Genomic DNA, 120845 nt, shown 5'->3' with positions numbered 1-120845 from the left:
AGCAGTAGAGTGACTCAGACAACATCTAAAAGATAGCAAGCTAACGCAACCAAGTTCAGTCTGAGTTCGAGTTAGCTCACCCTTCTTAAGTTAGATTTTGAGAGGTTTAAAAGACAGAAAAGGATGTTTAAGATGAAAGGTTTCATATTCTATATTGCTTCCTGTGCAGTGGCGGTTCTTGGGAGGGGCCAACAGGGGCTAGTGCCCCTGTAAAACTGAACCTGGACCCCCCTGTGGCCCCTCCTCCACACCAAACAAATATTATACAATAAAAAAAGCTTCGGTATCGCACCAATGTTACAGGCGGAACAGGTTGGTTCCAGTCCCTTAGAGCACTAAGGGACTCAGTTTGAGTGTAAACAGCCAAACAGCTGCTGTCAGTCTGCATTTTGATATAGTACACAGTAGTATATATGTCTAGTATAAAGGGATGCACTGATGTTTTGCCAGTTTGTTCTCAGCCGGTCCTCGCCCTTCTCAGTCTCTTTTGTTGGGGTTGAATGTATCCCTCTGACAACACACTTGGCCCCAGCCTGCCCCCCCCCCCCCCCCCCCCCCCCAGTAAAACTGGTCTAGAACCGCCACTGTTCCTGTGAAGAACTTTGTGCTGACTTTGGCGCCCCATCTGGACAGAGTAAAGCCTGATTTATGCTACTGTGTTGAAACTTTGCCGTAACATACGTTGTAGGTTCGCATAGCCCTGTATCCACCGAGAACATAGCCTGAGGTACACTTCCTAAAAAGTGTGACAACGCGTCCAAACAACGCAGACCACAAGCCTTGTGATTGCTCCACTAGGTAGCTTTATATCTCTTGCATTTACAACATTTTGTGTAACGCAGTAAATCTATCTCCTCTCTTTGCTTCTTTGCTATAAAATCAGTATGAACAAATGCTACTCAACATTAATCAGGTCCAACTTCAACTTAATATGCTAGACTTCAGTAAGGAACATCTCAGAAGATTTTCTCGGCCACAGACACTCAGAAGAGAAGCGGCCTGAGGAGAGTATTTCGGAGTCGGGGTTAAGAGCGGGTATTATTGCAGCCTGCTGCTTCTGCACAGACACGGCCGGGTGCACAACACAAGATTTCTGCCTCTAATTAAGCCCAAAGTTGCTATCAAAACTCCCGATCAGATGCTTCAGCTTCTTTTAGCTGTTAATCTTATTTCTGTAGAATCATATGGAATGACTCCAAAGCAGACAGACAGATTATTAAGATTTAATCATCTTCAATAGCCTACCTAGAACACTTTCTCTATAAACCTTTGTATGGAATCAGAATTCTACATGATGGTAACACCAGCTCGACAGTCTGATAACATCTTTATTTTACTCAACAAAGCTCCTGATTAACACAGTCTGCTCATGTGCACGACTGCTGGGGCTTTCTAGAGAGTGGCATCATCTCTCCTAACTAATAATTCACTCCTCTCCACACGCAGAAAAAAAAACCCAAACCCCACATTGAGCATGAAGGATGACAGGTGAAAGGTGGTGTTGACTTGCTAAAATGTAATAATCAGTTCACATTTGGGATTTGAATGTTTGTGCTGCTGGCTGATTTTCATTTTTATTTTTGCTTTTTCTGAGCATGCTCAAACATTCATTCTGTTTCAACAGGTAACAGATGCTGAGCACTTCAGGGTCTGTGGCTGGTGGATTCACATCGTTATCTGCGTATGGTGAGAAAAACAACACTGGTGTCAATTTAGACGAATGGCATGCTGGTTTCATCCATGAGAATAACTTGTTTTCAGCTCATGAAAATTGGTTTTAATTGAAGAGGGATGTCTTTTTTAGTATTTCATGTGTTATCTGAGGTTTAGCTTAGCATGTGTGTGAATTCCACTTTAATTAGGGCCCGAGCACCAACAAGGTCGGCGAAGGCCCTATTGGAACCTGAAAGATGTTTCCTTCTTTCTTTCTTTCTTTCTTTCTTTCTTTCTTTCTTTCTTTCTTTCTTTCTTTCTTTCTTTCTTTCTTTCTTTCTTTCTTTCTTTCTTTCTTTCTTTCTTTCTACCTACCCAAGTAAATTGCCTTTTTGGAGCCTTCAACATGCCCCAAAACTCACCAAAAGTTGCACATGCATCAGGATTGGTGAAATTTCCATATTTTGATGGTCCCGTGCAAAAAGTCCCAAAAAAGGCTCAATAGCGCCACCTTCCTTCCAGCACCACATCTACTTAACAAGGTTCAACCTACATGCATGAAAATTGTTTCCCGTATCTATCAGGCCAAGACCTACAAAAAAGATTCCTAATGTCATAGCGAAATCCCAACAGGAAGTTGGACATCTTTTTTTTCTTTCAGTTTTTCGCCTGATTCGCAGGGGTACGTGTTTTAGAGATCTTGCCCTAGGCCTTTTCTCCGATCAAGTCCAAACCACGCACATTCTATAGTAGACACATTGACGATTCAAAATTGTTAGAGCCATACCAATCAGACTAAAATTGTGGGCGTGGCAGACTTTCAGGCAGTTCCTCAAATGCACATATCTCGCCATAAACAGGATATTCATTTTTGGGGGCTTTAAAATGCACAAAACCCCACCAAATCCAACACACTCATCAGGCCTGGTGAAAAAAATTGAGATTTTTGGGTCTCGCATCATCACATCCAACAAACACACAGGTAATATTTCAAGATGTCAACAAGCAGAACAAATGTTTTAATTGTGTGCCCCCCCTGTTCCACATTTAAACCCACTTTGAGATGTCCTGCTATTTGAAAGAGAAGGCTTTGTACTCTGGAGAAAATGGTAAAAAAGGTAAACTGTTCAGTAGTTACCAGTGCTGCTGTTAATTAGTTCAGTTTCACGTTAAACTGAAGAGACCCTGTGCTTCAAATTATGGTGATTGTACTTGCTCACGTTATAGTTGAAAGTGCTACAGAAGTGTGTGTGTGCAGCTCATGGTTTCACACGGTGCAATAATGTCAAGATTATGATTTCTTAATAACCTATCAGGAAATTACACAATTAAAAGAAGTTTCTGGCCAAGTAGAAAACGCTGAAGACATTTACTCATGATCCCAAACTGAGCCTGTGCTGCCACCTACTGGCTAAAGGTCCATATGATCCCTGTAGTTCCACTGTAGTCAGATGACACCAATATCCTTCAGGACCACAACACCTCCTTACCCTTTCTATCAATTACTTTGCAATTTTTTTTAGTAAACATCTGATTTATTTCGAAATATGCTGAGCTGGAATACTGCAGTGAAAATGTAAAGTGCCTCAATGTGGGTTGAGTTAAAGCTATGGTGTAAAACAGGGGTTCCCAAAGACCCCCTGGGGGGTCACGAGACACAAATGGGGGGTCCTGAGATGTCTTCCAGAACGTTTTTTTTAAGTTATCTAAAAATATATATTATTATTAATTATTTTTTGTTTATTTACCTTGTTTTCTTATTTGTATCTTCATTTTTGTTTGTACTGTTTATAATTACTATTTGTTGATTATCATTATTTTTGTATTTCTTTGTATTTCTTTATTTTTTCTTCTCCTTGTTGGTTTTGTATTACTTATATATAATTTGTTAACTTGTGGTGAACAAGGAAATACTGAACAGAATGGAATAAAAAAAAGTCTAAAAATAGTAAATAGTATCCATTTATAGTAAAAAATATTGACAAACATAGTAGCTAAACTTGAAATAAAACCTTGAAAATAGAAAATGTAATGAGTTTTCTGCCTTTCTTTTTGCCAGATGACTCATAAGTTTAGGGTTAGTGAACAGTTAATTATCAAAAGCATCAGTAGCAGAAGGTTAATTCATGACGGCACAGGAAACACAGACACATGCTCATACAGGTAGGGTCATTTTCTACAGACCAGCTAAATTAAACCATGTTAAATCACTCGAGGGACAGTGGGGGTCGCAAGTCTTTGGCACCAATATTTTTGGGGTGGCGGCCTGAAAAGTTTGGGAACCCCTGATGTAAAATACCCTGTTTTTTGGAGTTGTCAATATCAAGCATCAATACATTTTAGGGAAGTTTTCTGGTTCATTATTCCACACAGGTCTATCAAAGGTAATCTTTATTCCCCTTGTGTTAATCTTATTTTAGGAAAACAAGTGTCCAACAAGGCTGCACGGTGGTGCAGTGGGTAGCGTTGTTGCCTCACAGCTAGAAGGTTTCTGGTTCGAATCCAAGCCGCGCAGGTGCCTTTCTGTGTGGAGTTTGCATGTTCTCCCCATACATGCGTGGGTTCTCTGGCTTCCTCCCATGGTCCAAAAACATGCTCACCAGGTTGATTGATCACTCTAAATTGCCCGTAGGTGTGAGTGTGTGCGTGAATGGTTGTCTGTCTCTGTTAGCCCTGTGATTGGCTGGCGACCTGTCCAGGGTGTACCCTGCCTTCCGCCCGAAGTCAGCTGGGATAGGCTCCAGCCCCCCGTGACCCCTAACGGGATAAGCGGTCAAGATAATGGATGAATGGAAGTGTCCAACATATTCTGCAGAATAACTACTAATACAAAAAGTATTAAAGAATTCATCATCAAAAGTGCATTTACACCCTCACATTTATCTCCCCACCCCAACTCCTATTGGCTAATGTCACAATAAAACATGAGGCGACATACTTAGACTGAATCTTTAATTGTTGAAGAAGAAAAGCTCCATAATAAACAGGTCCATGTGAAAAACAGAAGACACATCCTCTCTTAAGCCACCACAGATTTGGTATGTTCCAACGGACTGCTGTATCATTGATAAGTACTGTTTAAGGCGAGGAACTCGTATTGAGTTTAGTATAGTAAACATTGTAGTAAATACAGATTAATCAGGCCTTTAATGTGAGGATCTTATACCTTATTTTAACATAAACATATAGAAATTATTTTTGTAATTGAGTGAAATTAATTTTTTCATGTAAATCAATTTTTCAAATTTGATCCACAAACCAGAGAGCAGTTCCTTTCATATACAAGGTTGAGCAGTCTAAAATATACCTGAACTCATCAAACTGTATCGCTCTTTTGCTTGGATTGTTCTTTCTTAAGTGGAATATGTAATATATAAAATTATCTTCCTTTCAGCTTACATTATAAAAGCAACAACAAGAACCTTGATCCTTCACTCTCTCTCTCACTACTTGGTAGTAATGAGCTTTAATGACAATCATTTCAGCCTATGTGAAAATCTGAATTTTAGGCTCTTTAAAAAAACATCTCATACATATTTCTTTTTAATCATTGTGAATAACTTCCCCTAATACTGACATCCCTTCTTGAAAAAGAAAACAGAAAAAGTCCCAAAGCATTTGCATCCATCGTCCTCTAAAAACACTTGTAAGGGACAGAAAGCGTTAAAGCCCTGCATGTATCGCGGATTAAAAACCTCTTCAGGGCAGGTGGAAGTGATATGCTTTTATTCTGAAGAAGTTTCGTCTCAGTATTTGTAGTTTCCTTTGTAGTCGCTGGAGACGTGTCTGTACGGACCGTAGAGCGTTCTGCCTCCACTTGCGTTCCTCCCAAAGCCGTACTCATACCTGAACAAAAGATTAAAAAGTGACTCAGTTAGACTCCAAGTATCAGTTCAGATAATCATAATAAACTGGTGACTCAGGATGCTTTCAGATCCTGATTGTTTCGTCAAACACATCCAAGTTTAGTAGAACCAAACCAGCAGAGGGGTATACTACGAAGTGAGTTCAACATATCCCAGATATCTTTGCCCAATTCGGCTTCAGTGAACCTCACAAAGGAGATCACGCTAATCTGTCACACCTGGTTATCAACATGATGAGTCAATCTGGAATTACCCTGAGCGCGTTCACGTAAACAGGGCAGAGAAGGCAACATGTGACCAATCACAGACACGGACAATCAACCTGGAATATAAGCTAGGATTTGGTTGAACGCTAACATTAGCTTTTGTGACAAAGCAGTAGAGTTAGCTAGTTAGAATAGCCTTTGATAGCTTACATTAGCATTATGTAGGATTAACACCTTTACTGTAATGACATGTCACAATACCAAAGGTACTAAGGGCTTTTGAGAGGTTGGATGCTAACGTTTTTTTAACGTTTTTTTAAAATGTGTCAACCACTGTCATTTAGTTGCAGATGAATTGTGAAGTAGTGAAATTATGGCAACTTGGCAAATTCTTTACCACTTAATTATCTGCAACCTGGAACACAGCAGTACGATATACAGTATATGTATTTTTTTTTAAAGTTATATTTTTGGACTTTTAGCCTTTTTTAGGGGGAACAGCTGAAGAGAGACAGGAAACATGAGGAGCAAAGAGTGGGGGAAGACATGCAGGAAATGGTCACGGCCGGGAGTCAAAACCGGCGACCTCTGCGATGAAAACTTATGGCTCGTTTCCACCAAGCGGTCTGGTATGGATCAGTAGAGTTTGGTACGAGTCGGATCGGTAACGCCTGATCCTGTTTGCATTTCCACAGCCAACCGTGCCCTACTTGGTGGACGGCGTGTAAGCCCTGCCTATAGCTGCGTCAGCTCCGTAATAGCGTGACATCATGGCAGCGCGACACAGTGTACCCCGCTAATAAATGCAACAAAGAAGAAAAACGTGAGGAAAGGCTGCACCTCCGCGGTCGACCATGGAACGACATGAAACAAAAAAAGTTATCTTCCCGAAGTCCACCGGAGATTTAAACATGGCGGGGTTATGTGTTGTTCTTTATTACCGCTGTCACACAGGAAGTGACGATTCTTTCGACCAATCAACGGACTGCAGTGTTTCTAGGTTCACCTTCTGGGGTCGGATCAGTATGTCTGGCACCCCAACAGAAGGGTACCAAAAATTGGGACAGTGCGGCTCGGTAATTTGGGGACCTGTCCCGGTTTTATTCAATGGAAACGCTACAAAATGCGTGCCGTACCGAGACGAACCGAACTGAACCGCTTGGTGGAAACGGGGCTTACATGTGGGGCGCTTAGACTGCTAGGCCACCAGCGTCCCAGCAGTACGATAGTTTAACTGTAGTGTACATCCGACTGTGAGCGTGAGGTCAGAAAAGTTAAGCATTAATCAATGTCTCAACAAAGCTCTACCTCCCTTGTTTTTCTTTTGTACTTGGTCGTGTGTTTGCATTGTATCCCCTTTGATTGTGTTTGTTTTGAATGTCACTAATCTGTCTTGTGTTCCTTTTTCCATCAATCAAAAAACACAAAAAAAGAGGAAAATTTAAGCATCTTATTAACTGCACAGCAACATTCACTTTTAATGAGCCAGTCTTTTTCTGTTTTTTTAAATCAGTGTGGGTCATTAATGTACGCACCTCATTTCCTCATCCTGCAGGTCGTCAGCTCGGAGAGCAGATCTGGAAATGCCCATACCTTGAGGAATCCTGTCCGGGTATCTCACTGCAATCTTGGCACCATTAAGATCAAAGCCCTGAAGAGGAGAACAAGGAACAACATGTATATATATTTTATACAGGAATAAGTACAAGTGGGATGATCTGCTTTCATTTCTAAAACAATAAATAGAAGCTCCATGTGAGCATTTAGAGGAGATGATTAGTGAAAGCTATTTTCATAGTCACACAGACCTTAAGGATTAAACTGACTTAATGATCACAGAAAGAGAAATGTTCAATCAAACTGAATCCAGTCTTTTCATCACAGAGTTCAGGGCGACCTTACGTGAAAACGATGGATCGCTTCATCACAATACTCTTGCTTTGTATAGTTCACGAAGGCACATCGCTTGAAGGAGAGAAGCTTCACACTATGGACGACCCCGACCCTGCAGGACAAGAATCACGCTAGTTATCACTTCTTAACGATGACTCTGAATCTGAATAAAAAGTTTTAACTGTGTCTCATGTTCACTCACTTGTTAAACAGGCGGGATATGTCGGACTCAGAGACTGGGTTAAACAGGTTTCCCACCCAGACGGGAAACAGCTCCCTGTTGAAAAGGAAATATTGATTCATTGATTATTCAAAAACACTAAAAAGGAAACAGATGAGGCGGTGAAAACCTGGTTGTCATTTCGTAGATCACATAATTCATGACACAAAGTTTGAACTGCATGAAAGCATCCAATGATTTCCTGCTCTCTTAGAATGAAGTGCCTAATCAGAGGAGATGCAATACCAATAACCGTAAGTATACAGTCTGTGCTTAATTAGGTGTCCAACACAAGGAGTGATTGATCGTCATCCAAAACGCCCAGCAGCTCTTTTCTCTCAGAGCTTTTTTTTTTTTTGCCTTTGGACAAGATAGAATTTTAATTTCTGTTTAGACGACCGGTGAATTAGCTGCTGCAGAACGACAATAAAAAAGCAGCAGTATACGGTATTAAAGCATTTCAGCACCGTGGGCTGTGTCAAAGCAAAATAAGAATTTCTTCTATCTACAATCAAAACACTCAGCTGTTAGCTTTGTGAAAGAGTCGTACACTTCTTTATCTCCTGCTGCTTTTCACACTGTAGCAGAAGGTCTGCAGAAATAGACTAGCTGCCATTAGCATGGTAGAGATTAGGGATCTCAATTTAAGCTTGTTCTGTGATTGGTCTTTGGATATGTTGACGATTAATGATCGATTTAACATTAAAAAAAAAGTATGTTTTCCATGCCATAAACAATGCCAAATGCGTTTTCCCCTCTAAATCAAATTTTCCTTCACGACACAATGTATATAACTGACAGTATTGAGTAGCTACGGATCATATTGAGGCGTACAAAATGTTAATCTCGCTGAATATCAACATGTGGAGCAGGCTCATAATCTCTGCAGGTGCGTTGATACAAAGTGAAGGATCAGGCTACAACATGTGGAATTACTGCAACAAGGGAACTTTACAGAAACATATTTCAGACTCAAGGTGTCAAAATTTTTGTCTACTCGTTCTTGCTGAGAAAAATGAGCATGTGAACGTGGTCAGGTGTCAGTCGGGAGCGCAACCGGTTCATAATCTGACAGAGAGCTGACAGAGATATTGAGACTTTTAAACGTAAACTAAAAACCGATTTATTCAGTCTGGCTTTTAAGTAGGCTTTAACAATTTTATTACTTACCTTTTACCGTAATATTGATTTAAATGTTGCTTTATTATTTTAGTAATTTTAACTGTTATCTTATTCTATTTTTATTAATTAATTTATTTCTTAAACTGTAACTTTTTATTCTTGACAATCTAATATGATTTTTAATGATTTTTTTAATTTCATTTAAATGTCTTTTAATGTTCAACTGATTTTTAACTGTATTGATCATTTTATGTAAAGCACTTTGAATTGCCTTGTTGCTGAAATGCGCTTTATAAATAAATTTGCCCTGTCTTTCCTATTCATTAATTCTCTCTCTTATCCTTACCCTTTTTAAATCTATTTATTTTAACTATTTGTATTCTTAATTTTGATGCTTTGACTTATTTTAATTACACAGTTTGTTGGTGTGCATTGGTCTCTTTTATTTTATGTTATTTTAATTTTTATTATACATTTTTTAATTAATATTATTATCATTATTTTCCCCTAATATATATCTTGCCATTGTTTTATTTCTGCTTCTTTCTTGTTTTTCAATCGCTGTAAAGCACTTTGGGTTGCATTTGATTTGGTGCTATATAAATAAAGATTGATTGATTGAAAATCAGTCTGGCTGCATAGAATAAAAGCGTTCGCGCACAGCCGGGAAAAAAAAAAACGTGTTCCAGTGCGTTCTTAACAATCAATTAATTGATACTCGCTTAATTGTTAACATCCCTAGTAGAGATGGACTCTTAGAAACTGAAGCCACATCTCATCACATGTTCAATGTGCGCTCTTCTTTTTACTTTGTCATGCAGCCTTTCAATTCCCTAAGAGTTTGAAAGAGCCTCTGTGCCAACAGGAGTCACAGCTATGCTACAAACTGTTGCATTCAACATAGTGAAGATATTGAAGTCCAAAGAGAGTCACTCACTGTGGTTGGTTTTGGTCTTTAATGTTGGTCCTTGCAGCCTGATTAAGAACTGGATTTGGTCGACTCTGGACAAATGACATATTCTGGACTGGTATGTCTTTAAGTGGGGTTTTTGGTACAATCTGGGACTGAAGGGGAAGAGGAGGAGGTGCAGGGTTTGTGGCTGAAAGTACTGGGGAGACTCCGCTGACGTTCACTACTCGAGCTGGTGGGAGGGCGCCATTCTGAATGGGTCCTAAAGAGGAGACAAAGGTTTTACCAGGGAGTGTGGGAATGTACTGGAGAAAGGTCAGATAGAACAGAACAAGGAGGCATGAGTTTAACTTTTAAAAACATACCCATTGACATTTAATTAACACTCACCTGGTGCTTTGTTTAATTTGGACAGAACCTCTAGTGCTTTTTCTACCGTCCCGTGAATAATTAAAGCATTTGAGCTCTGCTCCCGAGTGAAACCGTACCCCTGAAACAAAGCACACATGATCATCAGTTAGCCTGAAATACTCTGCAAGAAATCCCTCAAACTTCTTGAGTAATTTCTAACTTTATTGTATGAATTCAAAAGAAAGAGAGAGAGCAGCATTTTTGTTGACTACGCACCATCAGTTGTGTCATCTGCACCCGCATTAGCTCCTGAGCAGCTTCAGCATACGAGCCGTCCAGTTTCAGAACCTCCCTGAAAGCCTGAGACGCCTCGTTGTACCTCTGCAGGAAGAAGAAAAAAACAAAAACATTGAACCTTCCATGAGCTGCTGCCTCAGTCGGCACTAGATCAAAGTTGAGGCTCGATGACCGTCATGCTGCTAGATTAATCAGCCCTGTTATGAATGTTTACAGTAACAGCTAGCCAAAACAAGTCTGAGTAAATAACAGGAGCTGGAGCAGCTCAATGACACTTGAAATTGAATCAATCTGATGCAACAAGGACAGAGTGATCACAAAGACACGCTGACATGAACCACAGTGTCACCGTGTTCGAAATGACTCTTTGAAGTTAGTCACGAAACACTGAGAGTTCATGTTGAAGAATGCAGTTCACACTTTTCCATTTCATCAACATGCAAATAAAACAAGCGTGGTTACATCAGGTTGTTAAATAAAATCTGTCACATTGTATTGTAGTTTCAGTCACCCAATCCCCTCATCCAACCCAGAGCCCAAGTTCTGAACCCTCACAGACTTTAACGGTGTGAGGTGTGCAGAATGTGAGAGCGTGAGTCTGTGAGGGAGCATGAATTTTTTGTCTTACAGTACAGGATTACAAAAAGTCTTAAGGACATGTAAATCCTGAGAATATTTAACTGGATATCATAAAAACTCCACAAATGTGGAATAAATGACAATAAAAAAGGGACAGAACTACACATAGAAACTTAAAAGTGTACTTATTTCATGCTTGGTTTTGTAGCTTTATTTAAAAAGTGCAGTGTGTAAAAATAAGCAGCATTTAGCAGAATAGATTTGGTGGAAATTTTAAAATGAGTGTATAAAAACATATAAATAACTATTATATTTTATTTTTAAGTTATAATAGTTATTTATATGTTTTGGGGAATTTTTGCCTTTATTCAATAAGACGGCTGAAGAGACAAGAAATGTGGGGAGTAGAGAGAGGGGGGGACCATAGACTGTATAAAATATGGACGTAGTATCCGTGACGTCACCCATCTGTTCCTGAGCGCTGTTTTGAAGCCAATCGACGGCGGCAGCCATATTGGAAATGCTGAACTCAACCAGGCATAGTGTGACATAAAGGGGCGGAGTTTGAGCCTAGTAGCCAACAGCTATGTGTTCCCATCAGGGAGTCAAGTCAGTCATGTCCTTATTTGGGCAAAAACTTGTAATCTTAATATCTTCTGAGCCGGCTCGTTAGAAAAAAATTCACCCCCGTACAGCATGTGCCGATAGAGAAAGTAGCCAAGTAGAGCCAAGCTGTTCTTTGAACCAGGCTGTAAACATGTTTATTAATGCTGCTGTGGAATCTTGCTTAATTTCCTTATTATGCTCATGTATTTTTCTTGTTATATTCATGTATTCTCTCTTAATAGTTATATTCATATATTTTCTTTTTTATATGACTTATCAAGTAACAAGCTAATAGTAGGGTATAAGGCCAGCAATCTGTGCAGTTCCTAGAAAACATGTTTGACCGAGGTCAGACCTATCCGCCTCTGTATCACAAGGTCAGTCAGCCAGGATGTGGTAGTTGATCTTTGCGGGGTTGCTTTGCAAACACAGGAAATGTCAGCTCATGCTTTTAACTGCAGTTGTACGAAAGCTTAGGGGATTTCTGGCTACCAATGCCACGCGCTTTATGCTAAATGAATAACCACATGTGCTGATGTGTGCACATTTAGAGTCTTCTATACGTTGTGGCTTATAGGTCATTAGACTGATGTCTGTCTCTCTTGTTTCTGTGTGCTATTGCTCTAATCAACCCCTTTTACCCTTAACTGCAAACCACACACTTCCCTCCTCCCCAGTGCACGAAGAGATGTATAAATAACTGAATGTTTCTCTAATCAGACAGAGAACTTCGGATGCTCCTTGAGTACGCTGTAACTTCTCTCTCATGCTGCATGAATAAACTTTGTCACTTAGTTCGAAGCCTCATTTCTGGTTACTGCTCCTGCTGGACGATCTCCTCACGCCGGGCCACGCCACCACACTGCAAAGATCGTCTTTTTTGAATGGGTGTGTATGTGGTTTCTGGTGTTTCTGCAGCCAGCCTCAAGCGGATTCTCAATTAATTGCCTTGTTTATAACACTTCAGCATGGGCTTCATAGTTTGAGACTGGAGATTGCTGCTTGGGGAGGACATTCATCAAATGATCAAGGCTGGAATCGGACCTGTGACCTCTGCGACGAGGGCTATGGCCTCTGTACAAGGGGTGCGCGCTTAGACGCTAGGCCGACGACACCCAAGTTTATTCTTTTAAAATTAGAATAAGTATGCATGTTTACGTAAGGAGCAGGTCTCCTAATGGAGGCTGCCATTATGAATCACCATCATGCTTCTACAGCAGTTCAGAACGGACATGCAGTATGTATTTGTTTGAAATTGTTATCGTAAAGAAATGTAGTTTCAGTTCATGCCGCAGAGTAGACGGTTAAATGGCTTATGACATTTAATAAAGTCTTTTTGTCTGACGGCAACACAACACATCGTCTGATAACTAATTGCCATTTTCAGGAGAGCTTCTGTTCCACCAAGGCTACCATCGCTTAGGTGATGTGAGGGGTTAGGAACAGAGGGGTTCATTCTAGAATCTGACCGCTAGATGTCGCTAATATTCCCATTTCTACATACTGCACCTTTAACACTGCTTTAATATACAAACATGTGTTTACATGTTGTCAAGGGCTTGATGTTCACATCCTTCACATAATCAAGTTTGTACTGATCTCAGGATTAGTCCCACAGTGAAGGCAGCAGAAGTGAGTACTCATAGAAAGGGTATTAATGCTTAAAATACAAATCAGCTGTTAGCTAAAATTTTGTTTTTTTTGTGTTACTTCTTTGGAATTTTATTTTTTTGGATGTGTTCACATTGTAGCAAAGAGACCCTTTTTAGTTCCCTCTAAAAAAAACATCACTGGAACATGCCTTAAAAACTGCACGCCACTGATCTGTCTCATATGTGGCGCAACACTTCCACAAAACCAACATTTTCTTTGATGTGTTTTCGTGGTTGAACATCAGTTTCTCCAACAGGCGTCTTCCTCTGCCCAATAAAAACCCTCTTCTCTGAATCAGCAAGTAGGTACAGTACCTCACGTGTATCATCTTTATATAATGAGAGTTAAACATTGGTCCTACACTAAACACGTCACACTTATCTGTAAGGCGGTTTTAAAGCCTATAAGGGGACAGTTTGGGATCTGATAATTCAGACACTTAAGGTAGTGTCTATTATCTTCTTTCACTGACATGTGATACACATGAAACTACTTTTGGTTCACAGAATGATGACACATTTAAAGTTAGGATTAGGGCTCCAACGCCAACCAAAGCAGACTTTAACAGCTACTTTCAACATAACTAAAGCCTGGTTAAGATGCTCAAAGGTACCCTGTGTGTCTGTATTACATGCTGTGGACTGACAAAGTATTAAACTAACTGGGATTGAAATGGGTTTCATGTTATCAGTGTTACACTGCCTTGGTTGCACAAATATTTGCGTATGAAGGAACATGGTGTTAGGATCAGGCACTCTGATGTAACCAGAGCGTGCCTCATACTTCTGTAGCAGAGTGAAACTGTGCTTCTATCGTATTTGGTTGGCGATGAATATCAGTTTCTGTTCCCTGCTAAAAAGCCCACACCTGTTTTATAACTACATGATATCAGAAAAGCTCCCGTGGCGGGGCATGGTGGGTGGTTCAGATGTAATTCGAGAGACTACTGACCTTTAGACCTGCCAGAGCTCTGCCCTTCCTAAACAGACCTTTAACCCAGCCTGGACGCATGCTGAGAGACAACTCTGCATCAGCCAGCGCCTTCTCATACTCCTGCATCTTCTCGAAACAGAAGGAACGATTGCCAAACAGCCTGGGAGAGAGAGAAAACAGATTAAATATTGCATAGAATCACATGGTTTGATAATCAGTGAATCATAAAGCTGGTCCTCACTTAAACTCTGTCGGGTTGAATTTAATCGCATCGGTGAAATACTTCACGGCTGTTTTAAAGTCTCCACTGCTAGCAGACCTATTCCCTGCATCTGTAGGACAAAAAAAAACATGACAGGTATTTATCCACGAACAATCAGTGTCCAAACATGCACAAGAGGTGGTAAACACTTACTTGCAAGCTCGGTACTTCTTCTAACATTATCTTCAACAGTAAGGCTGCTAGCAGTGACAGGGTCCTGTTTGAAAAGAGAAAGGTGATGAGGGTGTCACTTTATTACGGTCAATCAGGAGTAAGTGGATTCTAATAGTCATCAGACGGACCTTCTTTTCGGTCACTGCTTTGTCACACGCTTTGTCCGGGCTGGTTTTAGCTTCTTCTTTAACCGGGCTTCTCTTCTTCTCAGGTTTGGGCTTCTGCTCCAGTTTACGTCTGGCTATATCGGCAGCTTTGCTCACAAATGTACTCGTCATATCCAGCTCCTAAAGACAGAAACACACATCCTTTCAGCGCACTCAAGGCTAACAAATAGAACAGAGGAGTAAAGAGAAAGCAAATCAACATTTCACTTTCAAATGAGCGCTCAAGTTTTGTGCTTCAAGACTAAGACATCACAAGGGAAGACTTAGTACCTCAAAGTCACCAGAGTCATCCTCAGTGCCCCCTTCTTCCTCACAGGAGTCATCCTCGTCACTACAGTCACTGCTGTCTGTATCTTTGCCACACGCCCATTGTTTGTAAATGGCCAAATCTTTGTTTTTAAACACGTTGTTATCTGCTTTACCCTTCTCTGTTTTACATTCCTTGGTATGATCTTCTCCCTATCAACGAGAGGACACAAAAGAGAAGAGTGCAAGTTGATTCACTCATGTTGAAGGCTGTTCAGTTAGAAACTTTGAGGTATTTGCACACAACAGATTTTTACATCTTCATTTTTTCCAGAGGTCTGTTTTTCCTTCTCCAGCTCATCGAGGCGTTTTTTCTCCTTCTGTCTCTGTCGGGTAGAAACACAAACAAGGACGTTTAATCATGATTTGTCACCGGGTCATTGACATGACGTGCATATTTTTGTGTCCGAATCCATTATTTTCTTTTGAAATAATTAGTTATTTTTAAGACATACATCAATTGATTATATAAAATCTGCTTATTTTAAATACAATTTCAGTTCATTCAAATATTGAGATTTATTTATTTTTAAGTATCTCAAACCCTGAAAATATCAGATGGCGCGACCGTCCGAGCAAGCGAACTGACATAAAACACTATAAAAAATTTATTTTAAGAATAATAAATTCAAATGAAAACACCATGGCATGATTTTACATATACGAGCTTTGAAATAAACAACATTTCATAAATATCAGTAGTTTAAGGGCACCTAAGGTTATTTAAAAACTTTTGTCTGGCAATTTGCATGTTCTCAAATGTCAGGGTGGCACCACCGTACTCATGGACCTTTTATTTTGAAAGTAAGTAGTTATAATGGACTTCAATATATGAAATCATTCAGAGGACCCTACTAATTGTCATGGCTGAGTTAAAAGGTTTGTAGATGTCTCTTAAATAATAATAGAATAGCTTTTATCAACTTGTAGGTGGATGGTAACACTTTCCATGTCAGGTGGTACAACCAACCTAAAACTGTAAAAAATATATTTTAAACCTGGCCAATAGAATGCAAAAATCCTACATAGTCCTAAATAGAAATGTGTAAAGCACTGTAACCACTCTAAGGGATACTTACTAAAAGTTTCAGTTAGAATAAATGATAGGAAAGTACATATATCTTGACAAATATCTGGTTGCGCCACCTGACATTTTTCGGGTGTTCAAGTTAAGAAAAGGGTGTAAAAAAAAAATATTGAAACACTTAAAAAATCTGTTTAACATACAAGCCTTGTTAGAACACATTATTCAAGACACATAAACATGCATTGTGACCATTCTGGAAATACTTAAAAAAAAAGTTTTTGAGGCTTATTTGTCAGCGACCCCACCACACACACACACACGCACACACAAAAACGTCTCATGCAACTGCAGAACGTACCTGCTTTTTCAGCCGCTTCCTCTCCGCCTTTCCTTTGTATTTTTTGGTTTCTTGTAATACTCCGCCCCTTTTTTCGGAATCCTACAAGATACAAGAGCAAAACATGTCAGATTGTAAACCATGACTCAGATTGTAAACCATGTGACGGGACACATGCAGCATAAGTGAACTCACCGTCTCCTTGGCCTGCTTGTTTTCCGATGCTGTGACGTGAAGGCTTGCGAATGCATTGAGGTTAGTTACTGGAACAGAGTTGGCTGGCCTTGTGTAGTTCCCTAGAAATCTACCATCACTGGTCCAGTTGGACGCCTTTAGGTACTCAGTTGGCTCAATTGGTAACTTTGAACAGTCGCGTATTTGGTAAATCTCCTCATTTGCCCCATCTAGCTCAGCTGCGTTGTCGAAGAAGAAGAGAGGGATTGCTTAGAGGTTTGGCAAACGTGCAAGAATCCATCAATACTTATTATCTGAATGCCTACATCAGTCCCTCCAGGTAGTAACATGAAATGTTTTTGGGTAATTACTGTGACTTTTCTGCAGAATTGACCAATCACCCTACTTTCCTTGTGTGCGGTCCTTCAAGTTACCAAAAACTCACTTCTTTGCTAAAGCCTTGAGGGGGACTTGAAACAGAATATTTCTTCTCATGATTATTCATCCATGTTCCCCTGTTGACGACTGTAAGCTATCCACTTAGCCTCTTTCTGACAGCTTGTATTGACTATTGACCAATCACAAGTTGTGTTCCTAAATCAATTTGACACTGCTAAAAACAGGACCAGAGAGTCTGCAGGTCAACAGTGCCAAATTGGTTAGCTGAGTGTGGCTACCATTAGAAGAGCTAGCACCACCAGCCTTCAGGTTAACGTCCACATGCCTGTGCTGGTGACACATTGCTATGGTAGACAAGACACAGCCAACATACAACTATACCTCAATTGCTCCTCTCAAAGTGCTGCCAAAAATACCAATATGTTTAACTGGCTGGTAATTCTTACGCCAACAAGTGAGGGCAGCACATTTCATCATTAAGTCAACTAAATGCCCATATCTCTACTATTTACCTATCCAAGGTTCATCCTTGGATAGTTTGGCTGTGACAAATAGCAACAGCTGGATTGTGATAACATGTAGAGTCTTCTTTGTGCACATGAACAGCTGGGAGATAAACATTATGAGAGAGAAAGGAGCAATTCATGCTATGTGCTTAAGTCTCACTTTTATACTTTTTTTCTTTTTGGCATCTTGAAACTAGGGTTGCAAAGGAGTGGAAAGTTTCCAGTACATTTCCATTGGAAGTTAAGCTGGGGAATTTTGGGAATATTCGGAATTGGAATTTATGGGAATTAACTGTGAATTGAGGGTAATTTAACGGAAAGGAATCATATCCAAGCATAAATATTTGCTTGGTTATAAGCAGACATCCATCCAAAATAATACAATTAAAACAGATTAATTTGTAAGTAGAACTTTATCAAGTGTTAAATATTTTAATGAACATTCAATTATTTCATTGAAGAACAAAAACATGAATGTTGAGTTAAAAATTACTCATCCCTCGACCCAAAAAAATAAAAAATGAACAAAAATGCAATCCCAACAAAGTCCCATTGAAATTGTTAAATGAAAAGAGCATGTAGGGGGCGTGGTCTCAATAGCCATGAGTAAGCAGTGTGCTATGTGCATGTGATTGAGGACTAGCATAGATATTCAACTGTACTTACATGTAATCTGGTTGTTTTAGTCAGGATCATGCTAAAATATATTTTCCCCAACTATATTTAAGTTCCCTATTAACAGCCAACCTTCAATTTAGTAAATTCCTGGTTTATTCCTGTTTATTCCCATAAATTCCCATGGAGAGTTTCCAACTTCGAAAATTCCCGGAATTTTGCAACCCTACTTGAAACAAATGAAGTGACGACAGTACACAGGGAACTCCCTCTGCTAAAACATCCCTCTATTGTAGTTTTGTTCAGTAGAACACCATGAAATTAGGTAGTTTGGCCCAAAAAAGGCATAGGAAATCCTGGAGGGACTGCTGAATCAGTGTTTGAAGCTTCTATGTTGAAACCGAAACAGACTTTGAGCATGCAGTAAATGTGCAGCAAGGTGTTCACTTACCTTGAAGACCAAGTCTTAATATTCGTTGAAAACCTGGGTTTCCATCAAACATACCCAAAACCCTTGACTAGACAGGAGAAAAGAAAAGTAAATGACAGTTCCACTAGTGCCTTAAATTCATATTATTTTTCATATTTTACATAAAAGTTGAGTTGTGATAAGTTGACAGTCTCATTGGGGGAAGCAACTTTTAAAGTGGTACAAAGTTTGGGTTGCAGCAACACAATATCAACTTTAAAGTTAATTCTTAAAATGGCGAGCAATCTGACTCAAATTCTACTTTTTTTTTGATGATTTCAGTAAGACTTAGGTGGAATTGTTTGAATTATTGTTTGTGTTTTAACAGCATGCATGCCACAACCTCTCGGGAGAATGTGCAGGTGGGAGCTGTGTGAGGTTTCCAGTAACAGAAAAGATGTCACCTTCTATAAAGAAAAAACATGTGACACCAGCATTGATCTGGTGAAATATCCAGTATGTTTTGTCCTGTTCTATTTGTGAAACTTTGTATGCTGCTGTCTTCGCCAGGACTCCCTTGAAAAAGAGACTTTGTATCTCAATGGGACTATTCCTGGTAAAATTAAAAATAAAAAAATTTAAAAAATGACATGCTAATACCTCAAAATAACTTCTAAAGCAATTATAGCTTACAACTCGTCTCTAATGCTGCCATGCTAGCTAACAAACATTGTTAGACGTGTGAAAACAACGTTTGGCACAAAGTTTAACACTGATATTTACTGAACACACGACCAATGATTTCACATTACAGGGTTAACAGAAAATGGGTTCATCTGTTGAAGTGTCTCCAACATATGAAAGTATTGTTAGATATATATACACAATAGAGTTAATACTCCATGGAGGACATTACAGCAAAACATCCTAGTTAGCCACATGTGGGCTCAAACCTCATGTCGTCGACGTGAGGAAGAGGAGTTCAAATGTTGTACTTACGAAAACGTGATGGTCTGGGAACTCTGTAAAAGACACAAACATTGAGTCACATTATGCTGTATACTAGTGACAAACCCCTATGAGGCAGTGGTTAGCTGAACAATTCAAGTAACTAAGTGGGAGCAAGCTTAGCTGGTTAGCTAAATTAGCCTTAAACTTTGTATAAGGGTAAAAACAAGCAGGTAGCCTACCTCTCTCATCGTCATCCTTATCCATGTTTAGTAATAGCTACCCTCCCAACAAAGCATACACTCGTACATTAAACGAGTTAAACATACAAGCGAGCATTGACTTCTGGCTTATATCGACGGCCTATGACTTCCTCATGTTGTGTTGCGCGCTCACAGCTGGTTTCAGGATCGCGGGAACAGGGACCTTTGGTGATACGCATGCGCACTGTAACCTGTAACCAGTAGAGGAGCTACTCTCAGGAGGTCCTCTGCTATGGAAAGCCGTTTGAGCATTTATTCCATATCCTTGATATCAAGCGTCAGTTCCCTGCACTAGTGAGGTCTTTTACAGCACTAGTTAACTAGTTGAATGTTGAAACTCTTACTAGTTAACTAGTTGACAGCAAAAACTCCTACATGTTGACTAGTAAAGGCCAAAATCTTTACTAGTGTTACTAGTTAGAGGGATTTTAACATTACTAGTTAACTAGTAAGCCCACAAAAAGTTTACTAGTTTACTAGTAACGACAAAAATGTCCACTAGTAACACTAGGTAAAGTATTTTTTGCAGTACTAGTTTACATGTAAGGCTCAAAATTGTACCTAGTAAACTAGTCAGCAAAAATGTGTCAACTAGTAACACTAGGGATGGAACAAGGAACCCTACTAGTTAATTTATGAGGTCTCAAATGTTCACTAGTCAACTAGCAAAAGCCAAAATATCCACTTGCTGCACTAGTGACGTTTTATAAATCTTGCTAGTGAACTTGTTGGCTTAAATGCATTCACTAGTAAAGCTATTGGGGAAAAAAGGCTCACTAGTCACACTAGTTGTACAAATTGGTAATGAAGAGGCGGGAAATATTTTTTCATTATGGCATTCTATTTTGCCATACTAGTGAGCTAGTGAATACATTTGAGCCCAACTAGTTAACTAGTAGTGTTCTAAAGACCTTAACTAGTATTCCTAGTGGACATTTGGTCCTTACTAGTTGACATGTTAAGTGTAACATGCTGGACTAGTGTCACTAGTGGATGGCATTCAAATGAAGCAGGCGGGACAATGATTGTGATTGGTCAATGTCTGCTCTGTGTTCTTAAAAGTCTTAAAGGGCCTGTTTAGAATTGTAACTTGAGTTAAGGCAGCAGTTTGAGGGGTTGCCTTTTTCTTTTTTGTACTATCATGAATTGCAATTCACTGATTATGCTTTAACAGAATACATTTTTGACTCATGTACACATAAAAAACCATGAGACATTTAAAATTACATTTTCATGTGTGATGCACAGGAATGTGTGTTCACATTATGTAATTGATGTTGTGTTATTTTTGCTTATGTATAGAGTGGTAAGATGGTGAGATCCGGGGCTTGTAACGTGTGTAAAAACATTTGTATGAACACAAAAGTTTTCTTGTAAGTTTCTAAAAAATTTCCTTTTTGTTTAACTAATAGCACAGATAATCCTAGAGACAGGTTTTAAGGACAATAGTTGAATGCAGCTTTACATGGATTTAAAAAAAATAAGGTTTTGCATTTCCCTTTGTCTTTGTTGCCTCATTTTCTGTTCAGATGAGAATGCTTTTATTTTGAAAGCACACAGGAAACATCTGTGTTACTAGTACTACTAGTAGAATTTTTGCACTTTGATATCCCTGATATCTGTGATATCAAAGTGCAAACATCTACTAGTACTACTAGTAACACAGATGTTTCCTGTGTGCTTTCAAAATAAAAGCATTCTCATCTGAACAGAGAATGAGGCAACACAGACAAAGGGCAATGACAACCCTTTTGATTTTTCATCTAATTCAAGGTTGCACTCAACTATTATTATTATTATTATTATTATTATTATTATTGTTATTAATAATAATATAATAATAAGAAGATACATATGATCTACATAGATTAATATATGGCTGTTCAAAAGCCAACGGAAAGAAATCAGAAATAAAGTACAGGCTTTTATATACTGAATAGAAAATCATGCCAAGGTGAAAAAGATTGTGTGATTAGCATCAGGGAAATATCATCAGGCTTCAAGAGGTTAATTTTCTTATGGGTGTTATTCTCTCTGGAGAGCCAATGGAACGTTTCAGTTTATGAATCTCTCCGCCTACTCATTAGCATCCTCTGTAACTAGTATAAGTAGAGTGCAGTTTGATTTTAACTAGTAGTACTAGTCAATATTTTCAGCCCTACTAGTTAACTAGTCAGTTCCAAAAGACTCAAACTAGGATTTCTAGTGACATTTTTGCTCTAGCTAGTTAACTAGTGTCCCCTTTGGCACCTCACTAGTTTACAAGTAAGGTGTGAAAGAAACTCACTAGTCAACTGAGTATTCTATTTGTGGTTACTGGTTAACTAGTGAATCGTTTTGCCTTACTAGTTAGCTAGTAAAAGCCAAACTCAATCACTAGTGTTACTACTGGACTTTTGGCTGTCACTAGTTCACTAGTTACAATTTTGAACCTTACTTGTAAACTAGTCCTGCAGAAAATACTTTACCTAGTGTTACTAGTGGACATTTTTGTCATTACTAGTAAACTAGTAAACTTTTTATAGGCTTACTAGTTAACTAGTAATGTTAAAATCCCTCTGACTAGTAACACTAGTAAAGATTTTGGCCTTTACTAGTCGACATGTAGGAGTTTTTGCTGTCGACTAGTTAACTAGTAAGGGTTTCAACATTCAACTAGTTAACTAGTGCTGTAAAAGACCTCACTAGTGCAGGGAACTGAGGCTTGATATCAAGGATATGGAATAAATGCTCAAACGGCTTTCCATACTCTGCTGCCTCCTGGATGGAAGCACGCTCACAACTACCACTCTCCACTACTATATTACAACCATAGACTGTAAAAAATACAACGTAGCCTGTATGAAGTTACATTTATACAAGTAATCAGTGGTGGACAGTACGACTATTTTATCCTCAGTGTTTCATTAGTTTAGCAGTAAATGATCTGTATGCATCATTTCAGTTTCCAAATTAGTAAATTTACTTGAGTACTGTACTTAAAGCTCCTGTGAGGAGTTTTTAAGTGGTCATGAAATGGACTGAAATTAACAGTGATGCCTATTTATGAGCTAGAAAAAGAAACCAGAGAAGCTGTGTACTTTGTCCACCACTGTATATTACAAGGTAGCCTGTATGAAGTTAAATTTATACAATTAATTAATTAATTAATAGATATATCGATATGTAAGCTTTTGGATTTTAGGTAATGTCATAGATGACCTTTTTTAGATTTTTTTTAAAATAGGACTACAGAAGATCACAAGATTTCTTTCACTCAGCAATTTATTTTCATCCACACATTCACACAGTACCTTTTGAATGATTTCATGTAGAAGACAACCTTTTTCATTTATGCCATGATGTTTGCTTCTTTTTAAGAGTTACCTTTCCATCAACTTTACAGTAAAAGTACAAATTATAAAGAGTTAAATCAGTGCATTCAGGAACATGGAATACTAACTTCAATGAATCAAACAGTAGTCAGCACCGTTTATGTTAATAAAACTTAATAGTAATATATCTTAGCATATGTTGACAAGTGCCCTTTATTTGGTCACTGTTGCTCCTATACATCCAACATGTGCAACATCATGTAAGGCTTTGCTTGAATAGTCTGTGTATTTAAAATTGTTATGATAAAAATATCTTTGACACCATTTACACATTTACATTATGCTTGCGCTTTCAGTAACCCATGTAAAGTAACTTGTAGAATTAAAGCTATGACTGGTTTAATATGATGGACCCATGTTAATAATGCAGTGCTTCGATTCTTTCACAACAAGTGAGCTAGCTAGCTCCCTTTAAACTCAAGAGGCCACCATCTTTGATCAAGTCTGGGTAAAAACGTGACCTTATCTCTCCACCTTAGAGTTCAAAGGTAAACCCTGAGACACAAACTCTTGCAGCTCATCAGTTACCATCAGTTAAAAGTAACTACAACAAAGAGCCTTCATTGGAGCCTGGATTTCGGCTTGAGAACATAAGTAGGAAATTACAATCAGTCTCTGCAGAGGGACGCTCCACTTGTTAAGTCACAGTCCTTCCGTGGCGTACAGAGAAGGCGATGAGTCTGTGGTAAAGAGCAGCGAGAAGGATAATTGACCCCACCATCAGGCCACAGATGAGGCTGAAGGCCCAGCGGGGTCCATACAGGGTGTAGACTTGAGAGACGAAGACTGGGCCCAATGTCCGAGCCCCACTGCCCGAGGCGGTCAACCAGCCCATGTACACACCCTGCAAAAAGCAGTGTGACACATCAGCACCACAGTTAAGGTGTTCGAAACTTGATTCATGACTTCGAAAAGTAAATTCAAGCAACCTTGGACCACAATCAAGAACCTAAATCATATTTCTGGTCTGTGTTCTTCTTACCTGGGGTTTGGGTCCAAGTATTTTGGAATACAGCGTGTATGACATCACGTTGCAGGCAGGGTATCCGATCCCAATGAGGACGTCAGATGAGATGAACTGAGCCAGTTGGATGGCTGGTGTATACTGACACCAGGTCTGTTCAATCGGGCATCCTGTTGGCTCCACAGAGCTGTTGGAGACAACTGTGGCGGCAGACATCTGACTGACCAAAGAGTTGTTTTTGATGTCTGTATTTTGAAAAGAGAACAGGACACAAACTTGAAGTCTGCGGGAGCCAACAGAAGTACAGTGTAGATGGATTCTTGTGGCCTAAATGATACTCATTTAAACTCAACACGGTAACCATACTGTGTAATCAAACCAAACATACCTTCCCACTGGATTTTCGGGTAGTGATTCCCCCATGGAAGCAGAACAAAGAAGCCACAGAATATAATTGCCAAGCCTGCAAGCAAAACAGGACGATCCCCGACTCTGTAAAGACATAAACAATCATCTTACAGAAAGATGGGCACTGAAGCTGGAATACATTCAAAGTTGAATCAAAACAAGCATTAGAGAGCGTACCTTTGAGCGGCCACTTTCACAACTAAAAACACCAATATGGATTCAAATCCAATGCAGCAGATGATGATGCCGTTGTACAACACGGCTTCCTTCCTTGTCCATGCGAACATGTCCATGGACAGAGGGGTGGCAATTCTGAAAAAGTGGAAAAAAAATACACAAATAAAAAGAAGCAGGAGCAAAGTGAGTCTTCATTTTTGGACTCAGTGGTGTTGAATGAAATACATACGTCTCAAAGACAGCAAAGATGAACATGACGCTGAAGAAGAGGATGTTGGAGGTCAGGACTGCAACCTGATCGATTCTCTCCTCCTGTTCTTCACTGAGGTACTCTCCATCTATGGCAAAGGATTGAACATTAACAGAAGCTTAAGGGTCTGTGTCCACTATTTGTATTTTTGCACTGACAGCACTCACAATTACAACTTCGGCATGTTTTAAATCTGTACTTACTTTTGCTACATTATAAACATCGTCTCACAGGACTTTCTATTGTTCTGTACGTTTAATATTTACTTCTATTCAAGGACATTTTACAAAGAAAAGTAAACACAACAGAGAGGAAACGTCCTGGCGTTGGCAGCAGCTCACACCTGAAAATTGTACCTTTAAAAAACAGGTCTGTTTAGTTTCTCCTCCTCCATTGTTGTTGACAAAGTTGATATTATCGGTTCTGCCACTGCTTGATTTTGATTGGCAGTTTTAAGAAGTGACATTGAAAGGGGCAGCTCTGTTTCATAAGTGGATTTTTATTAACTGAGAGTGGGGCAACAAAAAGCAGCTGAGACTAAGGGCATTTTTGCACTTTTTCACAAAGCTGTGGGTGGACACAGGCCCTTAAAGCTTGGGTTGGTAGTCCTGGAAAACTTGCATGAATTTGAATGTAGCATGTCTTCAGGACTCCGTCTAACCCCTCCCCCTTCCCCTCAGAGCTCCTCCAAAACGACGACACCGCTCACATGCACGAGCGCCGCTGATTCATGACCATGTGATGGTGACTGATTCAAAACCGGTCCTCAGCAAAACATTATCATCATGAAAGTTAAAAACACAAACAAACATGGCTGCTGTTAGTACTCACAACTGTCATGCTAGTATTATCCAGTTGTACTGGTGACACAATATCAGGAGAAAAGTTATAATACATGTAATACTGTAACAGCTCTACTGTTTGTTAAACGTGTTCAGTGTAGATGTTCTTAATTCCTACAGTGTTGACAGTTAGTGAATGCATCAGGAGAGGTGTAGAGTGTGTGAGCGGGAGAGAGGAGAGACAAGAGGAGAAGTTTTTCATTCATTCAAACATTGATTGTTGTTTTGTTGGTTGGCATGATCACGGCCGACAGTGACCGGTTATTAAAACTCAACGTGTTCACGAATCGGCTCGTCATCCTTACAGCGTCCGGACGGATGCTACAATACATATGTATTTTCTGTAGGACTTGCTAAATGTCATTTATTTTTTTGCTTGTCAGAGCCCCCGTGGTGAGAGCTTTTTAGACCCTGATCTGGACTACAGTCCTGAGCAAAGCACCTCATCGGGTCAGAGGGGACAGGCCCAAGGTCAAGCAAGAGGGGCAGTCAGTAGAGTTAGGGGAAGCAGAGGCAGGGGACGGTGAGTGAACACAGGGGAAATGTCCGCGCAAGAGGCAGGCAGAACGCCAGGACGTGATTTGATTGGTTTAAAATTTTGGGACCCAAAAACGGTGATTGGTTGGTGTTTTCCCAGGTTTACTCCGGCTGTAGATAGCAGCTTTTTTTCGCTCTTTTTTAGGAACACATTATGTATTGATTGCCATCAGGACATAAAGATCATTTCAACCAGTATGACAAAAAGTGTATCTAAATCTGACTTCCAACCCCAGCTTTAAGGAAGAAAACAAAACCACAAAATAAAATAAAATCCCCACAACTACAAATACTGTTGTTTGAGTTTTGGCAGTAAATACCTTCTGATGTGTAGTTAATGGCTCGCAGATGCCTTCCATGCTCATCAACGCGGTGCTCTCTGTCGACAAAAATCACAACAGACATTTCAGCCGAAAAATAAAAGTGAGGAAATTAATGCTGAACTTAAACTAAAGGCGGAAAAGTTGATTCCAAGGGTCTAAATATTTGTTTTTTTGAAATCAACAAGAGCACTGACATCACATTTCCCTGTGCAAATGTTCAAAATCCTACAGAACAAGAAGGAAAAATTGTCAGATGTGTTTCAGATGTGTTTCAGTAAAGCCTCACCTCAAAAAGAAAACAACCAACAGAATATTGATGAGACCAAAAACCACAGCCAGCAACGCAGGAGCTGTGTACATGTTGAGCTGCAGGTCTATGAGCTTGACAGTGACTCCATGCTCACCAATGAATGACAGGCATGCCTGCAAAGCTAATATGCAAAGATATGCAAATATTAACAGAACCTTTTCATTGTTGATTTTACTGACAACACAAGCCAGATTTACATACTGTGAAGAAAAGGTCACCTGGTCCCAAGATGAAACCCAGGGCCTGACAGGCGCTCATATTTGCCATGGCACCAGTCCTTTCCTTCAGGGAAGTAGCTCCAGCGACGTAGGACCTCACCACAGCAACATTACCTGCAATGAAAATGCCCTGCTTATGTAAGGAATTATGTAACACTGGTCATCTATAAACAAAAAAGTCATATGACATTCGTAGAGAGATTCATCACCTGCTCCAAAACCAACAAAGGCTCTGGATATCAGTATGTGGAACTTGTTGTAATGTGGGGGCAGGTAAGCATAGGCATAGTAGATGTTGGCTGACAGGTTGATGAAGATGGAGCACACCAGTGGCTCCCTCCTTGGCCGGTGGTTGGACCAGAGACCAAAAATGGGTGAGGCCACCATCTGACCAAGACTGTAGGCTGCCACCACCCATCCCAGAAAGCTGGCAGTGGAACTATCATCAATCTGTAAGACACATAACCAAGTAAAGGGGTTAAAATAAAATAAATAAAAGCATGTTCTGTCAAAGAATACAGTATAACATAATGATAGCATTCAACATATAAATATAAGACGTCATCTGCAGTGTTTATGATGCATACAGTCATATTTGACACAAGAGGTTGTACATACCTTTTGCAAATAAGGCCAGAGTGATGTGATGACAATTGTAAAACCTAAAAGAGCACATAAAACAGAGAAGTATGGTTCTGTATGTATCTATAGATAACAGAATAAGAACATTGAAAAAGGTGGGACATGTTATTTTGATCAACTGTTCCCCATAGGTGGACTTTGTGCATTGGTTCGTCTTTCTACAGGTATTTTTTTTATGCAAACACACATCAAACGTCTCCATCCAGAGACAGTGCAGCCAGGGCCGGCCCGTGGCATAGGCAGTATAGGCAAATGCTAGGGGCGCCGGCCGTCCATAGGGGGTGTCACTTTCCCCCTAAATGAGTGAGGAAGAAATTTGAAGATAGTAGGAAAAAATATATTGTTTTATAATATAATTTGGGGTTAAATTACAGAGTGATGCCAGTATACATTTAAAAGCTTGTGATTCACTTTGGGTTTTTAAAAATAATGGTATGCAAATCAGTTTCTGAAGTTTTTAAGTGTTCATGATTCACTTGTTTTGGTTGTTTTTGTTGTTTTCCTTACACTTTGGAAGCTGTTAGTTTAATTAGATAGAAAATGTAGGCTAGTCTTAAATAAGCATTTTGCTTCTGCCTTTTCAGTCACCACTACATACATGACAGTTGCTTGTTGAAAGCTGTACTGTGAAAGTTATTGTGTTATATAATGACTGAAAAATTCTAAAACTACTACTTTATGTGTGAAATTGAAAATTTGAAATTGTATCAATGTTTTCCTGCTAAATATCAGTGTTGTTACCATGTTATTAATGTTCTTCTAGAGGTCGTTTTTATTTTGAAATAAAGAAAACCTGCAAATCATAAAGCTGGATGTCAGATGTCTTTAAGTGTATATGTGATGTGATTGTTGGGGGAGTCGGTTGCAATAAGGGGCACCTCGATTTGATGTGATTAAAAATCCCAGTAACTCTTGGGTGTCCTCACCTACACTGCTGAGAAACATGGTGAAGTACATGACTCGGATGGACCTCCATCGACTTCTGTAATCCTCATCCCGGGAGTCATCACTGGACACAGGCAGGGTGACAAAACAACACAGGTGATTTAGAGCTACTGGCAGTTATAGTGGCTGATTTATTTAAAACTCAATTGCAGTAGAGGGGTTTCGACCTGCAGATGGCAGTCTCTCTCTACACACATTAACTTATGCTAAATACTTTATGCTTAACTGCTGGGATCAAGGCCCTAATTGATTCACAGCACTACTAAATTCCTATATACTATGGGGCGCCGTTTGTAAAGTTGTGCACACCGAAAAAACAGCAACATTTCTCCACATTTAGCTGCAAAACCTCGTAAAAATGTAGAGTGCATTTTTAAAAGTCACTTTTTTAATATTTATATTTAGCATTTAGATTTATATTTAACATTTAGCTTTATATTTAAAATTTAGATTTATATTTAACATTTAGATGTATATTTAGAATTTGGATTTAACATTTATTTTAACTTAATATATTTTTCACAACAAAATTAAATGTGAAGAAGATCCCAGATATTCCTTTAAATGTGATAAAAAAAAGTGACTTTTTCACTCCACATTTTTATGACATTCTGGAGCTAAATGTGGAGAAATGTTGCTGTTATTTTCAGTGCGCACAACTTTACAAACGGCGCCCCATAATATAAATATGTTTTCAGCTAAAAAAAAAGAAAAGTGTTTTGTGGTTTAGTTACACTATAAATAGCTGTTGAACTCTGCACTCACCTGCATGCGTCATCCCCCAGCAGTGGAGTGGTATCATCAGAGTCATCAAATTGAGACATTTTGGAGAGAGTCAGCAGCCCTGCGGAATTAGGACTCTGTGCTGGACTTTGAGCTGTGTTTCTCTGTCGCCATGAAGAAGGAGGTCAGTCAACTCTGCTGCTAAAGATAACTACAACCAGCTAAAGCTAACGTTAGCAAATCAAACTACAGTGGCACATTCTGGAGTTTCAGTCCGTCTAACGAGATTAAACCACACGGTGTAAAGTAAAATAACTTTCTGACAGACGACCAAAAAATAGGCAACCTGGAAAGCCCACAAAACTGGACTATGATACCAGACTGTGAGGGTTTACTACTGTCACAACAAAGGAAGTAAAGACGGTGTGGCTTTGTGGTCAGACTTTTCAAAATAAAATATGTCAGAATTAAATGACACCGAGTTTTCGTTTACATATCGATCTGACTGTTCAAAGCTCTAAACAATACTTAAATGTGCTTTTCTACATTAATATTGAAGAGCATGAAGACAAAGGTATAAATGTATTCGACCCATGAAAACTTCACGCTCTTATTTTGAAGGCATGATTCCTTTATTAACATCCGGGTCGTTGCTGATGTCCACTTTATTAGTTACCATCGCTCTCACGTGAGAATCAACAAACCTCTGAATCAGTCGCTGGCTGTACTAAAATTAAAATACTACTACTATTACAATGAAAAAGAAAATGACATTTGCTTTTTCATTTTCAAAAAATGCCCCTCTAGATTAGTATCATAAAAAATAAGACGCATTCACAGAAATGCTTTTTTATTTTCAGAATGAATACGATTTTTTTACTCAAAAATAAAAATTTTCATTTTAACTCACTTAACCATCGGCGAGCATGGTGTGCTGTTTGTTTAGAAAAGTAAAAAGCGTGTCTGTTAATGCAATTTCATTTTCAAATTTGCTTTTTCATTTTGTTTTGTTACATACATGCTTCCATAATTCAGGAGGGGCATTTTTTGAAAATGAAAAAGCAAATGTCATTTTCTTTTTCATTTTAATTGTGTAACATAATTGGCATTGTTGACGATGAAAATTAAAATGCAAATAGGATTATTGAATATTGATTTTATTTATGAGTCAAATAATGTCAGTCGGGTCCTTGATGTTATCAACATCAAAATAGGTGTCAACGCAAACCCCTCTACCTGGAATATGTGTTACTCCTCACTGCAGTGGCTCACTCTACTCTCACTCTTCAACATGTTTATGAATTTTGTCATACAAGACATGGATTTTTAAAATGTTGTATGTTTTCATTGCCATATTTGACTGCAAACGTTGAAAATTAGAGATAGGCTAGTTAAAGTATTTGACTTACATATCCGTTTATTAAATGTATTAATCAGCAGTTCAGGGTCACATATGGACGGGGTTGCTGGGTATAGGCTGATTTTACGATATTTCAGAAAATCTCCCTATTTTTCACTGTCCAATGTTGGCAGGTATGTATAACATGAAAACTGCCATATGATTTGTCACGTAAACGTAAATGATAAAGATGTTAGTAGCCTATCTAGGATATTTTAAAATGATTTTTTTTCATATTATTAGGTAGGCTGTGTCACAATTGTGGAGATAGGCGTTCACGTGCAATCCCTTCAAAGTTTCATTCTATGAATGAGTATTTACTGTAGATCGAATAAAGCCCCTCTTTCACTCCGCTCCCCCTCCTCTGACGTCACGTTGTCCTTCAATAGTGAAAGTGAAAGTAAAAATCTGGTGCCGTCTTTTCTGCTGAGCCCGTCGCCACATTCGGTTTTACATTAAAATAACACCAATAGAAGTTGTGGATTTAAAAAAAAAAAATCGACCACACATCTACTAAAGCTGCTCTCTTATCTCTGCCTCAAAGGACCCAGTTTGAATAAGTATATCACGCCTAGGATCAACACTACAATGGGTAAGCCGATAACTATTTCAAATGATCACTCAAGTGAGCATTCATCCTATCATTCCACTTTCAAAGCTCTGTTGATTTGAAGGGTTAGAGGGGAAACCAGTTCTGTGTGTCTCTCACGCTCATTGCCTCCGGTCACAACTTCGACTTTTTCCTATTTCATAGGTGCGTTGATTTGGCACGTGTGCGTCATTGCTGCCCTGAGTTCATTGAGTCGTGCTGCACCAGGTAAAGTACATGATTACACCAAGCAAATCATAAAAGTTTCAAAGTCTGTACAAAGACCTTTTCATGGTGAAAAAGAGTACTAACTGACCTTTACCTCCATATGGATCCTAAAACAGGGAAAACAACAAAAGCACAAAGAACACATGAACACACATTACATGGGTCCTGTGTGTTCATATGTGTGCCATATGTGTTCATATGTGTGCCATATGTGTTCATATGTGTGCCATATATGTCCTGTGTGTATATATGTGGGATGATGTGCACCATTGTTGTGGGGCTGGGTGGATGTTTATTGTTTATATGTGTTTTATATATGTATTTTTTGTACAGACGGTGACAACAAATTTCCTTATTAAGGACAAATAAAGATCTATCTATCTATCTATCTATCTATCTATCTATCTATCTATCTATCTATCTATTTATCACAAGCTTAACCAACATTTATTTTCAGTTTCAAATAGCTTTGACGTTGTCGTTGGGTCTCCTGTCTTTGCGCCCCTTGGCCCCAAAACCACCTTACCATGCTGGCTCAACCCATCAGAAAGTGCCGAGGCTATGGATATACGTTGGTTCCGTCAAACTCACTTTGACACCCCAGTCCTGCTTTACCACGCCAAAGCCTTTGATGAAACAACCCAAGATAGCTCATACACAGGCCGAGTGTCATTTGGCTTGAAGGATGCAGAGTCTGGTGGGCTGAAAACGGGCGATGTGAGCCTGGAGCTGGCAACTGTGACGCTTCAGGATTCAGGAAATTACACTTGTTACGTCAGCAGTGACCGGATCTATGACAGTTCAAGTATCAGTCTCATTGTGACCAGTGAGTACCGTGAAATCAAACACAAAAAAGTGATGATTTTGAAATTATTGTCTGTAATACCTATTTCTTTCCTCTTTCATCTGTCATCACAGAAACAGGAACTTCCCCTCTTCTGTCAGCTGTGTGGAAAGAAGATAAGGTGAATGTGAGCTGTGAGTCTGAAGGCTGGCATCCTGAGCCCAGTCTGCACTGGTCGGATGCACAGCAGGCTCTAACCTCGAAAAACACAAAGTACAGCACCGATTCTTCTGGTGTTGTGTCCGTCCACAGTTGGATTCTTGTCTCCAGCTCCTCGCAGGTTTCCTGCTCAATCGTCCTCTCTGGTGCAGAGGCAAAGGAGGCAAGAATGCGTCTGGAAAAGCCTCCTGCAGCTGGTAAACGGAGTCAAGACAAGTTTGCATGTGTGTAAAGGTTCACTTCGCCCTATTTAAATGTATTTTCTTTCATTCAGAGTCTGGATCCTCAGTTGGTGGCTGGGTGGTTTCCGCACTACTCTTAGCTGTAATAGCAGTTGGAGTTGGCTGGTTCTGCTTCAAAAAGAAAGGTGAGAGGTTTAGTTACATGTTTGTTATCAGTGTCTAGTTCTGCAGTCTGCATGGAGTTGAATGGAGCTGACATGATAAACAAAAAAATGGGTCATTTTAAATTCCCAAATAAGCATCACAATTGAGTACAATTTTATTTTTATTTCAGTCTCACATTTAACCTTTATTTGACTGTTAAAAGCAGAAATTACATCCAATTAAATACCCTGAACACTCTTTGTTGCAGGAAAGAAAGCAAGATCAGAAGGTGACAATGCAGAAGGTAAGACCCAAGATTCACACACGTTAATGTAAACTTCATGATAAGTATTAAATAGGTAAATCAGAACTAATATGACCCAGGTACCAAAATTGGTTGATCTTGCATTTTCCAAAATGCAACAGGTCCCTCGTGGAAGCTGATTTTATTCCCAGTAAAAAAAAAGACAGCCATAATAAAACATTTTAAAAAATCATCATTATCATGAGATAAAATGTCATAACTATGAGAAAAGAAGTCAAAATTGTGAGATAAACCTCACAACTGTAAGATTGATATTGGCATGAGAGAAAAAAGACAGTGTATTATCAAAATTCAAAATTATGAGATGAAAAGGAAAAAGTACAACATAATATCATAATCATAATTATTTGATCTCATAATTTTGACTTCATGTCTCACTATTTCGAATAGTTTTTTCACAATTGACATATAAAAAGTAATAGTGTGACTCCATGAACTAACAGATCATGTTTTTATGTTTTCACCACAGAGACTGACAGACTTCTACAAATAGGTGAGAAGCAATACTGGTACTGATGATATGAAAAATGGATTGCTTTTAATAAGAAGAGATAATTGAACATATATATATATATATATATATATATATATCTTGATTCCCTGTTTCAGGAGTGATCCAACCAACAAATCATTCAACAGCCAGCAAGAATTATGGTAACTACTACAGAATGTTTGGTAAAAAATCTTCACTGTATCTGTGAGTTTTTGATTCCGATATATTCTGATTTCATCTTTTTTTTTCATTTTTCAACAGTGAATGTGACTCTTGATGATGTGGATCCTCAAATTCTAACATTCAAGAAAGGTAAATTTAGAGACGCCCCAGGCATTGCTTCTGCTGGCCAAAAGGTCACCTGTCTCACAGCTACAAAAGGAACACCTTGCTTCTCTTCTGGACGACACTACTGGGAGGTTTCTTTGGGAAAGGAAACAGTAGGTATCAAACAGTCCTGGTGGGTAGGGGTCACAAGTTTAACAAAAATCCCCCGAGATATCTCCCCAACTGCAGCTAATGGTTTCTGGTTCCTGTCATCTTCTCCTGACATAGCAGAGAGTTTTCAGTTTAATCATGCACCAAATGTTTTACTTCCTGTCAATACCCAACTTCAGACCATTGGTGTGTATTTGGATTATGATAACGGTGAGCTTTCCTTTTATGATGTGACAAACAAGACTCTTATTGGAACTCTAAGAACTAAGTTCACAAAAGAAGTATTTCCGTTTTTTAATCCTGGTTTAGGGGACGCAGCACCTATGGAGATACTACAGAGGGAAGAAGCTGGTGAGAATAGTAGCATGCAGAATTCCACACCACTGTCCAATGACGGTAGCTAGCACGAAGGCGAGGATAAAGCTGTCCGTCATTCAGTTTGGCTAAATAATCTCAAATTCACAACTGTTCAATGAAAGTTGTCCAAAAGTAAATAAAAAATTAATAAAGAAGAGGCATCAGATCAAATTTTTTATAATGGACGGGCTAGCTATAGCTGCAGGATAAACATAAACTAAATTAAACAGAAGATTGAAAATCATTTGTTTATCAGAGAAGAATCAAATACAAGGTACTCTAAACTTTATATACGTCAGTTATTTCTTAGATATCTAAAATGTATTTGTATAATTATAAGAATACCACTAACGTTCTGTCATGTTTTCATATTTAACAAAGTGTATATAGAATGTTGTTTATTGTTGGCAATTATGGTATCTCAAACTAAATACCAATTCCAACCGGGATCGACCAGATTTCAGAAATACCTCTTGACAAGAATGTTTTAAAATATCGTTTGATAATAAATAACACTTTGGAAAATGCACATATGAATACTAAACAAAATACAATGATTAATACCACTCACATTTGGTAATATATGTTGCTGAATGTTAATACCACTCACATTCGCGACCATATGATCATGACTGATTCAAAACTGGTCCTCAGCACATCGTTTGTGTTTTGCACTACGTCAACTCATGTCTCACTCAGTGGTAAGAAAACACCAAAACCAGGCAGGCTGTAAATAAAAATGGACAGCGTTGCTCCGCCTCTTCCCGTTGTACGGTTCTGAAGCCAAAAAATCCCGCTCCCGGGCGCAGCCATTGTGCAGCCACTGTGGCTGCAACAGTAACGAGCGCCGCCCTACAGCGTAGCGTCACAAGACGCTGTGTCCTTTGAAGTTTCCCTCTACAGCGGCTGTGAATCAAAGCAAACCCGGAAGTAAAACCCTGTTTTTTAAACTCTAATAACTAATGAAAAAGAAACTTTTCAGAAAAAAGAGGCCTTGAACACAAAACAGTCAAATAATAACTACATATCACCACAGCATACGGATGTGAGAAACATTCGTAAGACATGTATTTATTTTTTAAAGTTTGACTGCAGCCCCATTCAAATGAATGGGGGAGACAGATTTTTTTAACCTATACTGCATCCAGCCACCAGGGGGCAGAAAGCTTCACTTCCAGCCGAGCGAGATGCACCCCTGACTTAAACATTATCATAGTGAAAGTTAAAAACACAAACAAACCTGAAATGTACGCGCAGGAAGCGGGCAGAACGGCAGGACGGGATTTGATTGGTTTCATAATTTGGCTCCTGAGGGCAGGGATTGGTTGGTGTTTTCCCAGGTTTACTCCAGCTGTAGATAGCAGCTTTTTTTCGCTCTTTTTTTAAGAACACACTATGTATTTATTGCCATCGGGACATAAAGATCATTTAAAACAGTATAACAAAAAATGTATCTAAATCTCACTACCAACCCCAGCTTTTACTGTGTTTTTTTTCCACAATTGTGATGTATCAAGCTAATCTAGCTAATCTGACAATGCTAGCGGTTTCTGGCGATTGTAAATTGTTAGGCCTAGCTTAGCTATTTACAACACAAAGATGACAGTGGTATGAATCTTCTCCACTTAAAAAAATTGTGTTTTTTTCTTAAAACTGTGTTTTGTGTCCGTGTAACCTTGTCGCTTCATTTGCATTGCCATTTGCTTCTTTGTCTACATGAGCAGTGGTGGACAGTACAAAACTTCCTTACTTGAGTCACAGTTGATACTGTTAGTCAGAAAGTATCTGGAGAATCGTCATCTTTCTCTGCTGTGGCCATCATTACCACAAGCTGCCTGATCTGCCTTTAATTACTGTCCACCTCTGTATATGACCCATCCTGACTGATGAGTGAGTCCAACTGTCTCTGGCCACTTTAAGTCTTTCTCTCTTGTCGCTGAAATAGCTTTACACTTTGTGTCACGTGATCAGCTTTCATCGTAATGTGTGTCTGTGTGTACTGTTGAAGTAGTTTTGTATGTAAAACAGTATAACACAACATTTATGTCTACTTATTCAATACTCAGTTATTATAGGGATTAACTTACTGTTAAGCTAATAAGAAAAGGATGATACCTGTTGGACAACTTCAGGAAATCATCTGTAAAGGTTACAATAACATGACATGGGAGAGATGGTGTGGCCAGTTGTGTACCATTGTGTGCATTACTTGTAGGATCATCATTACTTTGATGCGTCATTTTAACTCATATAGCAAACTTAAAAGTATGAACACCACACCACACATATTAGCTTCCTAAGTACTTGCATGTTTTAAGCTTTTAATTCTGTTTATTTCAAGTATGCTCCTACAGTTTTGTTTTTGCATTGTGACTTATTGCCGAACTGTAACACAGACTTCTGAACTGGTGAAACCCTTAACTCTCCTGTTATGTTGCGGGTCAAATTTAACCCTTTTCAAAAAGTTCAAAAATCTAAAGAAAAAACATTTTTAAAGTATTTTTTTGCTATGAAACTTCTTCTGCTTGTAAAGAACATATACAATGAAAATGACTTATTTCACACATTTGCAACCCCCTTGCATGTTTATATTACATAGATACTGGTTGTGGGTCAATTTGACCCTGCAGTCAAAGTAGAGACTAAAAGGGGTCAGAAGTATCAAATACTAAATGTTTCTTTGCCTTGTAACAGTTAACACATGTAATGTATGAACTTTTTTGTATTAACTTTCAAGGATAATCCACCTTACATTAGCGCAGAACTACTAGTGCATGCCAAACACTTCTTTTTACACTTTAGATGTGCAGCTTCATTTTTAATTAGGAATTTAATTGAAGTGTCTAAATGTCTTAATTGTTGGTGTTTGAGTGTGGATTGATCTAATAAAGTGTGTTTTTTATAAAGTCAACCATTAGAGAATGCTGTATTTCCTTCTCTTCTTTTTCTCAGTGTAAAACTTCATTTACAGCCCATTTTAAGAAAGACACATCAAAATGTCATACACTTTAATAAGTACAGGTAGTATTTACAGTATATACACAATAACACAATACTAACTGTCATCACTACTGTATACTTTTCATAGATTAGGAACTATTTACATTGTGAATAAGACCATATGTAATAAATTTTTTTAAAATTCTGATACACAATAGATTCAAGTAGACGTGCCTTGATACATAATAGTCTGACGATGATCATGGTATGAGGGGTATGAAAAAACGGATTCACAGGTGCATCATGGTCCAAGACTTTTAGGGATACTTCTCAATACACTCATCAGTTGGGAAGGGCACAATGCCAGACTAAATCAAACACAAACTATACAAGTTCATACATGTCTCAATCGTGTAGACTTGAAGTCTACCTGCGAGTTTGAGAGATCACAACTGTTTTTTTTTCTTCCGTCAAAGCTTTACACATTCATGTTTGGTCATTAGCTTTCAGGGGGAGCACGCGCAATGGAAACCAAGGACAATTTGCTGTAGTGTGTCCCGGTGGTTTGATGCGTGTACTGCAACCCCCTACATCTGTTTCACTCCAGCAACTTTTTTTAAAGGTGACATATTATGCTCTTTTCATCAAAATATATTGGTCTAAGAGGTCCCCTAAACATGTCTTTGAAGTTTATGCTAAAAAAAAACACTTTGAAATCAGATTTTGGTCTGCCTGTAAACCCCTCTCTTTCAGCCCTGCCTTTAAATAAGAATGTGCTCTCTGACCACGCCCCCTCCGGAAGTGGATGTGGCCTTGGCTCTCCAGCACGTTGATCTAATGTTTACATGTTGGCTGAATATACACGGCTTGTTGTTTTAGTTGTCAGTATGTCGACGTGTGTCTTGGTGCACAGCTATGAACCTGTAGCTATGTGGCTATGCTAACTGGCGCTAGCACTTTTCCATGAAAAATAAAAATCATCCACTAGATCTTCAAATCTGCAGACGTGGGGAGTAAAACTGACCTTTGTGTTTATTAAGACAGCCTACAACTAGCATGCCTCCCTCCTAAGCTCCTTGTTGGCACACGTGTGCAGGTAATGAATAACGGGGAAGGAGTTGAGTTGTATTTTATACAGTCTATGGGCTGAACAAGCTCCGAGCTCTGACTTCCGGATGGCGTTGTGACGTATGAAAAACACCGAAAACTGAAACGGCTCGTTTCAGCACACATTTACAGAAAGGTGGAGAAATCAGAACAGGGGCAGAATGTTTTTTTTTTTCATTTTCGGGGGGTTTGTAGACATGCCAGGGACACATAAATCAGGTAGAGAACCGTTAAAAAGTCGATTTTGCATATGTCACCTTTAAAATCAAAATTGTTCTCCAGCCAACTTTCTGATAAGATGACATAAAAAAGATGCTCTGATACCTTTTTTTTCTTTCTGATATTAAGTGCCTCTCAGATACCTGTGTGGTTTAAAACACCCATACTGTTGGGGAAAAATCCATTTACATTAGGATAGCTTGGACTAGCACTTTATACTACGTTTGCACAAGACTGTCCTGATAACTTGACTGTAAAAAACTGACTTTTTAAAGGGTAATAAATTATGGTATCACATCTGTGCTATGACGAGTGTACTTGACGTCATCCGATAACGCATTTCTGGCTGTGTCGGAGGCCATAACCATCACTGGTATTGTATCAACAACTCCAATATAAAGTAATCTAAAAAAAAAGCATTCACTGTGTATGAACTCATATTCACACTTAAATACATGTTGTCCAACCCCTTAAAGATACATCCGTAAACAGACACTGGGCATCAACACTGAGAATGAATGATCTTTAACTGGAGCAACTTCTTAGCTTATTTTTAAGGGACAAGAGGAGCTCCACTCCACCGTGACAAAGACCTTTTCTCTTCCTTATGATTGCTGGTGGTCTATACATTATGGTTTGTGTCCGGTGCTACGTCTTCTTTTTATGCCCTAGCAGTTCCCGGCAGCACTCTCCCTCCGCCCCTGCTTCTTCAGCAGCTGGATGCGGTTGTGGACGTAAAACTTGATCGCCCTCCAGTCTCGCTGGTTGCTCACCAGCATGGGGCAGAGTTCAAGGCAGCGCTCGCAGTCCGCCTTCGCGGGAACCCGCAGCTCCATGAGGTTCCTCTTTAGGTGAGTCTCCACTGCTACACGCTCAGCCTCTGACCAGGGGCGCTTCAGCACACCACGCTTTCCTGTCACAAAGGGTGAAAGAATACATATAGAAGCATTAGGCTCCAATTTATAAGTTTGATACTATATCTTAAGAGGTCGAACACATTACTAGTGATGTTAGAGACGTGTCGAAGCTTCGAAGCGTATGTTGAGTAATGGAGGGGGCGTTTCCGCAAAGCGCTAAGGAGGCTTGCTTCATTGAGGGGAGGAGTCGAAAATGATGACGTCCGAAGCCTCGCTGCACGGCTGTACCACGTGACTGCTTTGGGAAGTGGTTCAGATTTTGCCACCAGGTTTGACAGCAATATAACCCCTCAGGCTCCATTCAAAATGTGGGTTTTTGATGGAGAGTCAGTTCAGAGTTTGGATAGAGTTTTGATAGTTTGGATACTAGAGTTTGGATACTAGAGTTTGGATAGTTTGGATACTAGAGTTTGGATACTAGAGTTTGGATACTAGAGTTTGGATAGTTTGGAGATAGTTTGGAGAGTTGAGAGAGAGAGAAAGAGATAGTTTAGAGATTGAGGAGAGTGAGGAGAGGAGGACAGGTAAGATGGGGCCAGCTAGAAACAAGAGCATGTCCCCTGTCTGGGAACATTTTGATTTGATAACTCCTAATAAGGTAAGCTAAATCTAACATTATTTCAGACGCATTAGGTTTGCATATCAAGAACTGTGTTTTTCACTGTTTCTTATTTTATTCAAAGGTGAGATGTTTATTGTGTTCCAAGGGGTTTTAAGTGATTATCAATCACTGTGCTTATTTTACATTTATTGTCCACTTGAGGGCGAAGTAGAGCAAATGGAGCACCATGAAGTTTCGGCCCATGAGTGAAACCATTAGATGGAAAGCCTCTATGCTTCACAAAGCTTCAAGCTCCATCACTACACATTACCTGATTTTGGTGGAATACATCTCCTCTTATGAGCGTTGGCGATCACTGGGCTGACCGGGGGAGGAACAGGTGCCCTCTTCTTCCTCGGCGGTCGTCCTGGTCCTTTCTTCTTCACAGTTACTTCAGCTTTCTCTTTGATTCCCTCCTTCTCCTCCTCTGCCTCGGATTCTTCTGAGAAGGATTCTGCTGAGTTTCCGGACATAACTTAACGATAGGAAGAAAAAAAAAAAAAAGAGAGTAGTTCACAAAACTTAACTTTTAGCGCTCCCCTGCGTGTGCTAAATGTAACTATGGCTGGAAGCGGGTAAGCTTAGCTTGATACTCAAAATGGAAACAGATAGTAAGCACTGTATGTCTTGTTCATCAAAGTTGGGTGATATGCCAGACTTTGTCTTGGGTGGGCACCATTGGTACCCTGGTGAGCATTATAATAACCATTTTTCCAACACTAGTGGCGTCAAGTGATTCATAAAATCAATCTAATTAACTTCAGGCTTTGTGATTCATTAATCAAAATTAATCACATTTATTTTAAGTGTTATAAGCATTGCATTTCAGTTAGACTTTCTGCATTATCCTCAGTTTACGGTTAGACGCCAGAGTGCGATCAGTTTGTGCTTTGTAACGTGACATGTTGTCTGTGATTAGTTCCTCACTGGTTTATCCGGTGTGCACAATCACTTAAATTTGTATCTTTTCAAACAGATGCTGGGGATTCAACTTAAAAGAGGCAGAACATACTTATTGAATTGAGCCCTGCATGCCTGAAATACCTCCTGTTGTAACTCACCATCCAACTCCAGGCAGATGTGCTGCAGGCTCATCCCTCTGAAAAGCACGCCCTCTTTCTCTCCGTAAAGAACGACGCGACCCACGCGGCCCATCAGTGCTGGATCCCTTACTATAGAGGAGCAGTTCTGGGTAACATGGTACTCTCTTTCCAGAAATTCCTCCAGCCGTTTTGTCGCTCCCACCTGGCCCTCGCCCTCCTCTAATAGAAGCAGCTGAGTGAGTATGGCTACCTGCCGTCGCACACGTGTTCCCGTCAGTAGTCCTGGGTTCTTGGCACCGCTGCTACGCGACAGGTTTCTCAGAAGGTCCGTTCCTCGAAGCGGTGTGGCAGGAGAGTGGTAGGGCCGGGAAAAGACGTAAGGGCTCTCTGGATCCACGCCCACATTAGGACTGGTTTGAAGAAGGAGGTCGAGGCAGGACTCACAGTGTGGCGGGAGAATTAGCGGCTGGATGCGACCGCGTTTGCCCAAAACTGCGGCCCGCGGGAGGTGGCCAAGGACCTGGCGCTCGAAGGGGGAGAGGACGGCTTCCGTGCCAGAAGGGGAGGTGTTGTTGGGGGCGGGCTGAGGGACGATGCGGTTGCGGTAGTCCTGGATGGTCAGCTTGGCTACTTCACATTCTCGGTGGCGGTTGTAGAGGATGAGGAGGGAGAGGCTGGAATGGCAGAGCAGGCGCCAGGCCTCAGCGGAGTGAGGGGTGCGGGTTAGAGACAGGAAAGAGGAGTGCTGCTGGCGGCGGAGGTAGAGGACCAAACAGGAAAGGGAGGAGAGCAGGGGTGACATGTGATGCCTGTGGAAACAAAAGAGGAAGGGGTAAATGACTTAAGAATAGAGGTTAAAATCACAAAGAGCCACAAAAAAAAAAGAACCAGAAGTTTTGTCGTGTGTCCTTTAAATTTACACAAAAATATCTGAACCCTCTTATAACGATTACCTGACTCTTCATGTGAAAAAATGTTTGTATCTTTTACAAAAGATCAAAAAAGAACTGTGAACCACACCTTACAATCTCTCCATTTTTCTCTTCTGCTGCATCTTCTTCACCCTCTCCACTCAGCTCCAGATCTTCCTCTGGATCTACATCCGGCTCTGGAGTAGGAGGTGGAGCCAGCTCCTCTTGACTCCTTGTGCTCTCCACCTCCACCTTTTGCTGCTGCTGCTGCTGCTCCTCCTGCTTCTCCTTCTTCATCCTGCGACCCCTCCTGGGTGCCGGTGTGGGAGGTGGTGAGGGGCTTTTTACCCGTGACACCATCGGGGTCGGTGCGGGGCGTTTCGCTGGTGGTGCTGTTAAGCTGGGTGCCTTCTTGGAGGCTGCTTGCTGGGTTGAAGATGGCGGCGAAAGCGAGAGGGAGAAAGAGACGCCACCACCGCCACTGCCACCGCCACCGCCACCGCCACCACCTGTGGTTGAACGCGTGGCCGGTGATTCCCTCTCTCGGGAGAAGAGCGAGGGAGGAGTGGGGTTGGAGGCAGAGGTCTGTGGGACTGCAAAGGAATGACTGTGAGGAGCTGAGGTGGAGGACGTCGACGATGATGGGTGGGGGTGTGTGGTGTTTCCATTTTGGGAGCTGTGCAGGTGTGCAAGCTCCATGGCTGTTCGCACCTCAGGCTGGTTGGCGTGGTGCTTCTCCAAGTGGCGTGCTAGTGAGCGGTAATGGCGTCCACAGTATGGGCAGTGCTGCCGTCGGCTCACTGTAGCGCCGCTGGAGCTACCAATGTTTATGTTGATGTTGTTGTTGATATTAGTCGTAGGGGGTGCCAGGCTGCTGACGGGGGGCTGGGACTGGGATCTGGCCGGGGGCGCGGCAGGTGCCGGCCGGGAGAAGGAAGAGCAGGGACGCCCAGGCCCTCTGGAGGAAGTTGGCGTGCTCTTCTTCTTTGGGCTGACCACCGCGGGCAACTTGCGCTTCTTGCGACGACGAAGCATACGACCCCTTATCTCCTCCATCTCTTCCTCTTCGTCATCATCGTCATCATCATCATCTTCCTCCTCTTCGTCCTCCTCTCGGTCGGAGTCGCTGGGCTCAGAGTGGGTGAGAGGGGAGGATGAGGGTGACAATGACCATGAAGGGGTGAGGTAATCAGACACAGAGAGGGACAGCGGGTGGGGGCCAGCCTCTTCTTCCTGGTTGGACAAATTCAAACAAATCTTGTTAGCTTAAACGATTATGTGTGTGCTATATAGTTTAGATTTCTACATTTGTTTTGAAGTCCTATGTAAGATGGAACATTTCAAAACATTCACAAACATACTGCACCATGTTACAAATTACTATGCAAGTTGCATTTTTGTGAATATTTTAAAAGCTATGTCAACACAATTTCGCCTCGTGAACTGGCCGGCCTGCTCACCTGATCTCAACCCGACTGAGAACTTGTGGTCAATAATAAAGGAGATAATTTACAGTAATGGCAAGAAATACAGCTCAAAAGAGCATCTTTGGAAAGCCATACAAGGTACAGCTCAAAGTGTTAGCAGAGAAGTCATCATAAACTAAACCTGTTTACCAGTGACCTCTGACCCTCACTGAAAGACAAGGAGGTTATATTGGACATTTGAGAAACACTTTAGATTTGAAATGTTTCAAACAGTTTTATTTTGTATACAAATGTAAAGAAAACTGTTGTTTTTGTTGAAGTTTGAAAACAGTTGCAGTAAATAGCAATATTTTCAATCAATAAACGTTATATGCTCTTATCACCAACTTGCATAATAATTTGGCACACTCATTTCTGCATTTATCTTAAAATACAGCCGAAAAGCATCATTTTAACTAGGGATGCACCAAAATGAAAATTCTTGGTCAAAACCGAAAACCGAAAATGAGGAGACCAAGGCCGAAAAACTGAAACACCGAAATAAACTATTATGCCAATTATTATTAGGGAGACCAGGGACAGTTGTAACATTTCACTCCTTGGATTTGAGATTAAGCCATGCTTTCTCTGTTTGTGTTGCACAGGCATTTTCTAAGCTCTTTATCTTCAAATGTTACTTTGAAAAATCATCTTTTGTAAGTCCTTAAAGAATTAAGCTTAGAAGATTTATGCCAATTTGTCATGTTTTTTTTTTAAAGTAAAAGGGAATATAACAACTGTTTAATACTTTAATGAAAGTAGGTTGTGAAGACAGAAAGGGTAAATGTTATTTATTTGTAAATGCACTGGCCACCCCTGCCTATGTGAGAGCCTCAGTTGGGCCACCCTGTTCAAAAAGCTCTGGACACGCCCCTGCCCCTCGGCCGCTCTGTTCTCCGCATCCATAGCGGCCTGGATCATTTCTCGTACGCGCTGCTTTATTCCCACATCCAAGTAATGATCTTTATAACGTGGATCAAGTACAGTCCCGATGAAGTGCAGAGGATCCGAATAGATCTCAGTGAAACCTGTGCTGACAGACTCTAAGAGTGTCCTTTTCATTGTTTTCACTCTGTGGTCCGTCTCAACCTCTTTGCTTAGAAGACGCTTTAGTGCTGCAATTAAAGGAGTAACGTCTGCTACAGATGCATCAGAGGAGCAGATCTCTTTAGTTAGCTGCTCAAAGGGGGCAAGAAGAGAGGGAATGTTTTCTATTAAGACCCACTGGTGTGAAGTTGATGTAGCGGGGAACTAGTGCAGGACTCACTTTTGCACAAAGCAATCCAGACACGGTTTTTGCCTGCGTCATCACAACATTCTGTTTCGGCCATGTTGTTTAGGTGAAAAAAGTGTTTCGGTGGCCCAATTTTCAGTGCATCCCTAATTTTAACCACACAGTTGAAGAAATATATTCACTATCTGACTTCCTTCCAAATTTGAAAACGACTGTTGACATAGTTTTTAAAATATTCACAAAAATGCAACTTGCATAACAATTTGGAACACGGTGTAAAGGTGTCCTCATGTCTTAACTCTTCCAGAGACTTTTTCTCTCTCTCTCTCTCTCTCCCTCTCTCCCTCTCTCTCTCTCTGTCTGATTTTCATCATTGCTCAAAATTATCAGATGTCCCGACAATTAAGATTTCGCCTGAATGTGAGTTTGAATGGCTGCAGGAAGTTATGAATGTGGACTGAATTCAGAAACGTCTCGCATGGTGCAATATTAAAATGTAGCGACAATAAGAAAAACACTGACCCCTTGTACTCCTTTTAACTGAAGATACTACCAAGCAGATAGCTCACCATTGCATTCTCTCCCCAGTCCGTGAGGCTGTAGTCCACTGTAATCTCCTCCCCTTTTGCGATGTCTCGAATTGCTATGACAACCAGCCGCACCTGGGTCCCGCAGTGGACTTCTCGAATCCGACAGTTCGGCGGCGGATGGAAGAGCACGGGTCCCCTCACTCCGCTCGCTCCCTCCTCCCCCAACTCTGGCACGCTGAAAAACATTTGATTTGTTTTAAAATGGATCTCCAACTCGATGCAAAACGCACAGAAGTTGCAGCGAGGGTCTTCCTCACCAGAGTTGAGTGGGATCCGGCAGGTAGTAGGGACTGCCAGGTGGAGGGAGGCGATCTTCAGCACCCTCTGGATACTGGCTATCACCTGGAGAAGAGAGGTGAGTTAAAATGAAGCACATCTTCACTGTTTCATTACCAATCACAGGGCCCCCCTCTTGCTACAACACACTGCTAATTTCACCATGATGCACTTGTTTTCCTTTAGCAGATATATCAGAGTGGATAATAACACAAACAGCAGGTGGCGAAAAAGGTGTGTGTGTTTGTGTTTCTATATATACCGGGACTGTAGCTGTGTTCTGACATGCTCTCCTCCTCCTCATCTTCTGTTACATACGCTCGGTCACACACCTTCACAGGTGTTCCTTTCCTCTTCCTCCCACACACCCGGCTGTAAAAGATGAGACATTAAGACAAGGCAGTGCTCAAGAATCTCTACGTGCAAATATTTCACCGGAGGACAGAAGGAATAAGTAGAGCATGTTCTACATTTGGCGAAGCCTCCCTTGAACCTGTTCACGTGACATTTCTTTAAGGTGAGTGACTCATCCACTATACCATTAAGCATTCAATGAGCTTACACAATGTGGCAGTGATGTGATATTATGGTATTTGTTGGCCAGCATTCAAAAAATGTATAATTGCCCTTTACAAATAACACGTTTGAGCCTCTATGTGTTTATTAGAGCCTGGCCAATATTTGAGCATTAATAATACTGATTAGAGATGGAGAAATTGATGACCTTTGGGGCTCAAATGAACTCTGAGCTTTGCTAAAAATGACACACTCACACCAGCCAAGGATTGCTTGTGTTTAAATATCTTCAGTCCACAGATGTGCCATCACCAAATATGTGAAATGATGGAAGCTAAACCTCGTCTTGGAACGATTTTAAACATAGCAAAAACTGATTCACTGTCAGCCGTCTGCTCGTGAACGAACATATTTATGCTGATATCTTTCTGTTCTTTTCTGGTCGGATTCCCTCTGCATCAAAACATGCTCCATAAATGTATTTTCGTGGTAGTAGCAGCATAACAATGTGTCATCTATTCAATGAACCTGGTGACAGTCAACTGTTTGTTTTTCCATGACATATTTTATTATTATATTCATCTACTACATTTGCACTCTAGCTTAGGCTAATTTACTTATGTCATGTCTTTAAAATTACTTCTTTACCTTTCTTTGTAGTAATTTTATTTTTATTTAAAAATTTGGGATTTGTGTTTAGGTTTATATATTTATTGTCTTTACTGTATTGTTGTGTCCTTACTATCTTGCTCTGTCCTTAATATCCTTACTATCTTGCTCTGTCTTTACTGTCCTTAATATCTTGTTGTGTCCTTGCTGTCTTGCTCTGTCCTTAATATCCTTACCATCTTGTTCTGTCTTTACTGTCCTTACTGTCTTGTTGTGTCCTTACTGTCTTGCTCTGTCCTTAATATCCTTACCATCTTGTTCTGTCTTTACTGTCCTTACTGTCTTGTTGTGTCCTTACTATCTTGTTGTGTCCTAACTGTCTTGTTGTGTCCTTACCGTCCTTACTATCTTGTTGTGTCTTTACTGTCCTTACTGTCTTGCTCTGTCCTTACTGTCTTTTTGTGTCCTTACTGTCCTTACTATCTTGTTGTGTCTTTACTGTCCTTACTATCTTGTTGTGTCTTTACTGTACTTACCATCTTGTTGTGTCTTTACTGTCCTTACTATCTTGTTGTGTCCTTACTGTCTTGTTCTGTCCTTACTGTCTTGTTGTGTCCTTAATGTCTTATGTCCTTACTGTCTTGTTGTGTCCTTACTATCTAGTTGTGTCTTTACTGTCCTTACTGTCTTGTTTTGTCCTTACTGTCTTGTTCTGTCCTTACTGTCTTGTTGTGTCCTTACTGTCTTGTCCTTACTGTCTTGTTGTGTCCTTACTATCTTGTTGTGTCCTTCCTGTCTTGTTGTGTCCTTACTGTCCTTACTATCTTGTTGTGTCCTTACTGTCTTGCTCTGTCCTTACAGTCTTGTTGTGTCCTTACTATCTTGTTGTGTCCTTCCTGTCTTGTTGTGTCCTTACTGTCCTTACTATCTTGTTGTGTCCTTACTGTCTTGCTCTGTCCTTACAGTCTTGTTGTGTCCTTACTATCTAGTTGTGTCTTTACTGTCCTTACTATCTTGTTTTGTCCTTACTGTCTTGTTCTGTCCTTACTGTCTTGTTGTGTCCTTAATGTCTTATGTCCTTACTGTCTTGTTGTGTCCTTACTGTCTTGTTATGTCCTTACTGTCTTGTTGTGTCCTTACTATCTTGTTGTGTCCTTCCTGTCTTGTTGTGTCCTTACTCTCCTTACTATCTTGTTGTGTCTTTACTGTCCTTACTGTTTTGTTGCGTCCTTACTATCTTGTTGTGTTCTTACGGTCTTGTTGTGTCCTTACTATCCTTACCATATTGGTGTGACCTTACTATCTTGTTGTGTCTTTACTGCCCATACTGTATTGTTGTATCCTTACTATCTTGTTGTGTCCTTACTGACCTTACTATCTTGTTGTGTCTTTACTGTCCATACTGTCTTGTTGTGTCCTAACTATCCATACTATCTTCTGTATCTTTACTGTCCTTACTATCTTGTTGTGTCCTTACTGTCTTGTTGTGTCCTTACTATCTTGCTGTATCCTTACTGTCCTTACTTTGTTGTTGTGTCTTTACTGTCCTTGCTGTCTTGTTGAGTCCTTGCTGTCTTGTTGTCAAGAACCAGTGTTCCATTCACCACATCAAAGTCCTTGTGTGTGCGAGCTCACTTGGCAATAAAGATCTCTTGAATCTTGAATTTTTAGGGATGCACTTAGTCAATTGTCAGCAACTTTTGTTTACTCAAAGCCAAAACAAGCCACGAGTCATGATCCGCACCAACCAGATCTAAAAGCATATTAGTACAATAGTAGTTACGTTTACAAAAATCCAGTATGAGTGAAAATGTGTCCTGATTGTGATTAATGAAGGGGGCAGAAGATGAGCCTGCTGGTTCCATGGCTGCTGGTTCCTGCTGGGTCTGTGTGCTAACATGAATGCTAACTAGCCTGTTAGCTCCCAGCAGCTAACGTTGAGACTTCAAAATGTAAAGAATGATGATAGTGTGCGACCTAAGGTGGGTTGAGGAGGACGTGGTCTGACATGACATACAAACTGCAGTCAAAAGCCACACATAAGTCACGTTTTCTTCTTCGTTTTCTGTAATATAACGCTGGATTCACACACGCGAATAAAGGCTCCTAACGTTAACTAAACACACGCGCACGCTCCTCTGCGCGTGCGTCTCGAGCTCTTGCCTTTTGCTCACAAATGCCCCGCAGGAAACAAAACCCCGCGCGGCGACAAAACCAGCGGCTTGTTGTGCTCACTCACCCCCGTGGCGGCGGCGGTTTGCTCCCATCCCCGTCGCTGTCGAGGGTCGGTGGTTCCCGGTAGTCAAAAGGCGACCGTACAGTCTCCGCCATTAGGACTCCCTTCCCTACCTCTCGCGCTCCGGTAGATTGCACAACGCGCATGTGCACAACATCCTTTGGGGTTCCAATGGTAAAATGGGGTGCACTCACCTCTGAGGAGGGATAGACCTGCGACCTCAGCATATGTATGTCGTGGATGCAGTCATTGAAATACAGTACGCCTGTTGTAGCTTCTCAGTAGGGCGCGTGATCTTTCATGCATTCACGTGGAAGTGGAACCTAATTTCAGATTTTAATTTTAGTTCTTTTCCCAGCCAATGAGGCCACAACGCTACCAGCTCGGGAGAAGCTCTCATCTCCTCCACTAATTAAGAACCCATCTAAATCTTACACAACTAAAACTAGTATCTGTACTGTGTACCTTGTAACAGGCAGAGCCGGCCCTAACCGACTTGGTGCCCTAGGCAAGATTTTAACTGGTGCCCCTTATATTGTAACCAATTCCAACAATCACATCACATATGAAAGATAGCTGACATCCAGCTTTATGTTTTACACGTTTGCTTTGTTTTCAAATAAAATAACCTCTAAAAGAACATTAATGAAATGGTAATAACACTGATATTTAGCAGGAAAATAACTATACAATTTCAAAATGCATAATGTAGTAGCAGTAGAATTTATTCAGTCATTATATAACACAATAATTTTCACAGTGCAGACACTTTGAATAAAGCAACAGTAATGTATTAAGTGATGACTGAAAAGACAGAAGCAAAATGTTTATTTAAGCCTCGCCTACATTTTCTATCTAATTAGGCTAACAGCTTCCAAAGTGTAAAGAAAACAACAACAAAACAAACACTTATAGACTTCAAAAACTGATTTACATGCCATTATTTTCAAAACCAAAAGTGAAACACAAGCTTTTGAATGTTTACTGGCATCATTCCGTAATTTAATCCAAAATTAAATTAGTTAAAACAATATACCTTGTAACAGGTACATTGTACGTCACGTGTATGTAACATAAGAGAGTCAATACATCAATTAGTACTATGGCTATGTGGGTGCTATCATGGCTGGTCTTAAATGAATTGCACCATCTCACATCAGTGTGTGCTGTTAACACAATGACAGTGGTGTTGATGAGAATTTGCACCCCATGAATATACATATTTGTCATTCAATTTTAATGACAGGTTACTTCTAACTGACCTGTATATTCCTGAACAGTTGCTCAGTTCAAATGAATAAAATATTTAGAGGTTTTCTCGAATAAGAAACAGTACTCTCCATTTATGTGTATGTTTTTAATGTTTTCAGAACAGACTTGGTAGAAATTGAACACAACAATAAGGTGCCATTTTGGACAGCCATGTTTTTACAGCAACTCAGAACAACTAGCAACATACATGTTTTTGTATTTAGTGAGTCGCCGTATGGAATGCACTGTTGGAAGAAGAAGAAGAAGAGCAAGAAGAAGAAGAAGAAGAAGAAGAAGAAGAAGAAGAAGAAGAAGAAGAAGAAGAAGAAGAAGAAGAAGAAGAAGAAGAAGAAGAAGAAGAAGAGCAGTTGTGCGCAAAATTAATGAATAGATTTTTTCATGTTAAAAACCGGACAAATGGAGGCTCATACTTCTCATGCATCACAAGGGCTTTCAGCCTTGAAGGCCACCCTTGCATCACAGACCGGAGGGGTTAGCAAGGGAGCGCTTCAGGCTAAAATATGACAACTAAACCTTCCCATTTCTACACACTGTACTTTTAAAGGGATACTTAAAGCTACTGTGAGGATTTTTTTTAACTGGTTAAGAAACAGCCTGAAATTAAATACCTAGGTATGACCTCAAAGAGAAAACATCATGTGCATAAAGTTTGATTAATTCTAGTTATTTTTAGTATCTGAAACCATCGGCATGGTATAGGTGTGTGTCGATGTAGTTAATATCAATTAGCCAAAACAGCTTTTCTGCTACATTTACATTCTTTAAAGTGTTAAGTCAGCAGGATATGGTTTTTTGGTGAAAAATATGACTTGTGAGTGTACAAGAGACAACCAGCAAAGATATGACTTTTCACTGTCTACATGGGCTGTCAAAATCAGCACAATCTGATAGTTCCTAACAGTAGCTTTAAGGCTACTAAAGCATTGATGTAATTGGAAATAACTGGAAGTCTATCTTCTCTATTTTCATGTACGTGTCAAATTATATAGACTTATGTATGTTTTCAGCGTAATTCGAATTCAAGTGTAAAGCAACAGCAAAATAAAGCTAATCATTTTTCATCAACAACAAAAAACAAGGGTTGAGACTGGTTTTAATCTTAAATGCACATCCAGTTATTTATCAGAGACAAAATAAAACCATGGCATTAAGAAATTCACTACACCAGAAATTCTGAAAGTCACAGCTAATTTACTCTATTTCTAAGGAATATAACATTATAATGAAATTGTTTAGGTGCAGGGTGTTAGCTACTTTTGGCTAAAGACACTACAATCATTTTGTGAATTATCTAAAAGCATGGTCATCAAGTTTTTTTACTGCTTCCAAAAGAGAAAACAACAGGAAAAAAAGGTTTGAGAACCACTGGGGTTAAAGTTCATACATGTGAACAGTGTAGCAGCACATTCAAGTATAACATCAGGACAGAACTTCGTGACCAGAGCAGCAAACATGACACTTGGATCCTCAAAGACTGTGCCAAACCATAAACATACAAGCATTCAGTCTACACTTAAAAAAAAAAAAAGAAAGTGACTTGGAATTATTTGGATTATACATGTTAATAAGGGGTTACATTTATTATGAACTGTCCTATTAAAATAGCTAATGGTTATGTATTCAGCTGCACATCAATCACAGTTTATCAGTCATGTTCGTTTTGGCTACATTCTAGCAGTTAGTAGATTTTTGGAGTGTTACAAACAGCAGATATTAGTCAACAAAGGTACTTAAATAAAATAAATATACACATTCCATACAAAAAAAGACATTATCAAACAGTCTAACTCTGCAACTTCACAAAGCAAACAAACCATAATACAGTTAGAAGTCTGCACTCACTTCTTTGTCAAAGGAAAATGCAACTGTGGCATATTGGAGGTCATTTTAGCACTTGCTGTGGAAATACCAGCGTCTGGGAAAAGCTGTCTGCAGGCCTTTTGTTAAGAGGAGCTTAGTTGTGATTTTAGTTAAGCAGAACATTTCTTACCCTCTAGTGCACACAGAGTATACTCCCCACTGTTTCATATTTAATTTGGGGAACACACAAGGGATAGCTGGCTGTTAGTGTTGAGTGAGTTCATTCATAGACATTGAATTAAAACAAAGATAAATCAGATTTCATCCGTTCCTCCCCTCTCTGTGTGGAATACATGAAGGGTCTGCGCTGCATGGTCGGCCCAGTGGACAAGCTCCAGCAGCACTCGATAGGTCCACAATTTGAGCCCGAAAACTCCAGCAGCCCCATCCGTTTCCTACGGAGAAATCAAGACTTTTACGCCATCTGTCATACAGTTTAAAAACTCTACAGTTTATGTATACTAGGTTAGGAGGATAAAAAGATGAAAGAGAAAAGAAAGACGCTTGGTGTTCAGAGCCAGAAGAAAAAGAACTTTAAAGTGAAAAGTATCAAATCAAAGAAAGGGCCTTGTTGTCAATTTCTAAACACTTACAAGTGGTGCCTAAGATGAAATTGCACATAGGATAAGGGATTCCCCAAATTTGGAGCAGTATAAACTAGTTGTCTTTATTTAATAACAAACAGAAATATTGTAAAGTGTGCCCACTTTATGAACTTAAATCCAGTATAACTTTCATTTAGCTCTGTTTTTGGTCTCCATCGCCTATGACATTCATTGGCTGCTGCAGTGCCCTTCTTTTTCTCCAGCTGGTTGCTAACTTTGATCTCAGATAGGTGTGTGGTAACTTTACCACAGCTTTTCTTATAACAAATAGCTGCCTGCTATGGCAAAAGCAACACGTTATACCAACCTGAAACAATAACAATAAATCTTCAAGTTGGAAACCCGGAACAATGAATTGAAAGATGCAAAACAGCTCCTCAAACCAAACTTTAAGCTACTCATGTAATCCATTGTTCATATACAAATATTTATAAAGCTTTTACCTCAATGAAAAGGTTGTTCTGGATATCCCGGTGATCAAGTAAATGTTTTGAATCATCTTTCCTCGCATTAGTCATGTTATTCATATAATACAGGGTTTAGTCGTACCTTTATTGAAGCTTCAGCTTCCTATGTAATTATATTATTTAGAAATATTTTGTGTCTGGCAGCTTTGAAACACTCAATTTTGTGGAGACTTTTATTCCAGGCACATGTAAAAAAAAACAAAAAAACACAGTGAATTTCATAATCACCTATATGAGGGGAAACAGGGAGGATTACATTAACCAGCTACTGGAAGAAAGCCCAATGGAATAAAGGAAGGGGCTATTTATTTATAAGGCTATCTATTTTGTTTCTTTTCTTACTTTTGGGATATCAAAACATTGTTTTTCTGGTATAAGTACTGTATGGTTCTGACCATGACTTACCAGATGATCCACGTCATAAATATACTTTGTGGTTTTTTGGTCAATAGCATCACATGCACCTCACAAGGCAAGTGAGGCCGAACGATGTAGAAATAAAAGCTTATGATGTCAATACTCTCATACCTCATTACACTGGTGGTCTGGAGTGACTTCCAGGGTCATGTCTTCAGTTTCAGCCAAACCTTTGGTGGTGTGGAGTAGGTACTCCAGTCGAGACCGGACGTTTTTCCTCAAGGTCTCATAGTCGCCCTCAAGCTCGCCCCATTCCTCCACTTCCTTCAGGATGACACAGTGGAGAAGTCCCAGGCACTGCCGCAGAGCCTTATGCAGCATCTGCACCTGCTGCTGGGTGCTAACCTCCTCCGACGCGAGGGACAGGGACACGATGCGGACGCCATCTGGGGCGTGGTCTGCCAGGAAAATCTCCTTCTCTTTCTGAAACAGCAGGAAGAAGAGTTAGAAATCAGCAGAAATATAGGCCCCACAAGGTGTCGACTTTAATTTGATTTTAAATCCATTACTGTGGGCGGACAGGATACAGGAGAGCAAGACTGAACACACTGGGGAAGAAGGCCAGCTCAGTCCTGGACCCTGTGGAGGTGGTGGCTGACAGGAGAATTATGGCCAAGCTGTCGTCTTTGATGAACATTTTTTTTCTAATAATATTCTTGTTGAAATTCTTCTTTTTGTTTGCTGCTGTAACTCAATGAATTTCCCCATTTTGGGACGAATAAAGGAGTATCTTATTATCTTATCTTACAAAAAAAATACTAAGTGACTGCCATATAGATTTTATTGATCAAATAAAAGGTATTCTAAAAAGGAAGACACGACCCAGAGGAACAGCAGAGAAAAAAAAATCCAATACTCTTCATCCATTAGGCACTCTAGGGAAAATGGAGGTAGGGGAGGGAGGGGGTCTTTTAGTGTGATTACTCTGCACCACATCATCTCTTTATAGAACACAAGTGTAAAATAATGATAATGTGAAGCAGTGTAAATCAACATGTAATCCTAACAGGTTGCTAGCTGCCTCAGTAACAAAAAACATGCTGGCACTGAAGCAAGCCACAAGTAACAGGGGGGGAAAGGGGAGTGTGTGTGGAGAGAGCCGTGTAAGCAGATAACTCACGTAAAGCTGGAGCAGGCGACTACATTCGTGGTGCAGTAGCCGGGCTAGAGCCACCGCGTTCCCCGTCCCAGACACACCAGGCACCGGCGTGTCCTGCTTCTGCTCCTCCTGTTCTGCCATTTGCACTCCAGCCCTGTTTATATAGGTGTGTTAGGTTAGCAGCGAGCTGGATGGACACCGAGCAGAGAAACGATCCCCCCTACCCGCCCACCCACCAGCCCCCTTCCTCCTCCTCCTCTCCCCCACTCAATGTCGTAAATTTTGGAACAGATAAATGTTATTCACGCGGAGACTTTCTGGTTCTTTTCGCTGTTTGAACAGGAGCAGGAGATCCTCACAGAGGGTGTCAGTGGAGCGTGTTTCTGTCGGTGCTCATGTTGGCAGGAACGCAATGGCAGGGGATTTAATTGGTTCCGCTAGCCACGGGCGTTTTTACGGGGGACACACAGGAGGGCATTTTTTCTCTCTCCCAAATAAACGTCACACATGTGGCCCACCCATCCGTCCCATACATAACAAAAACTCTATTTATTGGAGGGACTTTTCATCTACTGTGAGATAATTTGGAAATGATGCATACAGATAATTTACTGCTAGACTAATGAACACTGAGGATAAAATAGACTCTGGTTTTGAAACATCTTTGGAAAATGTGCAAATTTGCTTGTTTGCTATTAACATGTTTATTGACATTTGCGAGAAAAGAAAAGGTTAAAAAAAAAAAATTAATCTTAGCAGAAAAATAAGAAATCGTTCATCTTTTTCAGTCCAGTACTTGTGGTGGTGTGCAGTGGTGGACAAAGTACACAGCTTCATTACTTAAGTCAAAGTATAGACTCCTGGTCAAATATTACTCCAATACAAGTGAAAGTTGCTCTGTCAGTTTATTACTTGAGTTAAAGTACTGAAGTACTTCCTTTTAAAAATACTTAAAGCTCCTGTGAGGAGTTTTTAAGTGGTCATGAAATGGACTGAAATTAACAGTGATGCCTCTTTATAACCTAGAAAAGCAAACAAGATTCTTAGAAAAGGAATTGATCATTTCTGTTTTGTTATTTTTAAGCCTGAAATCGCTGAGGGGGTAGGTTTCAGATGTGGTGATTGACAGTGCATCAAAGAAAAACCCTTTTTCTGCAATAAATATTCTTAATGAGTGAAATAGTTGACTGTTAGTTGAAAGCGGGAGGAGATAATATAATTTACACATGTACAGGACAAAATAAGCAAGATCACTTAGTCCACAGGGGGGCGCCAAATTCAACACAAACAGAAAGTTCCTCACAGGAGCTTTAAGTATTCAAAGTACTTTTTAAAATATCTCAAAACGTTGTATTTTCACAATACATATGGTTACGTTATGTTTATCTAGAAACCATTACTTGAAATATCTGAAAACTATACCATGGAATAAAAACAGACACTAAGTTACTCCAAGCACAGACAACTTAGTTTGAAATGTTCATCTGGAATGAAACAAATGTTACGTAGCTCAACTTGTTTCTCAGGTTGGAAACAGGGAGAACATTTCAAACAATACGTATCATTCTTCATTTCAAAAACCTCTTGTCTGCATATATATTTCTGGTTTGTGTCATGTTTGTCACAAACTGTCAAATATTAATGCAATTTATTCTTGCAGAAAAAGAAAAGAAAGAAAACATTTTTCTTCTGTGCTTGTGACTGTGTGCATGCGACCATCACCATCCCTCTTAGAACTCTGGCCCATCTTTTATTGAAAGCTAATATCATGTTCTGTAAAAGGGGGCGTGCACACCTAGGTGGACCAAAAATAAATAAAAGAAAGTAAAAGAAAGATTACACAAAGATATACAAAGGGACAGGGAAAGAGAAGGAGAGAGAGACCTAAGACACTTAGATGGAGAGGGACCATCTCACCATGACGCCAAAAAACACCGTGCGGTCATTACCATCTCTATTAGGGATGCTCTGTGTTTTCTCCACATTCAACCTTGGAGACTCATGATATACAGGTACGACTAAACCACTGAGACACACAGAACTACACAAACACATTTTACTGTCTTAGGGATCAGATTTCAGAAAAGAGAAGGAAATTCATGAGATGACTTCAAAGCAAAAGTAGTGAGTAACTAGAGCATTGATAGAAATTTAGTGGAGTTAAAAAAGGACACTAATTGTCTTCTGAATGTAGTGAAGTAAAAGTAATAAGAATCCCCAGAAAATAATACTCAAGTAAAGTACAGATATTCAAAAAATGTACTTAAGTGTAGTACTCAAGTAAATTTTCTCTGCTACTGTCTACCACTGTCCACTGTGAGTTAATTTGGAAACTGAAATGATGCATACAGATAATTTACTGCTAGGGTAATGAAACACTGAGGATAAAATGGTCTTTGGTTTTGAAACATCTTTGGAAAATGTGCAAATTTGCTTGTTTGCTATCTATTTATTCATTTATTATTTAAAAGGACCATGCATATTAATTAACACTTCTGTAAATGTGACAGAGTTAGCCAAAAGGCTAGTTTACATCCGTAGTCCCTTGCCAGATGTTAAAAAGGCTCCCTAAAAAGATCAAGATTAACACGTTTATTGACATTTGCAAGAAAATAAAAAGTTTAAAAAAAACTATCTTAGCAAAAAAATAAAAAAATCGTCCATCCGACTTTTTCAGTCCAGTACTTGTAGTGGTGTGATGCATGAATGACAATGCACCAAGTTCAAATTGTTGGTTTGTATTTTAGTCATGTAATATTTTCTGTAAATTCAACTTCAATTAATGCAAGTACCTCCTCTTTTAGACTCTTCAGTCTAAAATATTTTACTTTAAATAGCTCACCATTGTGTGTGTGATTGGATATTTAAAATTGTAGAATGACCTCGTTCACAAATTACAGAGGAAATGAGGTCATTTCAAAGAATCAGTGTGAGGGCACACTACCAACAAGGGCTAGAATAGTATCACAATATTTCAAAGATACACCAATAACAAACAAAGCATATTGAACACATTTTGTTTATTGAAGTTATATAACACATTTTTCTGATAAATTATACTGTAAAACTATTAGTGCTCCGCTCAGTAGTCATGAAAGTGTGCAGAGGTATGTGTTATTATCAAAGAGTGTAAACATAAAACTACTTTTATTTGAGTTCTGCCGTCTGCAAAGTGATAAAAGATGAAATTAGAAGGTATGAAGTAAAAATATAAAGGGATGTCACACTGCTCAGGGGTTGAAAGTGACTGAAATTAGACACATCTTTGCCTTACCAAACTTAAGAGGTCTGCTGTGAGAGCAGTTCATCTTTCTAGAAACATTTAAGAACTTCTTACATTAGATATCAAATTTCTTTTCTCAGAACCCCTGCTGAAATCAAAGTGATTTCTTTAAAACTACATTTTCCTACAATTTAATTCCCCTATAATAGAATATTACAAGAACGTTTTTTCATCACATTTGGTTGTGGTTGTACGTTTTTTTTTCTGCTACTTTTGGCTTAACTATTGTTAAGGCAATAAAGTCTCTGTTATTTTTTTTTTTTAACTTTGCATAAACATTGTAGTCGCATAATGTGGAGAAAATTAATGTAATCTGACTCACTTATAGAACATGTGCAATCATGTTTCAGTCTTTTTAACATCAAAAAAAACCAACATACACACAAACAAACAAAACATCTGTTCAGTAATGAAATACGTAAACTGAATCCACATTATTTTATCAGTAAATGTACATATTCCCTGATTTAAAGAGTTTCTCTAGAGCTATGCACTCTAAGACTACTGATATACACTTTGTGGAGCCTGTTTTTTTATGTTTAAAAATGCCAGCTTATCAACTTTTCAAGATCCTTCAGCCTCTTCTTCATTTCTTAAATTAAAACATCTTGTTTTCTTCTCTTCAGGTATTTTTTGTCGTCCAGTCTAGAGTAACCCCTCTCCATGAACCTCAGCACACTGCAACAGAATCTGCCTCTCTCCTTCTCTGTCCCAAACAATCCCTTCATCCTCCTTCCTCCTCTCCTCGCTATCCTCCCACATCATTTCCCTGCCACCCACCACTACCCTGTCCCACAGCTCCCCCTCCCCAGGCACCTCTACTTCCTCCTGAGCCTCTCTCTCCCACTGCATGGTCTGCTGGGGAGGCGCCAGGGAGGCTGCGGAGGCCAGTGTGGTGACGGAGCTCAGGGTGATGAGAGTGCTGTGGTGGTCCGTGACGGGCATGGGTGTGACAGTGCTGATGGGGAGGGTGGAAAGCTGGATAAGGTGGGCACCGGAGAGGTGAGTGGGAGTAGCAGTGGTGAGGTGGAGTAAGGTGGGAGGTTGCTGCTGATGTGTCACAACCTGGTGGGAGGGCAGTTTGAGGAACTGGGCTTGAGGGACATCAACCTGCGTCTGTGGAGCGAGTGGGAGCACCACCTGCTCAAGGGGCGTCAGCGCACCACTCTCCTCCTCCTCCTGGCCGACAGAGGGAGTGTCAGGCTGGGTGAGCACCGGGACAGTCTCTGGAACAGAGGTGGTTGTGCTTATGACAGAGCCTCCATTAGCTGCCATGGCTTCAGCAATGAGTACCTCAGGGTGGCTTTTGGCCTTGTGTGCAACAACGGAGTCCTTTTTCTCAAACTTTTTGTTACAAATAGAGCAAGGGAACTGGTAGGAGGCTTCTGCATCATGCTTCTTCATGTGCCAGTTTAAGGAGGCCTTTTGACGGCAGGTGAAGCCACAGATCTCACACCTGCCAGAGGGGGGAGACATTGCAGAGGGAGAGGGCAGAGCTGAATTGAAACTTAAGCTGTATTTGTCACACTGACTTCTCAGTGTGCAGTTACATATATACAGGTGCAGTTCAAAAAATTAGAATATCGTGAAGAAGTTCAATATTTTTTGTCACTCAAGTCAGAAAGTGAAACTCATATATTACATTGATTCATTACACATTAGAGTGACATATTTAAGCCTTTATTCCTTGTTATTTTGATGATTATGGCTTACAGATAATGAAAACCAAAATTTAGTGTCTCAGAAAATTAGAATATTACATAAGATCATTAAAAAAAGGGCATTTTAAACAGAAAAGTCAGGCTTCTGAGAAGTATTTTCATTTCTATGCACTCAATGCTTGGTTGGTCTTCCTTTTGCATGAATTACTGCATCAATGTGGCGTAGCATGGAGGCAATCAGCCTGGGGCACTGATTCAGGTGTGACAAAAAATATTGAACTTTTTCACGATATTCTAATTTTTTGAGCTGCAACTGTAGATACAGATTTTCATTTTCAATATTTTTTAATTAAGAGCAGTAAAAATACTACATCAGAATTTTACTAATATACCTTGGGTGTGTTTGAAAATAGAAAAAAAGAAGAGAATGGGAACAATGAGTAAAAAAAATAATTAAATGAGGTAAGCCGTATTCTGTAGATAAAGTGTGCAAGTACATCTGTGAAAATCCTGTGTTGCAGGCAGGAGTATGTATTCATGTTATGTTATCTTGTGTTTGAGAGAGTTATCTTACTACATCAACACATTACGGCAAACCTCATTTTTTTGTATTATTTTTGTATTTTGTATCTCTCTTTGTTCTTTTTGATGATTTTTCTTTGAGTCTTGGATGTCACCACATTTTTATTTTTTATTTTACATTACTTTAAAAAAAAACACCCAAAAAGCTGCTTGAAATCACGCACAGGTGTAAAACAACTGGAAAAAAAGTTTTTAATGACTTTAAGAGACAAGAAGAATGTTCCTCATCCAGTCAGACATAAAGTGAGGTTTACACGCCGGCAAGTTTCGCCCTCATTATGTCTTCACCATAGCAGAACAGGTTGTCCCTCCTGGTTCCCCTGAGTCATAAGATCACTAAAGTAAACTTAATTAAAACTCATTATGAGCTGCCCTACAAATATTGAGAAAATTACTTGATGCTGACCTGTAAATGGAAACAATGGGATGGTAGTTTAGATGTATGTATTACCTAACTGAGAACTAGATTAATCATGGTTTAAACTGTGTCTATTGTTCTTTTATTTCTATACAGAACAATGGCTCAAGTAAAAGAGCTCCACTTGGATGAGGTGACAAGCGCAATGGCAGGAAAGGCTTCAGTGGCTAACAAGTTTAAAGATGTTTGTTATTTTGAATGATCTGAAACTGAGTTTTTTACAGGCCTAAAAACCTGGATTGTGTTCTGCTGTAAACTCTAAAATGTAAGACTGTAGTCAGCATTAAGGGATGATTAAGAATGCTCCAAGGATTGCTTTGAATGCAGAATGTCTGAATAAATAGGTTTGATTTGAGATGTCAATGAAGTCACGTGTGGTTCACGCGTGATTCTATTTTTAACTTCCTCCTAGTCCAAAGTGCATGTTGGGACATTACGCTGCAAAGTCTCAAACCTACTCACTGTATTGGCTTCTCTCCTGTGTGGATCATCCTGTGCACAGCCAGGTTATGGGAACTCTTAAAGGCTCGAGCACAAAACTCACAGATGTAGTCCCTTTGATCTGGGAGACACACAGCAGGAAAAGAACAAACAAATGACACATTAGGAAAGAAAAGAAAACGAAAAGTCTTGATGGCCATCTTGTGACTATGTGTTATCTACTGGCAGACATTTCAAGCAGCTGTGAAATGGTGTTGTTTCACAGTCAAATGGAAATGCACAAAGCATGGAGCCAGTCTAAACACTCAAATTAGATAAATATGCCCCCATCCTCACCTGTGTGGTGTTTTGCATGGCGCAAAAGCTGCTTCTGCAGACGGAACAAGCGTCCACAGGCGGGGTGATCACACACGTACTTCTTTTTTAGCATGTGCTGGTATTTTATATGGTGCTGAAATAAAGAGATGGGAGAGAGAGAGATAGAGAGATAGAGAGAGAGAGAGAGAGAGAGAGAGAGAGAGAGAGAGAGAGAGAGAAAGCTGGTGTCACTGTGTTAAATATCCAAACATTAAAATCTCCTCTCTCTGAATGCTGCTGTCAACACAATCATTCACTTTGTGTCTGATATTAGTGTTTAAGCTAGTACTGCTTTTACTGTATCTGTGCCAAATTCAAAATTGTATAGTTGGGGTCCTTGTGTTTACAGGATGGCAAACCTGTAAGTAGCGCGGGTGTGCCAAGACGGTGCCACAGCCTTCTATTTCACAGCGGACATACTGCACAGGGGGCTTTTTCCTATAAGGGCAGCACAAACAAATTGAGTCGTTAGTCATCCAATCAGTGCTTTTCCTGTGGAGTAAGAACAATGCAATCAAGACTGTTACCTCCGCTTTGGTGGCCGAGTTGCTTTGTCATCTTTTTGTTGTTTCGCCCTCCTATAATGAAAACAAATGTTGAATTGAAACCATGCTTAGAATGAGAAACTTCCATCCATCCATTATCTTGACCGCTTATCCCGTTAGGGGTCACGGGGGGCTGGAGCCTATCCCAGCTGGCTTCTGGCGGAAGGCAGGGTACACCCTGGACAGGTCGCCAACCTATCACGGGGCTAACACAGAGAGACAGGCAACCATTCACACACACACTCATACCTAAGGGCAATTTAGAGTGATCAATCAACCTGGTGGGCATGTTTTTGGACTGTGGGAGGAAGCCGGAGTACCCAGGGGGAACATGCAAACTCCACACAGAATGGCACCTGCCTGGCCAGGGATTGGAACCAGGAACCTTCTAGCTGTCAGGCAACAGCGCTATCCACTGCACCACTGTGCAGCCCCATGAGAAACTTCTTTACACTAAATATCCATGTGTCATTTACCATCAGGAGTTTTAATCCCTTCGTATGGAACAGTTTCTACTCAATAAGCGTTGGTTGCTATGATTTATGGCTCAAAATGTTTTTACAACAGAGGTATACACAGACAATCATGTAATCACAATAAAATAATTGAGATCCGATGACTCAGCCTGAGGTTATGCCTGTTGGCAGTGAAGCGCATTTTTGGCAGTGAAGCGCATTTTAGGCATTGTTTTTGGTCAGTATACGTCATGTATGTCACTGTAAAGTTTGTTTGGGAGTATACTTTGGCACCACAACAATAAATTCTTAGAATCATGGCCCTGGGTGGTGACAGTTCACACATCACTATAGCTGAATACATGTTGTTTTTACATGACAAGATTTGATCCTGAGCAAGTTTTGCCTGGCTTTGTTTTCTCCTTTTGACATAAAATCTGTAAAGGGTTCAAATCATTGAAAATAACTTTGTTTGCGATGAGCTTATTCTTTAAAAAGTTTAGACATTTTCTCAAAGTAAGAAAAGGGTGTTGGGGTTCGAGTTTGAGGCTCATGAATGTGTGGTTGAGAATAAAATAATTAAAATATGTTAAATAAGATAAGTGTTTGTTTTTTTTCCACAAACAGAACCGGGGTTATATCTATGGTGGCAGCTTGCTTCATGGTGCGCTTAAAAAACCCTTTGTCATGCTCCCTGTGTTATAGCCAAACAGGTGTGTGTGGCTTCGGGCACCAACAAAAAACGCCCAATGTCAGCGTCATCGGCGCTCGCTCCTTTTGTGCATTCCTGTTATTATCAATTCATATTTTTCTTACTTCCTTGGTGGCGTGGTGTTATCCTTGGCTTCATCAACACTCTTGGTTGATTCTTCCTTCTTTATATCTTCCTCCTCTATCTCTGACTCCTCTTTCTTGACCTCCTTTTGTGACGTTGCACGGCACCTTGATTTTTCCCTGAAGCAATAAAACATTATTTATGAAGCTGACATTATAACATCCAGTTTTCATATTAAGTGAGACTTCTTCTGATAGTGAAAAGGCAAGTGTACACAACACTTTTCCTACATGTGTGTCTCTTGGGTGTAGATGACATCATTTAAGTCATCCCTAAATGGAGGGTCCTCATCAAGTGGATCATCTGGATCTGAGACACTGACACAGACATCGACAACATAGAGTATACCCCACTGTTAAATTCACAAAATAAACAAAACATTTGTGCAATTTTTTCCCCCATGATCACAAGTTGAGAATACTACTCACTTGTTAATGCTTCCTTTCAAAGCTTCTGTTTTCTCTTCTGAAAGGCAGACATAATGACATTGTCATTTCAGTTTGAAATGACCTCTGTTGTTGCTCTTATTTTCATGATATCTGCAAAATAGCTGTGTTTGTACAAAGAACAAATGAGTTTCTCTTTGATTTACCACACGACGAGGCTTCAAACTTTGCTTCTGGCTTGCATAATGTTGCAGGTGAGACGCAAGAGGCTCCACTTTGTGGTCTCTTGTTGCCTTTTTCAGATTTGGACAGCTTTGTTCCAAGATTGTTTTTGGATGCTGTAAAAGATAGGTTGTGCATATTTTAATGACAGCTGTCTTCCATTACTGGGAAGGAAAACCATTATCATAGATGAATAAAACACGTGTGTGTCTTGTTACCTTTTTTGGCTCTCAGCTTCCTTACCATGACTCTGTCGGAAGGAAATTATACAATTAATGACAGCAAAGTGCATGCAGTTATAAAAGCTGAAGTACACCTCAGAGAGTGCATTATATGTTCCAACTGCACTGCCCTTCAACAATGAATTGATCTGGGAAACCTATAGCTTTAAGAAACCACTGAGATATAACACTTCCGATAATTACAGGCACAAGAACCCTTGCAGTTCAGTCTCACTGGTGCATCAAACAAGCTTCTTGCAAGTGATGTTACTGATGCTCTTGCAACAGAAGAAAACAGCTAAGTAGTTGACCTCCTCTGACCACGTTACTTACTTGATGACAGGTGAATTTTTGCAGCCTGATCCAGCAGGTCTCCTACGTTTATCCTGCAGACTCTGAGAGTTTTTCTTGCGAGATGTATTCCTGGACTCGTTAGTCTTGCAAGATACAGCTCCCCTGGCTCGCAAAACACGCACAGCACCAGAGCAAGAGCCAACAGCATCCGGGGAGGTTACTCCGGTTTTGACCCGCCGTTGACTTCCTCCTCTCCGGCTGGACGGTTTAGTCGAGTCCGGGGATGTTTTGACGGCCTCCATCGAGTCTCGGTTTGTTTCACTCCCTGCACGAAACGTGGTCCTCCTGGGAGTTCATACACGCTCTTATTCACCCGTAGCAGCCTTCAGATACTTCTGTTATCCGTTAGTTAATAACATATGGAGCATTTAAGGCCAACGAAACGTCGAAGGCCCCAGTGGTACCAAGTTTTGTTGGCTTAGTATATTTTTAGTCCTCCATGCAATTATTTTATGGTCTTACTTATGAGTAAAAACGTGACAGAATATAATAAATATATCTACGAACATTTACCATTATTTACTTCTTAAAGCTATAGCAAACCTCGTATTTCCTTTACTAAATATATCCCTGTTAAGGATGCGTCTCCTTTAAGAGCGGCAGCAGCAACTTGGGAGATTAGGCGAATTCTGGAAGTTTGAGCCCACCGGGTTACCATACTTTTTTTGGATGGTTGTGGGATACGTAGTTCAATACAGAAAACCCCGATATTTTGTTGAAATAATGAATTACATTTAAAGAGACAAGATGAAAGAAATATTTAACATCGTTAAGTTGAAATTAAAATTATTTGAATTCAACAATCACAACTGTGTGTGTTTACATAATGTGTATTTTTCTTATGTTCTCTATATTTAATAGGGTATGAAACGCATAAAAAGACATGTAAATTTAGCCTGTGCATTTATCCTATACAATGAATTGCACTGGAAAAAATAGATGAATACAATTCAAATTAAAAAGTATAGTAAAGTATATAAAAAAAACTAGAAATGCATTCATTAACTGATAAGTAAAGTCAAGTCAAGTCAAGTCAAATTTATTTATAAAGCACATTTAAATACACAGCAGAAGCTGACCAAAGTGCTGTACAATACATAAAAAAAACAAAAACACAATGTGAGACCAGACAAGCAATCATTTAAAAAGAGACAAACAAACAAGGAACGCACAGCATTGGAAATGAGAACCTATTCAGTGCTAGAGGACTCAAATGCTAAAATATAAAATTGTGTTTTGAGGCGGGACTTAAAAGAGTCGACAGAGGGGGCGGCCCTGATTGAGGAGGGGAGGTTGTTCCAAAGACGCGGGGCCTTTACACTAAAAGCACGGTCGCCCTTCAGTTTATATATTGACCGGGGAACTGCCAGGAGACCCATGTCAGAAGACCTTAGAGGCCTGGAGGTTTTGTAAGGGCTCAGGAGGTCAGTTATATAGGGAGGGGCCAGACCATTCAGAGCTTTAAAAACAAAAAGCAAAATCTTAAAATCAATTCTAAAGCGAATTGGAAGCCAGTGATAAGATACAATGAAGATCAATACTTATAATGGGACACATGAACTATGTTAGTAGTCGGACACTGTTCTTTTGCTCTGTTCTTTTGCTGCAGGCTTAAGGAGGGTAAACCCAGCTAATAGATCAAGAGAAATTAAAAGTACATTTCAAGTAGTAGAACACCTCTTAGAGAATTCAGCCAAGTATAAATTACATCCAACCATAATTAGATTTCATTTTCATACAGGCCTTTGTTTCACTATCATGAAATGTAGCATGGGACTATTAATAAACGCAATCGTCCAAGGTGTGGCTATGCCCCCACAAAACGACATGGAAAGGACACTCCTAACATGATGGACATTGCATGTGTTGGGTGTGACTTCTGAGATGCCAAGATTGTGTCCTGAGAAAATGCTGATAGTTCCTCGTTCTTGGGCGCTCCATCAAGTCATGAAACCACACAATACATGACCAGCAGCCAAAAATATTCAACAGTACTGGATTTTCAGGTTTAGACACTCCTTTAAGATAGTTGGTCATTGTAACTCAGTGAGACTTTGCAGCAAAGTAAATTTATTAGTCCTGATGGCATCAAACAATTGATTCTCAATTAATTGGAATATCGGGGGGAAAAAAACAAATTTTCCATGATTTATTTCAGCAAATGAATGTTTAATGTGTTCTGGACTCATTCTAGGAAACCTAAATTTTTCACATATTTTTCAGTTTTAATTTTTCAATTACAGCCTAAAGTTCAAAATATAAAAAGAAAAACATTTGTCAAGAAGTTGATGACAAACACCTGACCTTAAACAAAATGGATTTCTGATTTTCATGCCCAATAACCCATAATCATCACAATCAAAACAAAACAGGCTTGGAACAGTTCTCTTGACCTCCCATGGATATCAATATTCACAACATTACAATATGTTGAGATGCACTTGTACATCCTGGACATACAGCCTATCTTGTGCTCCCTGATCCCTAACCCATGTGCCTCCAAACACACCTGAAAGAAGCCTGAAGCCTGATGAATCATAATGTGGAGAATCCCAGTGAATGGACACAATTTTTTATTGTGCAGTCAGTTTAAATGAATGGTTTTTCAACTTGGAGTGTACTTCATACATACATTACAAAAGCAAAAAACAGATTTACGTTTTTTGTGACTATTTTACACAACATTACTGCACTGTGTTTTTCTGGGGCGTCATTAATATCTATAAAACTAGCTGAACTAGTTAATCAATCCGTTAAACTGATCTTTATGTCAGCCTTGAGTGATCTTTAGTAAGCAACTTTATTTAAAGCTATGATTATGAGGGCTGATTTGAAAGGTTATTTAACATATGGACTCAATGTCAACATAATGTAACATTGATTTTTTTTCTGTGTGGAGGGTTTGTGGCTTCATGCAGGAGTGATGAATTTTTCTTTTAAAAAGGTAATACTCCTACTCAGGTGAATTCCTTGTAACAACTCCTTCATTTCCTGTTTAATGGTTTCTGTTTCCAAGGAAGAACAACTGAAAGTAATGGTTTAGATAATAATGATTAAAATAAAAAAAATAATAATAATGCAGTCCAGGGCTAAAATAAACTACTCCAAATTAAAAGCTAAAAAAGTAAGTCTTAAGTTTACTTTTGAACAACACCCAGAGAGTACGCTGTTCTGATGTCCAGAGGCAGAGAGTTCTACAGCCTAGGGGCATAAAAACAGAAAGCTCTCTGGCCGGTGTTTGTGTGAGACACTCGAGGAACATTTAAAAGGGAAGCATTCGAGGACCTCAGTGATCTGGCTGGAACATACAATGACAGGAGATCAGTAATGTATGGAAGAGCAAGGCTGTTAAGAGCTTTAAAAAAAAAAAACAGTAAAAGGACTTTAAAATCAATTCTAAAAGAAACAGGGAGCCAGTGCAGAGTTCTTAAAAGAGGGGTGATGTGATCGGTTTTCTTTCTCCTCGTTAAAACTCTGGCAGCAGCGTTCTGAACAAGCTGCAGTTTCTTGAGAGACTTTTTGGGCAGGCCTGTAAAAGGGAGTTGCAATAATCAATGCGGCTTGTAATAAAAGCATAAATTAAAATTTCGGCATCTTTCTGCGATAAAAAAAGCTGACTTTTGCTATGTTTCTAAGATGATAAAATTAAGTACTTACGACCTTGTTAAAATGAGCAGTAAAATTAAAATCTGAATCTAAAACCACTCCCAGGTTTGTGACCTTTGATTTAATTTGCCTGTTAAAATCTCTCAGAGTGGTCTGGAAGTCCCTTGACTTGATTTGAAATATGGCAGAGCCATCTGCCCCAATTGGAGAAAATAAAATACAACAGCCAAAAATATAACAATCAACATTTTTTTCAGAAACATTAACTTTATTATTATTTTTTTAATGGGAATGGGGAAGATGGAAATGCAACATTAGCACTTAACATCTCTCAAGCTTAACAGCTCTGAATCAAGACAATAGAGTCTGAGAACGGTTCACATAAGGAGAGATCATGTGTTCTCTCTCATGGTAACAAACTATCAAAATAAACTTTGAGAACGGATTGTTGCTAAACAGGATGGTTGTTGACTCATTTTGCTCACCGCTGTTGGTGACGTGTCAAACAGTGAAAAAATCTCAGCCTCCTGGTTTTCTGCTTGTTTACCTTTGCTCATTTTAGGTGGAACAGTGGCAGCATCCATCACTACCTATTGTTGTATAATTTTAACAGAGGAAGATTAATTCCTGTGTATTCAAATCTAACTAACATGGGAACACATAAGCTGTTACTGTTCAAGGTCAAAATTATACTTCACAGTAGGCACATTTCAACCAAAAGTACCAGGAACCTTTTCTAAACAGTTCCTGTGGCCTAAAGTCCCATCAACAAATATGCAAATTAGGCCAATGGTATATGGAAAAGCAATAAAAGATATCAGACTGAACCATCATTTCAGTGGGTGGTGGTAAGAAAAAGATGAGGGCCTTATAATAAAAATGACACCATATGAGGCAACAGACAGGCCGGCGTCATCATTTGTGCAACACTGCAGTTAGCTTGTTAGCATGGAGGAAATTCAACTTGTGCGGTTTTTGATTGTACTTGAATGCTTTGCAAATTAATTTGTTAAATCACAACTGTCCCCTTCCACGTAAATTCTCAGCAAAGGCATGCACCTCGTTGTCGATCCATCTGTTAAAGAATTTAATCTCTGACACCATCTCAAAAGCACAATGGAAAAGCAGGATGAAAAACAGAGTTTTCAGATAAACCTTTTAAACTTACAGGTTGAAATAAAACAACAAATCAGAAAATGAAAAGCATTGCATGCCCTGCTCTCAAACAGGGGCTTTTCAAAAGGTGTAGATCAACTGCCCTGGAACAAAGTTTAGACCCTGGTTCCTGCTATTCAAACACACAGAGTTTCTAAAAAGGTTCCTTGTTCCTGCAGCTGAAAAGCACCTATTGTTCGTCACAGCTATGAGGTGGACTGACAGGTGTTAATCCAGCAGGTAAGACTGGTTTTACTACAACTAAAGATGGCTCCTCTTTTTTCCGATTAGTCTCCGCTTATCAATGTAAGGAACATTTGCAAAAGATAGAGCTTTTTAAAGGTGAGTGTGACTTTTAGATTTTACGTCTCACATTCTTTAGATTCTTCTCTCTTTTCAACTGTCATGGTCGGTCAAGGACTTTCAAAAGAAGCTCAGCCAACAGGTTATTCATGTTTGTTCGGAGTGAGCGTTCAAAACTCACATTCACCTTCGAATAGATCGTTTAAAAAAGTGTTTTGTGGGTGTAATATCTGGATGGGAAGAAGTGGACAAAAGGGAGGACAACTGTGTGTGTGTGTGTGTGTGTGTGTGTGTGTGTGTGTGTGTGTGTGTGTGTGTGTGTGTGTGTGTGTGTGTGTGTGTGTGTGTGTGTGTGTGTGTGTGTGTGTGTGTGTGTGTGTGTGTGTGTGTGTGTTGAGAGAGAGAGTGAGTGAGAGAGAGCGGGCGTGTGAGCGAGGGATAGAAAAAAAGACCAACCATTTTTTTTTGGGTCAGTGTTGATGTGAGACAAGACAATATAAATTCCCTTCCACCTTAACCTAGGTAAGGGCAACATTAACGGTTTGTCTTTCAACTCTTTGATCACAAAACTCAAGGAGAAACATGGACTTTTTGAAAAAAAAATGTCAGTATAAAAAAATATTTTCTTTGCAGTTTGTTGAAGATGGATGGTTATTGTGTTTATCTCATAAAAGTTGAGTGAAGACAGATTTTATTATGCAAGTATGAGACTCAAATGTCTCTTAGAAATTTACTTGGGGTTTTTGTTAAGTTTTTATTTTAATGCCTAATTTTAGGTTAGTTTGTATTAGATTTAGTGTTATTTATTAATTTTATTGATGATGAGATACTTTTCAGGGGCAAGAGGAAAAAAGGACCTGAAAATATATGGGTCATTGACATGACGTGCATATTTTTGTGTCCGAATCCATTATTTTCTTTTGAAATAACTAGTTATTTTTAAGACATACATCAATTGATTCTATAAAATCTGCTTATTTTAAATACAATTTCAGTACATTGAAATATTGAGATTTATTTAATTTTTAAGTATCTCAAACCCTGAAAATGTCAGATGGCGCAAACGTCCAAGCAAGTGAACTGACTTAAAAACACAATAAAAAATGTATTTTAAGAATAATAAATTCAAATTAAAACACCATGGCATGATTTTACATATACGAGCTTTGAAATAAACAACATTTCATAAATATCAATAGTTTAAGGGCACCTAAGGTTGTTTAAAAACTTTTGTCTAGCAATTTGCATGTTCTCAAATGTCAGGGTGGCACCACCGTACTCATGGACCTTTTATTTTGAAAGTAAGTAGTTATAATGGACTTCAATATATGAAATCATTCAGAGGACCCCAACTAATTGTCATGGCTGAGTTAAAAGGTTTGTAGATGTCTCTTAAGTAAAGTGGTACTGGGTGGGTAAATGTGTCAATTAACAGGGTGCATAAAGAATTCAAGTACAACGGGAGATAAATATGTAAACAGCATGTAAAAAAAACCTAATATTGAATAAATAAAGTGGTCAGAGTGCAGGTAGAACAAAAGTATTAATAAAAATGTAAAAGCTGTATGAAGTATGTTATATTGAATGGATAAGATGGTTTACAATGGTCAGTAAATTAGCTGGTAATTTTACAACCCAAATATCAAAAGGTAACAGGTAGGTAAACATTAGTGGTGGGCGTATCAATTCTGTGGTATCGATATATCGACACTCGCACACTACTCATTTGAGGATCGATTACTCTAATAAAATATCGATACTAACTAAAAAATGCAAAATAAAAGCGCATGCATCACTTCTGATTCTTTTAGGGTCACTTACTCCAAAGTTTAGTACCGGCACCCCCCCAACAGCATGAAATTGAACTAGTCCATCCATGTCATGTGACCCGAAGTGCCACCATATCAGTCTGCAGCTGCACGCGTCTGAGGTGAAGCATGGCTGAGAGAAAGAGGAAAGAGGAGTGTGGTGTGGGCATATTTTTCAAGTTTAAATTAATCTATGGTAAGGTGTAGTTTGGGCTGTAAAAATGTACAACACTGCAGCAACACAAGCAACCTTTTACAACACTTAAATACAATGCATCCCGAGGCTTACCTCGAAGCTAGAAAAAGACAAAAAGAGGAAACAGAGAAGGCTGCATCACCTGCACCCCTGACACCATCTACCACACAGAGGATGGTGTTAAATTGTTAAATGAACAGTATTTGTCATGGGAGTTGTCTTTCAAGGGTTTCATTTTATTCATTTTTTAAAATCACTGAAAGTATCTGTATCGGGTATCCAATAAATTGCCAAAAAAGTAATGGATATTGAATCGAACAATAAAGTGTGGTATCGCCCAGCACTACAAAACACTATTCTAAAGAACATGTCAGGATGCAGAGGAAAATCTCTTCCTTCAGAAAAATCCAGGTTAAAATTCCTGAGGGTAGGTTATTTTGATAAAGATAATATTTAATTGTGTCATGTTTTAGGAAAATACAAAACAGAGGTCCCAAATGCAGACTTCAAAATAGTATTCAATTAACAAAAGCATAAAAGGTCCAACAAAACTTACTCTATCAAAGTCCAAAAATATCCATCCATAGAACAGCCAAGTCCAACTGAGTGAGGAAACATAAGAGTCACAAGGAAAATCTTCGGGGACCACTGGGAAGTAAGTACAGAAATGCAAGGAACATGGGAGAAGACAAAAAAACCAACAAAGGAAACAGAGAAACTATATACACACAAGGTAATCAAACACAGGTGTGATAGAGGACACAGGTGAAACTAATTAGAGTAATCAAAGCAGGGGGAAGCACAGGATGGTCAGGATATTAAACTAAACCAGACGCACAGGGGGCAAAAAGTTCAAACAGGAGTGAGTGAAAATACACACACAAGGAGTACAAGAACACAAAGGGAAGGGGACAAGTGAACGCATGAAATACACAACAAGGAAAATACAAAACCTAACCAGAGTAACTGAAGGAACAAGGCAAGAAACCCTAAGCGCTATCTACCAAAATAAAACAGGAAATGACTATGGAACCCAAAACTAGGAAAATACCTAAATAAACAAAAGCAATTCATGATGAGTTGTAGGAGATTTCAGTGAACATGTTGAATTGCAAAGTGGTGAGAAAGGACCCAGATAATTTATATAAGAACTATAATGACATTACATCACATAATTATATGTAACCTTCTATTGTATTATAATAGCTGATGCATTGAAGTGTCAATCACTTTGTAGTGCAATTTGTATTCTCCCCATCCTCTTACCTATAATAGTAATAATCTTAGCTGTATGAACTATAATAGTACTTGTAAATACGAAATATCATGGAAACCTTTGAAAACATCATATTTCTGATTTCATCCTCATAAACGTGTGTGGTCTAAGACTCAGGTTAGTCTATTTAGTGTTGCTGCTGTGAATTTTAATTTCATGTTGGAAGGTATTTCTTGTTGTTCTGTGGAGTTAGGGAGTTAGTGATAGGACTGAACACTATAGGACCTCTCCTTCTCACAGGCTGAGCCCCCCCTCAAACTGAAGGGAATAAATATTCATCAGAGTGATCAAATGATGGATAAAAGGTAGATTCTTAATATTCTTCTTATTTAATATCACTATATAATATTTGGTTTGTGAGGTCTGCAGTTTCTCCAGTGCTCTCCTCTCTTCAGTGGTTGCCAGTTCATGCCAGAGCAGATTTGAAGGTGCTGCTGTTGACTTATGAATTAATAAATGACACTGCACCCTCATATCTCACTGACCTGGTGGGCTGTGGTGCATGATTCCTGAGATTGTCTGTACATTTCTGTTCTTATTATCATAAGCATTTTAGGCTCTGAAATTCTGTAAAGCACTTTGATTTAAAGCACTCTATAAATACATGTATTATTATTATTATTATTATTATTATTATTATTATTATTATTATTATTATTATTATTAATAATAACCATTAAGAGGTAAACAAAATCAAAGGAAAAGTATCATAACTCTGAGTCTATACTTAGACTTACCTAACCTCGGTGGCTTGAGGATACCTGAGCTGCTACAAGTGCAACATTAATTATTCTCTGTCTGTATCGCAGAGTGTATTACATTGTATGGTCCTCTCTTTTATTTTTAGATTAATTCCATTCACAACAGTACACATTACACAACTTTTGAAATTCATATGCCATTTGGCAGCCAACATGGTCTTAATTAAACCAGCCACCAATGGATGCAGCAAAATTATACATGCATGCAATGATATTTTCCCATCTGTCGTACTGTGTCACAAGCTGGTCACAAGCTGGGAAAACAACACTTGCTCCCATCAAATCACTGTACAAGCAAACATTAAAGGTACTGGACAAGAAGCCAAAAAGTTATCACTACTTCAATATCATACAGAAGTACAACCTTTTAACTTTTGAACATTTTGTGGGTTTTGCTGATGCTTGTTTAGTGTTTAAAGTGATAAATGGTCTGGCTGCTCCCCCATTATAAGAGTTTATATCACTGTGTAAAGATAATGGAAGAACAACTAGGACAGCAAATGGAGGTGACTGTGTCATACACCGCAGATCTTCTAAATTTGGTAAATCAGCCCTCTCTATTAGAGCAACAACTGCATGGAACTCATTATCAAGTAAAATCAGAGAGTGCTGCAGCTTTGCTGAATTTAAGTCCAGGATGAAATCATGGCTAAAATCCACCCAATCATGTACTCATAACACTTAAATATAACAACCTTCATGGTGTAGTGCTTTTAGCTATTAATATTTTATTATTGTGTTGGTAGTTTTGATGTAAATGTATCCCTGTTGTTTTATAGTAGTTATGTATTATTGTGTAGCTCTTTAAATTATGTACTATTTGTTTTTAACAGAGGCATCGCCTCTGTCTCCTGCCCAGGGACTACAGATGTAAATTAGCTGCTAGCTAACTCTGGTACTACTAAATGGCTGTACACTGTCCCTGTTGTAATAAACAAATAAATAAATAAATAAATACATTTGAATTGATACACTATAATTAAGGAGATTACTTCGCCTCAGTCTTGCATTATCATCTTCACACTTTCACACGGGAGTTATGTACGAGTGGGTGGAAGAATGTTATCCATAACAAATCAACTCATAGATTTTTTTACGCTGTGTAAAAAAGCACAGCACATGCAGATGAAACGGTATGGAAGATAGAATGCAAGACATGTAAGAATGCTATTACGCATAAGGTTTGTTTGACAAGACACAAGATCATTGGAAACAAAAATGCCTTGAATTTGTTGCTTTTTGTCTGTTGTTTGTTATCAGATATTCTGTCTGCTCTTGAATAGAACTCACTTACCACCATGGATTGTGGAGTCTTCTTAAGCCTCCTAGCAGGTGAGTAAGATTACACTGCATGACTATTCTATGATGTAACATACGTATAGCCTCACCCACGTCAGACATGTCGACTGATTCTGTTCCAAAACAACCAGATAATAATCTAGAAATGATTGCAACTCTCCATATAAATAGTCTTTTAACTTGCAACCCATTGTCAAACAGAATGTGAACTTTTTGTGAATATAAAAAGGTCAAATGTGACGTTACTGTAGGTATTGTGAACAAAGAGGAAAACTGTTATGAGGTATTTTTGGAAACAGTTTCAGACCTCTGGGAAAGTGGTTTGGATGAGAGGCTGAGATGCCAGGACAGTAGGCTCACTTGCTATCATTATGTAAGTGGGCCTCATGTTTGCCAAAGTCATTGCAAGAAGCTGCCTACTAATCAGGTGTCTGCTATATGATTAATATCACCAAGGTAATACATATCCAGTGTATGACACACAAAGACTTTCCCTGGGTGCCAAACTCAGGTCGACTGTGTATATTTGGAATTTCTGAATTAAACATAGGCCCCATGGATTGTCTGATCGAATAATTGATTGATTTTCAGAGACATGACAGTCCACAATTGATAAGTTAATGCATGCTGTCTCCTGCAAATGTTCGCTTTGACAAACACACACACTGTGGCACAGACACACAGTGCAGGAGAGCTCAGTGTGTCAACATAAAACCTTTGTTAGTGTACATGCTACTGTGTGGTCTGTACTGGATGTAATTCAGTAACCTTGTCACATTGGTTTTGATTGTTTTGATACGATATGTAATCGCCATCAAGCTTCCTCCTCAGACACAGTGTTTGCTTTAATATTAATTAATCCAAGACAAAGTGAAATAAAAGTCACAATTTACAAATAAAAGTTGCTCAATTTAAATGACACTTTGTGATGCATTGATTTTGTGGGGGCACTGTAAATTTAGTGGGTCTGGTGAGCCAGTGCAGAGGGCCTCAAATCAAATTCTGCTTAGGGCCCCACTTTGGCGAGGGCCGCCCTGGTGAATTACAAGCAGCAGTCACACAATCTGCTTTTTCCTATGATGTATAGCATGTTGTGCAAGAGTAATTCATGTGAAAAGTATTTCTGCTTTTTTGCTTTTGGACAGCTTTAGCATCAGTGCATGCAACTCCCACATCAACAACACTGGAAAGTACATTCACTTCAGACTCAGCCACAAACATATCTGCAACAGGCGCTGCAACCACACCTAAGGCCTCAAACATCGCAGATCACAGCACACCAACCAACGCCCTTAATAAAGTACAAGCTGATGCTTTGCCTGTGGGCACACCTGCACTCATATCCCAAGACGTAACACAGACAGACGAACCAAATTCTGCCTCAAACAAATCTGACAGCACAGCTTTGAACTTAAACTCTTCAATGTCTGAAATTTCATCTGACATGAGTTCATTGAGCACACCAACTGAAGGAGGGACTGGTATGACCACTACTCCAATGGAAGCCACAAATACAGCCACGCTTCAAACAAAATCCACTTTGAATCCCAGAACCGCACTAAAAAATAGTTCAGATTTCACCCAAACCACTGTGAAGCAAACAATACAAACTCTTACAACTAAACTTTCATCAATTGTGACTTCAGATTCACCAACAACAGCAGCTGCTAACACAACAGCAGCTGCTCCAACAACTACTACAGCTCAAAAAACCAAGGGTTCTCTCACAACTACAGCTACTCCAATGACTACAGCCTTACCAATAACAACAGCTGCTCAACCAATCATTGGAACTCAAACAAATAACAATGTTCAAACAGCCATTACTCCAATAACTGCAGCTGCTCAAAAAACTTCTACCGCATCATCAATCTCAGGTTCTTCTACCATTACCGCAGCAGCAACAACTACAGCTGTTCTTACATCAACAGCTGCACAAAAAGCTACAGCCACACCAACAACAGCAGCTGATCAAACAAGTGCAGCGGCGCCAACAACCAGTGGTGCTAGTACTCCAACAGCTGCGTCATCAAATACAGCTGCATCAATAACTACACCTGCTCAAACAGTCATGGTTACCCTTACAACTACAGCTGCTCAAAAAAACACAGCCACAACAACTGCAAAAACAACTATTGTTACTTTAACAACAACAACAACAACTATTCCAACTACTACACCAACTCCAATGACTAGAGCTCCTGCAACAACTACAGCTGCTCCCAGTACTTCAGCTGCCCCTACTACCACAGATACTCCATCAACTAAGCTGGCTAAAAAAACAACAAAAACAACAACAAAAACAACAACAAAAAACACAACAACAACAACCGCTGCTCAACTACTCATGACTACAAAAAACCAAGCTTCTCCAAAAACAACAGCTGCCCCAACAACAGTTGCTCAAACAAACATTGGTGCTAGTACTCTAACAACTACAGCTGCACCAATAACTACTCATGCACTAACTACTACAGTTCCTGCAACAGCTGTTCAAACAACCACACCAGCTCCAACTACTACAGTTCCTGCAACCATGACTACAACAAACCAAGCTGCTTCTTCAACAACATCTCCTCAAACAAAATCAGCTGCTCAAGCATCTACAGCCACACCCATAACAATAGCAGCTCAAACAACAGCAGTTGGTCTAACAAGTACAGCTGCTCCCGAAACAGCAGCTGATCCAACCACTACACCAGCTCAAACAACCATGGGTACTGGAACAACTAAAGCTGCTACAACAACTACAACTGCTCAACTAGTCATGGGTACTCAAACAACCACAACTGCTCAAACAACTGCAAATGCTGCCAAAACAGTAGCTACTTCAATAACCATGAATATTACAAAATCTTCAGCTGCAGCATTAACTTCATATGCATCAACCACTACACCCGCTTCAACAACTTCAGATGCTTCAACCACTACAGCTGCTTCAACCACTACAGCTGCAGCTTCAACTCCAGCAGGTCATATGACTGCACCTGCCTTAGCTTCTACACAATTTCCAACAACACCTGCTTCAAGTTTAGCAGCTCCTCCAACAACTGTAGCTGCTCTAACAGCCAAGGGTTCTCTAACAACAACAACAACAACAACAACAACAACAACAACAACAACAACAGGTACTCAAACAACTACGGCTGCACCAATAACTTCAACGGCATTAGCAACAATAGCAACTCTTACAACTTTGGCTTTACCAACAAAGCTGGCACCAACAACTCAAGCTCCTGAGACAACATCAGCTGCCCTAACAACTAACCCAACTCCAACAACTACAGCTGCACCAATAACAACAGCTGCTCAACCAATCATGGGTACTCAAACCACTAAGGCTGCTCAAACAACCACATCTCCAACAATCCAAGCTCTTCCAAAAACTACAGCTGCTTCACCAACTTCAGGTGCTTCAACCACTACAACTTCAGCTACAACTATAGCGGGTCAAACAGCTGGACCGGTTTCAGCTATTACAACATCTCCATCAGCACCTGCTCCAACAACTATAGCTACACTCATTACTTCAAAAGCATTAACAACTGCAGAAGCTCTGAAAACTTCAGCTTTACCAAAAACTACAGCGTCACAAACCTCAAATGCTCCGCAAACTGCACCTGCTTCAACCACTACAGCAGCTTCAACAACTTCAACTCCTAATACACCCACATCAACTCCAACGAACATGGAAACTCTAACAACAGCTGCTCCATCAACTACACCAGCTCCAACAACTATCAGTACTCAAACAACTACAGATGCACCAACAACTTCCACTGAAGCAACATCTACAGCTGCACAAATAACACCTGAACCATTACCTACAGCAGGTCAAACAACTACAGTTGCTCCAACACCTACAGCAGCAGCAACAAATACAGTTGCCAAAACAACACCAGCTCTTCCAACCACTTTAACTGCACCATTAACTATACCAGCTCCAACAACAATGGGTACACAAACAACTACAGCTGCCCCAATAACAACAGCTGCTCAACCAATCGTGGGAACTCAAACAAATAACGCTGCTCAAACAACCATGACTCCAACAACTGCAGCTGTAACATTAACTACAGCTGGTCAAACTACAGCAGCTGTTCCAACAACTTCAGCTGCTTTAACCACTTCAGCTGCAGAAACAACTACATCTGCTAGAACAACAAAAACAACAGCTGTTCCAACAACTACAACTGCACCAATAACTACAGATGGTGAAATAACTACAGCTGCTCCATCAACAACACCAGCTCCAACAACTACAGCTGCTTCCAGAGCTGTTGCTCCTCCAACAACTAAAGCTGCTCCATTAACAACACCTGCTTCAACACCTGCTCCAACAACTACAGCTGCTTCCACAGCTGTTGCTCCTCCAACAACTACAGCTGCTCTATCCACACCAGCTTCAACACCTGCTCCAACAACTACAGCTGCTTCCACAGCTGTTGCTCCTCAAACAACTACAGCTGCTGCATCAACAACACCAGGTTCAACACCTGCTCCAGCAACTACAGCTGCTCCATCAACAACACCAAGTTCAACACCTGCACCAACAACTACAGCTGCTGCATCAACAACACCTGATTCAACACCTGCTCCAACAACTACAGCTGCTCCATCAACAACACCAAGTTCAACACCTGCACCAACAACTACAGCTGCTTCCACAGCTGTTGCTCCTCCAACAACTACAGCTGCTCAATCAACAACACCAGCTCCAGCAACTACAACTGCTTCCACAGCTGTTGCTCCTCCAACAACTACAGCTGCTCCATCAACAACACCTGATTCAACACCTGCTCCAACAACTACAGCTGCCTCCACAGCTGTTGCTCCTCCAACAACTACAGCTGCTCCATCAACAAAACCTGATTCAACACCTGCTCCAACAACTACAGCTGCCTCCACAGCTGTTGCTCCTCCAACAACTACAGCTGCTCCATCAACAACACCAGGTTCAACACCTGCTCCAACAACTACAGCTGCTTCCACAGCTGTTGCTCCTCCAACAACTACAGCTGCTGCATCAACAACACCTGATTCAACACCTGCTCCAACAACTACAGCTGCCTCCACAGCTGTTGCTCCTCCAACAACTACAGCTGCTCCATCAACAACACCAGGTTCAACACCTGCTCCAACAACTACAGCTGCTTCCACAGCTGTTGCTCCTCCAACAACTACGGCTGCTCCATTAACAACACCAGGTTCAACACCTGCTCCAACAACTACAGCTGCTTCCAAAGCTGTTGCTCCTCCAACAACTACAGCTGCTCCATCAACAGCACCAGCTCCAGCAACTACAACTGCTTCCACAGCTGTTGCTCCTCCAACAACTACAGCTGCTGCATCAACAACACCTGCCTCAACACCTGCTCAAACAACTACAGCTGCCTCCACAGCTGTTGCTCCTCCAACAACTACAGCTGCTCCATCAACAGCACCAGCTCCAGCAACTACAACTGCTTCCACAGCTGTTGCTCCTCCAACAACTACAGCTGCTGCATCAACAACACCTGCCTCAACACCTGCTCAAACAACTACAGCTGCCTCCACAGCTGTTGCTCCTCCAACAACTACAGCTGCTCCATCAACAACACCAGCTTCAACACCAGCTCCAACAACTACAGCTGCCTCCACAGCTGTTGCTCCTCCAACAACTACAGCTGTTCCATCAACAACACCAAGTTCCACACCTGCTCCAACAACTAGAGCTGCTTCCACAGCTGTTGCTCCTCCAACAACTACAGCTGCTCCATCAACAACACCAGCTTCAACACCAGCTCCAACAACTACAGCTGCCTCCACAGCTGTTGCTCCTCCAACAACTACAGCTGTTCCATCAACAACACCAAGTTCCACACCTGCTCCAACAACTAGAGCTGCTTCCACAGCTGTTGCTCCTCCAACAACTACAGCTGCTCAATTAACAACACCTTCTTCAACACCTGCTCCAACAACTACAGCTGCTTCCACAGCTGTTGCTCCTCCAACAACTACAGCTGCTCCATCAACAACACCTGCTTCAACACCTGCTCCAACAACTACAGCTGCTTCCACAGCTGTTGCTCCTCCAACAACTACAGCTGCTCCATCAACAACACCTGCTTCAACACCTGCTCCAACAACTACAGCTGCTTCCACAGCTGTTGCTCCTCCAACAACTACAGCTGCTCAATCAACAACACCTGCTCCAGCAACTACAACTGCTTCCACAGCTGTTGCTCCTCCAACAACTACAGCTGCTGCATCAACAACACCTGCTTCAACACCAGCTCCAACAACTACAGCTACTTCCATTGCTGTTGCTCCTCCAACAACTACAGCTGCTCCATCAAAAACACCAGGTTCAACACCTGCTCCAACAACTATAGATGCTTCCACAGCTCTTGCTCCTCCAACAACTACAGCAGCTCCATCAACAACACCAGGTTCAACACCTGCTCCAACAACTACAGCTGCTTCCAAAGCTGTTGCTCCTTCAACAACTGCAGCTGTAACATTAACTACGGCTGCTCAAACTACAGAAGCTGCTGCCACAGCTGCTGCTCCTCCAACAACCACAGCTGCTCCATCAACAACACCAGCTTCAACAACTACAGCTGCTGCCACAACTGCTGCCGCTCCTCCAACAACTACAGCTACTCAATCAACAACACCATCTCCAGCAACTACAGCTGCTGCTCCTCCAACAACTATAGCTGCTCCATCAACAACACCAGCTTCCACACCTGCTCCAACAACTACAGCTGCTGCTCCTCTAACAACTATAGCTGCTCCATCAACAATACCAGCTCCAACAACTACAGCTGCTGCCACAGCTGCTGCCGCTCCTCCAACAACTACAGCTACTCAATCAACAAGACCAGCTTCAACAACTACTGCTGCTGCTGCTCCTCCAACAACTACAGCTGCTCCATCAACAACACCAGCTTCAACAACTACAGCTGCTGCCACAGCTGCTGCTCCTCCAACAACCACAGCTGCTCCATCAACAACACCAGCTTCAACAACTACAGCTGCTGCCACAGCTGCTGCCGCTCCTCCAACAACTACAGCTACTCAATCAACAACACCAGCTCCAGCAACTACAGCTGCTGCTCCTCCAACAACTATAGCTGCTCCATCAACAACACCAGCTTCCACACCTGCTCCAACAACTACAGCTGCTGCTCCTCTAACAACTATAGCTGCTCCATCAACAACACCAGCTTCCACACCTGCTCCAACAACTACAGCTGCTGCTCCTCTAACAACTATAGCTGCTCCATCAACAACACCAGCTTCCACACCTGCTCCAACAACTACAGCTGCTGCTCCTCTAACAACTATAGCTGCTCCATCAACAACACCAGCTTCCACACCTGCTCCAAAAACTACAGCTGCTGCTCCTCTAACAACTATAGCTGCTCCATCAACAATACCAGCTCCAACAACTACAGCTGCTGCCACAGCTGCTGCCGCTCCTCCAACAACTACAGCTACTCAATCAACAACACCAGCTTCAACAACTACCGCTGCTGTTGCTCCTCCAACAACTACAGCTGCTCCATCAACAACACCAGCTCCAACAACTACAGCTGCTGCCACAGCTGCTGCTCCTCCAACAACCACAGCTGCTCCATCAACAACACCAGCTCCAACAACTACAGCTGCTGCCACAGCTGCTGCTCCTCCGACAACCACAGCTGCTCCATCAACAACACCAGCTTCCACACCTGCTCCAACAACTACAGCTGCTGCTCCTCTAACAACTATAGCTGCTCCATCAACAATACCAGCTCCAACAACTACAGCTGCTGCCACAGCTGCTGCCGCTCCTCCAACAACTACAGCTACTCAATCAACAACACCAGCTTCAACAACTACCGCTGCTGTTGCTCCTCCAACAACTACAGCTGCTCCATCAACAACACCAGCTCCAACAACTACAGCTGCTGCCACAGCTGCTGCTCCTCCAACAACCACAGCTGCTCCATCAACAACACCAGCTTCAACAACTACAGCTGCTGCCACAGCTGCTGCCGCTCCTCCAACAACTACAGCTACTCAATCAACAACACCAGCTTCCACACCTGCTCCAACAACTACAGCTGCTGCTCCTCCAACAACTACAGCTACTCCATCAACAACACCAGCTCCAACAACTACAGCTGCTGCTCCTCCAACAACCACAGTTGCTCCATCAACAACACCAGCTTCCACAACTACAGCTGCTTCCACAGCTGCTGCTCCTCCAACAACTACAGCTACTCCATCAACAACACCAGCTTCAACAACTACCGCTGCTGTTGCTCCTCCAACAACTACAGCTGCTCCATCAACAACACCAGCTCCAACAACTACAGCTGCTGGCACAGCTGCTGCTCCTCCAACAACAACAGCTGCTCCATCAACAACACCAGCTTCAACAACTACAGCTGCTGCCACAGCTGCTGCCGCTCCTCCAACAACTACAGCTACTCAATCAACAACACCAGCTTCCACACCTGCTCCAACAACTACAGCAGCTGCTCCTCCAACAACTACAGCTACTCCATCAACAACACCAGCTTCAACAACTACCGCTGCTGTTGCTCCTCCAACAACTACAGCTGCTCCATCAACAACACCAGCTTCAACAACTACAGCTGCTGCCACAGCTGCTGCTCCTCCAACAACCACAGCTGCTCCATCAACAACACCAGCTTCAACAACTACAGCTGCTGCCACAGCTGCTGCTGTTCCTCCAACAACTACAGCTACTCAATCAGCAACACCAGCTCCAGCAACTACAGCTGCTGCTCCTCCAACAACCACAGCTGCTCCATCAACAACACCAGCTTCAACAACTACAGCTGCTGCCACAGCTGCTGCTGTTCCTCCAACAACTACAGCTACTCAATCAGCAACACCAGCTCCAGCAACTACAGCTGCTGCTCCATCAACAACACCAGCTTCGACATCTGCTCCAACAACTACAGCTGCTGCTCCTCTAACAACTATAGCTGCTCCATCAACAACACCAGCTTCCACACCTGCTCCAACAACTACAGCTGCTGCTCCTCTAACAACTATAGCTGCTCCATCAACAATACCAGCTCCAACAACTACAGCTGCTGCCACAGCTGCTGCCGCTCCTCCAACAACTACAGCTACTCAATCAACAACACCAGCTTCAACAACTACCGCTGCTGTTGCTCCTCCAACAACTACAGCTGCTCCATCAACAACACCAGCTCCAACAACTACAGCTGCTGCCACAGCTCCTGCTCCTCCAACAACCACAGCTGCTCCATCAACAACACCAGCTCCAACAACTACAGCTGCTGCCACAGCTGCTGCTCCTCCGACAACCACAGCTGCTCCATCAACAACACCAGCTTCAACAACTAGAGCAGCACCAACAACTGAACCTGCTCAAACAACCATGACTCCAACAACTGCAGCTGCTGCCACAGCTGCTGCTCCTCCAACAACACCAGCTTCAACAACTACAGCTGCTGCTCCTCCAACAACTACAGCTACTCCATCAACAACACCAGCTCCAACAACTACCGCCGCTCCTCCTCCAACAACTACAGCTGCTCCATCAACAACACCAGCTTCAACAACTACCGCTGCTGTTGCTCCTCCAACAACCACAGTTGCTCCATCAACAACACCAGCTTCCACAACTACGGCTGCTTCCACAGCTGCTGCTCCTCCAACAACTACAGCTACTCCATCAACAACACCAGCTTCAACAACTACAGCTGCTGCCACAGCTGCTGCCGCTCCTCCAACAACTACAGCTACTCAATCAACAACACCAGCTTCCACACCTGCTCCAACAACTACAGCTGCTGCTCCTCCAACAACTACAGCTACTCCATCAACAACACCAGCTTCAACAACTACCGCTGCTGTTGCTCCTCCAACAACTACAGCTGCTCCATCAACAACACCAGCTTCAACAACTACAGCTGCTGCCACAGCTGCTGCTCCTCCAACAACCACAGCTGCTCCATCAACAACACCAGCTTCAACAACTACAGCTGCTGCCACAGCTGCTGCTGTTCCTCCAACAACTACAGCTACTCAATCAGCAACACCAGCTCCAGCAACTACAGTTGCTGCTCCATCAACAACACCAGCTTCCACATCTGCTCCAACAACTACAGCTGCTGCTCCTCTAACAACTATAGCTGCTCCATCAACAACACCAGCTTCCACACCTTCTCCAACAACTACAGCTGCTGCTCCTCTAACAACTATAGCTGCTCCATCAACAATACCAGCTCCAACAACTACAGCTGCTTCCACAGCTGCTGCTCCTCCAACAACTACAGCTGCTCCATCAACAACACCAGCTCCAACAACTACAGCTGCTGCCACAGCTGCTGCTCCTCCAGCAACCACAGCTGCTCCATCAACAACACCAGCTTCAACAACTACAGCTGCTTCCACAGCTGCTGCTCCTCCAACAGCTACAGCTACTCCATCCACAACACCAGCTTCAACAACTACCCCTGCTGTTGCTCCTCCAACAACTACAGCTGCTCCATCAACAACACCAGCTCCAACAACTACAGCTGCTGGCACAGCTGCTGCTCCTCCAACAACCACAGCTGCTCCATCAACAACACCAGCTTCAACAACTACCGCTGCTATTGCTCCTCCAACAACTACAGCTGCTCCATCAACAACACCAGCTTCAACAACTACCGCTGCTGTTGCTCCTCCAACAACCACAGCTGCTCCATCAACAACACCAGCTTCAACAACTACAGCTGCTGCCACAGCTGCTGTTGCTTCTCCAACAACTATAGCTGCTCCATCAACAACACCAGCTTCCACACCTGCTCCAACAACTACAGCTGCTGCTCCTCTAACAACTATAGCTGTTCCATCAACAACACCAGCTCCAACAACTACAGCTGCTTCCACAGCTGCTGCTCCTGCAACCACCACAGCTGCTCCATCAATAACACCAGCTTCAACAACTACCGCTGCTGTTGCTCCTCCAACAACTACAGCTGCTCCATCAACAACACCAGCTTCAACAACTACAGCTGCTGCCACAGCTGCTGCTCCTCCAACAACCACAGCTGCTCCATCAACAACACCAGGTTCAACAACTACAGCTGCTGCTCCTCCAACAACCACAGCTGCTCCATCAACAACACCAGCTTCAACAACTACCGCTGCTGTTGCTCCTCCAACAACCACAGCTCCTCCATCAACATCACCAGCTTCAACAACTACAGCTGCTGTTGCTCCTCCAACAAACACAGCTCCTCCATCAACAACACCAGCTTCAACAACTACCGCTGCTGTTGCTCCTCCAACAACCACAGCTCCTCCATCAACAACACCAGCTTCAACAACTACCGCTGCTGTTGCTCCTCCAACAACCACAGCTCCTCCATCAACAACACCAGCTTCAACAACTACCGCTGCTGTTGCTCCTCCAACAACCACAGCTCCTCCATCAACAACACCAGCTTCAACAACTACAGCTGCTGCCGCTCCTCCAACAACTGTAGCTGCTCCATCAACAACACCAGCTTCCACACCTGCTCCAACAACTACAGCTGCTGCTCCTCCAACAGCTACAGCTGCTCCATCAACAACACCAGCTTCAACAACTACAGCTGCTGCCACAGCTGCTGCCGCTCCTCCAACAACTATAGCTGCTCCATCAACAACACCAGCTTCAACAACTACAGCTGCTGCCACAGCTGCTGCCGCTCCTCTAACAACTATAGCTGCTCCATCAACAATACCAACTCCAACAACTACAGCTGCTTCCACAGCTGCTGCTCCTGCAACAACCACAGCTGCTCCATCAACAACACCAGCTTCAACAACTACAGCTGCTGCCCCTCCAACAACCACAGCTGCTCCATCAACAACACCAGCTTCAACAACTACAGCTGCTGCCACAGCTGCTGCTCCTCCAACAACCACAGCTGCTCCATCAACAACACCAGCTTCAACAACTAGAGCAGCACCAACAACTGAACCTGCTCAAACAACCATGACTCCAACAACTGCAGCTGCTGCCACAGCTGTTGCTCCTCCAACAACCACAGCTGCTCCATCAACAACACCAGCTTCAACAACTACAGCTGCTGCTCTTCCAACAACCTCAGCTGCTCCATCAACAACACCAGCTTCAACAACTACCGCTGCTGCCACAGCTGCTGCCGTTCCTCCAACAACTGCAGCTGCTCCATCAACAACACCAGCTTCAACAACTACCGCTGCTGCCACAGCTGCTGCCGCTCCTCCAACAACTACAGCTGCTCCATCAACAACACCAGCTTCAACAACTACAGCTGCTGCCACAGCTGCTGCCGCTCCTCCAACAACTACAGCTACTCAATCAACAACACCAGCTCCAGCAACTACAGCTGCTGCTCCTCCAACAACTATAGCTGTTCCATCAACAACACCAGCTTCAACAACTACCGCTGCTGTTGCTCCTCCAACAACCACAGCTCCTCCATCAACAACACCAGCTTCAACAACTACAGCTGCTGCCACAGCTGCTGCCGCTCCTCCAACAACTATAGCTGCTCCATCAACAACACCAGCTTCCACACCTGCTCCAACAACTACAGCTGCTGCTCCTCTAACAACTATAGCTGCTCCATCAACAACACCAGCTTCCACACCTGCTCCAACAACTACAGCTGCTGCTCCTCTAACAACTATAGCTGCTCCATCAACAATACCAGCTCCAACAACTACAGCTGCTGCCACAGCTGCTGCCGCTCCTCCAACAACTACAGCTACTCCATCAACAACACCAGCTTCAACAACTACCGCTGCTGCCACAGCTGCTGCCGCTCCTCCAACAACTACAGCTGCTCCATCAACAATACCAGCTCCAACAACTACAGCTGCTGCCACAGCTGCTGCCGCTCCTCCAACAACTACAGCTGCTCCATCAACAACACCAGCTTCAACAACTACAGCTGCTGCCACAGCTGCTGCTCCTCCAACAACCACAGCTGCTCCATCAACAACACCAGCTTCAACAACTACAGCTGCTGCTCCTCCAACAACCACAGCTGCTCCATCAACAACACCAGCTTCAACAACTACCGCTGCTGCCACAGCTGCTGCCGCTCCTCCAACAACTACAGCTGCTCCATCAACAACACCAGCTTCAACAACTACCGCTGCTGTTGCTCCTCCAACAACTACAGCTGCTCCATCAACAACACCAGCTTCAACAACTACAGCTGCTGCCACAGCTGCTGCTCCTCCAACAACCACAGCTGCTCCATCAACAACACCAGCTCCAACAACTACAGCTGCTCCATCAACAACACCAGCTTCAACAACTACAGCTGCTGCCACAGCTGCTGCTCCTCCAACAACCACAGCTGCTCCATCAACAACACCAGCTTCAACAACTACAGCTGCTGCTCCTCCAACAACCACAGCTGCTCCATCAACAACACCAGCTTCAACAACTACCGCTGCTGCCACAGCTGCTGCCGCTCCTCCAACAACTACAGCTGCTCCATCAACAACACCAGCTTCAACAACTACCGCTGCTGCCACAGCTGCTGCCACAGCTGCTGCCGCTCCTCCAACAACTACAGCTGCTCCATCAACAACACCAGCTTCAACAACTACAGCTGCTGCCACAGCTGCTGTTGCTCCTCCAACAACTACAGCTACTCAATCAACAACACCAGCTCCAGCAACTACAGCTGCTGCTCCTCCAACAACTATAGCTGCTCCATCAACAACACCAGCTTCAACAACTACAGCTGCTGCCACAGCTGCTGCTGCTCCTCCAACAACTACAGCTACTCAATCAACAACACCAGCTCCAGCAACTACAGCTGCTGCTCCTCCAACAACTATAGCTGCTCCATCAACAACACCAGCTTCCACACCTGCTCCAACAACTACAGCTGCTGCTCCTCTAACAACTATAGCTGCTCCATCAACAACACCAGCTTCCACACCTGCTCCAACAACTACAGCTGCTGCTCCTCTAACAACTATAGCTGCTCCATCAACAACACCAGCTTCCACACCTGCTCCAACAACTACAGCTGCTGCTCCTCTAACAACTATAGCTGCTCCATCAACAATACCAGCTCCAACAACTACAGCTGCTTCCACAGCTGCTGCTCCTCCAACAACCACAGCTGCTCCATCAACAACACCAGCTCCAACAACTACAGCTGCTGCCACAGCTGCTGCTCCTCCAACAACCACAGCTGCTCCATCAACAACACCATTTTCAACAACTACAGCTGCTGCTCCTCCAACAACTACAGCTGCTCCATCAGCAACACCAGCTTCAACAACACCAGCTTCAACAACTACAGCTGCTGCCACAGCTGCTGCTCCTCCAACAACCACAGCTGCTTCATCAACAACACCAGCTTCAACAACTACAGCTGCTGCTCCTCCAACAACTATAGCTGCTCCATCAACAACACCAGCTTCCACACCTGCTCCAACAACTACAGCTGCTGCTCCTCTAACAACTATAGCTGCTCCATCAACAACACCAGCTTCCACACCTGCTCCAACAACTACAGCTGCTGTTCCTCTAACAACTATAGCTGTTCCATCAACAACACCAGCTTCCACACCTGCTCCAACAACTACAGCTGCTGCTCCTCTAACAACTATAGCTGTTCCATCAAAAACACCAGCTCCAACAACTACAGCTGCTTCCACAGCTGCTGCTCCTCCAACAACCACAGCTGCTCCATCAACAACACCAGCTCCAACAACTACAGCTGCTGCCACAGCTGCTGCTCCTCCAACAACCACAGCTGCTCCATCAACAACACCATTTTCAACAACTACAGCTGCTGCTCCTCCAACAACTACAGCTGCTCCATCAACAACACCAGCTTCAACAACTACAGCTGCTGCCACAGCTGCTGCTCCTCCAACAACCACAGCTGCTTCATCAACAACACCAGCTTCAACAACTACAGCTGCTGCTCCTCCAACAACTATAGCTGCTCCATCAACAACACCAGCTTCCACACCTGCTCCAACAACTACAGCTGCTGCTCCTCTAACAACTATAGCTGCTCCATCAACAACACCAGCTTCCACACCTGCTTCAACAACTACAGCTGCTGTTCCTCTAACAACTATAGCTGTTCCATCAACAACACCAGCTTCCACACCTGCTCCAACAACTACAGCTGCTGCTCCTCTAACAACTATAGCTGTTCCATCAACAACACCAGCTCCAACAACTACAGCTGCTTCCACAGCAGCTGCTGCTCCTCCAACAACTACAGCTGCTCCATCAACAACACCAGCTTCCACACCTGCTCCAACAACTACAGCTGCTGCTCCTCTAACAACTATAGCTGCTCCATCAACAATACCAGCTCCAACAACTACAGCTGCTTCCACAGCTGCTGCTCCTCCAACAACCACAGCTGCTCCATCAACAACACCAGCTCCAACAACTACAGCTGCTGCCACAGCTGCTGCTCCTCCAACAACCACAGCTGCTCCATCAACAACACCATTTTCAACAACTACAGCTGCTGCTCCTCCAACAACTACAGCTGCTCCATCAACAACACCAGCTTCAACAACTACAGCTGCTGCCACAGCTGCTGCTCCTCCAACAACCACAGCTGCTTCATCAACAACACCAGCTTCAACAACTACAGCTGCTGCTCCTCCAGCAACTATAGCTGCTCCATCAACAACACCAGCTTCCACACCTGCTCCAACAACTACAGCTGCTGCTCCTCTAACAACTATAGCTGCTCCATCAACAACACCAGCTTCCACACCTGCTCCAACAACTACAGCTGCTGCTCCTCTAACAACTATAGCTGTTCCATCAACAACACCAGCTCCAACAACTACAGCTGCTTCCACAGCAGCTGCTGCTCCTCCAACAACTACAGCTACTCAATCAACAACACCAGCTCCAGTAACTACAGCCGCTGCTCCTCCAACAACTATAGCTGCTCCATCAACAACACCAGCTTCCACACCTGCTCCAACAACTACAGCTGCTGCTCCTCCAACATCTATAGCTGCTCCATCAACAACACCAGCTTCATCCAACAGTCCATCAACAGATAAGCAATCAACAATTCCATCCATTACACCGCCACAGACCAGCAAGACTACAAAAACCATATCACCGAACTCCTTGAATTCAGTCTCTCAACCTATAACAGGAATGACACATAGTATGACGGATTCAAGTTCCACTCAGCCCTTGACCTTTTTTTCCAAGGATGCATCAACCACAAATCCTGCCAAAGCCAACACAACACAGCACCAATATGACACTACTTCTGTTTCCTTGCTTGAAGGAAAAACTGTTTTTTTCCAATATAGTCCAAAAACTGCTGCTGTAAAGCCCCTAGTCTTTGATTACCCAACTGTAATCCGGACTACGTTCACTGTGGAGCAACCAGACGAGGACAACAAGTGAGGTACATTAAATGTAGTTAAGGATTAGCTTGACATTATAGGAAATACCCTGGTTCACTTAGATGAGTGGAGTTTGATGAGCTTAAAGCCTTTCTCTAACCAGTGTTACCTACTGCCCTTCGGTTAATGATCTTTCACACACAGAGACTGGGTTAATAGTTTTGTTTTATCCATTACACTGGGGCACACAAACTGGGGCATTAGTAGTACCAAGGTGGTTTTCTTGTCTGTTTAAGGTATCTGAGGCTCACTCAGCCCTAACCTACAGATCAGGGGGTGGATGCTTCCCTTTCATGAAACCAGCCAAATGCCAAAGTATACTGGCTTTGTCCAAATAAAGATGAATACTGGCTTTGTTTCCCACTGAGTTCAATGTGTAAGCTTGCTGGTTACTGGCCTCATACTTAAAAGATACAAGAGTATTATCCATTTTATATAACTCTGGGCGAGAATAAATACATCTTCCAAATCAAGCCAGTCCTAGAATACTTAAAATATGTGCATCGCATTTAACCAAGGCAAATCAGCTGTACCTCATGCATGCAAAGATACAAGCCATTAAAAAGGGCTACATTGATATGTGGAAGTTTTACATTATGCAAAGATCTCATGTAGTAACCTAATGTTCTCTTTTGATTTCACAGATACCTACATTGCCACCAGATGTGTGAATAAGATACAGAAGCTATTTGAAGTCTTGTTTTTAGACTAGCCAATAAACCTGCCTTCAGTAAGATGCTATACACCCACCAATGAATGATTGCTCTGAATACTTAAAGCTCCTCTAGGAAACTTTGTGATGATTTTAGCACCCCCTGTGGACAAAGTGGTTCCTCTTGAATCTTTGTTGATCATGTACTGTACATGTGAGAGTTCTGTTTTCTGATGAAAAATCCGTAGTGTATTCTGTCAACAGCCAATCCATCTGTAAATTAGTTTTAGAAAAGGGGTTTTCTTCATGATGCTGTAAATTCGCTGTCTTACACCTACTCCCTAACAAAGGTTACCACTGTTGAAAATGTTGACAAAGAAATTTTCAATCTTTTGGCTAATGGTCTAGTTTGCTTTTGTAGATCACAAGAAGGGAATACTGTGAATTTCAGTCAATTTCATAACCAGTTAAAAACTCCTAACAGGAGCTTTAAATGAAATGTTCTTAGAATAAAATGAAACACGACCATAAAACTGCAACATTAATAAATGTATGGAAAAATACAAGTCAAATTTTCCAATCTTTGCTAGTCATCAGCTGTTTAACAGTATGATGTCACTTTCTCTATGAGGTTTTTCACACTGAGTTTTCCCTGTTAGCCCTGCTGTCCACTTATGACGTGCAGCAAATGGTAAACTCTAGCTGCGAAGTAGACAGTCTACCTCTGATAAAGAGAATGTCACTCATCCACCAATGCCATGGATGGTTGAAACACGGAATGTTAGAGCAAGCAAAATTTCCCCACACATTATTGGTGGCTTGGTCAGTAACGCCCCCATTCATTTTTTCCTACCCTCATGTCCTACCTTCTAAAAATACTATTCTAAAAAAATGTGCTAATGACGAAGCTAACACATGATTGAGACTGAAAAAGTTTTTGTGTGAATGAAAAGTCTTAAAACATAAATTTTATTTGGTTTTTGTTCAGCCAGGTCTTTGTTTCTGGGTTCCATTACCATTAATTTTCCATAGTTTAGACATTGAGGTGTGATATTTTTGAGGACAAATGGGATATTAACCAGACCAAATTTTACTTTAACTTAACATCTTGTACATATTTTTCTCAGTTCTCTCTGTATCTAAGATAATGCCCATGGCTTTAACCGTTACTCAGTACAAGAATGCTTTTATTTAAGTTCCTTTAAAAATGTTATTTAATATGATGTTTTCTTTAATGAAGCACTTTAGATGAATTTGTGATTCCAATGTTTTGCTGATCTTGTAAACTCTTTTAGACCTGTAAAAGTTGCACCTCCTTTTCTTTCTTTACATCCCACCAATTATTCTGACATGAATATTCTGATCTTTTGAAACCAATACCACTTTACAATAACAATTCAAATCTACTGTTGTTGTTGTACCATACTTTGTCACTATGTTGTTGTTGTTTTTTTTGCTTTTGTCCAATTTGTTTCGTTCAGATTGGGAAAGGATATAAGTGTGAAGAAGCTGCCTGGCTGTAAAAAAAGAAATTTGAAATGCACTGAAACACTTGGATTTATTCTGTTATGTATTTGTAATGCAGTGGAACAGTTCCAAAAGGGAGCAGTGTAATGTAATGCACTAGTTGTCATGGATTTTGCATAGTTTAAGTTGATGCCTCATAACTGGGATAGATTAGATGTTGGCTGTACACAACCCCTGAAGAAGTTTTGTTAAAGTTGCAGCAAATTTTCCAGCATCACACTCAATGTGAAAGAATGTCACTTTCTGTGAATATCAGTTGGACAGGGTGGGTCAATGCTAAAATTAGCTTCACTGCTCCTGTTTAGGACATGACGTTGTTGCCTTTGTATTCTGTCACTATCATGTTTGTCACATGCCTTTCAATCAGCTTTGAATGAGGGAAAATGTAAAGGAATGCCCAAGGGTACATTTGAGCAACTTTGAATGACATTGAATGTGATAAAATAAATATTCATATTGCCTGTTCATTATGCCTAATCTTTAACAACCTTAACAATTTCCATGTGTCTGGGCTTAGAGATCCTGTATTAATGAAGGCTCCATCCTACTGCAGTTGTATCATATTCCATGGAGCTGTTCAATTGAGTGATTCTCCCCTCAGGATACTCTTAAGCTGGTATCTGTTGAAAGAAATAAGAGCCATTAATTTGCTATTTTTATGACAGTGCCTCTATGATGAGAGTCAAGGTTAGGCCCTGGCATGTGAGCCCCAAAGAAACAAAATCTCTTAAACCTCTCATTCTTAGTATATTTGATCAATTGTCAATTTTCTTAGTCCACAATTGGTCTTGAGATGCAGATTGTTGTCCTGGCACTTATACAATGTGGCTCTGTCCTCCTCTCTGTGGGCCAACACCTTCTACTTAATGAGGTGATGTAGAATCACAATCCACTGAGCTGACAAGCTGACAATCTTTGCCATATCAGGGGACGAACTGAAGCAGTCCGCCACTACCAGAAACTATGAAGTCAAGATTCCAAGATTTCAAGGATTTTTCAGGGGTCAGCACAACTTGACTGCAAGGTCTAAGCCTCACCATGTTTTGACCAGCTTCTCATTCATGGTATCTCCCCTCAAGTGTGCTATTTCTACTTCTACAAAAAAGTGTGCAAAACTCATTTGCTCTACTCGCAATAAGTATCCGATTTTCAGTAAGATAAAGCAGGTCTTGTGGCTTTACAAAAAAAATTCAAGCTATGAAACTATATCCTCTACTGACATTATTTGATCAAACTTAATCTAAAAATTGTTTGCCGATACTTGCCATTCTAAAAATAAGGACCAGGTCGATACACAGGTAAGTCAATGAACATTTGTTACCTTATGAGAATCTCAAGGTTCAGCCTGTTAAAAGATAAGATAAGGTCATCTGGTTAGTCTACTTGAATGGAATGCATAAACAATCGTGCAAAGAATTTTTTTGCGACTGAGCTGTGATTCACCCTCACCCTTTTGCTCATTTTTTGGTCTTTGTTTTCCTTGTTTCCATCACCCATGTAGCAATACTTTTTTTTTTTTTTGCTTTGGTGCAACATATAAAAGAGCTGCACAGACAGGTGGCTTCATAAGGGATGTGCTCCAAGGTAGACTAACCACACTGAATAAGTTTGAAAATAATAAAAATCTAGAGGCCTTTTTTTAAAATCACTCATTGACTTCTTTTTTTTAATCAAGGTAAGTACAATTTTATGTTTGTGTCCATAAATAAATATTATTAAAATGTAAATGTTGCTAAACTTTAATTTGACTGATTTTGCTTTACAATTCTGACGTTATTTCATGGACTCTTGCTTTATTAGGTTATTGTAAGCTTGTATCATTTCTGCATATTATATATTTATTTTATCTATCTATCCTATAGTAATAATCAAACAAGAATGCAATGATGTATACATAGGTTCCAGGTGAAACTCTTTTTGCTTTGTAGATCATATAGATCATAAAAATTGTGTTACTAAATACAGCGTCACTCGGTGAAACATTGTTTCCTGGTTATAATATGTAGTATATTTGATAAATCATGGTATGTACTGTTTAAAGACACAAGTTGTTTAGGTGATGGGCATCTGGTTGTTGTCTGACAATAGAAAACGGGGTATTCAGAGATATTCACTGTGATTGTTGAAACAAATTGAGCAAACAAACAAAAAAATTTGCAACATTGGTAACATTTTGGCAAAATGTTATTTCCAGCATCATTATCTTACAATTTGAAATCAAATATAAATTCCCATTCAAAAAAAGAAAGAAAGAACAAAACATAGACACACATACAGGTTATAGTATACTGTGATATGGACAATGACATATGGGTTAGAACAGCATGTAGGCTTAACAAGTTTACCTTTTTCTGTGGCCCAAAAGTAAAATCTACTCAAGGCAAGGCAAGGCAAGGCAGCTTTATTTGCATAGCGCATTTCATACACGAGGGCAACTCAATGTGCTTTACATTAAAACATTAAAAGCATTGGAGACATTCAGACAAGCATAAACGAACACAATTAAAATGACAAATATAATTAAACAGAAAAGAAAAGGAACATTAGAAATATATCAAAAATTACATTAAAATTTTAATTTAAAAGTGGGTTAAAATGAGCTAAGATAGGAAGGCAGTGGCAAATAAAAAAGTCTTAATCTTTGATTTAAAAGAGGTGAGAGTTGGAGCGGACCTACAGCTTTCAGGGAGTGTGTTCCAGATATGTGGTGCATAATGACTAAACGCTGCTTCACCATGTTTCATTCTGACTCTTGGGACTGAAAGCAGACCAGTACCTGATGACCTCAGAGGTCGAGGTGGTTCATAAAGTAGTAGCAGATCAGCAATGTATTTTGGGCCTAAACCATTCAGTGCTTTATAAACCATCAGCAGGATTTTAAAGTCTATTCTCTGACAGACAGGAAGCCAGTGTAGAGATCTAAGAACTGGAGTGATGTGGTCTACTTTTTTGGTCCTTGTTAGGACTCAAGCAGCAGCATTCTGTATGAGCTGCAGCCATCTGTTGGACTTTTTAGGGAGTCCTGTAAAGACCCCGTTACAGTAGTCTAGTCTGCTAAAGACAAATGCACAGATGAGTTTTTCTGCATCCTGCTGAGACATAAGTCCTTTAATCCTTGATATATTCTTAAGGTGATAGTAGGCGGACTTTGTAATTGTTTTAATGTGGCTGCTGAAATTAAGGTCTGAGTCTATGATTACACCAAGGTTTCTGGCTTGGTTTGAACATTTCATCTGTGCAGATGAAATACTCAGTGGAATGTTGTGTACTTCGGGTGCATTAAATGCATTCAGACAATCTACAAATGCAATCTTTATTTTTCATTTAATACTGCTGTAAAATATCTTTAATACGGAAAAGGGCATTAACACTGTTGACAAAGTAGTTTCAAATACAATTGCAACTAAATTGAAATGGAACATAATTTAATTAATTCTCTGGATAAAAAAAAGACATATTGCCTAAAACTGTCAAAGGTACTGCATTAGTACATCTAAAATAACATTTTATTCTTTATATTTTACATATAAGATTGTGTATATAAAGCAATTTATGGTTAGTAACTTTACTGTCCAACTCAGCAGGTTCAAAGGCAGACATAATGGGTGTCGGAGCAGTCTTCTTGGTTTTGTTTTTGATACTAAAAGGTGAGTAGAAGCATATTATAAAGTCACTGTGCTTTGAAAATGAGTAAAGATTTCTGAAAAAATGTGTCCCCCTTCCATTTTAAACAGCTGATGCATCCTCAACTTCTGCACCTACGACAACAGCTGGATTTACAACAACTGGTGGGACAACAACTGGAGAATCAACAACATCTGGAAGTACAGCTACCACGGAACTTTTATCGACAACAACTGGTGGACCAACAACAACGGGTGGTGGAATCACGACTGGAGAAACAACAACAGCATCTGGGGACTCAACCACATCTGGAATTACAGCTACCACTGGCTTCTCATCAACAACAATTGGTGGACCAACAACAACAGAAGGTGCAACCATGACTGGAGAAACAACAACTGGAGCTTCAACTGTGACAGATGAATCAACAACAACAGCATCTGGAGCCTCAACTGCATTTGGAATTACAGCTACCACTGGCTTTTCATCAACAACAACTGGTGGACTAACAACAACAGAAGGTACAACCATGACTGGAGAAACAACAACTGGAGCTTCAACTGTGACAGATGAAACAACAATAACAGCATCTGGAGCCTCAACTGCATCTGGAATTACAGCTACCACTGGCTTCTCATCAACAACAACTGGTGGACTAACAACAACAGAAGGTGCAACCATGACTGGAGAAACAACAACTGGAGCTTCAACTGTGACAGATGAATCAACAACAACAGCATCTGGAGCCTCAACTGCATCTGGAATTACAGCTACCACTGGCTTCTCATCAACAACAACTGGTGGACTAACAACAACAGAAGGTGCAACCATGACTGGAGAAACAACAACTGGAGCTTCAACTGTGACAGATGAATCAACAACAACAGCATCTGGAGCCTCAACTGCATCTGGAATTACAGCTACCACTGGCTTCTCATCAACAACTGGTGGACCAACAACAACAGAAGGTGCAACCATGACTGGAGAAACAACAACTGGAGCTTCAACTGTGACAGATGAATCAACAACAACAGCATCTGGAGCCTCAACTGCATCTGGAATTACAGCTACCACTGGCTTCTCATCAACAACAACTGGTGGACCAACAACAACAGAAGGTGCAACCATGACTGGAGAAACAACAACTGGAGCTTCAACTGTGACAGATGAAACAACAATAACAGCATCTGGAGCCTCAACTGCATCTGGAATTACAGCTACCACTGGCTTCTCATCAACAACAACTGGTGGACCAACAACAACAGAAGGTGCAACCATGACTGGAGAAACAACAACTGGAGCTTCAACTGTGACAGATGAATCAACAACAACAGCATCTGGAGCCTCAACTGCATCTGGAATTACAGCTACCACTGGCTTCTCATCAACAACAACTGGTGGACCAACAACAACAGAAGGTGCAACCATGACTGGAGAAACAACAACTGGAGCTTCAACTGTGACAGATGAAACAACAATAACAGCATCTGGAGCCTCAACTGCATCTGGAATTACAGCTACCACTGGCTTCTCATCAACAACAACTGGTGGACCAACAACAACAGAAGGTGCAACCATGACTGGAGAAACAACAACTGGAGCTTCAACTGTGACAGATGAATCAACAACAACAGCATCTGGAGCCTCAACTGCATCTGGAATTACAGCTACCACTGGCTTCTCATCAACAACAACTGGTGGACCAACAACAACAGAAGGTGCAACCATGACTGGAGAAACAACAACTGGAGCTTCAACTGTGACAGATGAAACAACAATAACAGCATCTGGAGCCTCAACTGCATCTGGAATTACAGCTACCACTGGCTTCTCATCAACAACAACTGGTGGACCAACAACAACAGAAGGTGCAACCATGACTGGAGAAACAACAACTGGAGCTTCAACTGTGACAGATGAATCAACAACAACAGCATCTGGAGCCTCAACTGCATCTGGAATTACAGCTACCACTGGCTTCTCATCAACAACAACTGGTGGACCAACAACAACAGAAGGTGCAACCATGACTGGAGAAACAACAACTGGAGCTTCAACTGTGACAGATGAATCAACAACAACAGCATCTGGAGCCTCAACTGCATCTGGAATTACAGCTACCACTGGCTTCTCATCAACAACAACTGGTGGACCAACAACAACAGATGGTGCAACCATGACTGGAGAAACAACAACTGGAGCTTCAACTGTGACCGATGAATCAACAACAACAGCATCTGGAGCCTCAACTTCATCTGGAATTACAGCTACCACTGGTTTCTCATCAACAATAACTGGTGGACCAACAACAACAGATGGTGCAACCATGACTGGAGAAACAACAACTGGAGCTTCAACTGTGACAGATGAATCAACAACAACAGCATCTGGAGCCTCAACTTCATCTGGAATTACAGCTACCACTGGTTTCTCATCAACAGCAACTGATGGACCAACAACAACTGATGGTGCAACCATGACTGGAGAAACAACAACTGGAGCTTCTACTATGACAGCTGAAACAACAACAGAAACTGGGGCCTCAACTACAACTGGAATTACAGCTACAACTGGATTCTCATCATCAACAACTGATGGACCAACGATTGGAGAAACAACAACCGGAGCTTCAACTATGACAGCTGAAACTAGCACCACTGCAACTGGGGCCTCAACTACAACTGGAATTACAGCTACAACTGGATTCTCATCATCAACAACTGATGGACCAACGATTGGAGAAACAACAACTGGAGCTTCAACTATGACAGCTGAAACTAGCACCACTGCAACTGGGGCCTCAACTACAACTGGAATTACAGCTACCAATGGATTCTCATCATCAACAACTGATGGACCAACAACAACTGATGGTGCAACCATTACTAGAGAAACAACAACTGGATCTTCAACTATGACAGCTGAAACTAGCACCACTGCAACTGGGGCCTTAACATCTACTGAAATTACAGCTACTACTGGATTTTCATCATCAACAACTGATGGTGCAACCATGACTGTAGAAACAACAACTGGAGCTTCAACTGTGACAGCTGAAACTAGCACCACTGCAACTGGGGCCTCAACTACAACTGGAATTACAGCAACCACTGGATTCTCATCAACAACAACTGGTGGACATACAACAACTAATGGTGCAACCACAACTGGGGAAACAACAACTGGAGCTTCAACTGTGACAGATGAAACTAGCACCACTACAACTGGAATTACAACTACAACTGGACTATCATCAACAACAACTGGTGGACCAACAACTGGTGGTTCAACCATAACTGGGGAAACAACAACTGGAGCTTCAACTATGACAGCTGAAACAGCAACAACTGCATCTGGAACTTCAACTAGTACTTCCCTCTCATCAACAACAACAGGTGGACCAACAACATCTGGTGGTTCAACCATAATTGGAGAAACAACAATTGGAGCTTCAACTATGACAGCTGAAACAACATCAACTGCAACTGGGGCCTCAACTACAACTGAAATTACAGCTACCACTGGATTATCATCAACAACAATTGGTGGACCAACAACAACTGGTGGTGCAACCATGACTAGAGAAACAACAACTGGACCTTCAACTATGACAGCTCAAACTAGCACAACAGCAACTGGGGCCTCAACTACAACTGGAATCACAGCAACCACTGGATTCTCGTCAACAACAATTGGTGGACCAACAACAACTGGTGGTGCAACCATGACTAGAGAAACAACAACTGGACCTTCAACTATGACAGCTCAAACTAGCACAACAGCAACTGGGGCCTCAACTACAACTGGAATCATAGCAACCACTGGATTCTCGTCAACAACGACTGGTGGACCAACAACAACTAGACCTTCAACTATGAATGGAGAAACCACAACAGCAACTGGGGCCTCAACTACAACTGGTAATATTGCTAGCACTGGATTATCATCATCAACAACAGCTGGGCCAACAACAAGTAGAGGATTAACTCCCTCTGGAAGTACAGCCACCACTGGTGCAAGTACAGTAACTGCAGGGTTCACAACAACGAATGTGCGCACCACGTCACCTCGTTCATCAACCACTGGAGGCTCAACATCAACCAGAGGCTTAACCCCTACAACTCTTATTACAACCACTACTACTACTGTTGCACCTCCACCAGTTGTTGTTATTGCAGCAATCATAGTAGAACCATTTGTAGAAGAACTCAATGATAGAAGTAGCCCTGCATTTGTTGCTCTTGAGGCACGAGTCGTTGCAGTGGTAAGTCCAAGGTTTTGTGCTTGAAGAGAGTTTGTATTTGATGATTCAATTAGAAAAAACGTCTATATTCTTCTTGTGCTTCTTTTTCACAGTATGATGTTATCTTCAGAGCAACCTATGGAGTTCTTTTCATCCGCACTTTCGTCATAAAATTTAGGTAACTTTTACGATTTTAAGATTTTGACTAACTTTTCCGTACTTTACTGTCTTGTATGTGGTTTTTGACATCATAATATCTAATCAATCTATACATGTCAATACTAATTTCAATATGTCTTTGTTTGATTCAGCCCAGCTGGGTCATTAACACGAATGTCTAATACTGACGCAGAGGTAGGTATTGAGTTCAACAGTACCTCATCCCCAGAGCAGATCCCACAGCCTACCTCTGTTGCAGATACCTTAGTAGAAGCTGTGAATAACCCCAACAATACTTTCAACCTCACTGTTGATGCCGGCTCCGTTGTTGGTAGGTTTTTTTTTTTTTTTATTTCCCTGAAGTGGCTGTTGTTAATTGCCAATTATTATTTACTGTCTGTCATGAGTATGTATCAATGTTTCTGTTAGGGGTTGTGTATGTGTGGTTATGTGAGTTTTAGTGTGGTTGGGGTTATGTTGTATGAACCATAGATATCAATTTTTTAAGTTTAAATTACAAGTGAATTTTGACATACTTCAGACTTTCATTTGAAAATAACAAACGTGTTTTTAGGCTTTACTACTGTTAAGTTTATTTTGACTTCTATTCAATCATTTCCTGAAACTTTTCACAAACTGCTGGGTCAAAGAAAAAGTGTGGGTGGTGGGGTTGGTCATGACCATGACATCTGCTTTTTACCCCATGTCTTTATGTCACTCCTTGTTTCTGATTTTATTTTATTTTTTTACAGTTAGAACATCCAATGCAACAACTACAACTGCCAGACCAACAACTACAACTGCTAGAGCAACAACTGCCTCTGGAACTTCAACTAGTACTGTACTCTCATCAACAACAACAGGTGAACCAACAACATCTGGTGGTTCAACCATAATTGGAGAAACATCAACTAGAGCTGTAACTATCACAGCTGAAACAACATCAACTGCAACTGGGGCCTCAACTACAACTGAAGTCACAGCAACCACTGGATTTTCATCAACAACAACTGGTGGACCAACAACAAGTAGAGGATTAACTCCCTCTGGAAGTTCAGCCACCACTGGTGCAAGTACAGTAACTGCAGGGTTTACAACAACGAATGTGCGCACCACGTCACCTCGTTCATCAACCACTGGAGGCTCAACATCAACCAGAGGCTTAACCCCTACAACTCTTATTACAACCACTACTACTACTGTTGCACCTCCACCAGTTGTTGTTATTGCAGCAACCATAGTAGAACCATTTGTAGAAGAACTCAATGATAGAAGTAGCCCTGCATTTGTTGCTCTTGAGGCACGAGTCGTTGCAGTGGTAAGTCCAAGGTTTTGTGTTTGAAGAGAGTTTGTATTTGATGATTCAATTAGAAAAAACGTCTATATTCTTCTTGTGCTTCTTTTTCACAGTATGATGTTATCTTCAGAGCAACCTATGGAGTTCTTTTCATCCGCACTTTCGTCATAAAATTTAGGTAACTTTTACGATTTTAAGATTTTGACTAACTTTTCCGTACTTTACTGTCTTGTATGTGGTTTTTGACATCATAATATCTAATCAATCTATACATGTCAATACTAATTTCAATATGTCTTTGTTTGATTCAGCCCAGCTGGGTCATTAACACGAATGTCTAATACTGACGCAGAGGTAGGTATTGAGTTCAACAGTACCTCATCCCCAGAGCAGATCCCACAGCCTACCTCTGTTGCAGATACCTTAGTAGAAGCTGTGAATAACCCCAACAGTACTTTCAACCTCACTGTTGATGCCGGCTCCGTTGTTGGTAGGTTTTTTTTTTTTTATTTCCCTGAAGTGGCTGTTGTTAATTGCCAATTATTATTTACTGTCTGTCATGAGTATGTATCAATGTTTCTGTTAGGGGTTGTGTATGTGTGGTTATGTGAGTTTTAGTGTGGTTGGGGTTATGTTGTATGAACCATAGATATCAATTTTTTAAGTTTAAATTACAAGTGAATTTTGACATACTTCAGACTTTCATTTGAAAATAACAAACGTGTTTTTAGGCTTTACTACTGTTAAGTTTATTTTGACTTCTATTCAATCATTTCCTGAAACTTTTCACAAACTGCTGGGTCAAAGAAAAAGTGTGGGTGGTGGGGTTGGTCATGACCATGACATCTGCTTTTTACCCCATGTCTTTATGTCACTCCTTGTTTCTGATTTTATTTTATTTTTTTACAGTTAGAACATCCAATGCAACAACTACAACTGCCAGACCAACAACTACAACTGCCAGACCAACAACTACAACTGCAAGACCAACAACTACAACTGCAAGAGCAACAACTACAACTCCCAGAGGACCAACTACAACTGCCAGAGCAACAACTACAACTACCAGAGGACCAACTACAACTGCCAGAGCAACAACTACAACTCCCAGAGGACCAACTACAACTGCCAGAGCAACAACTACAACTGCTAGAGCAACAACTACAACTGCCAGAGCAACAACTACAACTGCTAGAGCAACAACTACAACTGCTAGAGCAACAACTACAACTCCCAGAGGACCAACTACAACTGCCAGAGCAACAACTACAACTGCTAGAGCAACAACTACAACTGCAAGAGCAACAACTACAACTGCTAGAGCAACAACTACAACTGCAAGAGCAACAACTACAACTGCTAGAGCAACAACAACAACAACACCAATGACTACTACTGTTGAGGCAGTCACAACAAGGCAACTGGTTTTCAGATCGGCTGGAGAGACATTTACAATTGACCTGTTAAATCCATCATCTGCAGCATTTAGAACTCGAGCCTCACTAATAAAGTCTACAGTAAGTAAATCTCAAAGTACAGTAAATGTATGTGTTAATTTTATCGCAATATCTTCGAAGAAGCTTTTCTACGTAAGATTTACAGCAATATAACCTCTTTGACTCATATAGCTAATTTTCCATAGAACATGTCAAATTTAAACTACACCCAACATTACTACTAGTAGTACCAGCAACGACACTACTAATAAATATGACTTACTCGCTATGGATTTAAACTATTATCACTGTTCTTTTTTTATTGCAATTCATTCCTGGGTCTTGAATTGTATTTTCTTTCATTTTCCCAGCTTGAACCTTTCTACCGGAGTGAATTTTCAACATTCCGCTTCCTGACAGTGACTTCATTCAGGTAATAATTTTGCTTGATGTTAAGTTTTAAGAAACTGAAAAGTATGGGTCATGAATTTACTTTAAAATAAGTTTTTTTTCTTCATTAATTTGCAGTAATGGATCAATCATCAACAGTGCAAGCATTGCATTTGCATCAACATCTGTTCCCAATAACACTGCCATTGCAAGCACTTTGGTCAGTGCATCTGCTAACATCACAGCCTTCAACATTGACACCACTTCCATTACTGTGGATGGCGCACGTAAGTAGTAGTCAACTAGAATGTTTTTCTACCTGTATAGAATGAACATTATAACAAAACTTTTTTTGCTATACTTATGTCTAATTTTCTGTTCTCAACATTTACAGAAGTTTCAAGTGGAGTAAGCCACAATATCAGTCTCTTCACTGCATCCACCTTTGTGCTGTTGTCATGGCTGCTGGCTAGCCTGCAGTAGTGTCAATGCAGACCTCAGAGAAGAGTGACTACTTTCCCAAATATAAAAAGGGACTGTGTTTGCAATAAAATCAAAGAAGACAACTGGATTTGCAACTGTAGCATGGCTTTCAAATAACTTCCAGATAAAATATTCATAGTTTGAATGATAACCCTTAAGGGATAACGTTAAGTAAGCCAGGGGTTACAGGAAATAGAATCCCAAAATAGACAAGGTGAGACTAGACCTAGACTCAAAGGGATCTTGTCCAGCCTATGTGGATTCTATTTTGCATAACCACTGGCTAACTACATCTTATTCTGCATATTAACTGGTAAAGATACAAACAAATTGATGCTTTGTTTTTACTTAAAGATGATTTTATTGATTTTAAAATGGTTCATTTACACAGCTAAAATATCCCTCAGATTCCACTGCTGATAGTGCTTCCATGGTGATGGTATTTTATTTGCCTAACTGCAGGTCAAATCAACATTACACTTAACATTTAATTCTTGGTAAAGTAAAAAAAAGAAGAAGCTGGTTTTATGCTTTTATTCTTAACAGATGTAGAAATAACAGCAACACCTGCATAAAGTCCTCTTCCCCATAACTCTTCTGTGGCATTTTCACTCCACCATTCTGGTAACATTGCCAAAGTCCATACCATGTCGCAGTTTGTGGTTGCTTCATGTCTGTTTTCTTCAAATGGGATGATGTCTCTGTTGGTGACTGGGCTGAAATGAACCAAAAATCTAAGTTTTGTGTTCTCCAACAAATTATGTTAAAACTAAAAGTAGTATCCATGTCATTAGCATTTAGAATGATAACAACATAAATGCTTCTTAAATTGTTAACTGATATAGAATGCTAACATACACCAACATTGTTGCTTCAGTGCCAAAAGAGGGAGATAAAATGGGCCAGAACTCCTTTACATGGGTTAATTAATTCTGCTATTCAGCATTAATTATCATTGTTAAGGGTTTTTAACCAATAAGAATCAAGTATTTAACCCAACTGGGTGATAAGTAAAAAAGCTGGGTGATAAACTTAGAGAAAGATTAATTGCATTGTCCATTCTTCAGCTTTGATAGCAAACATTTTTACAAGAACATTTCCTTAAAATCATTTTTTTAGTAAAATGTATTTAAATTAAAGTTGTTCCTCCTCCATGTTAGGAAAACTGAGTTAATAAAGGCTGACACAGAGGAATGTCTAAGTTTAAGGAAAAATAATATGAAGTCAATACTTCACTCTTCTACCAACTGTGAAGCTGTCACAATTACATTCATAATAACTCAACGATGCCCTGTATGAATAGTTGCTGTATTTATTTTTATGTATTTACATTATCATAAATATACTTTTGTTTCTGTGATTGTACTTTCTTGTGTTTGTCAAAATGTATAAAGTCTTAATGATGATCAGGACATTAAAATGAACAATAAAAAATTATCTATCCTATATTAACACGTTTTTTAAGCATTTTAAGCAGATATAATTGTATTGAGTTATTTGAAGTTGGTTCTATTAAAGGCACATACTGTAAATTAGATCCTGTTCGGTTTTTTTTTAATTACACAAAATTGTAATACAGCAACACAACTCTGACTGGACAAGGTCTAAACAAACAAACAAATAAACAAACAAATAACGTGATAACCTACAACAGGACAAGACTTGGGAGCAAGGGGTGGAGCGTAAATACAGTTCAGTGTCTAGATAAAGAGATAGAAATTGAAGAAAAAAAAAAAAAAAATGTATACATTCATGTTCATTCAAAAATTGATGGGGTTTAAACTCAAGTCAAGTATCAATAGGAGCCATCAAGTCCTTTTATCCATCACTGATAAAATAAAATTCAAAGAGCCTCTGTGGCCACTGCCTGGATCTGCAAGTGCTGATGCTGCTTGCTCCATAGAGATCAGTTCCAAATAATCTTTAAGCCAGCTGTCTATATCAAAACATTTTGCCTTTCCTACCTTCCAATTCATTAAAATTGTCCGTTTCACAGATAGAAATGCTAACGTGATCAAGTGTTGTAATTCTCTGGATGTTACTCCATCTATCTTGTTTCCCAGTAGGGCCACTGTAGGACATAATGATATATTGATATCAAATATTTTGCACAAAAAATCTCAATCCAGAACCTTTGGATCTCTGGGCAATGCCAAAGTTGATGCATTAGTGTTCCCGTCATCCCACAGCCATGCCAGCACAGATCTGAAACATGACAATTCATTTTCTTCAGTTTTTATGGAGTGATGTATGACCTCCACAGAATCTTCATTTGGATTTACTTGTATCGAACACATTTTGACAAATAGTTTGAACGTCTCAGAATTGCTTCCCATTGCTCTGCTGTGAGGGGAACGCCCAGATCTTTCTCCCATTGAGATAATACAGGTACATGACAGTCAAAACAAATGTGGCACATTAATTTATATAATTTAGAAACAGTTCCTTTGCCAGTGGCTGCATCTCTTAATTGATTATCAGTTGTTTTATTATTACCTAGGGTAATGTATTTAAATTTCTATTTACGTAAAATAGATTGCAAGATATTCTTTAAAGGTGGAAGTGATTCATGATTGTTCGGGGAGAGATACCAATGCACCATATCATGATGGCCATTGGGTAATAAACTATTCCTAAAAGACTATTTTGAACCAAGGTTAAGATCTGTATTATCAGCCTTTTCTGTAGAAGAAGTACAGTGACTCATTCAAGCAAGATATTTGGATGTTTAGTTTTGTAACATTTAAATGCTATAAGCACAACAACATAAAACATCTCAGGTCACAATGGTTCATCCACAAGTACTACAGCACCCCAAACAAGCCTGCTGTCTCTCACATAATTGAAGGAGCTTTCAGGAAATCCAGCTTCTCAAGTAAAGTATGCGCTAAGTCCCGTCCTTTGTTTAAAACCTCTTCACAACAACACTTATTGTATGCTTCAGATTAAGCCAATACGCTATTGTCTGGCATATTATAAACAAGTATCATGAAGCCATCTTTCCATTTTATTACTGATACTGATATCTTAAAAGGGTATATTCAGGATGCTGAGAAGTCATCTTATCTATGGCACCAGCTCAGACAATAACATAAAAAAAGGATATAGAATAGAATAGAATGAGAGCAATGACAATAAAAATGGTCCACTTTACACATTTTCAAGACATTGATTTTTTTTTTTACTTTGTTTGTTTCCTAAATGTCAAGTTTCAGGGAATATAAACTCAATTGATTGAAAGGGAAAGCCCTGTCAACATTGAAAAGGTTCCATTTCGTTTAATCAAAACTTTAGTGATTAATTATTTGGCATAACTTACTGGCACATTGTCGGAACTCCCTTCAAAATGAACAGAAGCGGAATGCAGCAGTATGACATTTCCATCCCAGGACAAAGACAAGGGAGTATACTCTGAGGTCGAGCCAAGAAAGTGACAGCTTAACAGGTGGCACCTTCTGTGTTTTGATATTGCTCTTACTTCGGTGTCTCATTTCTGAAAAATGTATCATCAATGAGTCATGGTATTTGTTAGTTAGAACACTCCCCTACATAAAATCAAACAAGGTAAGGGCAAGGACTGCCACAATAGGTGAATATTCACAGTGTCACTGACATACAAGGATTGATAAAATAACAGCTGAAGTATCACAAACCAGAAGTAATAAACACTTATTCTAAGAGTGGACTTTCATCTGTTTTACCTGTATCTACTGGGGTAAGTACATTTTTAAATTTATATGTTCACCTTTTGCTATTATTTTACATAAAGGAGCTGTATGCACCCTGAGCCTTTTTTTTTTTGTCTTTTTTACTTTTACCATGTACAAGTGTGCTGTACAATTTAAAGCTTGGAGTAGTATCAAAATCCTTGCCATGACTTGAGATAATAACATGGGGAATAGTGTGTGAAATGTCTTCCTAAATTAAACACAACAGCCCGAGACTTGTTTCTTTAGATGTGGTACATTATGTTTGTGAGTTCAAGTTCTTATGAAAACTCCTCGTCATTTCTTTAATAATCAGAATTTTTTTTAAAGTATTGTGTCTCTAATAAACAATAAGATATACAGGCAGGATGGCATATGAAAATGATTTTCTTCACAGAAAAAAAAAAAAACTATACATACCCAGGTGAAAATGTCTAATTGTGGGTGTACTTAATGCATTTTAAATGTGCTATACTCAGAGCATTCTGTGTATTTTGAAATGATCCTTAATATGTTAAGTGTTCTTTAACATATGCTAAGTTTCAACTCTAAGCAATTTGCAATATCTTTAATTAACTTAATGTGTTAAAATGGAACAACCAGGGTGCAAATGTGATGTTGCTTTTTATATATACCCGACTGAGTTTTTAATCTCTGGTCAGAACAGCATTAAATGCATCTCATACTCTCACCAGTAGATGGTGCAAGTTGACCAACCTTGTATCAGGTTAGCTTTTATTTCACTATAAACAATAAGTAGCTGACTCTTGAAGTTTGCTGGCAGCTTTGTAACATGTGTACCAATATGAAAGGGCAACAAAGCATTTTTCTTGTTTTTCCGGCAAAACATCAACCAAGAGAAAAAAATAGATTGATTTGGTAAAGATAACCAGCATCACCGGAGCTCACAGAGGTGGAAGCTGATGCTTTAGGTCCGCCATTTTGGAAACATTTATCGTGTTTTGAATGTATTTAGTGTACTACTTTATATCGCATTTAAATATACTTTTATATAATATTTAATTTATTCTCTTGACTATATCTTTAGCAATTTCTGAGTGAATTAGTGTCATTAAAGCATGTATCCTGCCTAATTCCAATAGAGTATCAGTTATTAAAGCTGGAGTAGGAGATCCTGAGAAAGCCGCAGCAGTTAGCTTGATTTTGAAAGCACACAGCCGAACAGAGCCCTCCCCCTCCTTCAGAGCAGCATGTAGGGAGAGGGGAGGGACACGCCTCCAAACACATGAACGCGCCTGTGGCAGACTCCAGCTGGAGGATGACGTCACGATAGCTAGCTCTGGAGCGGCGAGCGATTGACTTTATTTCATGGAGGAAAAAACATGTCTATCTCCCATGTAAGTAAACCACTTATATTACCACATTAAAAATAATGTAATTAGTTAGAATGCACAGACATAGCCTGCATGTTAGCTTTACGTGTGTTTGTTTTTTATCATCTGAAATACAGCTAGAGCAATTTGTTGCTGCCGGGCTAATAACTCCGGCTAGCCATGTTTATTTTGATTTAGCATCGCATGTCATGATGTTTAGTTACTAGACGGCTACAGTGCCTATATATTTATTAGCGTTCACCATTGTTGACAGTCTTCATTTTCGTGTTGGAACTACAACATATTGACTGTTTTTTGTGCTTGTTAGAGCTCTCATGATGACTGCTGATTACGATCCTGAGCCAAGCACCTCAGGTCGGAGAGTACGAGACCGGTGGTCGAGTGCAAGGCAGAGCCATGACGAGCGAGAGGGAGAGCAACGACGGGGACGAGCTCAGATCCTGGGGAACAGCAACAGAAAGTTCCCGCCATGCTGCACAGACAGGTTGTTGTCTGGCAGCATGGGCACTTGGTGCAGGTCATAGAGGAGTAATACCTTGTTGCTGTATCTGGAAAATCCGTGACCCTTCCACATGGACAGTATAAGGTTCAATTGGGGAGGTGATGAAACTATGACATGATTACATACAATACTTGTATTGGGACCCTTTAGTTCCTTTGTTATATTTTATATTTATCTTCTTGTAAAAAAAAAATACTTGAGTGTGCTGTGTTACACTTGTTGAATAAATCTTTAAATTTACACTGGCCTTCTCTCTTCAAATTGCAAAGTAATTAATCCATATCAAGTAACATACAACATTATGAACAAATAATTGCAATATCAAAGAGTTGTTTTACATTTACTTTTATTAGAAATGTATTATTACAGAAATAAAAATAATGGCTGTTGAAGGTAAACATGTTGGCGTGGATCATCCGGCCTCCTTGTTCTCTTCTTTGGCATCCCCAGTTGCTGTCAGCTTTCTGTGCAGGATTGTGCTCTGGAGGTCTGTGATGTACTTGTAGTCCTTATCCACCTTCATTGTGTACAGGCTCCACTTTTTTGACTTCTCGTTAAATATTGTGCAATACCTGACATAGAAGAAAGAATCAGAAGTCAAAGGTTCTCATTATCTTACAGCACTGTGCCTTTGATTTCAATCATAATAACCCTTCCTTCAGCCCCATATGTAAACAGTTATTTTCTAGCCATGCAAGGAGTTGACACCACTATCACTAGTGTGTGCTTAGTACCTACTGCAGTGTGTATTGTGCACATATGGTACATATACTGTATTTCTTATTGATATCTTGAATATTATCTAATATTTTCAGAGTAAGTGATGTCAAAATGTGCTCTCTCCCTCTTTGGAGAGGAAGACTGTGCCCACAGATTATTAATACAATTATTCTGTGTATTTGATTCCTCGTTGAACACTTTTATTCATGCTTTCCTTCACCAAACCAAGCTTTTAGAGAAGCAGCTAACATGCACAGGATTTTTTATCAGCCAAACTTTTGTCTCTCATCTCTTTAGTCTGTATGGTGTGGTCTCAGATTGCGATTTAGCATGCAGATCACGTGAAGTGAAAGAGAATGGTTTGGATTTTATTTTGTGCGGACATTAAAAAAAACCCTCTTGCGTACGTAAATCAAAATAGCTCACAATAAAAAAGAGAGCAGTATTTATACCTCCACGCAAGCAGTGGTCAAAGCAACGTTCATGTTCATGGAGTTCTTTTTCGGGCCTGAAACTCACCGGTCAGAGGGGGACTCCGAACACATGAAACAGCTGGGGTGGAGGCCTCTGCGTCCCGTGTTTTAACGGTTGTGGACGTCGATGTTTCCTTCTCGTAGCTATGAAAACACAGACAAGACGGCATTTAGACTTAGTACAACACCCCATTCATGCTGATAAAGAGCAACCGAAGAGCTACCAGCTAACAGACTGTATACAGGTCTCTATAAACAGAGCTACAAGCCAACAGACTGTATACAGGTCTCTATAAACAGAGCTACAAGCTAACAGACTGTGTACAGGTCTCTATCAACAGAGCTACAAGCTAACAGACTGTATACATGTCTCGATAAACAGAGCTACAAGCCGTTAGCCGGCCGCTAGCATTAGCCGAAGTTATCGCTAGCTGTCTCATAGATGAACTAAACCATGAACACAAAGACAAATGAAATGACATGATTACCTGTCCAGTAGAAAATCAGCAAACATGGCGTCGCTTTAGAGACCCTTCAAATCCTTCAGCCGTCGCAGAAATGCAGCCTGAATATTGACTCGTGTTTGTATCTTCATCCAGTGTTTTTAAGTAGTCTCCTTTTCCATCACAGTCTCCCTCTTCTTGCTCTGTTTAGCGGCAGAACTTGAGGGCAGAAGTTGAGCTAAATCGTTGGTTTCTCTCTCTCTGACATGTTTATCAGATGTTCTGCGTTAGTGAACAGCCTGTTGATGACGATCTCAGTCAGGTCACGCGCACGTGTCTTTCGGCAGGTCCCAGGTCATCCGTCCGGTCAGCCAATCATTGCGCTCGGTGGCGAATGAATGATTGGACGAACTTATTGCAGTCTAGCTGCTGACACAGACAACTGAGATTTCTCATCTCAGTGTTAGATCACTTTGTGTATTACTCCCTATCGATGTATACATCGCTTTTTGCTAGTGAATGATAAAAATGTATCAAAATAACATGTCCTACTCCAGCTTTAAGCAGTATATGTCCAGTATACTGCAAGAATGACTAAAGCAGAATAATACTTTACTATAATTATGATTAGTACAATAATATATAATATTATATATAATAATAATAATAATAATAATAATAGTAAGGTAACACTTTACAATAAGGGTCCCTTAATCAGCATTAGTTAATGCATTATTAAGCATTAATTAACAGTTTAATAATAGTTTAATAATCGTTACAATGTATTACCTAACATTAACTAACACATTAGTTAGTGCATTAATAAGCAGTTAATTAATGTCCACTGCTCAGAGTTAATTAATACATTATTAAGCATTAATAAAAGTTACAAAACTTAATTAGTTAACCATTAGTGAATGCTTTCTGGACCCTTATTGTAAAGTGTAATACATGCATCACTTAAGTAACACATTATAAATGCTAAACTGCCTCATTAGCATCAGCATAAGCATAAGCGTGTGCATCATTTTTAAGTGTCCTCTGGAAACACTTCTGTTGTGTTGCTGTCTATTTGCAGCACGTTTTTCTAATGTATTGTGTTGTGGTCTTTGCATCGCGTTTTCTAAATGCTGCGCATGTGTTGTCAAATTGATGAAGATGTTTTCTTAATTGCTTGTGTTTTGTCTTTTTGCATGTGTTTTCTTAAGTTGCAGTGCTGTGAGCTCTCACGGCCACCGTACTTCTCTGTGCCAGTTGAGATGTTATCTGTGATTATCTGTTTTATTCTAAATAAAATGTGTTGAATTCTTTATATGTGTTGCTTCAACTACATTTCAACTCATTTTGCTTCAGCGTATGTGTTACCTAAGGGATACATGTGTTACACTTTACAATAAGGTCCAAAAAGCATTCACTAATGCTTAATTATGGTTAAGTAATGCTTATGAGGCAGTTCAGCATTTATAATGTGTTACTCAAGTGATGCATGTGTTACACTTACAATAGGGTCCAGAAAGCATTCACTCATGGTTAACTAATTAAGTTTTGTAACTTTTTATTAATGCTTAATAATGTATTAATTAACTCTGAGCAGTGGACATTAATTAACTGCTTATTAATGCATTAACTAATGTGTTAGTTAATGTTAGGTAATACCATTATAACGATTATTAAACTATTATTAAACTGTTAATTAATGCTTAATAATGCATTAACTAACGCTAATTAAGGGACCCTTATTGTAAAGTGTACCTAATAATAATAATAATCATAATAATAATCATAATAATAATAATAATAATATAATACTAATAATAGCACTTTTACAAACAGAGCTACAAGGTGCTTCACAAAACAAGAAATATATAAAAATGCAAAGAAAAGAAAAGGAACTTTAAAATACTGGAATGCATTACTAGACATTAAGAGCAGAACAACATATTTACATAGTTCTAAAAGCCTTTTTTTTTTTTTTTTAAAAGGATGTATAAGAAAAAAATTAAATTAGAACAGATGTAGCACACGGGCTATCAGCAGGTAGGTCATTCCAGAATTTAGGAGCCTGGACTGAAAAAGACCAAAAGCCCTTAGACTTCAGTCGGGCTCTGGGAACAACAAACAAGCCCATATCAGCTCATCTAAGAAGGCCGGCAGGCTTATACAGAGTGACAAGGTCAATGATGTACTGAGGGGCCTGATCGTGTAGAGCTTTGAAAGTAGTGATGCAATTTTAAAATCAATACGGAATTTAACAGGAAGCCAGTTTAAAGAAGCCAGAAATTGAGTTATGTTGTCTGATTTTGTTGAGTTAATTGAAGGCGGTGAACAGAAGCATGTGATAAACCAGAATAAAGGGCATTGAAAAAATCCAATCGTGACAAGACAAAGGCATGAACAACTCTGTGTAAGTCATTAAATGATAGAAATTATTTAATTTTGGAGATCAATTTAAGATGGAAGAAACATGCCTGAACAACCGGAACAACCAACCATAGTAAGCTGTTTTTCAAAGCACCCTCAGTATGATTATAGCTCATTATTAGTGCATTGAAAACATATAATCAAGTGCAGTATTAGCTCTAACACAAACAATTAGTTTTGAATTTTAGTAAAAGTTTTGTTACATCTTAGACAAATATTACTCTCTTTGTACATACTGTATCAACTACAGCAAATGTAAAATGTTGACCAATATGGCTGAAAAACAGACTGCAGTAACATGTCAAGATAAATTTGAACAATCAAATTACCCTTAATATAGTAAACATTGCATTTTAACTGTGATAAAAACCTAATTGTGTAACAGGATAACAGCAGAAATACTGAGTTCAGTGCACATACTAATTTACCTTTAAAAGCCTTTCAACACCTTCACTGAATTGGACATGCATGTTTTGGGGATGTCCTGGGCTAAAGGCTCCATCAATCATTTTCTGGATTTTCATGTCCGTCCTCTTGTTATTCCAAGTTTCCAACATAGCCTGGAAACACAAATGTAACAGAGAACACAAAGTGAGAGGGACAATATTTTGTTTTTTACATGGGAAAACTGTATTTTAAATTCTAAACACTGTGGCTTAGTCAAACTCTAAATTATATGTTGTTTTGAACAGGATGCAATTTAAATGTTTTTTAATGTGAAAGTAGAAAAAAAATACTTTCACAGCTTCAGCATTCTTTTGGCCTCTGTGTGGATGGGACATTATTTTGTAATGACAGCTTGAAACAGTTGATTTTTAAAAGAAATGTCAAGGCAGGTATAAGGGAAATCTCTTACTATGATTCATCTACAAACAGTGTAACAGATACCAGAGTTTCACAGAGACTTTTTTTTTTTAAAACAAAAATCACTGAACTGGGCTGTCATATTAACACATTAAATTAGATTGATTAATTACTGGGTGTAGGCTACATCTTTACTTGATCCCTACTCTTCCTGTATTTGTTGTGAGCTGTTGTTAAACTACAGACTATCATCACTTTGCTTTATTAAGTAACTTTATGTACTGACTTATTTTACAGATTAAGTACCTGAGAAGATGGAGCTTGGGCCCATCTTATCAGTGTTGCTGATATTTATGGGTAAGTAAATTGAGAATGAAGTACATCAATGACAATACTCTAAAAAATATTTCTTGATTTTTTAAACAAATTTTACCTTGCATTTTATTAAAAGGGGGCCTTAAGCTTGCCACAACATTGACCACTTACACAGTCCAGTCCAACAACTTTTGAGCTGAAAACAACTGCTGTGTCAACACCGGAAAAAACAACACCAGATGGAAACAATACTACGACAGGAACACATGCAAATGAATTCAGAGTCGTAATTGCAGTAAACCTAAGAGAGAAATTTGAAGAAGAGTTCAACAATCCCAACAGTTCAGAATTCAGAGATCTTGAAACACGACTCGTTACCCTGGTAAGTGGTAAATTATTCTTCACATTTGATAGTGTTGAGGAACTTGATTTACTTTGCCATTGTGCGAATTAATTGTTTCATGATTAAGTCGTAATTTTGGTATTTCTCTTATAGTGTGACAGTGTCTTCAAGAAAAAATTCGGATCTGTTTTCATCTTCACATTGCTCATCAATCTTGGGTAATCTCTAAACATTTAAAACACAAATATCTGGATTTCAGTGAATGATGACAACAATGACTGCAAATTTAAATCTACTCCTATGAAAAGACTGAGTGTTTTTTATTTTTATTTTTATATCTATAGGAGGTCTGACATGGGAAATGTCACAGCAGAGGTTGAGTTGAAGTTCAATGAAACAGCATCATTAGATATGATTCCACAGGCTGATGCTGTCGTAGAAATTTTAATAGAGCTGTGGATAACAGCAGTAGCACATTCAGTATCAGTATTGATACTACCTCCATCAAAGTGATTGGTAAGGAAACAATTCAGACGTCAATCTACTTGATCCTCTTTTGTTTTCAATTCTTGGCAAAGCACCCACTCATGCTTACTTTTTGTCATCCCTCACACAACACCTGTAGAAGTAAGAGATGACGAGCCAACGACAACTTCTGCCCCTGAAGCTCCGGCACCAGCTGTGGTTCTTAATGTGACCTTTGTGGAAGCATTTGACGAACAACTCACCAAACGCAGCAGTCCAGAATTCCAATCTCTTGAAAGACAAGTTGTAGCCCTGGTGAGTATAACTTAAAGGGCCCTTTTAAAGAATCCACAGCACATGGTTTGGAGTGCATGAGCCCAATGCATTTAGAGCAAGTCCAACCCCATTTTCCCATTGGACTGGCACATAGTCATGGCAACATACATTTCTCAGGGCACAAAGGGCTTATATCAAGTGTCTTAATGATCATAGATGTGCTTTTATCACCACATGAAAAACAAGCAATCACAGTGCCCCTTCCATTTCCTTCAAAATCCATGTAAGATTGAACTGTGGAGCAGCAGAATCCCGCACTGTGCTGTACGCCTCTTTGAAAGAGGGTTTCAGAATTGGTACTCTTGTCACTGCAATTTGTTGAGGCTCTGTGCGTTACTTTTTTCCCCACCACATTGTGCTAAATCAAAAACAAAGTGGTTTCATTAAGCTCTATACCTAGAGCAGGTCCAGACAGTGGTCTCTGTGATATAACTCCCAAAGACTTTGTTATCCAGAGCAAGTTGGTTGTCTTGAGAAAATTTGCCATCAGGGTTGATGTCATTAGATAAAACCCTGCGATTGAACCGCGCCCCATGTTTGACCGTTTCCCTTTCTTTCACAGTGCGACGGCATCCGGGGAGAGAGCTTTGGCCCACTCTTCGACGAGACCATGTCATCGGATTTGGGTAATTTTTAGTGGCTTGCAAGGCTATGGCATAACTACCTCAAATCAGTCACGAGGGAAACAACCTTTTGGACAATGCTCAATTGTACTCGAAGACCTCCGGGGAACAAAGAAATTGCTGAAAGATATTGAAAAGAGGAAGACGAAGGCAAATTCTGAATCAACACCATTCGATTAAGCAATGTGTCTTTCTCCAACAGGTCCGACGACATGGGCAATGTCACAGCAACTGTGGAGCTGAAGTTTGATGAAGAAGCACCCCTCGATGAACTTCCAGAGCCTGAGGAAGTTGTAGACGCTGTAGTGAAGGCTGTGGAAAACGGCAGCAACCCCTTCGATCTCGTCGTCGTTGCCGAGTCCATCAAAGTGATTGGTAAGTAAACATTTCAGACGTCAAACTACTTCATCCTCTTTGTTTTTCAATTCTTGGCAAAGCACCCACTCATGCTTACTTTTTTGTCAATCCCTCACACAACACCTGCAGAAGTAACAATGACGAGCCAACGACAACTTCTGCCCCTGAAGCTCCGGCACCAGCTGTGGTTCTTAATGTGACCTTTGTGGAAGCATTTGACGAACAACTCACCAACCGCAGCAGTCCAGAATTCCAATCTCTTGAAAGACAAGTTGTAGCCTGGTGAGTATAACTTAAAGGGCCCTTTTTAAAGAATCCACAGCACATGGTTTGGAGTGCATGAGCCCAATGCATTTAGAGCAAGTCTCCAACCCATTTTCCCATTGGAATGGCACATAGTCATGGCAACATACATTCTCAGGGCACAAATGGCTTATATCAAGTGTCTTAAATGATCATAGATGTGCTTTTAGCACCACATGAAAAACAAGCAATCACAGTGCCCCTTCCATTCCTTCAAAAGCCATGTAAGATTGAAATGTGGAGCAGCAGAATCCCGCACTGTGCTGTACGCCTCTTTGAAAGAGGGTTTCAGAATTGGTACTCTTGTCACTGCAATTTGTTGAGGCTCTGTGCGTTACTTTTTTCCCACCACATTGTGCTAAATCAAAACAAAGTGGTTTCATTAAGCTCTATACCTAGAGCAGGTCCAGACAGTGGTCTCTGTGATATAACTCCCAAAGACTTTGTTTATCCAGAGCAAGTTGGTTGTCTTGAGAAAATTTGCCCATCAGGGTTGATGTCATAGATAAAACCCTGCGATTGAACGGAGCCCTATGTTTTGACCGTTTCCCTTTCCTTCACAGTGCGACGGCATCTGGGAGAGAGCTTTGGCCACTCTTCGACGAGACCCATCGTCATCGGATTTGGGTAATTTTTAGTAGCTTGCAAGGCTACGGCAATAAACTACATCAAATCATCACGAGGAAACAACCTTTTGGACAATGCTCAATTGTACTTGAAGACCTCCGGGGAACAAAGAAATTGCCGAAAGATATTGAAAAGAGGAAGACGAAGGCAATTCTGAATCAACACCATTCGATTAAGCAATGTGTCTTTCTCCAACAGGTCCGACGACATGGCAATGTCACAGCAACGGTGGAGCTGAAGTTTGATGAAGAAGCACCCCTCGATGAACTTCCAGAGCTGAGGAAGTTGTAGACGCTGTAGTGAAGGCTGTGGAAAACGGCAGCAACCCCTTCGATCTCGTCGTCGTTGCGAGTCCATCAAAGTGATTGGTAAGTAAACATTTCAGACGTCAAACTACTGATCCTCTTTTGTTTTTCAATTCTTGGCAAAGCACCCACTCATGCTTACTTTTTTGTCATCCCTCACACAACACCTGCAGGAAGTAACAATTGACGAGCCAACGACAACTTCTGCCCCTGAAGCTCCGGCACAGCTGTGGTTCTTAATGTGACCTTTTGTGGAAGCATTTGACGAACAACTCACAACCGCAGCAGTCCAGAATTCCAATCTCTTGAAAGACAAGTTGTAGCCCTGGTGAGTATAACTTAAAGGGCCCTTTTTAAAGAATCCACAGCACATGGTTTGGAGTGCATGAGCCCAATGCATTTAGAGCAAGTCCAACCCCATTTTCCCATTGGAATGGCAACATAGTCATGGCAACATACATTCTCGGGCACAAATGGCTTATATCAAGTGTCTTAAATGATCATAGCTGTGCTTTAGCACCACATGAAAACAAGCAATCACAGTGCACCTTCCATTTCCTTCAAAAGCCATGTAAGATTGAACTGGGAGCAGCAGAATCCCGCACTGTGCTGTACGCCTCTTTTGAAGAGGGTTCAGACCTTGGTACTCTTGTCACGCAATTTGTTGAGGTCTGTGCGTTACTTTTTTCCCACCACTTGTGCTAAATCAACAACAAAGTGTTTCATAAGCTCTATACCTAGAGCAGGTCCAGACAGTGGTCTCTGTGATATAAACTCCCAAAGACTTTGTTTATCCAGAGCAAGTTGGTTGTCTTGAGGAAAATTGCCATCAGGGTTGATGTCATTAGATAAAACCCTGCGATTGAACGGCGCCCTATGTTTGACCGTTTCCCTTTCCTTTCACAGTGCGACGGCATCCTGGGAGAGAGCTTTGGCCCACTCTTCGACGAGACCATCGTCATCGGATTTGGGTAATTTTTAGTAGCTTGCAAGGCTACGGCATGAACTACATCAAATCATCACGAGGAAACAACCTTTTGGACAATGCTCAATTGTACTCGAAGACCTCCGGGGAACAAAGAAATTGCCGAAAGATATGGAAAAGAGGAAGACGAAGGCAAATTCTGAATCAACACCATTCGATTAAGCAATGTGTCTTTCTCCAACAGGTCCGACGACATGGGCAATGTCACAGCAACGGTGGAGCTGAAGTT

The 120845-nt window shown here is 40.5% G+C and overlaps 5 protein-coding genes and 2 long non-coding RNA genes across 11 annotated transcripts; 3 read left to right on the top strand and 4 right to left on the bottom strand.

Annotated features, from left to right (window-relative positions):
* Positions 1-4588: 4588 nt before the first annotated feature.
* LOC117807294 lies at positions 4589-20083 on the bottom strand. Its single transcript, XM_034676522.1, has 18 exons — positions 19856-20083; positions 19665-19687; positions 18708-18774; positions 16758-16975; positions 16584-16664; positions 15456-15524; positions 15163-15351; positions 14854-15012; positions 14705-14768; positions 14531-14621; positions 14308-14449; positions 10498-10602; positions 10261-10360; positions 9898-10132; positions 7821-7895; positions 7628-7730; positions 7261-7376; positions 4589-5499 (listed from the first exon to the last, which is right to left on the bottom strand). The coding sequence occupies exons 1-18, from the start codon at positions 19878-19880 to the stop codon at positions 5400-5402; spliced, it is 1962 nt and encodes a 653-aa protein (XP_034532413.1). The 5' UTR covers positions 19881-20083; the 3' UTR covers positions 4589-5399.
* Positions 20084-23122: 3039 nt separating this feature from the next.
* mfsd8 (major facilitator superfamily domain containing 8) lies at positions 23123-30013 on the bottom strand. 2 transcript variants are annotated; one of them, XM_034676289.1, is made up of 12 exons: positions 29632-30013; positions 28848-28930; positions 27898-27941; positions 27489-27729; positions 27280-27393; positions 27038-27182; positions 26749-26807; positions 25029-25137; positions 24800-24934; positions 24603-24706; positions 24233-24459; positions 23123-24094 (listed from the first exon to the last, which is right to left on the bottom strand). In XM_034676289.1, exons 1-12 carry the CDS (start codon positions 29688-29690, stop codon positions 23888-23890), a joined length of 1527 nt encoding a protein of 508 aa, XP_034532180.1. In that variant the 5' UTR covers positions 29691-30013; the 3' UTR covers positions 23123-23887. The 2 variants fall into 2 exon arrangements, with proteins under 2 accessions (XP_034532180.1, XP_034532181.1); XM_034676290.1 differs by having other exon boundaries at positions 28852-28930.
* Positions 30014-31372: 1359 nt separating this feature from the next.
* LOC117807182 (butyrophilin subfamily 2 member A2-like) lies at positions 31373-37664 on the top strand. Of its 4 annotated transcripts, none has more exons than XM_034676288.1 (10): positions 31396-31580; positions 31743-31805; positions 32263-32631; positions 32724-33005; positions 33083-33175; positions 33403-33438; positions 33929-33952; positions 34069-34113; positions 34214-34264; positions 34700-35454. In XM_034676288.1, exons 1-10 carry the CDS (start codon positions 31577-31579, stop codon positions 34792-34794), a joined length of 1062 nt encoding a protein of 353 aa, XP_034532179.1. In that variant the 5' UTR covers positions 31396-31576; the 3' UTR covers positions 34795-35454. The 4 variants fall into 4 exon arrangements, with proteins under 4 accessions (XP_034532176.1, XP_034532179.1, XP_034532178.1 ...); XM_034676287.1 differs by having other exon boundaries at positions 34214-34392; XM_034676286.1 differs by having other exon boundaries at positions 34214-34600.
* A 76-nt stretch (positions 37665-37740) lies between these two features.
* Positions 37741-49582, bottom strand: LOC117807181. Its single transcript, XM_034676283.1, has 8 exons — positions 49416-49582; positions 46314-46423; positions 46033-46117; positions 45755-45950; positions 42595-43718; positions 41593-42383; positions 40803-41006; positions 37741-39926 (listed from the first exon to the last, which is right to left on the bottom strand). Exons 1-8 carry the CDS (start codon positions 49556-49558, stop codon positions 39682-39684), a joined length of 2898 nt encoding a protein of 965 aa, XP_034532174.1. The 5' UTR covers positions 49559-49582; the 3' UTR covers positions 37741-39681.
* An 8551-nt stretch (positions 49583-58133) lies between these two features.
* On the bottom strand, positions 58134-65529 carry LOC117807178 (E3 ubiquitin-protein ligase ZFP91-like). The gene is given in 12 exon segments (XM_034676281.1): positions 58134-59871; positions 61539-61638; positions 61854-61968; positions 62234-62312; positions 62402-62452; positions 63691-63828; positions 63940-64026; positions 64138-64174; positions 64302-64433; positions 64536-64567; positions 64872-65161; positions 65163-65529. Coding segments are annotated over 12 exon segments (1899 nt in total). The 5' UTR covers positions 65190-65529; the 3' UTR covers positions 58134-59060.
* A 36198-nt stretch (positions 65530-101727) lies between these two features.
* Positions 101728-102184, top strand: LOC117807587. Its single transcript, XR_004630008.1, has 3 exons — positions 101728-101788; positions 101881-101945; positions 102079-102184. It is a non-coding gene; the product is annotated as an uncharacterized LOC117807587 (long non-coding RNA).
* A 2040-nt stretch (positions 102185-104224) lies between these two features.
* LOC117807586 lies at positions 104225-106415 on the top strand. Its single transcript, XR_004630007.1, has 4 exons — positions 104225-104740; positions 105031-105092; positions 105188-105336; positions 105444-106415. It is a non-coding gene; the product is annotated as an uncharacterized LOC117807586 (long non-coding RNA).
* Positions 106416-120845: the final 14430 nt, after the last annotated feature.

Source organism: Notolabrus celidotus, chromosome 23 (assembly GCF_009762535.1).
Source record: "Notolabrus celidotus isolate fNotCel1 chromosome 23, fNotCel1.pri, whole genome shotgun sequence".
NCBI classification, from domain to species: domain Eukaryota; kingdom Metazoa; phylum Chordata; class Actinopteri; order Labriformes; family Labridae; genus Notolabrus; species Notolabrus celidotus.
The sequence above is the reverse complement of the archived record's forward strand: the minus strand, read 5'-3'. Positions and strand labels throughout refer to the sequence as shown.

What these genes read in the sequence shown, in the direction of transcription:
- mfsd8 (XM_034676289.1), bottom strand. Translation starts at nt 29,690, where the DNA reads ATGTCTCAATTTGATGACTCTGATGATACCACTCCACTGCTGGGGGAT. An exon ending in GTGAAAGTGGCCGCTCAAAG is followed by an intron (nt 24,707 to 24,799) that starts GTACGCTCTCTA and finishes ATGTCTTTACAG; the next exon opens with AGTCGGGGATCGTCCTGTTT. An exon ending in CCCGAAAATCCAGTGGGAAG is followed by an intron (nt 24,460 to 24,602) that starts GTATGTTTGGTT and finishes TTCAAAATACAG; the next exon opens with ACATCAAAAACAACTCTTTG.
- LOC117807182 (XM_034676285.1), top strand. An exon ending in GGAAAAGCCTCCTGCAGCTG is followed by an intron (nt 33,006 to 33,082) that starts GTAAACGGAGTC and finishes TCTTTCATTCAG; the next exon opens with AGTCTGGATCCTCAGTTGGT. An exon ending in AGAAGGTGACAATGCAGAAG is followed by an intron (nt 33,439 to 33,928) that starts GTAAGACCCAAG and finishes TTTTCACCACAG; the next exon opens with AGACTGACAGACTTCTACAA.
- LOC117807294 (XM_034676522.1), bottom strand. Translation starts at nt 19,880, where the DNA reads ATGGATAAGGATGACGATGAGAGAG. An exon ending in TTCAACCCGACAGAGTTTAA is followed by an intron (nt 14,450 to 14,530) that starts GTGAGGACCAGC and finishes TCTCTCTCCCAG; the next exon opens with GCTGTTTGGCAATCGTTCCT. An exon ending in CAAATTAAACAAAGCACCAG is followed by an intron (nt 10,133 to 10,260) that starts GTGAGTGTTAAT and finishes TCTCCTCTTTAG; the next exon opens with GACCCATTCAGAATGGCGCC.
- LOC117807181 (XM_034676283.1), bottom strand. Translation starts at nt 49,558, where the DNA reads ATGCGCGTTGTGCAATCTACCGGAGCGCGAGAGGTAGGGAAGGGAGTC. An exon ending in AGAACACAGCTACAGTCCCG is followed by an intron (nt 46,118 to 46,313) that starts GTATATATAGAA and finishes TCTCTTCTCCAG; the next exon opens with GTGATAGCCAGTATCCAGAG. An exon ending in AAAAATGGAGAGATTGTAAG is followed by an intron (nt 42,384 to 42,594) that starts GTGTGGTTCACA and finishes TTGTTTCCACAG; the next exon opens with GCATCACATGTCACCCCTGC.